Source organism: Larus michahellis, chromosome 8, assembly GCF_964199755.1.
Source record: "Larus michahellis chromosome 8, bLarMic1.1, whole genome shotgun sequence".
NCBI classification, from domain to species: Eukaryota; Metazoa; Chordata; class Aves; order Charadriiformes; family Laridae; genus Larus; species Larus michahellis.
In genome coordinates this window covers 5,342,475-5,476,467 of record NC_133903.1, presented here as the reverse complement: position 1 = coordinate 5,476,467, position 133,993 = coordinate 5,342,475, and the positions used below count along the sequence as shown (strand labels likewise).

At 53.0% G+C, this 133,993-nt stretch overlaps 7 protein-coding genes and 1 long non-coding RNA gene across 17 annotated transcripts; 5 read left to right on the top strand and 3 right to left on the bottom strand.

Moving 5' to 3' along the window:
* The first annotated feature begins 3,152 nt into the window (after positions 1-3,152).
* PEMT (phosphatidylethanolamine N-methyltransferase) lies at positions 3,153-47,620 on the top strand. 4 transcript variants are annotated; one of them, XM_074597782.1, is made up of 9 exons: positions 3,690-3,801; positions 4,113-4,308; positions 6,104-6,211; positions 27,157-27,272; positions 35,755-35,900; positions 40,371-40,482; positions 44,492-44,566; positions 45,334-45,394; positions 46,144-47,620. In XM_074597782.1, the coding sequence occupies exons 2-8, from the start codon at positions 4,213-4,215 to the stop codon at positions 45,386-45,388; spliced, it is 708 nt and encodes a 235-aa protein (XP_074453883.1). In that variant the 5' UTR covers positions 3,690-3,801; positions 4,113-4,212; the 3' UTR covers positions 45,389-45,394; positions 46,144-47,620. The 4 variants fall into 4 exon arrangements, with proteins under 4 accessions (XP_074453884.1, XP_074453882.1, XP_074453883.1 ...); XM_074597783.1 differs by lacking the exons at positions 3,690-3,801; positions 4,113-4,308 and adding an exon at positions 3,153-3,475; XM_074597781.1 differs by lacking the exon at positions 4,113-4,308 and having other exon boundaries at positions 3,675-3,801.
* Positions 47,621-56,042: 8,422 nt separating this feature from the next.
* Positions 56,043-58,059, top strand: RASD1 (ras related dexamethasone induced 1). Of its 2 annotated transcripts, none has more exons than XM_074598116.1 (2): positions 56,043-56,463; positions 56,788-57,166. In XM_074598116.1, the coding sequence occupies exons 1-2, from the start codon at positions 56,178-56,180 to the stop codon at positions 57,027-57,029; spliced, it is 528 nt and encodes a 175-aa protein (XP_074454217.1). In that variant the 5' UTR covers positions 56,043-56,177; the 3' UTR covers positions 57,030-57,166. The 2 variants fall into 2 exon arrangements, with proteins under 2 accessions (XP_074454217.1, XP_074454216.1); XM_074598115.1 differs by having other exon boundaries at positions 56,045-56,463; positions 56,717-58,059.
* Positions 58,060-60,614: 2,555 nt separating this feature from the next.
* On the bottom strand, positions 60,615-65,281 carry MED9 (mediator complex subunit 9). The gene is made up of 2 exons (XM_074598117.1): positions 65,078-65,281; positions 60,615-61,437 (listed from the first exon to the last, which is right to left on the bottom strand). Exons 1-2 carry the CDS (start codon positions 65,221-65,223, stop codon positions 61,221-61,223), a joined length of 363 nt encoding a protein of 120 aa, XP_074454218.1. The 5' UTR covers positions 65,224-65,281; the 3' UTR covers positions 60,615-61,220.
* Positions 65,282-90,397: 25,116 nt separating this feature from the next.
* NT5M (5',3'-nucleotidase, mitochondrial) lies at positions 90,398-98,857 on the bottom strand. The gene is made up of 5 exons (XM_074599398.1): positions 98,228-98,857; positions 94,957-95,057; positions 94,428-94,488; positions 93,896-94,010; positions 90,398-93,698 (listed from the first exon to the last, which is right to left on the bottom strand). The coding sequence occupies exons 1-5, from the start codon at positions 98,489-98,491 to the stop codon at positions 93,541-93,543; spliced, it is 699 nt and encodes a 232-aa protein (XP_074455499.1). The 5' UTR covers positions 98,492-98,857; the 3' UTR covers positions 90,398-93,540.
* A 903-nt stretch (positions 98,858-99,760) lies between these two features.
* On the bottom strand, positions 99,761-100,288 carry LOC141748045 (uncharacterized). The gene is made up of 2 exons (XR_012588885.1): positions 100,149-100,288; positions 99,761-99,968 (listed from the first exon to the last, which is right to left on the bottom strand). It is a non-coding gene; the product is annotated as an uncharacterized LOC141748045 (long non-coding RNA).
* On the top strand, positions 100,281-113,920 carry COPS3 (COP9 signalosome subunit 3). Of its 4 annotated transcripts, XM_074599394.1 has the most exons (13): positions 100,348-100,491; positions 101,610-101,683; positions 103,126-103,255; positions 104,968-105,080; positions 105,186-105,235; positions 106,106-106,198; positions 106,916-107,095; positions 108,353-108,493; positions 109,636-109,809; positions 110,679-110,765; positions 111,109-111,222; positions 111,839-111,919; positions 112,178-113,920. In XM_074599394.1, exons 3-13 carry the CDS (start codon positions 103,131-103,133, stop codon positions 112,229-112,231), a joined length of 1,212 nt encoding a protein of 403 aa, XP_074455495.1. In that variant the 5' UTR covers positions 100,348-100,491; positions 101,610-101,683; positions 103,126-103,130; the 3' UTR covers positions 112,232-113,920. The 4 variants fall into 4 exon arrangements, with proteins under 4 accessions (XP_074455494.1, XP_074455496.1, XP_074455495.1 ...); XM_074599393.1 differs by lacking the exon at positions 101,610-101,683 and having other exon boundaries at positions 100,281-100,491; XM_074599395.1 differs by lacking the exons at positions 101,610-101,683; positions 109,636-109,809 and having other exon boundaries at positions 100,334-100,491.
* A 2,723-nt stretch (positions 113,921-116,643) lies between these two features.
* FLCN (folliculin) lies at positions 116,644-128,661 on the top strand. Of its 3 annotated transcripts, none has more exons than XM_074597723.1 (12): positions 116,644-116,838; positions 117,680-117,958; positions 118,764-118,910; positions 119,582-119,803; positions 120,293-120,453; positions 121,230-121,321; positions 122,113-122,303; positions 123,561-123,674; positions 124,059-124,182; positions 124,548-124,679; positions 126,304-126,409; positions 127,193-128,661. In XM_074597723.1, exons 2-12 carry the CDS (start codon positions 117,710-117,712, stop codon positions 127,392-127,394), a joined length of 1,740 nt encoding a protein of 579 aa, XP_074453824.1. In that variant the 5' UTR covers positions 116,644-116,838; positions 117,680-117,709; the 3' UTR covers positions 127,395-128,661. The 3 variants fall into 3 exon arrangements, with proteins under 3 accessions (XP_074453824.1, XP_074453821.1, XP_074453822.1); XM_074597720.1 differs by having other exon boundaries at positions 116,814-116,948; XM_074597721.1 differs by lacking the exon at positions 116,644-116,838 and adding an exon at positions 117,077-117,151.
* A 1,761-nt stretch (positions 128,662-130,422) lies between these two features.
* Positions 130,423-132,829, top strand: PLD6 (phospholipase D family member 6). Its single transcript, XM_074597724.1, has 2 exons — positions 130,423-130,834; positions 130,930-132,829. Exons 1-2 carry the CDS (start codon positions 130,423-130,425, stop codon positions 131,169-131,171), a joined length of 654 nt encoding a protein of 217 aa, XP_074453825.1. The 3' UTR covers positions 131,172-132,829.
* Positions 132,830-133,993: the final 1,164 nt, after the last annotated feature.

Genomic DNA, 133,993 nt, shown 5'->3' with positions numbered 1-133,993 from the left:
ATAGAGCTAACCTCCAGCACAAACACTAGAGGATTTCCACTAGGATTGCGGGTCTGGATTGCAGCATTGCACCGCTGGTGACAACGTGTTATCTGAAGGAGGACAGAAGAGCACCTGCAATTTTTCCTGCTCCTGCCCAAGGTTTCAGCTCTGTGCTCCAGCGTTATTTGCTTCTCTCTAGGCTTCCAGTGCTGTCCTTTACCGTGGGGTTCGATGCTCCGTCCTTGATCCCCGTGACCCGTCAGTCCAAGCCCTTGCAGGTTTGCAAGGATCAAACCCACCGGGGTCAGCTTTATTTTGGGGGCAGGTTTGAACACGTGGACCGTGACACAGCCCTCAGGGAAGGGGACACAAAGGATTGGGAAAAAGCCCCCAGCCCCACGCCGTGCCCATGGGACCTCTATCAGCAAGGGACGCAGCTGGGGTGGGTCCAGGCGGATTGCAAGCTCGGGTACGAGAACCCAAGGTTGCCAGCAGAAAGCAGCCCTTCCTGGTGACCACCAAAGCTCACTGGGGACAACCATAAAGTCTGGTTCGCTTGGCTGGAGCAATGGCCGAGAGGGGGGTTATAGGAGCTGCAAGCAAGCAGGGGAGTTGATGAGCTTGTCCCGCTTTGCAGAGGACGGCAGCAAGTTACCTGCAGAGAGTGGAAGCTGTGGGTGCTTTATATCCTCTTTTTTTCCTTTTTCTCAGCAAGGAAACCAATCCTTTGGCCTGGAAGCTTTCTCTTGGGTTTGTAAGGAGAGATGTCCCTCTGTGCCGAAGTTGACCTGGCTGCAGTTTCCCAACCAACGTCCCGTTTCTAAGGGAAACCCGCCCGACAACACTCCCTGCTCTGGATTTCCAGGTGCTGAGAGTCCCCTGGGTCTCCTTGTGTTTGAAATGCTCCCCAGCAAACTGCAGCTCAGCGAGCCACGGCGTGCTGCTAACTGGCAGGCAGCGAACATCCTTCACCGGGCCAACGCGCACATGCGATGAACGCGTCAAACGCATGGAAACCCTTCGGTGCCGCTGATGTACCGCCTTAGAGGGACACCGCTGCTGCAGCAGGAGCAATGGTGGCTGCACGATCCCTGTGTGCCGTTAACGGCTGCCAGCCGGCTCGTCGACTCCCGGTCCTGCCTCCGACAGGGCAGCTCATCGCCGCCGTTACGAATGACTTCGTTTAAGTGCTTTCTGCCCACGCAGGCATTTGCAACTCCATATTCATCGGTGACCTTTCGGGGCCGTGTTGGGATTTCAAAGGGTGCTTGGGGAGGGTTCAAGCTGAGAAGGGACTTGGGAAAGCCGAGGGCAGTGCCCTCCTCCTCAGGTCGGTGCTCGGAAACGGAGAGCTGGATAAAAGGCACGCCATGGGGAGAAGGGGAGGGATGGGGACACAAAGGAAAATCCAGCCCTGCAGAAAGCCCTCTTTGTCTCCTTCCCAGCTGCTGGGATATTTCCGAGGCAGGATGGAGGCAGGCATGGAGGGACCCTGCTGCCACAAACCCCCCCTTGTCCCTCTTACATGGAAAATGTTCCCTGGACAGGGGATTTGGCAGCGGGAACGGCGTGGAGGCTCCGGTGTTATTCCCTGCCCCAAACACAGCTGAGCTGGTGGTAGGGCATTGGGTCCTGCAGCACATGCCATCGCTGGGTGCCCCCCAATGCGGGGTGACAGGACGGACGTGTCCATGACAGCCCAGCTCTGCTGGCCTCGAGCGAGGAGCCAGCAAGACAGCTCACCCCTCCGCACCTCCTCACCATCCATCCCTCCCTCCGACCCTCGCCCAGACCCACTCCTCCTCCCAGCCCGCCACGGCACCCTTTTCTTTTCCCAGCTGGCAGCACCAGGACGTTTGGAGGTTTCTTCCTGCTAATTCCCTCCCCGGGGGGACGTTTCCTCCTCTCTGAGCACAGCCATCATTGCTTTCCTCACCGGGTCCCCTTCGCCCTCCCCGCTGCCCCAAGCACCCAGCTGGTGGGACTCGCAAAATAAACATCCTCCCATCTGCTCCCGCGCCCCAGCCTGGGAGACGGCAGAGGTGATAATTACACACTCGGCACGGCAAAATTATCCAGCGCAAGGGAGAAGAGGCCGGAAGCAGCTGGAGATCATCCATGGGGAACGCTGCTCCCACCCACAGCGCCTTCGTGCCTGCCTCACCCCAAACCGGCCCGGCGACGCAATTTGTATTGGGAATGTGCTCGTCGGACCCAGTGCGATGGGCTGCAGCCCTGTGCGAGCACGCCGAGTGCCGGAGCTGACCCTGCAGGCCGGGAGGTGGGGATGCGCTGGTGCAGCGAGGGGTTTGGGGCTGTTTCCCATGGAGCTGAGAGTCACAGCTGGGATCCCCAGCATCTCCTGAAGCGTATCCTCCAAGGATGCCATTTTACCGGGGAGGGCTTCGTGTGAGCTGTCACTCACACACGTTTCTGGTGCCGGCCAAGGCACGAGCGCTCAGGCATCCCGTCCCTTCCCCACTCCCAGGAGACCTCTGGGAGGGACACTTGCAGCTCATTCACGAGGCTTCCCTTCATGTCAAACTCCTTTTTCAAGAAAATTTATTTCCCCTCAAAGGAGGGTCTGCAGAAGCAGAGACCCTCAGAGGTTGCGGGGATGATACCGCCTGATTTCCCATGCGCTGGCAGGTCCGGGACTGCAGCCCATGAGGTGCGTTAACCAGAAACATCCTAGAGAGGAGCGAAGAAGAAAAGTAAGATTAGTATGAGTAATAACAGCAATTTGAAAAAAAAAAAAATCACACCTGCTGAAGGCGATAGGACGCAGCGAATTGTCCTTAAAATAGATCCAGACCTTGAAGGCTTTACATTTTGCCCTGGAATGAGTAATATTTGGCAATCAACGTTTAACTTCCACAGCCTCTCCAGTACCGGAAAGCCACTGGAGTTGTTTCCCTCCCCCTGGCCCTGGTGAAGGCGCTGATCAGGGGCAGCGGACAGGCAGGGGATGGGTTAGGGGGACAGGCAGGGGATGGGTTAGGGGATGGGTAGGGGGACAGGCAGGGGACAGGCAGGGGATGGGTAGGGGGACAGGGGACAGGCAGGGGATGGGTTAGGGGGACAGGCAGGGGATGGGTAGGGGGACAGGGGACAGGCAGGGGATGGGCAGGACGACAGGCAGGAGACAGGCAGGACAGGCAGGGGATGGGCAGGGGTGGCAGGGCCAGGTCTCTGCCCCGTTGGCACCTCGGTTTCTTGCCCACTCTCCCCTCCGGGGGTGTTTTACCCCCCTGCCCCGCCCGGCCCCGCCGCCAGCCCCACGCCGGCTGCCCGGGGGGGGGGGGGGGGAGCCCAGGGGCCGCGTCCCGCCCGCCGCAGTGTGTGTTCGGGGTGGGGGGGTGGCGACCCGCGCCGCGGCCCGGTTGCTTCACCGGGCAGGGTCGAAGTCCAGCGGCCGGCAGCCCGGGCCGCCCTCCCCACCGCCGGACACACGCTCCCAACGCGCGACGGAGGCGGCCGGGCCCGCGGCGAGGTCAGTGCTTTCCCCGGCGCCGCAGGCCCCGGCCCGGCCCGGCCGCCAGGCCCGGCTCCCCCCGCGCCCTACCGGCGGCGGCGGAGGCGGGACTACGGTTCCCGTCAGCGCCACCGCGGGGCTCCGCGCTCGGCCGGCCCCGAGCGGGGGAGGCGGCGGGGAACGGGGCGTGGGGGGGGGGGAGACCCCGGCCCCGCGCCATGGCGGGGCGGCCTGGGCCGGGCGCGGGGCGGAGGGAGGCGGTGGCGGCGGCGGCGGCGGCGGGCGGGGGCCGGCCCTTCCCGCGGGAGTGCTGCGAAGGGCTGGGCGGCCTGGAGTACGGCCAGGTACCGGCGGGGCCCGGGGGGGCGGGCGGGGAGCGCCGGGCTCGCTGCGGGCCCGGGGAAAGGCCCGGGCTGGGGCGCTGCCGCTCGGCTGCGGGGGGCGGCCCCGGGACGGTGTCGTCCTCCCACCCCCCCCTCCCCCTTGTCCCCTTCGGGCCTCTGCCGGTGCCATCGCGGGGCGCAGCAGGGCTGGTTCGCACGGGGGGTGGCAGGAACCCCCCGGTCGGTGTCTGGGGGTGCAGCACACCCTGGGGGACGCTTGGTACGCGCGCCCGAGGTGCAGCCGCCATCGTCCCTGGCCTGCTTCCACCCAGGCACGCTCTGGACACGTGGCGAGGGCAGCACCGGCACCGCACGGGAGTCCTGTGGGTGCTGCCGCCGGCTCGCCCAGATGCCCATGCATCACTCACCCAGATGGCCATGCAGCACTTGCCCAGGCACCCATGCATCACTGCCCCGGGTGCCCGTTCATCACTCTCCCTCCCTGACTTCGGGGCTGCAGGCAAGCAGGTAGCGTTTGCCACCCGTTATTTATCACCCATCAGGGAGGAGGGAGCAAAGTTGGATGTTGTGTGCCTGTTACGTGGCTGTCCTGGCAGCTTGCAGAGACAGCTCATCCTAATGGGTTCCCTTTTTATCCCTAAAAGCACATCCTAAGGCACAGGCCAATCTGCCTCCCGCTGGCAGCGGCGAGTTTGGTTGTTGAGGAGGAGAAAAGAAGGTGAGTGCAATGCTAGCGATGTTGCCAGCCAGGAGTTAGTAGGTCAAGAAGCTTTTGTTCAGCCCGTGCTGGCAGTGTGCTCAGCGCCGTACAAAACGAGAGGAAAGAAGCTGTCCTGGTCCCACGGGTTTGCAATTGAAGCAGGACCAGACAGTTCGGCCCTGGCGCCAGCGTCTGTCTGGGTGCCTGGGTTACGGCGTGAAGGGATGAAGTCTGATGGCAGAGGGCTTCTCGGGCGCAAAGGGAGGGGAGATGAGGCAGCGGAGAGTGGGAATAGGGGGAGATGGGTCAGGATCAGGCCCTGGGGGCTGCTCCCTTCGTTCCTCACCAGCACCCATGTCCTGAGGGCTGGGACGGAGGAGCCTGGGGGAGCTGGGGTGGTTCGAAGGCAGTCGTGGACCCCTGTGAGGATCCCCCCATTTCCCTGGGGAGGTACGGCCCATGCTCGTGCACTTTGCTCCCAAGCGGCTGGACATGCCCCGGGACGGCACAGAAGCCATTCCCAGGGCCTTTGCTCTTGGCTAGGAGAGATGGCAGGTTTAGCAGCCCCTCTTCATGAACCCCACTGCAGCTCTGGTTCCTCCGAAGGACGTGTGAGGAGACAGGGGTATCTCTGTCCTGGACAGGCGAGGTGGAAGCGATGCCCTTTGGAGCCTTTCCTGTCCCCTAGCATCTGAAGGACTTGCAAACACAGCTGTGTTTGGGAAGCAAAAACCTTCCACGTCTCAGTGTTGTCTTGATTTTGATTCAAGGGAGGGAAGGGCTTGGGCTGGGCTATTTTGTCTTTTGTTTTCAAAGTTTTTGGTAAAAAAAAAAAAAAGATGCTGTCTGTTTTTGGTCCAAATACCACTGCAGGGAGAGGGGGCGGGGAGGGAGAAGCAGCATGGCTTGTTGCACGTAAAAATGCTGACAATGTCAGGGAGCCGTCCTGGGAAAAATATCTCTTTCTTAAAAGGAGAAAGGGGGAAAAACAGCAAGCTTTAAGAGGTTGTTGTTGTCATTAATTAAGGCAGGAAGGTCTTTTGCAGCTTCTTACAATGCAAATTCATCCCCCCTCACTCTGGAGGGGGTTTGCATCACTCTTACTTTATGGAAGGCAAGTTTGAGGCTGACGCAGTTCATTGCTTGGAGTTTCCACGCAGACCAGCGTCCCTGGGACAGTCCTCTGTTCCCGGCAACACCGTGGCACTGTGAAATGGTGCTCCCTTCCCTGCGGCTTGGAAACACGCTTGGGTTGGCAGCTGCCCCGTAGGGCTGGTGCTTCTCCCCGCACCAGCAGCGTCCTCGCAGTGCCCGTGTCCTTCTGGGCGCCGCTGCAAACGCGGGGCTCCCTGAGAGCCCGGTGCCCCCCCAGGTGCGGGGGGAGATGGCTCGGAGGAGCCCCCACCCCTCTTCTTGGCTTTGCACCCTCACACAGCACTTTGCAAGCCGTAACAATGTGGTGCTTGGGGCCAATTAAAGATCTGTCCGCTCTTGCAGGGCAGCTGATGGGTTTGGTTTGAGATGAAGTGCCCCATATTCGGGTGCAATCCCCGATGCCCCCGTGGGAACCTGCACCTCCAATAACTGGCTCTCCCTCCCCAGGTGGATGTGACAGCCATGGCGCGGCTCTTTGGCTACGTGGACGTGACCGACTCCGGCTTCATTGCGGCTGTCTTCTCCATCGCCTTCAACCCGCTCTTCTGGAATGTGGTAAGAGCCGCCTGCATGCTGTCTGCCCTGTTATTTTTAGCCTTCCTTTGCCAGCTACAGGGGGATCTCCTTTGGGCCACGCTGGAGGAAAGACTGCTTTTGGGGACGTCTGGTGGGGTGAGCAGGCTATCAGGTGATAGAAGTGTGTGTGCAGGGAGCTGTGCTGTAGAGGGAGCTCCTGGGGCTGGGGGTGGCTGTGACGGCTGTCACAGAGGAGGTGAAGGTGGGAGCCAGCACGGGATGCGAAAGGAATTAGGAGCTGAGCTTGGGAGAGAGGGCAGAGCAATCAAACCCATCCTTCAGCCACCTCCTACCCTGGCAGCCAGGCAGTGGTCACCACTGGGATTGAGCATAAATGGCATTAGCCCCCGGTGGGGGGCTGCGCTGGATATGTTGCCCGCTGCTTCCCCTTGAAACGTGTTGGCAGCTGGTTGTGTGGACGGCAGGATGCAAAAACAGTCAGCCAAAGGTTAACCTGAAGAAATTCCCCCTCCATCGTGCTGCAAAGTCCGTCAAAGGGCTGCAGAGCTTGCAGCAAGCCAGCCCTAAGCAGTGATACCTGTGCAGGGGTGATGCTCACTGTCTCGGTGGGGGCTATAGCCATTTGGGAGCTGGGACTGGAAGTCTCTGCTGCCCTTTCCTGCTGCATTTCGCTACCTACCTGCCAGAGCAGCGGGAATCATTGCCGGCCCTGTTTCAGAGCGTTGCAGAGCCAGCGTGCCAAGCGGGGAGCCCAGTCCGGCTGCTGCACGAGGTGACTCCCGCCCCGCAGCACTCCTCGGCAGCACCGCTGAGGTGCGGGGCGAAACCTTCTCCCCGCGAGCGCTCATGGGAATGGGATGTCATCTCAACCAAGATTCCCAAAACCGCCTGCCAAACCTCCCCGCAGGGTTTCTCACCCTGGGGAATTCTCCTTAAAAAGGCTTTACTTTTCCAGAGGGGGAGGACTCGGCTCTCTCTGAGCGCGGGGGCTCTTGAGATTGTCTCACGCTGGGCTTTGGAAAAGCAAGGCTCTCCTGGCTGTGAGTCACTTTGGAAACCTCCGTCGGAGCTCTTTGTTGCAGCCTCCCTAATTTTTCATGCAACTTGTTATTAAAAAGTCTCACGGTGTCTGAAATGCGAACTAGAATATGCCACATTATTTCGACTGCGGAGTCATCATTTAGCATAAAGAATCAATGAACAAGAAGATTCAGGATGTGGTCTCGGGGAGAAGAGAGACCGGCTCCAGCGAGAAAGTGCATAAAAGAAAAAGAAAAAAAAGTACTTTATTAGCGTCTGCTGCTACGCCTGCGACTCGTGGGACGCCTGCAGCTTGGGAAATAGCGTTGCTTTTTGGATCAAGAGTTTGGCTGCTGTTAAAGGACAGGGAATGCTGATGTAACAGCAGGAAGTTCACTGCTCTGCGTTGCTGTTGTCCCCTTCCAGTGTCTGAAGAGCATTGCCGTTGGCGGCAGGTGGCACTGCAAGCAAGACGTGCAGGGCCTGCGCCAGGGAGCAGAAGGCATCTCTGCATGGGTTTGCAGTGAGCAACCTGAGCTGGTGTGTTGGTGGAAAGCTCTGGGGAGGTGAGCCTGGCACTAGATGTTTCCCCGGCTGCAGCCGGATGGGCGGCTCTCGCAGTCCATGTGCCTCCCTCCATCCGCTTGCTCTGCCCAGGGCCCCCGGCGTCTCCCCTGGCGTTTCCAGGCTCTGCCGGTCCCGGCGTGTGGCTCGCACCAGGCACTGCTAGAAAGCCCTCAGAGGGGGCTGTGGGACCTGCAGCCCTGAGCAAGCCCCCACCATCGGGTGCGTTTTAGCATGAGTGGCCCCAGCCATCCCTGGATTTTCCCTGACCTGCTTCCTTTACCTCCTCGCCATCCTTTGGTGTCCCAGGCAGGTGTCCCCTGACTGCACCTAGCCAGCAGCTCTTTCTTTCTCTGCATCCCTCCACAGGCTCCCTTTGTCTTTTGCTATTTGAGTTCCTTCCCAGCAGCTGAGATCACTTCTGCATCTGAATTACTTTGGATCTCAGGAGCTTTAGTGCAAAGGCTGGATTTCTGTACAGTGCCAAGCACTCTCTGCTCTCCGTGCTTAATAAGCAATGCGGAACCCTGGTCAAAACCCCTCCTGTGCATGAAATTCCTGATTTGGGTAGAAATCGGGTGGGAATGCATTGATTTAGTTCAGTGTCTTAATTCCCCGTTTCAGATGAACTCCGGCCAGGTCTGCCTCTTGCAAAGTTTGGCGCCTGGTTGTCCTCGCTGTGCAGCGTCTCTGAATAAATATGTGGTGGGGAAAGCCCGGCTCCGTGCGGTGCTCGGCCGATGGAGAGGCGCGTCTCGAGGCCTTGAGGGTAGCGAGGCGTTTGCCCTGGTAAGCAGCAGGCATGTTTCTTTGGGACAAAACCTGCAGGGTTTGGGAACGAAGCACAAACTCCGAAGGCAGTGGGGGAGCGTGGCTTCGGAGAAAACCCTGATGTTTGTTGGGTCGATTTATGTACTTTGGTTAAGAGAGCAATTTAGAAGACCAGAGCCTAAGTGGGGCAATTTGCAGGGCTCCAGCCAGGCTGTCCTGATGCTCCCTCCTGTTCTCCGCAGGGGAGAAAAGCTCTCCAAAAAAGACCTCACGTCTCCTAATTCCCACCCTCTTCCCTGCGGGCAAGTGCTGGGGGGGTACCATGAAGGTCCCCCCTGGGTTTGCCAGCTGCATTTCCCCACTGAAACCAGGGCTCGCACCCGGCTCCGTGCCAATTAAAATCCTGCCTGTCCTTGGGTGGCCCCCAGGTTACGTTGTCCATGGCACAGCTTAGATGTGTTCCTGCGATATTCTCTGGGTTTTTTTCCTTTTTTTTTTTTTCGCCTCTCCTCCTCATGCTATCTCTGCTTTCCCACCCACCGCGGCTGTTACGAAAGGAGCTGCTGGGAGCCACGATCCCATGTGAGGCACTGTGCAGGCGAGGCCCCGACAGGCAGCAGCGGAGCTGTTTTGGGGATGAAGTTGCCTAAAACTCCCCCCGGCAAGGATGTTCAACACAGCCAGGAGACCTCAGCGGCCGTGGGGCTGTTGAGGGGCACCCGGCGAGGAGTAGGCGAGTTGCTGGAGCCGTGCCATAAAATGTTGATGAGGTCAGAGCGATAGAAACTTCAATAAATCCCATCTGCGTTTGGAAAGCTGCGGAACGGTGGAAGAAACTTCCCATCCCTTGGTAACTAAGGAAGGTATTAAATAACAACTCTTTGGGGACAAACATTTTCTAAGCCAGGAGAGGCAGATAACCTGCGTGCGGGAGGCTTTAAAGAGCTCGCTGAGCCTTGGCACACGGGGAGTTTCTAGAAAGCTGGAAGGTTTCTGGTACTCTCTCAATAGCAAACAGGCAAGGGCCAAAGCTGTGAGCCAGGTAGTCTGACGTCCGTCACCACGCAAGTGAGTTTCAAGTGGGGAGCGCATCCATCAGCAATCCTGTTCTTGATTTGAGCCTCTTAAAAATTTACGGCTGGCGTCACAGACAGATTTAGAAATGGCACATCTTCAGCTGCCGCCCGAGAGCTTGCTCTTCCCGTCACCTCCGGTCACCCCCTCGAGACACCTGTGCCTCTCGCAGGAATCTGTGGGGCAAAACCCCAGATGTCACGGTTAGGAACGGGCTTAGCGTAATTTAGCATGATTTTAAAGAAAATAGACCACATCAGACAAATGCGATTTTATTCTTCAAGGTGGCAGCTTTTCCTGTTGAGGGTAACAAGATCTCTGTTCTAGACTTCTGTCAAGCGTTTAAACTGCATGAGGTTTTGATTAAAGAAGTGGTTGCACAGGGACCTGGGCTGACAACGCCTGGCTCCTGATGGATGTGTATCTCTTGGTTCATTTATTTTTAATTTCCCATCCTTTTCTCCTCCTTTGGAGACTAGAGGAACCTGCCAAGTGGATAAGGAGGAGGGGAGGAGGGAGGTCGCAGGTGCTGACAGCCCGATTTCACCTACCTCGGACCACTTCTTGCTAAACTGGGAGGAAGGTGCCTGGCCCAAAACCTTCCGACGCTGCTGGGAAGCGGCTGGGAGCTCAGGAGCTATTGGGATTCAGACCCGAGTGAGCCAAACTCCTAGAAACCTTCTGGGGGCAGGAGAAAAACACCTGATGCTGGGGGATTTCAGCAGCTCTTGCTGTCTGTCTTATAGAAGGGAAGGATTTGAGCAGCGGTTTGATGGCAGGGTGTTAGCCCCTCGCTGGGGAAAGGAAATTGCCGGGTATGAAATGGCTGTGCCAGGGCTGGAGCGGCAAGCAGAGCCTCGTGGGGAGTACACCTCGGTTAGCTGAAGTTTACAGGGTTGAGAGAGGGACGAGTTCGGAGTTGATTTAAGGGTCTTTTCTGGCCTTCAAATTTTGCAAAGCTGCAAGGATTTCGTGGGCTCCCCTGCAAACCTGCGCCTGCCTGCAGCTGCGGGTGAGAGCGGAAAAACAGCCCTCAGCCGTCTTCTGGAAAGTGCTTTTAGATCCCGTTGTAGAAGCCACGGCACAGCGACGATGATTATCTGCTTATAGCAGATGCTAGATCAATAGCGGGGCTTCAAGCTACGCTGCAAGGCAATTGACTGCAGAAAGCGTTTCTTTCTTGGGGTGAAGCTGGGCTTGCAACAAGGCTCGGATTCGCTCTTACGTCTCCGGTCTTAAAATGTCACCCCCAGCTCTGATGCCTTTCATCCTTTGTGCAGGGAGAGAACGCACATTATTCGTAATTGGACTCTCTACCAGGCAGCAATAGCCGTTTTCATTTCCTACAATGCCCAAGAAAGAGTGAGGATTTGCTTTTTTTTTTTTTTTTCCTTCTCTCCCCCCAAACAGCATTTAGTGGCAATTTTATTCCAAGTGACTTGGTAACGGCTTCCCACTCAGGCGGCGAGGGCTGAGCAGCGATGCTGTAATGCGTGCGGTGAGCGGACGGCATCGATTCTCCTGCCGTCTCGTAACCGAGCGATTCCTGGCCGGGTGTGTAACACTGTGCCTGTTCGGCTCCTAAATTTAGCTTTTCCAGCATGTCGGCACCGCTGCGAGCCACATAACAGGCACCAAAACTGGGTCACATCCTCTGGCCTGCCGGCTGGAGTGACACAATTAGGAGCGCTGTCACCTTGAGGGAGAGCCACATCCTTCATCCCAGCACTGCTCCCCTGCGGGCTCCCAGCTAGAGGTGGTGGTGTTGTCATCTAAATCCTCTTTAAGAAGCTGTGCAGTATCTTTTTACGATGTCCTTGCAGGCTGAGATGCCTGCGGCAAGGCGGGGATCATGGAGCCCAGCCTGGCTGGGCAGCTGTGAGCTGAGATCCTTCATCTGTGTGTTGAGCCAGGCAGGGTCTCAGCCCTCGGGGCTCCGTTCGAGCAGCTGCCCAGGCACCGTGCATGGGTACCTGCCCAGGCAGAGTGTGCTTGGGCGGCTGAGCCGTTTCCGTGCCCATTCCTAGCGTGAATTTGGGATCCAGCTGGTGTGTGACATGCCTGCTCAGCGTTTCTCTAAACCGAGGTCAGGATCCGTCTCTCACTTCACGGTCCCCTATGGATCATGGCCAAGCTGACCCGAAAAGCAACCTCCTTTTTTTAGCTTCTGTAGAATGCTTCTCTAGAAACCCGGGGTGCTTGTTGTATATACTGGACTTTTCTTGTTTAGTGTTTTAAAAATAAACTGCGGGCTGCTGGCAGCCCCGCTGGAATAAGTCAGCACACGCACAAAAGATAAAAAAATAGATTTAAGCCAAAAGTCTTGTTTCCGTACGCATCAGAGGTTTATCTGTAGACCCTAGAAACCGGGAGAGGCCCTTTTGTCTCTGTTCCGCTCCATCCCTATCCTGCCATGCTGCTGCTACACACTTTCTCCTGCTGATGAGGTGGTGCTCAAAGATGTTAGTCTATGAAATGGCAAGTCTGTGACCACCTGCCTCCCATGGGACAAGGCAAAAAACGCGTCTGGAGGCAAAAAAGAAAGTAGTATGATCTACCTAGACCTGGAGGCGTGGAGGACGGCAGGTCCTCCCATGTGGCCCCGGGCTTTGGCAGCGTTTGCGCGTAGCGTTTGCACGTAGCCCTGGGGCTGGGAGCTGCTGGAGAAACGCATTGCCTCCCTGGGGACATTGGCTGTCCCCGAGCCGGACGAGGGCTTCCCGGGTTGTGTGCCTGCCGCAATTATAGACGTGAGCTGGGTGTTTTCCGGCTGCGCTGTGGTGCAGACCGTTTAACAGAAGCCTGCCCAGTTCCCAGAAGGATGGGATCTCCCAAAATAGGCTGCTTTGACGAAGAAATGCAGACACACGCAGTCTGCTGGGTGCTCTTGGGAGGTTATTTCCGTTAAGACCCGCTGCCCGGCTTCCATCACGGTGTAATTGCATCTTCTGTGTGCCTGGAGACTCCTGCTGGGGAGGGAGGCGTTGGGGTTTCATGGTGGTGGTGCTGGATCTAATTTATGGCAGGCTGGTGGCACACAGGGTTGGCACCCCAAAGAAAATGCTTCCTCGTTTTCTCTATTTTCTCCCCCCTTGATGAACTCCACGGGGACACTTACCTCCGGTTGCTCACACGGCAGTAGCAAATGGGTAGTAAAGCAGATTAGTAAATCAGTAAAGCAAAACCCTCCTTCTCTTTTCCTCCTATATTGTGTCCCCAGTGACACCAGTAGCTGGAAATGGCACTTGGGAGGAGCATCCCACCTCCCCGCTCTCTTGAGTGTGAAACCAGATAGTTCAGCAGCGCTTGGTGGGCGCTGGTTCCTGTTAAATATTAGGAGCCTTATCTCACTTGAAGCAAACAAGTATCTGCACTCCCCCCCGGGCTGCCTGCCTGTGTCGGCTCCCTTACGTTCCCCTTTGTAAGGCATCCTGACAAAACGTTGAAACCCCTCTAGCGCAACCTGGGGAGAAGTAGTCGATTTTTGGAAGCTGGTGCTGATGTTGATGGAGGACGTGAGCTATGGATGTAGAGCGTGCCTGGGCAGTGGCTTTGGTTGATCCGTTGCAGAGGGATGGGAGCAGCCGTTGGAGGGTGGCCCCGACCCAGGGGAAGGGCTGTGGCGTGGGATGAAATAGCCCAACCCAGCGAGCCGCTGCCTGATTCTCCTGTTCGCTGCCAAGCCATCCGAACCTCCGTGCTTGCTCACGTGCAGGGAAAGAGGGGCAACTCACTTAAAAAATTATGAATTTTGTTGCCAGCAAAGCTGGAATCCCCAGCCTTGCACACCTGCGTGGGACTTCGTCAAACTCCCCCGATCTCCCAGCAAATGTTGGGGTCAGGGAGAGGAAGGCTGGAGGGAGCTCTTGATTTTCCCATGTGTCGTTGAAATCCTGAACCTCCGCATTGCATTACCTAGGCATCTGGATTTGGAAATATCTTGCTTGGGGTTTTTTTTCCGTGCAAAACCTCTTTTGTTCCCTCCCTTTACTCCTCCAGACCAGGGATGATGCAGATGGGGGCTTGTTCTGCAGGTCGGGACGTGCGAGCTGCTGCTTTGTCTGGCTGAAGGGTTTTCACTTGCTGTCTGTGTAGGCACAGTCATTTTTGGTGTGATCCTTTTTGCGCTTTCGGGAAGAAAAAGCAGGCTGTGAGCAGCTCACGCCCCTGAAGTGGGTGAAATGGAGATGGGTTTTAGCAATTTTCTCTGCCTTCAGCTGTTGCGGGAAGCTTGACCGTCAGGGCTCATAGAACGCCTTCATCGCCTCCTTTGTGCGGTGGGAGGTTTGCTCATTATCTGGCTTGTGCTTTGCTTATAAAAGAAGCTGTAATTGTAACAGCTCCTTGCCATGAAAGTGCAAAGACATTTTCAGGGAAGGAAAAGGTACATGCAGCTTTTATTCTTTACCGTGCTTCTTCTGCCTACTTTCCTTGCCTTCTGCCCTTTCTCCAGCATCAGCTCTGTGCCTGACAGTGCTCAGCGTGACTGCCTCTGGCTCCAGCCTCTCCTTTGCTATGGAAATGCCCCTTGTAGAAAGGAAAAGTTGAGCATCCTCCTCGTCAGTCTTGTTGGGTGAAGAGAAGAGGGACCCCAAATCCCCCCGTGTAGTTGGGTGTTCCCCTTCCTGCCTCAGAGCTGTGTTTTCTGCGGTGAGTCCAACAGCAGATGCTCAATCTGCAAAATCCCAGGGAGGATTTTGAACGGGGAAAAGAAACCCTGTCCATCCGTCTGTGACTACAGTCTACACCCGTAACAGGGCTGGAGTAATACCAAATCAGATCACCTTGGGGCACGTGTGGCTGTTCCTATTAAAAACTGAATGACCTCAGACGAGATACAATATTTTTAACTACGAAGCATTCCTATTAAGTGCCCCTTCCTGTTTATTTTTACCAGGACGTTGTTTTAATAACTGGAGAGTTACTCATTTGATTCCCAAGGCTGGAGAGCAGCAGTTTCATTTCAAGACTTTGTCGTGCAAGTCTCTGCTTTCCAGAGGCTGATGTACTCGGAAGCCAAAGTGAGTGCGTTGCCGAACTGAGGAACATTATTTTCCTGCCTGTACCCGTCAGGCTTTGGTCCCTGGTGTGGATCCACCTCCATACAGGGCTCCGGTACAAAACCATGGAGCAAAAAACTGTCAGAGGGTTTGAGCAGTGCATGCAGGGCTTGTACGTTCATCTTAACATTGGGTTTGAGGCTGCAGAAGGGGGAAGGAGCTCCCCTGGGGTGCAGACCACTGGGTTTGGGGATGCTTCATTGTTCGCTCCGGTTGTTGGGTTACATTTCTTGCATTGAACAAATACCATGGGGCACGTGGTGACACCCATCAACACCCACAGGAACCCTGGTGATAACACCAGCAAGCCCGAGGGGGTTCGATGGTTGTATTTAACCCTTCGGTTTGTTACTTGTTGTGCCGCGCACAGTGTGAACATCTCATCCCCGAGGAGCAAGGGAACAGAGCGCGTGGCTGCCTGCCTTACATAAAGATCAAACTGTCCCTCTCTATTGTTGGCGGCCGGGACGACAGCAGCATCGCAAACATGCGTGTCCTCAGCGCCATGGGAAGTGTTCCCAGGGGAGGCTTAACGCGGAGCGTGGAACGTGATATGTCGAGTAGCAAGAGGACGGGAGGCCAAAATCCCGGCCGGTGCAACCAGTACCTCTTTTCCGACGAACTCTCACTACTCTGCGAAGGGATATTAGATTTCTCTTGCATTCTGTGCTCTGCGAGGCGTATTTATTTTTTTTCTCCCCACTTTCCCCGTCCCCCCTCCCATCACAGCCCCTGGGGGAGCGATGAGCGAGTACACGCTGTCCAAAGGACGGGTGTGTTGGGAGTCTTTATTAGCAGACTTATTCCAGAGAATTAAACCCTAATTTCACAAAAGGGCAGCCAGAGAGTGGCTGCAGCTCTGGGAGAAGCCGAGCCGGCTTTGTGTGTTGTTTGCAAATGGCACATGAAGTCCCGATCCAAGACCGCTGGTCCTGGTCATTGGGGTGTTACGACCAAAAGAATAACTGTTGTGTTTCTTTACTATTTAAAACAAAAATTACAAAGTAGTTTACAAAAAAAAGTCATGTCTCCTCTACACATGCTGTCGCTTGTGCCTCCACTTGTTTTGTTTTCAGTTTTAGGCAGGGCTTTAAAATGTTCCTAATCATCTTCCACTTCACCTTCTGACAACCCCGCTGCAAAATGTGCCTCTGCGACGCCCGTCATTGTTTCCCCCTGAATTAATTGTTGCGTGTAATTGCGACCTGCTGCAGGACGCTGTCTTGCTCTATTAAAAAGAGAGATGCTAATGAAGAACATTGGGTACCATATTACAGGAGAGCAAGGCTCGACTCGCTGGGACGTGTACTTGGCGTACTGTTATTGCCAGCCCGGGCAGAAATGGTGTTTCTGTCTCTCGTCAGTCTCTGGCTAATGATTGTAATTTTTACTTGCTGAGAAACTCTGGATATAATGGACTTCATTAACAGATACATGAGATGCTACCAGACCTGCATTAGGGGGAAGAGAGGAAGAAAACAACCCCTGCGTGGAGGCAATTTTATTATTTATTTGTAGCAATAGGAGTGATCCAGAATTAGTGTCGGATTCAGCGGTGTGGCTAATGAGCTGGGCTGAGCTGGAATCTGAGCAAACCTATTAAGGAGAGCAAACGGCAAAAGATGATGCCCGGGTCTGCAAACCCTCACATCAAACACAAGATCCCAGGCAGCGCTGGCATGGCTCGCCTGCTTGTTCTTCCTCCGCGTGGGGCTGTGTGGTTGTGTGCCGATGTGTTTCACATCTCGAGAGGCTTCTGCTTGCCGATCGTCCCCAGCTGTTCTCCATCACCATCTCTCCTGCCAGCTCCTTCTTGATTCTTGTACGTTGGGTGAGCTGGAGCTGCTGATTTAATCTTTAAGACAGCAGAGCCCAAGTATTTCCGCTCCCGTGGGCCACGTCTGCTTGAAGAATTGCCTGACTTGAAATACTGCAGCCAGTTTTCAGTTGCAGGCAGCGGCGCATCTGCAGGTCCAGCTGGTTGGGGAGACGGGGACAGAGCTGGGTGCTCACCCTGCCGCTGCTGCCCGAATGCGTATCGGAGCTGCAGCTAAATACAGGTCATCCGGGAGAGCAGAAAAGCACTTGCGTTAGCTGACATCTCCGATATAGCTTTATACGGTCCCTTTGCAATGACCAGAGGCTGCAAGAAACGTCAGAGTTGTTAGGTGACCTCAATCTCCTTTTACCTGGAGCCAGTGAAGACTTGTCTCAGCGCAGTAAGAGGGTATTTCTTACATAGGATGCACTTAGTGAAGACTGTCCATCTTTATTCCAGCTAGAATAACTGGGTCTTAATCAGGTTGACCTTATTTGCAACGGTGATAGCAATTTGAACTACGGGTTTGCAGTCATGGTTAGAGAGCTTTGAGGAGCTGGCTAGATGCTTTGTGAAGAAGATAGAAAGCTTTGTCCCCACATTTAAAGCCGAACCCCAGGCGTTGAAGTTCTGCCGCGACTTCAGAGGGACTTGACCCCAAAACTGTGGATCCGCTGGGATCCAGGGCCTGGTTTGGAAATAACGCCACGGAGCGGAGGCGTGAAAATAGAAGGGAAGTCTTAAAAAAAAAAAAAAAGGGGGCGTTTGTCTTGTAACGTGGCATTTGTACTGAGCGCTGGCAGACAGTGTGGTGCAGCAAAGAGCTCGTCTGCCTAAATCGATGCCAGTTCAAACATCGTCAGTGCTATTGTTGGATCGCTTTGTTTGAAAATGGGTCTTCTGGGTAGACGGCCTGTTTCGATAAAGCGACTGCGTGTGTAACACTTCAGGCACTTTTCCCAGCTTTGCTTTTTTTAGTGGCGCATGAGTATGAGCAACAGGGAAAAAAAATAATAAAGCAAATACAGGATGTGAGACGGGCAGAATAATCTCGCTCACCCGAGAGACCGACACACACCTTTGCTTCGGGTTGGTTTGGGAAGGTGCCTGCTGTGGACTGCCTGAGCTAAGTCAGACCCGTTTCAGGAAAATGTATGAAAATACGAGATTTGAGGTCTTCTGGATGGGAACTGTGTGCAGTGGGAAGCTGAGAGTGGGCCAAGTCATCTGGGCATGGAAGATGAGGAAAAAAAAAATCCGGCAAAACACTGGGCAAAATGCTTCCCTGTCCTGTACAGGAGATGCTCATCTGGCAGCGCTTGCCTTCCTTCTGGGCTCCAGCAGAGCCCCAAATCCTTCTGCAGGGGCAGCCTCTGCCTTTCGCTATTCCTGGGATATTATTTGATTTGGTTGTATTACTGGATTAGAGGAGCTGGGTGGGTCCTGGCTGCTCCCTGTTCCCCCACGCAGCCCATGTCCCTCCCGGTGCCTGGCTGTCCCCACCACGTCCCAGACTGGGGCTGGAAAGGTCCTTCCCCATCCCGTGCTGCGCTCTGGAGAAATCATTATTTTACAAATACTTTTTCCATGGGTTTTGTTGGCCGGGAGAGTCAGTTCGGGCCGTGGAGGCTGATTCCCTGCCCTGGAGCGCATCGCCCTTCCCCTGCTCGGTCTCGGGGAGCTGCTCATAAGGGCTCCCAGTGCCCACTCTCAAAATTAATTAACACAGCTTGTTCTGGATTACTCAAAATCACCTGCCTTCAGCTTCCAGCTCTTCAGACATAAATCATGAGCTCCTTGCCTTGAGGAGAAACTGTTCAGATTTTGTGTTGGAAATTGCTGGCGAATACAGCCCGTATTCCGTGTCATTTTTGTTTTTATTGAAGAGGAGAGGATGTGGCTCATGGAACATCCATGGACCCGGGCTGCCTTGGCGTACGTTAAGCAGGGGCTTGTTTTTATTGCAACCAGCTAATGAGATGGTACTTTGACAAATCACATAAACACTATTAGAGAAATGAGATTTATTATCTAGCTGTTTATCATGAGTGGATTCAAGGTAAAGACTCTTGTGGAGGTAATCTCAAGGGATGGCTTTGAGGTAAAGTGTACCTAGTCCTTATGAAACCCTTATCTGTTTACCTGCCGGCTTGTTTTGTTTCCCCAACTCAAGGCTGTTAGCCGAGGTGACCTGTGCCGTTTCAGTCTAATTACTTTCACTGGGGATGGGTGCGAGGGGGATTACTTTTTAGGCTAAACTCGTACATGGTGGAGGCTTCTGTAACAGTTGTCTTTCCAGTTCTAGAGAAGTGGAGTCCCTTTACTCTTCCCCCGGTGTCGAAGTGCTCAGACTGGACATGTTGAACCCCTGGTTTGTCAGGAAAGAGTCACTAGAAGATGCACTCCAGCTTGGGTTTCGTCCTCTTGACTCGGTGGTTTGTGTGGTGGGCATGGCGGGCAACGAGGGTTTGTCACGCCAGCCCCTCTCGGCTCCTCCTCTGCAACCAGCCTCTTGGTTTTGGAGAGGCACCCGCTCCGCTTTCTGTTTGTAGGTGGTTCTCTTCTTCAGCCCCTTGGATGTTCTCATTTTTTTGTGCTTTCCAAGCTTCCAGTTCCACTGCGGGAGCCTGCAAGCGTGTGGTTTTTCCCTCCGTGAAACTCTCTGTCACTTGGGTGTACAGCCCCGTCGTTCCAGCTGGCTCTTCCAGTGTTGCTGCCTAGCCAGTCTCCATACCCAAACCTTGTCTGTCCGAAACCCCCGCTGCTGTTTCTTTTGGCTGGAATAAACAACCACCCCCCTCACCCAGAGCCCATGAAAGGCAATGGAAAAGTCTTCCTTCAGTCAAATCGACGCCTTCCTTTCCAAACTGAAAGCCCTTGGCAGACACAGATGAGCTAAGCTGTCCCGCTCGACTGCAGCTTGCTGACAGCTGTTATTGCCATCGGACTGGTGGGGAAATGGGAATGGGGAGAAAATAACTGGTGTAGCCTTCTGGGGAGACGTTTTGTGGCGTAGCCAGCCTGTCCCCATAGAATCATAGAATTGTGACATCTCTTGTGACATTTGTCAAGTCTCTGATCGTCAGGTCGGGGTGCCCAGAGCCTCCAGGCTCCAAAGGGGGGTCCCTGGCCTGCTCCGGCTCCATGCACATGGGCTGTCACCCATTGTCCCCGGTGCCCATTGCTCATCATCATCCCTCTCTGGGTGCATCTTTTCTTGGTGCATTACCATTAAAAAGACCTTTACAAGCTGCGTGAGCAAAGTCTCCAGCCTGCGTTGTCTTACAGCTCATACGAAACCGTTAAGACAGTGCCTGTCTCTTCTAATATCGCTTCAGTGTTTTAATTGCATGAACTGGAAGCTCCTGCTCCAGTACTTAGTGGGGAAACTTTGCAGGGCTTTAATAATGTGCTGAAAAGCTTTCGGGCTCCATTACGGTCTCGTGGCTCTCTGTAATTGAGTGCCTGCAAGTTGAGAAGCCTTCAGAGAAATAACTCCGTCTCTAGATCGAGAGACGGTGGATGGGGGATGCACGAGGGACAGGCCTGCTAAAGACTGGAATAGAATCATAGAATCATAGAATTGTCTAGGTTGGAAGGGACCTTTCAGATCATCGAGTCCAACCATCAACCTAACACTGACAAAACCATCATTAAGCACCACATCTACCCGTCCTTTAAAAACCTCCAGGGATGGCGATTCCACCACTTCCCTGGGCAGCCTGTTCCAGAGGTCGATAACCCTTTTGGTGTAGAAATTTTTCCTCATATCCAGTCTCAACCTCCCCTGGTGCAACTTGAGGCCATTTCCTCTTGCCCTATGGCCTGTTCCTTGGCAGAAGAGACCGACCCCCCCTCGCTAGCCCCTCCTTTCAGGGAGCTGTAGAGAGCGAGGTCTCCCCTCAGTCTCCTTTTCTCCAGGCTGAACACCCCCAGCTCCCTCAGCCGCTCCTCACAAGACTTGTTCTCTAGACCCCTCACCAGCTCCGTTGCCCTTCTCTGGACTCACTCCATAATTTCAGTGGAAGAGGGAAGACCGTTGTCTGCCTCATGCTGGGAGTCACAACGGATGCACGTGCGTGGACCGGTGATGGGAAGGTGATGGGCACCAAGGCGGGCACCAGGGAGTCACCCCAGCCTAATGCACTGGTGCCCAGCCACCAAGCCCTGGCCACGGGCTAAACCTCCTGGGTTTGGGCCACCTTTCTGCAGCTATGTGCCCACCTGGGGCTGGCCCGGTGCTCACCGGCGGCACAGGGAAGGCAGTTCTGCCGCCGGGTGCTTTGTATCGCCGCCGCTGCTGCATGGGGAACGTGACTGCGGGGAGGTGACGGCTAATTGCTGCAGCGAGTCAAGGACTGTTTAAGCAGCTAATTAATTCCTCCTAATCAGCCCTTGATCTGTTGAAAACTGCATGGCATTATCTCCTCTGCTGCAACACCTTGATAATTCCTGTCTGAATGGCCTTCACGGAGAACATATTTAAATAAACTCAGTAGAGATTTCAGACAGATAGCAACTATAATTACCAGCTTGTACAAATTAAACCGTGGTTTGTTCTGTTCTTTTTCTCCTGCCTTCGCTGCCCAGAGCTCCTGCTAATCATGTTCTTGCTGCCGGTGGCACGCCGGTCCCCGGGGCGTTTTCTGCACATGCCTTCGGAAAGCGTGTGCCGGTGCCCGGTGCCGGGGCCAGTGTTTTCGGATGAGGCCGCACATGGGCACATACCAGTCTTGGGGGGTGCTGTTCCTGCACCAGGGGCTCGGTGCCGTGCCCGTGTTGCACCGGCGAGCTGCAGGAACTGCCCCCGCACACCCTCGGGGCTGCCGTGCTCCATCCTCCCCAGCACAAGCCCTGCAGTTTCCCCTCCTGTCTTTCCTGAGGTTTGCGGTCTCCTAGAAAAGAGGAGTTTTTCTCACCTAGGAGCGGCACAAGCACTCAGACATTTGCCGTGAGTGGCCACAGGAGCCCAGGCTGGACCTTTCAGCCTGGCCACGGTGTTCAACCGGCACTGTCAGTGTTTCTCTACCGGCACATGGGCAATAAACCATTCGCACCAAGCGCTGCTGACTGCAGAGGGGCTGGAGCGCGGTTCGTCAGGAGGGATACACTCAGGCCACACTCATTTCCTCTGTGGTCCCTCGGGACAGCCAGAAAGGCTGGCTCTGGCGTTCGGCAAAGGTCAGCCAGCCCCGGTGCTCGCAGGCGGGCGGTGGATGTTCATTTACTTTGCAGCCTGCTCTGCGTTGGCTCTGCGCTGGCTCTGCTTCCCTGCTCGCTCCTGGGAGCACCACAGGCAGAGTTTGGGTGCTCAGGTGTGTCTTTTTCCTCCCCGTCTTTTAGATAAACATAATAGCTGCGAGCGGGATTGTTTTCCAGCATCCAAGCGGTGACAGAGAGCAGAGAATGTCGTTACGCCTTAATGAGGGATTACAGGGAATCAGAAAGGAAAAGCAGATTTTTTTATACAGGGGAACAGATCGGTGCCTCTGGTCCCCACAGGTGAAATAAGGGAAATGTCAGGTTTCCTGCCCTTTCATCGGGTTACGATCTAGCCAGGGCACGTCTTCTGCAATAGGAGATGCTCACATGGAGCCACCTAAGTCCAGAGTCAGGGTTTCTCCTGCCCCAGCACCCGCAGGAGGATGCAGCCCCGCGGCTGGCCTAGGAGAGGCCAGACTGAAGAAGTAAGTTTAAAAATTTGCTCAGGTCAGTTTTGTCTTCAGGTTTTTTTTGAGTTAGGGCTGAATCATCCGTGCATCCAGGGCTCACCCTACGCACGTGCATCCTCTTGGGACCAGAGTGCAGACGTGCCCCGAGGAGCTGATCATTCTTTTTCTGGGCTTTTCATGGAATTTCTGAGTTTTAGGTGTCTTGGTGGGTTGCTTCCTAGAGCCCATGTGATGGGGCAAAATCCTTTGTGCTGGCAAATACTGTTAGGTAGGGTGAAGGCAGCGTATCCTAGTCACTGTCATCTTTTCTCCAGCGTAGTCTTGGGCAATGAATATTTTTATGGCCAACAGTTTGGCCAGGGCAAGAGCATCCCCAAAAGTGGGTGATGGGTCTGGGATTTCCCGAGACGTGGGCACAGCCCTGCCACCCTGCTCCCTGGAAAGCTGGGAAGCAGCCGCTCACCTCAACCTTTTGGTGCCTCAGTTTCCCTTGGGTTTTAGAGAGCTGCTAATCCATCCCAGCCTCCCTGGCATGCCGCAAGGCTGAATTCACTAGTGCCCACACAGTCTTCTTCAGATACTGTGGCGATGGGGCGATGTGAGGACATGGAGTGGCTGATTAGCATCGAGATGCAAAACGTCGCTTAGACCCGAGCCTTTGGGCTATCTGGTTTCGTTCCCCATCTCTGAAGCGAGCCCGATATGGAAATAGAGTCATGTGAAACAGAACAAAGTCTCTATTTCAGAGCTGGGCTTGAGCAAATTAAAATGTAGCGTGTTCAAAAGCCAGCTTCCCTGGATGGCAGACAAAAATAATCAATTTCCTTGAAACAAATACTAAATATTAATGAGAGGCGATGGTCTGCCATGCACGCAGAGCTGTAAAGAGCATTTCCCGTTCATCAGCTGCGGGGGCAGGTCGGTGAGACGAAATTGCGTTTCGAATGGGTATTTGTGGCCCTTCTCGACGTGGCTCAGGAAGGTTTGTCTGCCCAAAAAAAGAGGAAGAAAATACTCAAGGGCATTTCCATTTTGCATCAGAGCAGCCACTGGGGATGCATCCTGGTGCTTTCATTTTTGTTTACACACTTGCCCGAGCGGTTGGGGAGATGGCTCGGTTCAGTTACGTAGAAATCAGCCCCGAATTTACGTCGAGGAGGAGGCGATTCCCTGGGAACATCAGCTGGCTGCGCCTGCCCCTGCCGAGTGCCGGAACGGCCTGACAAAGGCAGAACATGGGACCCAAGAGCACTCCCTGGCTTTGCAGCCACATCCGCTCGTTGATTTATTTCAATAACGAGCATTGGGGGAGACATTAAAAAAATTACTTGCAGCCCTCACCAAATATCCTAAAGTGAAAGCAGAGGGCTGGGATCTTTGGAAAAGGAGTCTGGAATGTTTCTATTGCTTTGACCCTTGGGTAAATGAGGGAAGTTTGTATTAACTCTCGTTTCCAAACTCAGAGATTGGAAGAAAAATCAAAATGCTCCCTTTCCTCCTTCACCAGGACACACAGCTGTGGGCGTGAGGCTCTCCCCTCCGATGCCCAGCTCGCCCATGGGGAGAACAGTGCTGGCCTGGGCTGGGAAAGCAAACGGACACCAGGAACAGCCACAGCCCTCCCCAGGAGACTGCCAGTCTCAGCCCTGCCATGTCCCGCACACGGCCATGGAGGATGCTGAAAGCATTTTGCATCCGTCATGCAGCAAATAACACATTGGCTCATGATTTTATAAAGCCATTAAGCCAGCTGCGTAGCCATAGGTCGAACGAGAGCTAATATTAGCTAGAAATGACTAAAATTAGAAAATTAGAACCGAGCCAGAACTAATTAGTTGTTCAAGGAATAGAACCAGAACCGGAACAAATTAATTGTTGCTGAAATATCTCCGCGGGGCCTGGCGGGCGCCGCCGCTTCCAGCCCCACGCAGGCTCCTGCTCCGCTTTCCTCGGGATGAATCCCGGGCGGGCTCGGAAAGGAGCCCGGAGTCCCATCTGAAGGCTGTGACAGCTAAATAAAAGTTGGCGTCTCGGTCCCAGCTGGGGAGTCGGCAGCAGTGTGATACAGCAGGAGCTGGGCTGTGCTGGGAGCGATCCCAACGCAGCCGAGCCAGCGGCTGCCCCGGAGGGCTCGGAAACGCGTCCCTTCGCCCCACCGCGCTCCGTTGCTGCCCCGACGTGCCTTGCTAAAGGCGAGGGTAATTACGAGGCCGCCTTGATGGCTCCCGGCGGCACGCGGGCTCTCCCCTCTGATCCCGGCAGCGCTGCCTTCTCGTTCAGCTTCAGCTCCGCCGCCGGCTGAGATGCTTTGCGAAGCTCGCAAAGTGAGCCAGGAGCTGCCGGCCGTGCAAACGCCGCCAGAATAATTTCCAGGGAATTAGGAAGTTGGTACCGATGACTGGCACGTGGCTGCATTTTTCCATCTGCGACTCACTCACCTGTCTGGTCACTACTTTTTACTTTCCAAAGGTGGTAACTCACCCTATATTTCTTTCTCTCGCGGCACTCAAACCGCAGCTCCCATTTTAGCAGCAGCATGACGCACAGTGTTTTAAATTCAATTTAGAATACAAACTATTTATACCAGCCAGAAAAAGGCAGTGAAGCAGCTCGCTCTGTCATGAGTGGATTTGTAATTTCAGAGCAATCATTGCATAACTAATTGAATCAGCTCTCAGCATGTGAAATCGCTGCCCTGCTTATCAGAGGTTTTCATCATTCTCCCCCTCCTGAAGCCGGCAGTTCCCCCTCCACCGGCAGCACTTTGTGCTTCTGCATGAGCTTGGGAAGAAAGCGGGACCTGCAAAGCTGCCTTTCTCTGCTCGAATAGAGCCCATAAATTACCAAATACATTCAGAGTAGATGAATAGCTGGGCTGCAGGTGCCCCCCAAGAGCTGCCCAGGCTCCGTGCGAGGGAGTGAAGTGCATTTGAAGCTAATGAAGTGCCAGCCGTGTCTGAGAAGCAAATTGGTGCCGAGATGTTCTGCTGACTCCCACCTCCCGCTCTGTTGCCCAGGTGTGCTCTGCTTGGCTGGAGTTTAGGGTCTGATCCAAACCCCAGGCTTGGCACCTGAAAATGGAGCCTAAATAGAGGCGATAAATACAGGGGCAGCTTTCTGAGGGATACGGCAAAGGTGGAAAATGGTAGCTGTGAGGATTTTCATCAGCTGGGGAGAGAGGGTGCTGGATTTGGTGCCTTGGGTGGATCCAGGCCTGCAGATTTTGGGAGCGGCTCCAGCCACCTGGGTGCAGCAGCCGCCCAGGGTGAGAGGGCAGCTCCTTGGCGGCTTGGGCAGGGGCCCGGCAGCTTCTGCACAGAATCACAGAAACTTCAGAGTTGGGAGGGACCTCTAGAGATCATCTAGGCCAACTGCCCTGCTAAAGCAGGATTGCCCAGAGCACATCACTCAGGACTGCATCCAGGCGAGTCTTGAAAGTCTCCAGAGAAGGGACTCCACGACCTCCCTGGGCAGCCTGTTCCCGTGCTCTGTCACCCTCACTGTAAAGAAGTTTTTCCGTGTACTTGAACGGAACTTCCTATGTTCTAAGTTGTGCCCGTTGGCCCTCGTCCTGTCACTGGGAACCAATGAAAAGAGTCTGGCTCCATCCTCCTTCAGCCCACCCTTTAGATACTTGTATGCCATAATAAGGTCTCCCCTCAGCCTTCTCTTCTCCAGGCTGAAGAGTCCCAGCTCTCTCAGCCTTTCCTCATAAGGGAGATGCTCCAGTCCCTCAATCATCTTAGTTACCCTACGCTGGACCCGCTCCAGTAGTTCCCTGTCCCTCTTGAACTGGGGAGCCCAAAACTGGATGCAGTATTCCAGTTGTGGCCTCACCAGTGCAGAGCAGAGGGGGGGAATGACCTCCTTCGACCTACTGGCCACACTCTTCCCTATGCAGCCCAGGATTCCATTGGCCTTTTTGGCAACAAGGGCACATTGTTGGCTCATGGATAATTTACTGTCTACCAGGACCCCTAGATCCTTCTCCTCAGAACTACTTCCCAGCAGGTCCACCCCTAACCTATACTGGTGCTTAGCATTCTTCCTCCCCAGGTGGAGGACCTTGCACTTGCTTTTGTTGAACCTCATTAGGTTCTTCTCTGCCCAGCTCTCCAGCCTGTCCAGGTCTGCACGGCGCAGGGCTTCAAATTGCAGCCAAAGTGTGCCATAAAGGATGCTAATACCTCCCTGGAGATGCTGCCTATGTGCATGTGAGTCCTGGGCTGTCTCAGCATGATCCATACAGCACATCACAGGGGTGGGTGAGGAATGCAGAGGAGCCCTTAATGGCTACAGTTGCTGAGTGCTAACGAAGGCCAGCTGGTTCAGGCAGTACAAGTGGAAGCAGTTCTCTAGGTAAAGCTGGCAGGTCTTGTCTGGGGGGAGTTTGGGGAAGTGTTTGCAAACTTTTCTGGAAGTAAGCAGGGAGGGGTTCCTGCCAGGTATGATCCCTAAGGCTGGGCGCAAGAGACGGTAGAGCCCAGAAAATGAGAATTGGGTGTCCTTTTGGCCTACCTGCTACTCAGGGGTCTCTTTTTGTTCTAGGAGAGCACTACTAGGCTCCGTGGCAGGGGCATAGTGGGTTTTGTGGCCTGGGGATGGCCTTAGCAGTGCTCTCAGGCTCGTTGAACACATGTCATCCAAGCCACGTATTTCCCAAAACTGATGCGTAGGGTGCTTTTTTTTTTTTCCTCTCTCTTTTTTTACTTTTTCCCTCATGGCTCTGTGCCGCTGGCTGGCCGGGTACGCAAGGGCGTATGCAATGCAAGCTCTAGCAGGGGATGGTAGGGGTAGGAGAAGGAGCTTTCATCCCTAGGCATGGTTTAAGCCATGTCCCATCAGTGGCCTCCACTTGCTTCTCGCACAAAGCCACTCAGATGGTGTGTCCCCTGGTGTGGAGCCGAGGTGGTGGGAATCACACACTTGGGAACGTGCCCAGGCGCCTCCAACCACCCGCTTTGTTTTCTGTTGTCTCTTCAGGTAGCCAGATGGGAGCACAAAACGCGAGCGCTCAGCCGAGTCTTCGGCTCTCCACATGCTGCCTGCTACTGCCTGGGTGCCGTTATCCTGATGCTTAACTGTGTGCGGAGCCATTGGTAAGGAGCTAACCCTACTGCTACCTATCAATGCAAAGAAACGTCCCTCTAGGGTGGGGAGGGATGAGGGATATTTGCTCTGCAGTGCTGCATCCAGCCCCAGTTTATCACTTTTACGTGGTTGAGTACCCGCAGCCAGCAGCAGATGTATTCCAGGATTTGTAATAAAGACGAGGGATGCGGCAGCGTGGCCAAAATCATCGGTGTCGACAGCTGTGGGGTGTCGCAGGGTGCCCTGCTCTCTGAGCAGCCCTGGTGACAGGAGGGCTATTTGCACAGGATGGATCGTAGAATCATAGAATCTTCATGGTTGAAAGGACCTTTGAGATTGAATCCAACCATACACACACAAAAACCCCCTACAATCTCTGCCACTAGAGCACGCCCTGAAGTGCCAAATCTACACATTTCTTAAATACCTCTAGGGATGGTGACTCACCCACCTCCCTGGGCAGGCTGTTCCAGTGCCTGACCACTCTTTCAGTAAAGTAATTCTTCCTAATATCTAATCTAAACCTCCCCTGCCGCAGCTTCAGACCATTTCCTCTGGTCCTGTCCTTATTCACCTGGGAGAAGAGGCCACCACCCACCTCTCTGCAACCTCCTTTCAGGTGGTTGTAGAGGGCAATGAGGTCTGCCCTCAGCCTCCTCTTCTCCAAGCGAAACTGTAACAGCAGAATTTTTTAATTTTGCCGATACAAATCATAAACAAAATTAAGCCTGTTTTTAAGAAGCCGCAGTTTCCTGTGTAGGAGAGCAGGATTATCTGTGCACTTAGCAAGCAGTCTCTTTAAACTCTTATCTGCGATCTCTTTAAATACCACCTGTGCTAGCTAATAGTATTGTATGACTGATGCACCGTACGCCATGGGAATACGTCCTTTGACGTTCTGAGTGCAGCAGAGAGGTTTACTGCAGAAGATTTCCTCAATGCCAGCAATTTATCTGCGATCTGGTAGGCTTTATCTTCAACGCTGTTAGGAGAGACAGACTCTCTTACTGAATTCCCAGATTCAATTATGCCAGGGTCAGAGCTAATGGGTTGTTTAGTACTTTGGATAATTTCCCAGGCACAGAGATCTCAGGTTGGAATTTGTACATGTGTTTAAGAGCTTTGCCTTCCTGGAAGTGACACTGAGACCTGCCCTTGCCCTTCTGCGTTTGTCCCAGCGATTACTTATTGCAGAAGCTGTAAGAAAGCTTGCAATGAATGGGGCTGTAATTGAATGCAGGCAGTGAGGAGGGCATGTGTGTGTTCCGCTGATGTCTTAGCGACACAGCGGGCTTGGATTTCGCTGGGGAATGTCTCAGCAGTCTCTTGCACAAAGGACATAGTCGCTTGTTGTCTGGGAAGCAATGCAAAGCCTTGTGCCTGGCTTTAATTGAAAACACAGCTGATGGAGGGACGGTCTCCATTCCCAGTGGTCCTGCTGGCTCCTGGGTCGCTGAGGCTCGCTGGGTCACAGCGAGGTGCTGATGGGGAACTGCTGGGAGAGCCAGAGAGACCCAGCACCACACTCTTTCTCCCTGCAGAGATGCCCCTGCCAGGGCTGGCCTCGCTGGCTGTGCTGCCTCTGCTCTATGTCATGAGTTTGTGAGTGCTGTGGGGCTCACTGGGGGTGGCTCTGCCTTGCGCGGCCCATGAATTGAGCCCTGAAGGAAACGGCAACGTCAACTCAGGGGGCCGGAAAAGCCTCACTTGGACATTGGTTTTGGAGAAGAGGCTGTAGAAGAGGGGGCAGCTCACCCGCAGCAGAACACGGATGAGATAACAGCCCACTGTGTTTGCCAGCCCACCCCGATGGGCCAAGGCCATTTCAGATGATTGCAGCATGAAGTTTATTTTGTCCAGGTGTTTCAACATGGTTGGGTTATTCCCTTGCCTTTCCTTGGCACTGAATTTGGCCCGAGTGGTGGCTAGCAGGTTCTGGAGGCTGTTTGAGCCCTTAACTGTGGGAGCGATGGGATGATTTCAGGGTGGTCATTGGAGCAGCAACAGCTGGAGTTGCCCCGAAACACACCTGGGAGACTCGCTGTCTCCATTCCCAGCTCTGTGAGCCCTCCAGGGCTGCCCACGGCTTATTACCCAAGCCTGGAGAGGCCGTGATGTTTGGGAAGGATTCATCCTGCCTCTTGCCCTGGCATGAAGATATCAGCCAGGTCCAAGCTGGGGTTTAGCTGGCCGGAGAGGCATTCATGTGTCATACAACACAGGCACTGTCATCTCGGTGGCCAGTGACGCCAGGAGGGATGTGTCTCATCCGCTCTCGCCATTTCGCTTTTCCCTATATTTTATTTTCTGAGTCACCTGTACTCGAGCGCGCTGATGAAAGCAGGTTTTCCGCTCCTCGTCCCCATGGAGGCAATCCAGCCGGCAAAGCACAAGCTGTGCCTCACGCTTCGGCAGCATGCGGTGGTCGGGGTGGCTTTCACAGGCCATGCTGACAACTGACGGCGAGTGAAAAGGCAGCCTCAGAAGGTCCATCCGCCCCCAGTGCCGTAATCCAGTCTTTAAAACTCCTCTCTGCATGCTTTGGAGACTTTTTATGTGGGTGGGGGCTGCCAGGCAGCGATTGAGGAGCCCACAGGATGTCTCTTTTGTTTTTAAAAACCTCCTTCCTTTTTTTGCAACTGGATTTTTGAAAGGCTCCAAGCTGGGGGCGGCGGAGGGGAGGGCAGAGCAGACAGAAACGTTGCGAGTGGGTTGGCATTGCGGCTGAAAGCACCCCGGAGATGGGCTGTGCTGCTTCACCCCCCGCCCCACGCAGGGCTCTCTGCCGTGGTCCTCTCCCCAGTTTGGCGCCGTGATGCTCTCGTGCAAGCGTTGCTCCGCAGGGATACCTTGGGTGGAAGAGGAGGAATGTCTTGTGCTCAGTTAAGCAATTAGGTGCTTCCCAGCTCTGAGCTTCATTACCAGCCTTGGCTTGCTTCTGAGAAGCAATCCAGAATGACCTGTGAGCAGGGGGCACCTGCTTAGTCAACTGCACAAGACAAGTATCCTTAATTGCTGTGGTACAGTGATTATTTTCATTACAGCTGTGTTCTTTCTGCAAGAAGCTGGGAACTTCCATCACTGAGGCTCTTATCTGTGAAAACAATTCCTGAACTTTTGAACCGTCTGCGCTGTGCGCACCACCCCAGGGGTTTATGACTCTTATCTGTGTGACATGGGACATGACAATCTTTACTGTCCTCCGGACTTACGTCCAGTGTCGATCTCTCCTGCCTTACCACGTTGTTGGTATCTTTCCTTGCATCAGCTCTACCGTTAGCCACTGGCGCTGCCTCCGAGCCCTCCTGCGCTGCCTTTTGCACGCCCTGGCAAATTCCGGCCAGGAATTTGGGGTGTGCGGGTGGTTTTGTACACAGGGCGCTTATGAACTTCCCACCTTAAGGGTCTGGGGGCGTTTGCCTGACCTTTAAAGGGAACACCGACATGCACACCCTGAATGGGGGGGTTTGCAGATGTGAGGGTCTTGGGGTGCCTGGGGCTGTGATGCCTCCGGTGGGAGTGAGCCCCGCAGAGGCTGAGCGAGGGCAGCGCTTTGGCAATGCTCGGTGGGTACCGCGCTGCCGTGAAGTCCTTCATTGATGCCAGTCACTGGGTATTGCCCTCCTGCATGGATGGGCTTCTCGCTTGGAGCTGATGCTTCCAGGAAAATGAATCAACCGTGGGATGGGATTTTGCACAGGGAAGGGGTTGTTTGTCATTGCCTGGTAGTGCCTCTCGGCTTTACGCTCAATGCTATTTAATTTTTCGAGCTGGTACCATGGTGTAAACCGTATCGATCCGAGAACCACGTGGCCTTTTGTGCAGAAGTGACCGAGTGTGACGATGGGTATCGAGCGTGGCCTGAAGGAGCTGATGTCGCCTCTGAGCCACGCTGCCAGCAATCTCTGGTGGCTGTCTGGGAAAAGCCCCAGGTGGCCAACAGCACCTTGTGTCCACGCCGGCATGGCTGCCGGGCATCTGGATGAGGAAACTGGGCAGCTGAGATGTGAGGTGGGGGGAGAAGCTGCCACAGCCCCCAGCTGACCTAAATAACATGCACACCAGTGCTGGCAGAAAAGCGAAGTCATTATTGGCAAAAGAAGCTGTGAAGATGATGACTGGGCTAACAATTGCCAGTGGTATTGGCAGGACGATTTTAGTGTCGTCGGGGTTGTTTGTTGGGTTTTTTTTGTTTTCCAAATGAACAAGATCTTTTGTTGCAGCGTGTGTCGCTGGGCACCGCTGGATGGTTTGACCCCCGTTGCCTCTTTTTGCCAAGAGGAACAAAACCTCGGGCATGGGGGACGGATCGACGTCCCTCATGGTGAGCAGCACGGAAACTTGCAGCGCCGGCTGCTGCCTCCGAAACCATGGATGCCTACACCACCGCTGCTTCCGTGCTGCTCGCTGGCCCCTGCCCCAATTCTGCTCCAATTGCAGTTGCCAGTCGCGATTTCCAGGCTGATTTTTGGGATCAGGCAGAGGGAGCACTGCTGGGCTGCTCCCAGCAGTGACCCAGTTTGCTGGATGAGATCTTTGCCCTCCTTTGTGGGGAAGGGATTGCAAAATATGCTGACTGTGGGCCATCGAGGGAGGCCCAGAGACCTAAAAAGCTCAGCTTCTCTCTTCATACAGTATTTCCAGGTTTGCTTTGTGCTCCAGGCGTCCTTTGGGGATGTATTTTGGGCTGCGGGTTTGGTAAGTTTTCTGGTGTCGCAATCGCCATTCTCCAGTTGGGTAAATCGGCGCCTGTTTGGGCAAACCTGGCCCCGTGCCCTCACTGTGTCCCAGCGAGGGGACCTGCAGCCGATTTCCCTCACTCCCACTTTCTTCCTGAGAGCCCACCCGTTTGACATCTCCGGCCCCGTGATTCCATACCATTTTGTGTGTTTTTACAGTTCGTGTGGCTTATTGTGCAGTAAACTAAAAGAGGGTAGATTCAGACTAGATACAAGGAAAACATTTTTTATGGTCAGAGTGATGAAGTACTAGCCAAGGTTGCCCAGAGAGGTGGGAGATACCCCATCCCAGGATATATTCCAGGTCAGGTTGGACGGGGCTCTGAGCAACCTGGACTAATTGAAGGTGTCCCTGCTGGTGGCAATGGGTTGGACTAGATGGCCTTTAAAGGTCCCTTCCAACCCAAATCGTTCTGTGATTCTCAAAAATCAGCGGCACGCATGCAGCAGCAGCTGGGTGGCTGAGCCAGCGTGTCTCTGTTTTGGGAAGGGTGGGCAGAAGGACGCCGGCTGCTTCGGCTTCCCCGTGCAGAACCCTGTGGCCGTTGCGCAGCCCGACCGCAGCCGCCGCCGCTGCTCCCACCCTGCCAGGAATTGGCCGAATCTGCCCATTTGGCCAGAGCCGAGCTGGTGGATTTGGTTTTTTTTTCCCCGCTGGGGCGGAGAACGGGTGCCTCTGGTATCACACTTCACACTGACAAGCGTGGGGAGATGTCACGGGAAGGCCCGTTTTCCCAGTTTCCATTTGCTAAAACTGGGGGCACCTCCCAGGGTCCTCCCCCCACCCCCCCCGCCATGGCAGACATCCTCCTGATAGCAGCCGGGTATGTAATTAAAGTAGGTCACAGCCCACCCACCCCTCGGCTGCGCTGGCAAGAGGGATGCTCCTCACCATGGCAATCGCTCCGCTCGGCACATAAAGCATTTCCAGGTACTGGGACAAAGCGTGGTTTTAATTGGTGTCCTCTTGGGTGCCGAGCTGGGCCGCTGCCTTGTCGTGCAGCCAGAAATAAATGCTGTAAGAAACGTGACTCAGAGGCACATGGTGAAAGGGACCGGTTTAATGACAAATTGGCTGCATGACTAGCTCCCCCAGCAAGGGAGATGGCCAACACCTTGTCCTCCCCCTGCCCGGGAGGGTGAAATGCGGCGCGCTGAGGCTCCCCCACCGCCGAGGAGCAGTTGCGGATGCCAGAATAATTGACGACTCCGTGCTGCTTGTCGTGGCCCAGCATCATAAATGCTTAAAAGGTTTATTTACCAATTCTGAAAACTCCTGCGCGCATCATGTTTAATGCAAATAGAGAGTGTGTTTAGGAAGATATAAAACATCACTAGAGGGAAAGGCAGTCCATTATCTCCGTGCAAACACCTCCCTCTCTAGCTGTAAGCCAAACAGCAGGGGACCCAGCAAGACATGCTGATGAGGGTAACTAATGCAGGCCCATCCGACCATGAAAAGGAAGGATGGGATCATCTGGAGCAGGGGAGACAGCTTTGCCAGAACAAACCGTGTCACGTGCTGGTTGCAAAACCTCAGGGGCTGATTCACAGTCAACCAGTTCATGCTCTTGAAGCCACCTTTGTTTTTCTCCTGCTCCGAGGCCAAGTCAGGTCTCTAGCATAGGATAGATGAGCCTCAAGGATGAAAGATAGCGTGAATCCAGTTCATCTGGAGCGAGAAGCAGCGCTGGGCTCTAGCTGTACCTCTCTCTGCTCTCCCGTCTCTTTGCTGGGGGCTGGGATCCAGGCGGGGGCCAGCTCGGTGCTGCTCTCCCAGACCTGCCTCCCTGGGGATCACCAGCAGCGTTTTTTGGTTGCTGTGAGATCGGAGAGGTCCTGGTCCTGGCCAGATGCGGAGTCAAACCCCCACTGCTGTGAAAAGGCATTAGCATCTTCCTCTGCGGGAGCTCCCGAGCATCCCCGGGGATGTCACATTGTGCTGTGAGAGCACGGCCAGGCCGGGATTGCTCCGGTGGATGGGGACGTCCCCGCAGGGGGGTTGCTTTCCTCCCAAACCCAGGCAGCGTTAGCAGCCGGGATGCAGCTTTGGGCTTTCTCATGGCGGAGACTCGTGTCATTTAAAAATAAATAGCGGGGAAGTGATGCAAAGGGTTGTGCAGCTGCTGCTGCTTCAGGTCGCAGCCGGGTTTGTGTGTTCCCACCGGCACTGATTTTAAGCTGAAGGAACGTGAGCCTGGTGAGAGCAGGGAGGTGCCAGGCGCTGGAGGAGGGCCAGCCCGGGGACATGTGTCGTTACATCGCCCGGGGCCACGCTGTCATTCCCCTGCCTGTCCTCAGCTCCCTGGAAAAGGGAATTTCTCTGTAATTTCCAGTGGTGGGCGCAGAGTGTAGATCGCCAAGGTGCCGTGTTCTTGTTCACTCCCAAGTATGTTACATTTAGTCCGTGTTTTGTTTCCTTGCTCCGGTACAAAGTGAAGATTAAATGGCTTGCTCTGGGGTCCTAAAAACTCCCCGACAGTAGAAAACCGATTAGGAACGAGCTCCAAGGAAAATAAAAACCATCATCCAGGTCCCTAAACCATGGGGTTTACATATCATCCTGGACTTTGCTTGCTGCAGGTAGCTTGCCGTCTGGTCTTTGAGTCTTCGAAAGGTGCGTTTCCAACCGCTTGTCCACCAGCAGGGCAGGCAGGATTGCCTCTCAGCTCTCATTTGGGCAACAGAGAAAATCCAGGGATTTGCGGGGCTTAGGGAAGCTGGACATCGGAGAAAAAAAAATCTATCCCAAGCCCTGCAAGTAACGTCATGGAACCACTTTCCACCCGAGGAGCCCAGCAGCACAGGCAGGAGCTGCTCTCCTGACCCGGCAGCGGTGGCCGGAGGCGCGGGAGAGCTGTTATTCCACTTGAATTTCAGCCTCCAGGGTGCTCATTAAAAAAAAGGCTCAAAGTTTCCTACCTCATGTGTCAGCAACATGTGGAGAAACACTGTGTACGGCTCTGCGGGTCTGTTATCTCCTCTCGCTATTATTAATGGGCATTTTTTTTTAATCACAGTGTCGTCTCCTTTGTAGTCATACCTTTGTATCGGAGGGATGGGAGATGCCAAGCCCTGCTCCGGGCAAAGTTCAGGGGGCTGAAAGGAGGGGTCGCAATTACTCTACTCACAAACGAGTGTTTGGAAGGTCAGACCTGAAATGCCTGAGCAAGCCTGGAGCCGAGAAGCTGTGTTCGCACTTGAAAATGCGTGTCTCTAGTATTTTCCTTTCGCTGTTCCAGTCCTCCCCCTGACTGTCAGCCCTCAGCCGTGAATCACTCCTGGGCACGTGGCTAACACATGAACGCTGCAAAATATTTTGATGGAGAGGAACGGGGGTGGGAGCACGAGATAACCCAGCCAATGTTCCCAACCCATCAAGTCCTGTGCCGAGGCATCGCAGCCTCCAGCATTTTGCAGGGGCGTCTTTCCCAGAGCTCCCGGTCACGATGAAACCTGAGGTTTGGCGAGGAAGGCAAAGGTTTTGATATTGCAGTTCAGTGGGGTTGGCATTTCGAGGAGTGAGCAAGGATTGCAAGTAGAAATAGATGTCCCAGGTCAAGCTGCTCACAAGGCTTCAGCTCCTTGCTTCCCCCATTGGGAGGTTGAGTAGGTCCAGGTGGAAGAAGGGACCTAGTGAAGGGTCCTCCTCAGCAGCATCCTCTCCCAAAGCTCCGCATCTCCCAGGAAGAGGTGGGTGATGTTAGTAATGAGTTACTGCTTTTAACAGTCCTTGTTTTCTCTCCCACAGCTTCACGGAAGCCATGAAGAGCCAGCCGAAGCTGGAGGGCTTGGACTGCCACTGGGCCTATTACTCGGGCTTGGCCATCTTGGCTGTAGGGACCCTGTTTGTCATCTCCAGCTTCTTAGCACTGGGATTCACTGGGACATTCCTAGGTAAGCGCTAAAAATTCAACAGCTTTACCAGAAGGTGCATTTAATTGTAGAATCATAGATTGGTTCGGGTTGGAAGGGACCTTAAAGATCATCTCGTTCCAACCCCCCTGCCCTGGGCAGGGACACCTCCCACTAGACCAGGTTGCTCGAATCCTTGCAGGGGTCTCTTGCTAGGGCAGAGTCCTGTAAGAATTTCCTTGGCCTTGCCTTCGGGGCTGTTAGATTCGGGGCTTTGTGGTACCAAAGCGTGATCTCCAACCATGCTGTTACCTCGCACGGAGAAGATGGTGCAGTGGTTTTATACGGTGAGTCCCATCACCTTCAGTGTCAAGCCTGAAATTTTAGAAAGCAGCTGATCGTCTGACGGTCCAAATGCTCTCCAGAAAAGGGACCCCGAGTGCAGACCCCGCGAGCGGGTCGGCACCGGCCCAGCGGGTGCGAGCTGTCCGGCAGCCTTGCTCTGAGCCCCCACGCGCTCGACACACGCGCCGAAGCAAGATCTCGTTTGCTCTCCCCTCTGCAATAAACCTGACGTTCGCTGACAGATTCTTTTATCTGCCGCTTTATGGCAGAAGGCATTTTCCACTGTGCCTGCTTGCACATTTAGAGAGTAATTCTATTAGCCTTGTTGACTTTAAAAACATGCCAGTATGTGTGGAATTCATAAAAATAAAATAGAGACAGGAACAATAAATATCTGAGGAAAGGGGCAGCTCCCGCTGGCTGAAATAATCACAGCCCAAGCTTTGACACTGCATTTAGGCTGTGCTTTTGCAAGTGCTTTACAAACCAAATTCAATTAGCTCCTGCAGCGTCGCCAGGAAGAGGAGAGGGAGGTAATAAGCCTTCCTGGTTTCAAGTGGAGTTGCAAAGAAATGTGTTGAGTTGGCCAAGATCCTGCCACCAGAAATAGAGCTCAGCACTCCTGAATGTGTGCCCTCGCCCTTCATCTGCGCGACCCCGCTCCTGGCCCCACGTTACACCCCTGTCCACCTGCTACCGGGCACCGGCATCCTCCAAAATCACCCGCAGCCCCCAGGAACGATGCTGTGCCTGTGGAGACATGTCCTGAGAGGCCAGGCGCAGGAGTACCCACCAGCAAGAGCTGCTTGAATGCTCCTGAACTTCAGCCAGGTCTGGGGTTGTTTACGTAAAGCCTGATTCATCCGACCAGGAGGATCCACTGGACTTGAACCGCTGGAGAAAAGCAAACAAGTGAGTCAGGCTTAGCGTAAGCAGTGAGCGTGGCCCTGTCCCCCTCTGCTCTGCGTGGCCGGTGGCTTCCGTATCCCCCAGGGCGGGAAGAGGCAGGCGCTAGTGGTCCGTTTTGGGTGCTTCTGCTCCATCCTCCATACCGATGGAGGCTCTCCCTGCCACCAGCGCACCAGGTTGAGTCTGCATGGCTCCAAGCCTTGCATGGCGCAGCAGGGAGTGAGGCCAGCTCCCTCTGCTAACCTGGGCACTGGGGTAGAGCTGAGTCAGGGTGGGGAGATGCCAAGACCATGTGCTGGTGCAGCCAGGCTGGCTCAGGACCTCTGACACCGAGGAATGGCCCAACTGGAGCCCCACAGAGCGTCCATCCTTGAACCTATAGCATCTGAGCCCAATGCAAGCCCCCATGAGTCCAAGTCAGCAAACTCTTAATGGAGAATGCTGTTCAGAGTGGTTTCTTACCCAGCCGTGGGGAAGACAAGGGGTCTGCAGGTCTCTGAGGATCTCACGTGGGATGTTCTCTTGCTCAGGACTCACCTGGCACTGGTACTTCCAACGGCCTCCTGCGTACGTGGTTTCAGGGATGTGCTGGCACTGCGGGAAGAGCAGGGTCCCCCAGCACTGATGGCACTTCTGACTGCAGGTAGCGAAGGGCTGCGCGGCTTTGGCAAGAAGGGGGTTATAGCGTCATCCATCTTCTCACAGTCAATACCTGAACTTGAGGAAAGTTTTGAGAGAGCCTCTGACACCCAAGCACTTCAAAAACTTACAGGAACAGCATTTGACCCTTCCCTTTTGGGTTTTCCTACAGCAGTGAGGGCTGAACCAGGCAGGGCAGAGAGACCGCATCGGGGCTGCCTGTTAGATTAACAGCGTATTTAAACTTTGGAGCGGCTGCAGAGCACTGTCTCTTAAGTGTGGGCTAAACGGTGCAGCGGGAGCGGCGTGAGTCACCCTTCTGCAACGCGCCTTTCTGTGCCGCCCCGTCTCCTGCACAGCAGCACCGACCCCAGCCTCTGTTTGCAGGGGCTGGATGCGGCCCCTCGCCCCGGCAGCCTCCTCCCCTGCAGAGCGATCCCCCCGGCACCCCGTCTCTGCACCAGGCCCTCGCAGGGATTCGGGCATCGGTTCAGCACCATCTGCCTCACAATTTGCCCTGTTCCCCAACAAACGTAGCAAGGAGAGCTTGGCTTCCCGGAGGCCGAGGGCACCAAGAGGCAGCTCTGCCTGTCTGAGCCCATCTGTCTCGCACCCGAGCGCGGTTCCTTCCAGCGCTGACCAAGATTTCAAGTAAATCTGACTTGACCGAAGTCTGTCACTGGGCTATGGCGAAGCCAGCGGCTCCCCGGGGAGAAGCAGAGGTGGTGCTTCAGCCTAGGTCAGGCTCCGGGGACCGAGGGGGACCTTGTGGAGGGCATCAAATGGCTTTTTGCTGCCGTGTCCAAGGCGTCTGTGGTTACACTGGATGGATCCAAAGCGACATGGTTACACTGACCTCCAGCAAAAAATAACTCAAATTAGATGCCAAAGTCCCCCAGCCTAACAAGGAGCCAATTCCTGATTTGAGGGCTTAATGGAGGCACAGGAGACACTCAGGCTGATGCCGTGCAAACCTTAGCACCCGCTTGGCTATAAAAATACTGCAGGTCCTCTCTGGTGGTCGTGTTCATTTAAGTGTGTGGGTTTAGAGGCGGGGTTTACGTTGGAAAAGCTTGTGTCCTGGGGGAGCTGCCTGCTCCCCCCAGCTGCTGTGTGTTGTTGCTTGCAGGGAGCCTGCCCGCAGGGTCCCAGGGCCCCACCGGTGCCGGGCTGAGATAAGCCCCTGCCAGCCCCACGGACACGGGGCTTTGTGCAAACCTCCCCGCTGCCGGCGCCGTTTGGGGAGCGAGGTGTTCAGCCCAAAGGCGAGGGCGGGCAGGCTATAATGAAGCATTTTGACACATAAGAAAGCAGAGAAATGGGCTGTGGCAGGGGGTGATGTGTTCTTTCTACCAGAACAATCTCAGAGATGCATTGCCAAGTAACTGTGAGAACATATAGTATGAATACCAGGCAATTATCTCACTTAGTGGCCTGTAGTTAAAGCCCAAAAGCATTGTCTAATTGGGCAGGCGCTGTTTATCCTTAGAAATAAATGTTTTTGCACCATGTGAGGTCAAAGAAATTACGCTACGATCCAGGTAATAATAATAACCTTGAATAGTTTGTACTCCTGTAATGCCTTTTATCTGGATTCCCAAGCACTTTCTCACCATACATTAATCCTCACCACCCTCTGCGCTCTAAGAAAGACTGATATTATGATCGGTGCACAATAGCACCAGGAGGGACGGAGGGAACTTGCCCAGGGTCAGAGAACGGGCTGGCAGCAGAGCTGGGAACCCGACCCAGGGCAGTGGCAGCTCCCTGGGCTGATGCACCGGCGCTGCTCCTCGCCGATTGAGGCTGCGTCTTCTGCGGTGGACACGGAGCAAACTCCTTGCTGGGCTTTGTGATCTCGCAAATAAAACCAGCAGAAATCACAGCTCGGCACCCCAGCCCCGAAATGGCGCTCACAAGCTGCACAACATCTCCTTGCTTGTCATTTCTTTTCCAGGCTCCTTTCAGGAGGGTGGAAGGATTACTCCAACGTAGATAGGAAGCTGGTTGGATGCTGACAGTTCTGAAAGCTTTCCTCATTACAGATGACAATCACCTATTATCATCATCATGCCGATAATTGAGTGTTTTGTAGGCAGAGGTGCTATTTTCCCAAATTCTGAGAAATTCTCTGAACTATTGAGATAAGGGTGACACTGAATGAGGGCATTTGGTGGTGGTGGTCGTGATTATAACATCTCGAAACACCATTTCAGTGCGCTGGTCTTATTTCCCCATTAAATGGTTTTGATCCTCTGCACTTGCTGCTTCATCAAGTGGCATCAGAGGGGCAGTTTTCAAATGAGAAAGCCAATTGGGACCTCGAGAGCTGCCTCCCGATGAGGGACGCGGCTGCCGTAGCCTCACTGCAATGCACAAACCTTCCTCGTGGGCAAAAGAGCCATTCCCGGAAAAGGCGATAGGCAGGGAGTAAACAGCCAACCTATTTCGTTGCTGTTTTCTCAGCCTGGAAATCAGCAGCGAAAACCCCTCGTTTGCCTTTACTCTGCCTCCCCGGCAGGGATGCCCCGTGGTGCGGGGAGCGTATCGGTGTGCCAGAGCCCCCTGCAACTCACAGCTTCGTGGAGCCTAACAAGAAACCCTCTGTTTGCTCTGCAGGTGATTACTTCGGCATCCTGATGGAGGCAAAAGTGACCCACTTCCCTTTCAGCGTCCTGGATAATCCCATGTACTGGGGCAGCACAGCCGTCTACCTGGGCTGGTCCCTCATGTGAGTACAGGAGCCCGCCAACGGCACCGGTCGCGGGGCAAGTGTGGGGTCTGTGCTCGGCAGGGCGTAAGGTTCCATCAGGGGCCAAAGAAACTCTTGGTGATGGCAGTCAGCAAAAACCAAAATGGCAGGGAAAGTGCAACACAGGCTGGTTTCTCATTTCCTGACTATTTTTGTGCGTGCCAAATCTTCTGCTGTCATAAAAGACTTGCAGCATTAATTGTAGAAAAATAAATAACGGCCAAGTGCTGGGGAAGAGGAAGCATCAGCAAATGCTCTGCAGCTGAACGGGGTCCTTGGCAGGCTCTGCACGTGGAAAAATCAACAGTCGGGGCCGAATTCATGCCGGGTGTCACTCGGCAGGGGCAGGGCACCGATACTGGCGATCAGTGTGACCCTGTAATTACTCCTGAAAAAAGCAAAACAAGCCAACGCACCCTTTCCCCCGCTGCACGGTGATAACGCTTCCGAAACACTCCTCATGTGATACAACACAGCTTAATAGTCTGCTTAGGAGGAAATGAATAGGCTGTAATTTAGCCGCAAATGAGCAATATACTGTATTGTGTGTAACAAGTTTTATGTGGTTTTCATTTAATATCACATTTTATTTATTTGCCTGGGAGAAGTAACCCTGTCTGTGTTACATCGGGAGCCTGTAGAGCATTGCGGGCCGTTATCACTAGATATTTTGCACTGGTGCGCCTGAGTGTGACCACCTCTCTTCTACTTCGGTGGAAAAAAAATTAAGTGCTTTGCCACTTTCTGGTCACCTTTTCAGCCACGTGTGCAGCGCTTTCTGGCCCCTGGTAATAAGTAAAGCTGATGGTGCCTCTCCTGTCTCCAGTGAGCCTTGCTGCTGTTCCTTCTGCACTCACAATCCCTCCCGGTGCCGTCAGGGCTGGCTGCGTGAGGCCGTTTGCCTTCCCGGAACACCCATGACACTGGATTGGGTCCAAACTCCGGGATGTGGGGCATGGGAGCCAGAGCGAGCTTCCTGCTGGGGCCATGGAATTGCCACAGGGTTGGCAGCAGCACGATGGCAGCGTGGATATTGCTGGGGAGCGGGACAGAACTGGGGCAGGATGACCCCCCACCCCGTACCACACCACGGCCAGAGGTGACCGGCACCACCATCCCTACAACCGCGCAGGAGGAATTTGACCAGGAGGCATTATAAAGATATTTTTTATTTGTTTAAGATCAGCATCAAACTATTTCTTAGAACCTTTGCAGAACCAGCTGAACCCTCCTGAGCTGTTTCTGCCGCACAAATCCCTTCTTCGCCCCTGTGGGAGGGCAGCCTTGCACCAGGTGCGTGTTGCTCGGTCTTTCACAGTAACCCTGGGCAAAAGCAGCTCAAAGCGCCTCGAGACAAGAGGGTGATTGCGTCCTTTTTCTCGGTAAAAGGCTGCCACCATAAAGGGCAGCGAGGCATGACAAATAATTGCTGTTAACAAATTGCTGGAGCTGTGCAAAGTGGCACCAGGACACCGCCCGCCTGCCCTGGGGAAGCTCTGCACAACCCTTCATGTGGCGTTTTTGACCATTTCTCTTCCCTGGGATCTCAGCTGGGGTTGTGGAGGGGTTTTGGGGGGTCCTGGGTCTCTTCTGAGGTCTCAGGGCGTTCAGGAGATGTTAGGTGCCAGCCCTCAGAGGCCAGAGCTAACGTCCTGACTCCACAGCAGTGGGAGGAATGCCGGAGGAATGTGTTTGCTGTCTGGTTTTGGACAGACCTAAAACGTAGACCGTATTTGTCCTTCCTCGGTGATGTATCACGCTCCATATCGTGGCATCGGAGCTCAAAGGAATGATTCATTTTCATCTGTAAGGGCACATACCACAGAACGTAAGCGAACCTTGGCAGCGCACCAGCCAGCCCGCCTTCCGACTCCAGTCCACCCTTAACAGCATCGCGTGGGGCGAGAGCCGCTGTTTTCTCCCTTGCGAGATATTGCAGCTATCCCTGGCTCGACTGATGGCAGCTCCGTGGCCAAAATAAACGTGTCCAAGTGTGCTGGAGAAGGCATCTCCACCGGTCAACGCAAAAATGGGAGCTCCAGGAGGAAAGGGCAAAGCGGGTGTTCCACGTCCAACACCCAGGGACACCGAAGCAGACTTCTTACCCCCAAAAAAAGTCCTGCCAGGATAACAAAACCTTCCTGGCCGGCTCATTGTCAGTGCTGCTACAACACAAGCCATTGCCCAATAAGTAGGTCGAGCTCGTAAGAAGAGAGAAACAACTCACCCAAATGCTTCTCGTCACCTGCGTCGAGCAGCCTGGTTTCTCCCGCAAGACAAATGGAGCATTAGCTGTTTGGGGACAGCTTTGTGTATCTCTGGTAGGGAAGTGTTTTAACTCATGGCAACAGGCTGTGTAAATCAGAGCTGGAGCTGCAGCCAAATGATGCAATTAGAGGTCTTGCTGTCAACAAACAATCATGCAAATTTGTTCTCTCTGATACAAATCAAGGAGGAGACATGACTAAGCATGTAATAGCAGGGGGCTGGGAGAGGAAGAAGTTGCCTGATGCTTCCTAATGAGGGAAAAAACTTATTACAAAATGGAAAACAGGGAAAAGGTGAAGATTTGTGTGCGTCTCTCCAGGAACTGATGTGGCCAGGCAGCACCTGGCAGTGGGTCCAGTACAAGGTTTAGGTAGTTCTGTCTCTCCAAAGGCGTGTTTTCCCGACAGGACTAGTCCCCTTGCACAAGGTTTGTGGGATGATTATCCTCACCAAGGATCGGCTAAGTAGTGGGGTTTTTTTGCTGACAGCCAACGCTTGCCCCCCTCAGAGCTAAGCTGTGACCAGCAATTAAAGGCAATCAGCAGCGTCCTGATTAAGGGCAACACTTGCAGCCATTAGCTGGAGGCAGAGGATGCAAGAAAAGGTGTTTTGGGGGAGCTGGTGCCTGTGGTGAGCCAGGGACAGCCACGCTCCTCACTGGGGAGATGGGGCCAGGACCTCGTGGGTGCTGGGGTAGCGAACGGAGAATGGCCGACGCTGTGGCCGCTCTCACCCAGAGGGGTTTGCGCACCACGGGATGGTCTCAGCACCTGGTTTGGGGACTGTAACCCACCGACTGAAATCCTGGCGCCTTACCAAAGCCTTCGCTGGCATCTGCCTCAGCCAGTTTCAGGCCAAGCATCAGAGAGGTGTCCCCACATGGGCAGTGCAGGTTTGCAACCGATGTTGACATTTCTCTTTAGAGCGGGAGGTGATGAGGATCTTTTTGTCCCAATTCTTCTGCCTCGGTGCTAAAAGGAACGGCTGTTCCCGTTGCATCCGTAGCCCTCGAGCCCCTCTGCCCATAACCACAGTGCGGTGAGGCGAGTGCCACTGGTCCCCATGCTGTGCCTGGTCACCTCTTGCTGAAGGACAGTGTTCAGCTGGGCCTCGGGCAGGTGAAAGGACGTGTTCCTAAAACATCTGGAGATGGGTTTAAATGTGAACTGAGCGCCCATGCCCCCAGCCCCGGCGCAGCACCCGCCCCGGAAAGGGCAGGCATGACCCTTCCCATCCCTTTCCATCCCCAGCCCTGCCATGGCTCAGACGCTGTTACGATGTATACGGTACCATACGCTGCTCCGTCTGCCAGGTGTCTCCTGCACCCTGGGTGGCCCGTCTTGCTGTGCACATCAGGCATTTCCCTTATAGCGCTGGCTGGGAGCCACAGCGCTACGTAAGCAGCTGCTCAGCTATTAAACAGCCTTATAATCTCAGGACTTAGCATCAAAGCAGAAGCTCTCTTAGCAGAGACGTGCAGGGATCAGACTTGAAAGAAGTCGCTGCAGTAGGCTGGGGAAGAGACTTTGCCAAGTAACATCTGTCTAAGACAGTTAACATTAAGTACAAAAAAAAAAAAATAAACCAAACCCTTTTGTTCGCTTCTGTTTAATGAGCAAGAGAGTGCTCTCATGGAGCCCGGCGTCTCATTTCGCTTTCTAAACCGGGTCTTGCATAAGCCCATGTACTTACCTGATCTTTTCCTTCTCTTTCAAAACAGGCACGCAAGCCCAGCTGGCCTTCTGCTGACAGCTGTAGTGGCAATTTCCTACACAATCGCGATGCTGTATGAGGGGTGAGTAGCTTCGCAAAATTGGAGCGCTTCTAATTATTTCTCCCAGCCTTAACTCCTGAGGTTTCGGGGAACTGCAGAAGTAGAGATGTTTTTTTCCAATTAATTCAGCGGGGAAGAAGGAAAACAGAGGATTGTTTTTCAATTGTTTTGATAATGGGCAGATTCCTCTCTGAAACTATTTGCTGAGTTCTAGGAACATTTATGCGTTTATTTTTATCAAAATGAGATCTTCTTTTCTTTCGGGTCCCTGATTCTGTCTGTACAAGAACACTAAGGAAGGCAGTGAGAGGACTCATTGTGTCATCTGAAGAGACCCTGCAAGAAGAGCTTGCATTTTGTAGTTCCTTGGATGGGTTTCCCTGATATTTTGTACCACGATAGCCCGGCAGCGCAGGACAGAGCGGCCCAGAATTATTCCCAGAAGCAGCGGTTGTACTTCGGCAGTGAAAGGCCTTTTGTCTTTGCAAGGGAGGAGGAGATACAGGAGAGCCGAGGCCCGTCTGCACGCGGGGGGAATCCAAGCGTGTGCTGAGCCTCGTCCCGCTCGGTGCAGGGATGGTCCCAGGTGGGAGCTGCTTGGAGCTGCTCCGTGGTCCAGAGAGACAGAGCCGAGGATTACCATGGCACACGAATAGCCAGGCTGTGCCAGCCTGTGAAGGGCAGTGTTTCTGGGCCCAAAGGAGAGCACACAGTAGTCTTGATTTTAATTCTTCTTCTTTTGCCCCTCTCTTGTGTCTCTGCCCGAATTCCCATCCTCCCAACCACAGGCCTTTCACAGAGGAAATATATCAGCAGAAACAGAAGGGAGCGAAGAACAAGTAGCAACAGGTATGTTTGCTGATCGGCGATTCAGCGAGAGGGGCTGCTTTGCCGGGCTCCCCCACCTACGAGCGCGTTAGATGGGGACGGGAGCCACCACCCGCCCTCCCGGTGCTCCCCTGCCCTCCCCGGTTCCTCCAGAGCCCTTCCTGCGCTTCTCAAGGGATTTGAGCTTCAAACCTTTGCAAAAACCCAGGCGGAAAGGCTTTACACAGCGGTGGTTGTGTCCGCTTCTTGGCACCCGACCAGCAGCCCCCGAATTGTTTTGATTATATACTTGAGAGTCAGTGCAGGGGAAAATTGCTGGGGAGCTTCAAGGCTCCAGGCTTAGTCGAAATCAGGCAGGTAAAAGCAGCTATTGGCCGTGGCGCTTGCTCCAGCGAGCAGCAGGGATGGTGCAAGAGGGCATGCGTGCTCCACCACCCCGCAGGGAAATCGGGCGTCCCTGCTCCAGGCTGCTCTGTGCCCGAGCCGGGAGTGTTCTACGCACGGACTTGCATCGTCTCACCCCAGAAATTCAGCTTTTTGGGGCCAAAGGTTTCTACAAAAGCATAAGTTCCTGCCCAGGCTCCTTTCCATGGCGTTAAATTCCCCCCTGGAAGCCCCCGGTGCGTCTGGCTGCTGGCAGTCGGAGAGGCTGGACACGCACATGGCACTGCTGAATTTTGGGCAGCCCAGTAGCCTCCGCCCCAGCAAAGATGCCGTAGCACCGGTGGGGGCCCTAACAGACTCTTCTCTCTTTGCCTTTTGCAAAGCAGTGTTGGATACCTCGGCACAGCGTGCCTCTCCGGGTCCCCGCGCTGTCCGATTTGCCTGTTTTCCTACTGAGATGTATCCTACTAATTAGCCCAGCAACCCTTAATGAGCCAACTGAGCACCCTGCAGTATTAGAAGCGATCAGAGGAACAGCCCGAGCATGGTGGCACCTCCTCGCTGCAGCCCGTGGCAGCTGGAGGTCCCTGTCCCCAGGTCTCTGTCCCCATTGCCGGGTCCCTGCAGCTCCTGCCACGAAGGCGATGCTCTCCCAGGAGCCACATGGTGCGGGACCTCCTGACCTCTTGTCCCACATCGATTATTTGAGATCTGCAGGGGAAAAAAGCAACCCAGCTCTAGCCCTGGACTGGAGGGCAAGATGGAGACACCGAGGGCCTTTTGGAAGCGAGCTCTGAGCTCAGGGAAGCACTGGCTTCGGTTGGTCCTGAAGATCATCTGAAGATGCTGCCGAAGAGCCATGGGAAGCAAACTAAAGCTCGGGCGAAGCAACAGAGAGGGCTCAGGAGCCCCCGACGCGTTCAAACATGGCTGGGGAAGGACTCGGCAACAACAAAACCTGCTCTAAACCCAACAACAAAGCCCCTCTTTTCTGGGAGAGGGAAACCCCCCCATCCAGAGCCGCGGTGTCCCACCTGTAGCATCTCCGCGCTATTTGCAAAGGCTCCGAGAAAGGTGACTGAAAAGCACGTAGATGTTGAATGTACAACCGAAACCACTGCCCAAGGGGGATGGATGGATGGATGGATGGAAGCCATCCCATGGGCAAACCCCAGCACGGAGAAGACCAAGGGGAAGAGTCGGTTCCCATCCGCACCCTGCAGATACCCCATCCCTGGCCGTGTCGGTGCCCTGGTCCCCTCCACCCCAGCCCAGCCCTTCCTTTTCCCCGGGGGCCACGCGAGGGTCCTGCCTGCCTTCCCCACCACCCAGTGCCTTCCAGCTATTTTTCACTGCCTTGCAGGGGCGGTGGGTGGGAGGGAGGGAGGGAGGGAGAGAGGGAAGAGGCTGCTTCTGCCTTGTGCCGCCTGCAGCAGCCGGGTACGGATCTGCCCCTCCGCCACTGCCACCAGCCTCGGCGAGTCCCAAAGAGCCCGGTGCTGGATCCTGCCCTGAACGGGAAGATCCCAGGGGTGATGATGCTCCAGACCCAGGCTCAGTGTTTACAGATTCCCAGAACAGTTTGAGAAATAAGCTGTAAATGACCAAAAAAAAAAAAAAAAAAAGCAATGTAAAGCCCCCGGCAGCGGGGCTGGAGAAGGGAGCTGCGCTGCTGCCGGCCCCCGCGCAGGCACCGGGATGCGGCGCCACGTCTCAGCATCGCGTTGTTGTCCCCTCCTCAGAGGGTCCTCCCTTTTCTCAGTGTCACCTCCGCGAAACGGTCCGATTTCCTTTTGCTTTTGCATGTTGTAATTCACCCTTCGGGCATTGCTCAGCAGGAATTAAAATGTTGGTTTCTTTTCAGTCCAGCCTCTGTTTTCCTTCAGCCGGGCTCACGGACGCCTTGTTTGTGTTTCATCGCTTCAGAACCATTACACAAGGATATTTTTTTATCACCATCTCAACGACCTTCCTCTTAAAGATTTGGGCATAGTATTTTATTTTTAGATAAGTTTCCACATCCCCTTCACAGTTAATGTTTATAGACGGAGGCTAAAACAGCCCAGTACCCATAGCAACCAGCAAGGAGAGGATACATTGCATTATTCAGACAATTTATGTCAGAGTTGCCAGTCCTGGCTCAAAGTCTCTGATGTAAATAAATTGAGATTTGTTGGTCGGTGAAATCAGTATTTACTGAAGAGGCACGTGCTTGTTCGGGAAGGGTTACTCTTAACGAGAAGGCAGCGAGGGCTGTATTTGTGCTGTCTCATTCCCGGTCTGGGGACCATGTACGCCTTTCTCTGTCCCCACCGCGAGGCCGGGGTGACCCCAGTTGTACCATTCCCATCCCCAGCCAGGATCGGACCCCGAAAATGGGTCTCTGTCACCATAAACCCCGGTGATGGAGCGATTTCCCCTCCCGTGCCCTCAGCATCCCAACAGCGTGGGGGTTTGGTGCTGTACCAGGACTGGCTTCACGGATTCCTTCCCCCTTCATCCGCCAGCTCAAACCCAAGCCTTCCCAATTCCCAGCTGCTCCGCGTCGGCTGCGCGTTGCACAGGGGTTTTTTTCTGGGGCTGTGACAGATACACCCCCGTTTTCAGTAGCTCTTCCTGCAGCAGCCAGCGTGGATTAACGCGTCGCTGCGTTCGTAGAACTGGTTCTGACCGCCGAAAAGCTGGAGTTTTCACCTTTCAGAGGCTTCCGCTCTGTTCCCTAAAGCAAAACCGAGGAAGGAAGGTGATGTTCAAGCCCATCTCGCGGGGTCCAAGCCAACCTTTCTCCCTGGGATGGGGCGGTTGGTCCTGGCTGGAGCCAGTCCCCGGCGGTGCCACGCTACTCACTGGTGCTGCGGGGAGGAAAACACAGAGAGACCATTATTTGTGTTGTTTTATAGTATTTAACAACGAGTGATTAGGGGACTCTTCCTGGTTATAAGGAGAAAAACCATGGTTCCTCTCCAATTACCTCATATTTCTAAGAAGTTGAGATTACAGAGGGTGGGGATGAAACCATCAGGCTGAGCATGAAGCATTGGTGCCGTCGGAGCTGTTTCTTCCCATCCCCAGCGTATCCTGCATTGAAGCAGGGATGGACCCCACAGTCTCCAGGTTGGGATGTGAGGCTCCTGCTGCTTCCCAAGGAGGGACCTGCGCCGTCAGACCCCCAGGACCAGCCGGTTGCAGCGCCGGCGCTGTGCCGGCACGGGTGGGTGCATCCCTCCGGCTCTCAGGGATGTGTTGAGCATCCAGTGGGGTCCCTGGAAATGTGGTCATGGGTCCGTTTTCAGAACTTCATGGCTTCAAAATCCAGCGTGGGGCTTGCTGGGCCCATCTGAGCTTGGCGGGGGGCGGGGGGGGGTTGTTTGCAGCCTTGGGAAACGCTGCGCATGAGGCTGTGTGCAGATGCCACCGATAACGCCTCCCTTGATGTTGGGGACATTTCTCCGGAGCAAACACCGGGAAAGGAGAAACTAGTTAAAGCACAACTCCTGCCTGGCAGGGATGGCCGGGGTCACCAAGTCCATCGCGCCGCGCTGCCTCGGGTCACCCCGTCCTGCCGCGCAGCCCCTGGGGGTGGCAGTGCCCCCCCGGGTTTTCTCCATGTGGCCGCTCGCGTGGCTCCCCCACACGTGTCTCTCCTCCCTGACATTGCGTGTGATAGATATTTTTGGGGGGGGTGGAATTCACCCGTACAAACCCAAACGGCCCCGGTGATGGGCACGCGATGCGGGGCCAGCTCCACACTCGTGGGATGCTTCATCTGGGGACACCTCGGGAGATGGAGACCACATCCTGAGGTCCTTTCCCTGAAGGTAACCTGATGGTGGGGACATCCAGAACTGGGGACACATCCGCGAAGGCTCTGCCCTCTGTTGTGACCACTCATAACCCCGCGCCCGTGTTTGCTTTCGCCCAGCGAAGCTGCACTGCCTTCACCCGGGGGAGGGACGGCCGCCGACCCTTACATGGCAAACAAACACGATTAGCCACGAACGGAGAATAAACACACGGCGCGATCAAAGCTGCGTGCGTCGGACCAGCGGAGCGATGGAGAAGTCACGATTCCCGTTGGGCTCCTGCCAGGTCCGGCTTGCTGAGTCTGCACCTTCGCTATTTGGGAAGATGGAGGGAAACGGGGAGCTCGGGGCTCCTGCACCCGCCCCAACACGGAGGACGAACCTCCGCACGGCTGTTCGGTGGGCAGGGGATGGCAGGTGATGCCGGCTTGTCTGCCAGCGACTGGGATTTGATGGAAAAGCAAATCTGAGCTTTGAATCCAGGCGGTACGGGGGCTTTCAGGGGCAGTTTGGGCACTGACTGCTTGATTTGGGCTGCTTTAATCCAGAGAAGGCAGATGAGTGACGCGACAGGACTTATCTTTACAGGGGAATAAACCAATTTCTGCCACCCCTGCTACGCAGGGAAAGCAGTCTGGGCTTTAAATGGTCACAGAGAAGCACAACGGGCAGACTGCCCTGGTGGGAAGCTATTTCCAGGTGGGAAACCACCAGTGTTGGAGCCCAAACAAATGCCTGGGGCAGGAGCCGGATCCATCCCGCCTCGGCAGGGCCTGGGTTGAGCCGCGTGGGCACCGCTGGCGGGCTCCTGCCGGGGCGTCTGCGGATGGAGGCAGCCCCCGTCTCCTGGTGCCTGGGGGATGCTTCAAAATGACCCCGGGTATCAGGAGAGCAGCAGCACCCCGTGCCCGCCATTCCCCTGCCCTTCGCATCTCCCCTGCCAGGGACAGCACGGAGACACCATCCATCCCACCCCATCCCACCTCCGCCCTCCACCGTGGGGGCCTTTACGCACGGAGCTCCCGCCATGTACCAGAGGACAAGTTACGAGGCTGTTTTCTTTAATTAGCACACTTAAAAAGCCGCCCCGGGACAGCCCGGTGAGCTGGCCACGCTGCGCCGCATCCTCCTTGGATCTTATTTCCAAAAACAAAATAGTCGTAGGAATGTGCTGCTTTTTCCATGTTGCGTTTTCTTCGGGGTTGGGGGGGGGGAACTGTTTACCGAGGGCAGCTCCTTTCTGAATGAGGGTCGCAGGAGGGAGGCAGAGCTGCCAGAGCCCCCCCGGGAAGGAGAATTTGGGGCCGAGCTCTGCCCCTAGTTGAGCTTTGCTGCCGCACCAGGGCTGAGCATTTGCGGGAGCCTCCAGGGTCCTCCATTTGGGCACCGGCACTGAGCGGGGCTCAGCCCTCGCCCAGCTCAACCCCCCCCAGCCCCAAATCCTCCAACCCTCAGCCTCAAACCCTGCGGCAGCCTCAGCCCCCTCCGGACCCTGCAGCAACGGGGGCAGATGTGGGACCTGGACGTGAAACACCTCCGGGCTCCGAGCCCTCAGCTCTGGCTGCGCATCCCTCTGCCAGCTCCATCCCATCTCTGGCCGGGCGGCTCCCGGCTCCCTGCCTCCTCCTGGGCTTTTATTGTTGTGCTGAAACCCCCGGCAGCTGTTGCTATTTCCATGGGAACCCTCCTGAAATCTGTAGCGATGTGTCCGCCGGGGTCACTGAGCCTCCCTCTCCCCCGTGCCCTATATTCCAAGCCCCGTCGCTGCCCATCTCCGGTTACAGGTGACATTTCTCTCTAATCCCGGGGAAGCTGACGCTCTTTGGAAGGGAGCAGAAGGTGCTGGAGTCTGGGGACACATCCAGGACACGCAACCGCCTTTATCCATGCTGGATGCTGGCGGGATGCAGCTGCCTCCCAGCAAACCACGGGCGAGAGGGTGGCATGAGATGGGATGGAAACCGGGAGCAGAGGATTCCCGGGATGCCCCTGGCTCGGGGAACCCCAGTTCTGCTCTCTACGGAGCTCTTGACCCAGCTGTGCCACATGGTTGTCGACGATGAGTTAATGTCATAGAATCATAGAATCGTAGGGTTTGAAGGGACCTCTGGAGATCATCCAGTCCAACCCCGGTGCATTCGGAAGGGAGGTGTTTCCATGGCGGGAGAGAGGGGCACCTTCACCAGCGTGGCCAGGTGGCAAAGCCAAGCCCCCTGCGGAGTGATGCCACCAAAACCCCAGCTCTCGCCATGTCCTTGGCCATCCCACACATGTTCGCGTTGCCGGGAAGGAAAGCGGTGGCACCGAGCGATCCTCCGGAGGACGCCACTTCCCCAGCTTTGCACCATGATACGGGCATTCAGCCCCTGCTGTGGGTTTTTGGCAAGTGTATTGCAGCAAGCACACTCCAAAGATGGGAGAAGAGTAGATGCAGAAAGTCCGGAGACCATGGCACGAGCCTGCTCCGGGGGCTGCGTTGCGCCCGGCATGGGGATGGCGTCTCCAAGGGAGCACTCGCTGCCCCTCGCCTGGATGACTCAAGGAATTGGGGATTTGAGACATGTCTCAGGCTTTCAAATTCTCTGTTAGTCAAATCCCAAATGCTAAAAGGAATCACGAGACATGAAAAGTGTTGCTAAAGAAGTAGGGGGTGGGGGAAGGAAACAAATAAAGCCACCCCCCCCCCCCACCACGGTCCCCAGCGACAGAGCAGCCCACTTCTGCATCATATCTCATCTGGGAAAAATTATATGTTGTGAATTACGTGCTTCTTTTGAAAAGCCTTAAAGGAGATTTAATAAAATGAGACAAGCTAATAATATAGGGAATGAATAGCAACCCTGGATGCTGCATCTTGATTTAATCAGATGCCTTTCCCCAGGGGGACGAGCAAGAGCTATAGCTAAACCCTCCCTTCCCTTCCCTCACAGCTGCTCCCCTCTTCCTCCGGCCCCTCGCTCCCTCTCCCGTCCCAGGGGAGCAGCCAGGGCAGGATTTGGGGTCCCACAAAATCCCACTGTTCACCAGCAGCTGCTGGGAAGAGCTCAGCCCACGCTGGTTATCCGTGAGCGGGATAACGAGCAGCACGCCAGGATGCTGTAACACGGAACAGGGAGAGGGTCCCTGGCTGAAGGACACGTCCCTGCCCTGGGGGAGAAAAGCAGGAATTGGAGAGCCAGGAAAGCCGGGCTGGGGAGCAGGCTTGGCTCCATGTGCGTACTTCCAAAGCTCTGTCTGGAGCCAGGGAATTCCATGTGCTGATCTGCAGGGGACAAGCCCTTGGTAGGACGTGAAGCATCTTAATGGCAAAGATAAGGAGCTCGTGTCGGATGTGCTCCTCTCCGGCAGCGGGGTCTGTGTGTGCCGGGGCGGGAAAGGCACAAACGGCTGTTCCAGTCTCGGTTTGTCACTGCTGGGACCCGCAGGACCCAGCTGGGAACCGGGGCCGGCTTGGCCCCAGGGTGATGATACTTCCCGGCTCGGCAGCACGCTTAGAAATCAAAGTCATGTTCCGATGTAATTGTTCTTTTCCGAGTATCCCCCCGCTCGCCTGTCCCCGGGCCGGGTGGCGCGATGCGTGCTCTTGCCTCCCGGTACATTTTGCTTCCTACATTTTTTCAGAGGCCGGTGCTGCTGCGAGCTTTATTTCGCTGCTTGCACAGTTCGTCCAAGCCGGACCCTGGGGAGCCGCGTGTTCCGTTGCTGGGATGTTTGTGTGACTTCCGTGGAATTTCCTTTCCTCAGCCACTTGCTCGCGGCCGCACGGGTGGGTTTTGTTGGTTGGCAGGTGGCTGGTAAACCTGGGAGGGTGCAAATAGGGAGAGAAATAGCAAGAAACCAGGGATTGATCCATGCTGAAGATGTTCGATTCCATTAAAGGTGTCTGCAGTGGCTGGGTTTCGCGCGCAGCCGCCTGCCTGAGGCTCTTGCTGTACTGAGCAGCTGCGTGAAAAAGCCTGTATCCTCCAAAACCAGGCGAGGAGCAAAAACACCCCGCAAATGGCAGGGTCAAACGCCGCGCGGGCGGTACGGCGGCCATGGGGGAAAATGGTGGTTTACCTGCCCCTGCTTAAGGCTCGGGCTATTTGCAGTCAAGTCAAAAATAGGTGGTGATTTTTAACAGAGTCATAACCGTGGGAAGGCTTTGCCTCGCAGCGAGGTGAATCCTTTATCATCTGTCACTGGCAGCCGGCTCCCAGCAAATGTGCTTCCATCAGGAGATGAGTTTCTAGGTGATCTTGGGGGGGGGGGGGGACGGGGACGCTCAGCCTAATGCCTCGTAATGCTCCTCTCCCTCGTTTCTGTGTCACTCTGCGAGGAGCTGGGCTCCGGGATAGCTCAGGCAGCACCCACGTCCTCTCCCCAGGAGCTGCCATCGGGTTTCCTCCACTCCCCCGGGGTCCCTCTCCTTGCTCCCGGGCTGTCTCCGGTTGCACCCCTCACCCCTGAGCCGAGCCCACAGGATCCTGGTGACACCTGCCTCGTGGTGTGCTCTGCCGGTGCTGTCGCCGACGAGCCTTTTGGAGGGAGCAAATGGATTTTCCGTTGCTGAAGTCTGTTAACCTAAGAGTAGGCTTTGAGCAGGCTATTTTTGCCTGTTCCCGGCACTATTAATAGTTGTATGGTTAACAATAAACGCCAATCGAGAGATTCGATTTGTCTGTCCCCCAGAGGTTGGTGCTTCCTATTCCCCCTGTTGTTTTCCATCAACCGCTTCAATTAAATGATCTTTTTGTTATTTTGGGGTGATCCATTTGTGCTCTGCAAACGGCTATTAAACCTCTTCGCTGTCGCGCACACAGATCAATAAACATGGGAAACTGTCCCACTTTCTCTCCCCAAAGTGTCCTTGTGCCTCTGCTGCCGGGCAGGATGTTTCCCTGTGGGCAGGGATGGGGCTGCTGCTTAAACTGCTGCCTTCTCCCACCCCACAGACGTCCGCCATTCCTCCGTAAACCTTCAAACAGGCTTTAAATTAACATCCAAGTGTGAGACCACACGTGGGGGAGATGAAAAGCTCAGCAGTGCTGATGGAACGCACACACACCGCACAAATTCGTGTGTTCTGGCTGTCCCTGGGGGTCTCTCTCGGTGTTGAAGGTGAGGCTTTTGCTATCCTGAACCTTATTTGAGCATCACCTTTCATTAAGTTTCTTCCCTAATAGATCCTCACAGTTTCCCTTGGGCCCCGTCTCGCACTCACTGATGCCGCAGAGATCCCTCAGCACCGCAACACTCCCATTTTCCCGGGTTTCTCCTGCCCAGGTGCGCAGGAAGGTGCCAGTTAAGCCGAGCACGCTGCGTCCGGGAGCTGGGGGTGGCTGGCCCTTGCCTCCAGCTCCGGTAAGACCCAGCAACTCAGCACCCAACAAGATCAGGCGCTCGATGTGAAGCAGCATCACGCACCCTGCCCGCCCTGCGAGCTGCCTGCATCCCTGCTGCCTGCATCCCTGCTGCCTGCATCCCTGCCAGCATCCTTCCTCCTCCTCGGGCTGCCCCCCTCCCCGCCCCCTTTCATGGCCCCACAGGGGCTGCAGGGCGTTGTGCTGCGGGTCGTGTCCCCAGGACGAGCTTCCCCAGCCCCGCCTGGGGCAGTACTGCAGGTGTCGGCCCTGCCCGCCCTGCCCGCGCTGCCTGCGCTGCCTGCGCTGCCCGTCCTGCGCGCCCTGCCCGCGCTGAGCGCCCCCTAGCGGGGGAGCCGGCTCTGCAGCGGTACCGCGCTGGGCTCCCGGGGGCGGGGGGGGTCGGTGCGGGGGTCGGTGCGGGGGTTAAGGGCAGTGCCGCCACGCAAAGCCCTCCTTCCCGGGGGCACCGCGCCGCCTGCAGCCCGGGCTGCGGTGCCCGGTGGGACGGGGCCGTCTCTCCGCTCCCGTCGCCCGCACCCACCGCGCAGGGGGCTTCTCCCTGCTTTTGCTGCGGGGAGGGTGCCCGCACACCCGCTTCTGCGCCGAGGGAAAGTCTAAAACGGAGCGACAGCACGCCGGGGAGCGGGCTGGGACCCCCTCCCGGTGGCCCCCGCCCCGAGTCCCCGCGCCCGGACAGTGCGGGCGACAAAGGGGTCCCGCTCGGGGTGACCCCACTGCAGGGCGTGCGGCGCCCGGGACCCCCGGGAGGCTGCAGGGCGCCGGGGACCGGCACCGGGCTGCGAACGGGGCGGATAGAAAGCACCGGGTATCCCCGGGCTGAGCTGCAAAAGGGGCGGCTTGCAAACGGGACCGGGGGCCAGCACCGGGAGTGCGAACGGGGCCGGGCTGTGCAGCAGCGGGAGTGAGAACCGGGCTGCGAACGGGGCCGGGCTGTGCAGCACCGGGAGTGAGAACCGGGCTGCGAACGGGGCCGGGCTGTGCAGCACCGGGAGCCCCAGCCGGGCTGCAGTGGCGGCCGGCGGGGCGCGGAGCCCCGCACTGACTCAGCCGCCGCCGCCCCGGGCCGTGACGCGCCGAGGGGCGGTCGCTGCCGCCTCCATATAACGCGGCGGCGGCGGCGGCTGTGCAGAGCTCACACCGGCCTTTCCTGCGAGGGAGAGGGGCAGAGCAGCCGGGCAGCCATCGCCTTCCTCCTCCCGCTCCTCTTCCTCCTCCTTCCTCTCGGCGCAAGCTGCCCCTTCGCCGGCTTCAATGAAACTGGCAGCGATGATCAAGAAGATGTGTCCCAGCGAGGCCGAGCTGAGCATCCCCGCCAAGAACTGCTACCGCATGGTCATCCTGGGCTCCTCCAAGGTGGGCAAGACGGCCATCGTCTCGCGCTTCCTCACCGGCCGCTTCGAGGAGCAATACACGCCCACCATCGAGGACTTCCACCGCAAGTTCTACAGCATCCGCGGTGAGGTCTACCAGCTCGACATCCTGGACACGTCGGGCAACCACCCCTTCCCAGCCATGCGCCGCCTCTCCATCCTCACAGGTACTTGCTGGGGAGGGTCCCTTGCCAGATTTCAGGTGTTCTTGCCCAGTTTGGGGATGTTTCTCCAGTTCTGGGAGGAGGGAGGTGGGATTTTGCCTGTGCACGGAGTGGGCAATTTTGCTCCGTGGACGGAAGGGTATGGGACCCAGGTGCTGCCTGCTCCTTCCCTCCCCAAGTCTCTAGATGGCTTAGGCAGCAGGTCTCTGTGTGTCCCCGTCCCTGCAACCATCTCACGTTTCCTCTTTGTCCCCAGGAGACGTGTTCATCCTCGTGTTCAGCCTGGACAACCGGGACTCCTTTGAGGAGGTGCAGCGCCTGAAGCAGCAAATCCTGGAGACCAAGTCGTGCCTGAAGAACAAAACCAAGGAGAACATAGAGGTGCCCCTGGTCATCTGCGGCAACAAGGGCGACCGGGACTTTTACCGGGAAGTGCAACCCCGGGAGATCGAGCAGCTGGTGGGAGGGGACCCCAAAAAATGCGCCTACTTCGAGATCTCGGCCAAGAAGAACAGCAGCCTGGACCAGATGTTCCAGGCGCTCTTCGCCATGGCCAAGCTGCCCAGTGAGATGAGCCCCGACCTGCACCGCAAGGTCTCGGTCCAGTACTGCGACATCCTGCATAAGAAGGCGCTGAAAGGCAAAAAGCTGCTGAAAGAGGGGGGCCGGGGCAGCACGGAGGAGGCATACGGCATCGTGGCCCCCTTCGCCCGGCGACCCAGCGTCCACAGCGACCTCATGTACATCCGGGAGAAAGCCATCGGTGGCGGGCACAGCAAGGAGAAGGACCGCTGCGTGATCAGCTAGGAGCCCCCGCTCGCCCCGCGATGGGAAGGAAGGAAAGAAGGAAGGAAGGGAGGGGGGAAAGATGCTCGTTTCCGAATTGACTTTGGGCAGGCAGGAGAGCGGGGTTCGCCTCTTCCCCAGCCTCCCTCCTCCCGAGGGATCGCTTTCATCAGCTCCCTCCCCTGGGGGTACATTTTGGGAGCGAGGGATGCGAAGGGGGAGGCTTTGGAGGGCTGGAGGGGGGGGCGCCGCTGGGACCAGCCTCCTCCGGGCAGAGAGACGGGGAAAGGATGAGCTGCTGGGCAGCCAGGTGGGAGGATGAGTGTGGAGGGCACAGACCTTGGCGTTTCTTTCCCTCCCAAACCACCCAGCCTCGGGCACTGCCTTCAGGAGGGAGGGCAGAGGCCTGCCAGGGCCTTGCTTGGGGCTTTGGGGTCGGGTTTTTTTGTTGTTTTTTGAGTTTTTTTTAACTTGAGAAGCTGTGCACGGACTTTAGCTTGGTGTCGTGTGTTCATCTGTGTCGGCAAAACACGTGCAGAAGACACTCCTAAGCTGTTGCAAAGACATTGCAGAGTTACAAGCCCCGATGGACCAAAAAAACTGACTCTTGTTTACATTTGTCTTGTCTGATTTGCAAGATTTGGGGAGGGCGGGGGGAGTGGGAAGGGTTTTTTTAAATAAGAAAATAATAGGCACTTTATGTAGGTATTGGTTGTCAGTGACACGAACAAAAAAAATCTTCAAGTGTTTCTACCGTGGGTGAAACTTGATGTTTTATTTTTTCTACTAATTAATAAAATCTTTTTAAAATGACACCTCTGGGTTTGCCTTTGCTTCTTCGCCCGGCCCCGTAGCAAAACCAAATCCTGTTAAACCCGAGACCTGAGCCCAGCTCCGAGGTGCTAAAAACGCCCCCTCGACTCAATCCCTTTATTACCCCATTTTCTCCGACTACCAGTGCAAAGGTTTCCGCCTCTGCAAGCAGCCGATTTCTTGCCACACGGGGTAACGAGGGGCCACGCACAGAGTTAGTTACTCAAAACGGGTCACCAAGCCAAGACTCTTTCCTCACTCCACTAACGCCGGGTGACGATCCTGGCAGCCCCACGACGCGCCGGGCATTGGCATGTCATTCACGGCAGAAACCGAGCAAACTGACATCACTTCGTTATAAAGGGCTGATTGTGTTTCATGCTTTTTCCTGATTAACTAAGCACACTTTAATGATGTCAACAGAGAGTGATTCATTTTGCGCCCCGTCCGGGATATTGTTTTTATTTTGCAACATGAGTAAAGGAAGTACTTTGCTCGAAAGGTCACCTTTGAATCTGATGGTTTTTAATCTCTGCCTAATAACAATTTGCAGTAACCGTTGCTGGAAGTGAAAGGGAAAGGGGAAAGCTCTTCCAAGAACAGCTCTCCCAGCTTCTCTTTCAGTTCATTTTCAGCCCCCGTTCGCCCCCCAAGCGGCAGAACAAATCTACATTTAATACATATTAATGGCAAAAAAAAAAAAAAAAAAATCTATCAAAGCCACAAAACTAAGGTGGGCGAGTGAGACTGCAAACCAAACCGCTTCAGTTTCTCTTGAAACTTGGATTCAAGTTGACAGAGTTAACTTGTTCCTGTGCTCAGTGCCAAGTATTTCTTTGGAAACACGTCGTTTCTTCCAGCACCGCATATGCTCTGATTTCACGGGAACAGCAACTGGCAAAAAAAGGGAAACCACTGTCCAGGCAAGAGACACAAGAATTTATTGAGCCGGGACAGGCAATGGCTGGCAGAAAGGTAATTTCAGTAATAAAAAGAGCGTACGTTGTGCTTTGTTTATCTTGGTGTTCTGCTTTGCTCAGAGTTTACACACTGGCACCTTCCCAAAGAAAGTACTAGTAAAGTATCCCAGCGGGAACAGAGTCATCTCTAGGCTACAGGTGAGTCGCAACCATCCCAGCTCCCAACCAGCAGAATTACTTGCCTCTTGGTTTAGGAAAGGAAAATCCTACCCAAACAGACCTTGCTCCTCTTCTTTTGAAGGCACAAGCGCTACCTGCCCTTGGATGCCGGTTCTTAATGGATATTGTATTTCACTAGCTGTTTTTTCATAGAATCATAGAACGGTTTGGGTTGGAAGGGATCTTAAAGACCACCTAGTTCCCCCCCCCTGCCCTGGGCAGGGACACCTCCCACCACACCAGGTTGCTCCAAGCCCCGTCCAACCTGGCCTTGAACCCCTCCAGGGATGGGGCAGCCACAGCTTCTCTGGGCAACCTGGGCCAGGGGCTCACCACCCTCACAGCAAAGAATTTCTTCCTAATATTTAATCTAAATCTCTTTCTTTCAGTTTAAAACTGTTACCCCTCATCCTGTTGCTACACTCCCTGATAAAGAGTCCCTCCCCAACTCTCCTGTAGGCCCCCTTCAGGTACTGGAAGGGGGTCTAAGGTCTCCCTGGAGCCTTCTCTTCTCCAGGCTGAGCAACCCAAACTCTCTCAGCCTGTCCTTACAGCAGAGGGGCTTCAGCCCTCTGATCATCTTCATGGCCTCCATCTTCTGGCCATTCCAACAGGTCCATGTCCTTCCTGCTGAGGACTCCAAAGCTGGACAGGTGGGGTCTCACCAGGGCGGAGCAGAAGGGCAGAATCACCTCCCTTGACCTGCTGGCCATGCTTCTCTTGATGCAGCCCAGGATGCGGTTGGCTTTTTGGGCTGCAAGCAGGCATTGCTGCACATCTTAACCTCTTCCACTACTGACCTGCACCGTCTTTCAGCATAATTCATTGAACCGTGAGATTTAAGGTCCCGTCACATCTTTTTTGGTTAGTCGGCGAGATGCAGCGCTGCTCACCAGGGTGCCATCAGCCACCACAGCAGCTAACGGCAGGACAGAGGGCAGGGAGCCCTGGCACCCGTCTGAATGCCATACAACATTCAAGAGCTTTCCGTCAGCCGCTGGCAAACGTTCAAGCCACTCAAATGCTTGTGTTTGTGGGAAGCCCCTGGAGCACTTCGGCTGTGGAACTGACCCGTCCTGTTGAGCCTGACTTCTGTCACGTGTGGAATAACTAATCTTTTAGTTATGTGTAACTAAACTTATCATTTATGCCCTTTGTTTTGATTCTGCTTTCCTTTCCTGTTTTAAGAGCAAGAAGCCCCATGTACTGCCTACAAGCTCCACCCACCCAAAATTTTAAGCACCCAAAGCCTACCGAAATCCATGCCTCCGCTTTGTTCTCCCAAGTCACCCCGCTTCCAAAAAAAGCAATGTCAAGACCCAGAAGCTGGGCCCAGGCTACGCACGTCCTCTGTGCTGCCGAAGTCCTGCCCCTGCTCAGCCCACATCCACTCAGTGAATACACAACAGGGGCAGCTTGGAATTTCCACATCTTTACTCGACTCATCTCAGACACAACCATCACTTGTATAAAAAGAGAGAGAGAGAGAGAAATACAAAAGTAACTGAAAGCAATCTTTCCTCTTGCGACACACAGAGACTGGAAGTGCCCCAGAGACCCTTTCCAGGAGCGAGGCCAAACAGCTCACACGCCCCTCATGCTGCCTTTTGATGTCTGGCCACTTCAAAGTGAAAAAAAATTGCAGAAAGTGTCCCCTTTTTCTTGCTGAAGTTAACCAGCATGTACTTTGACCCTTAGAGAGGAGAAAACATCGTGTCTCCTGCTTGCTTGAATGTAAAAAAATACCACCTCATCCCACCCCGACAGAAAACAGAAGAGATGCATATATAAACGCACAGCCCTACAGCAGATCAAAGCGAATGTTCCGCTGTAATCATCATGTGTGAAGCACACAGTGTTCTGGTTCAGTGTCACATGCCTGTCATCCACACAGACACAACTTCAGAGCAACGCCACCAAAAAAGCGTAAAAGAAAGAAATGTAAACTTCTGCCATCTTTTTCTCTCCTGTTCAGCCGGGAGAGGAGGTATCTCAGACCCGCAGAGCAGAGCTGCGTCCTTCTTACTCCTTGGGGATTTCAAACATGCAAAGGCTCTTGTACTTCTGCAGCAGTTCGTTTTTGGTCCGGACCTGCTCCCGCAGGTTCTGCAGCTGCTGCTGCTGCTGCTCTGGGCTCACACCGATGCCCGGCATGGAGCTGATCAGCTTCCGCATCTCCTGGAACTTGTTCTTCAGCTCATTCAGCACCTGATGAACATCCTGGCTGTCCTTGTCCATGCTGCAGAGGAGAGAAAATCAAGACATTGTTGAATTCTCCTATTGGAAACGCCCCTTCAGCCCGCAGGGGTGACTGTCATTTCCAGCAGAACCAGGGCTTAAACCGGAATTCACAGGGAAAATTCTGCTCTTGGTATCTAGCTACGCACACCTAATTCACCCATCCCAAGAAAATGGACACAGATAGATACACAGACTGGGTAGCCTCTGGGGCAAACGGGTTTCCTGCTGATTTCCAGCACACGATCCAGCTACCTCAGCACCCATCAATCGGGTTAGGAGCCGGTCTGCAGCTTTAAAACACTACCATGGAGCAGGATAAATTCTCCTTCTGTTTGAACTCCCCTATCTCTCTTTGGGGAAGGTAAGATTACATACGTATGTTGTGTGTAGGCACCTAGAAAAAAAGATCTCGGTTTCACCCGTGACCTGTTGCTGCTGTAATACAAAAAATCAATGCCGTCAAACAGCTTGACAGCGGTAAATAGAAACTGTTCCCCAAAGTATCAGCCAGTATCCAGTGGCAGAGAAAATGGTACTTTGGAGCTTTAAAACGACTCTCTGGGGATATATACCTAATAAAAGAGAAGCGACGGTGGGGGGGGGGGTTGGGTTTTTTTTTGTTTTTTTGTTGTTTTTTTTTAAGAGCAGCACAATTGGTTCTGCAGCCAGCTCTGCGCTCTTCAAGGATCAGTGTTGTCTGAGGCAGCGTCTGCCCTCAAACCCTCATTAGTATCTGCCGCAGCTTTGTTAGCACCAGTGAGAAGTTTTACCCATTCCAGGCAAAAGCGAATCCTTGCTTCCAGGGCGCCGGTTAATAACGAGTGAGGGATTCTAACGGTCTTTGAAAACTGGGAGCCTGTTCAATAGCCAGACCTAAAAATAAATCTGCTTGGCACGACCAGGGCAGAGAGGTGCTCGATTATAACTTTGGGGAATCATGACATGGCTGAGAGCAAAACTTTTAACCAGATGGTCGCGGTTTGTTTCAAAAGCCTGTTGGAACAAAATATTCATTACTCCCTTCTAAATAAAACTGCAGCTGGTACTATAATGTATCCCCATTATGCAGGCATTCATGGTCAGGTCGGCAGTGGAAAAATACAGGCACACTCACAACCCCACGGCACGTCTGGAGAAGGATGGGCTGACACTGCCTTTAACCCACCATCGCTGCAGGCTGGCTTTAAGAGGGATGCCCTCCCTGCTCCAGCTCTCCCCAAGTCTTCTTCCCTTCCCCACACATAGACAACCGACAGCTGCCGGTCTGGCTGGTTGATCGAAAAGAATAATTATTTCAGGTTTGGGAGTTTTTTTGGGTTTTTTTTTTCTGATGGGTGGTTTTCCTGCTGGATCAAGCCACTGAAGCGACTCCCTCTTTGAGGGACAGCACAGGCAGGGGTGAGGAGGAGTGGGAAGAGACTGCAGCTGCCTGCAGTGACACAGGATTCAACCCAACATCCAGCCACGGCCTGTGCTGACGGACTGCGCATAAGGCCTGCCTTTAAGGCTCAGTGTTCTTCATTACACCAACACAACCCGCCATTGGTGGAGCCGTGTGCTGGGACGTTATCAGCAATGGCATTTTGTGGTACAAGGGTGAAAATAAAGGCAAGCCCTGCTGGGGAAAACTTTCTCAGGACTCAAACAACAGGAAAGAGCACGTGTCCTTGAATGTAAGCAAATTTATGCGATACACCCTCGCTCCCAAGCACAGAGTCACCTTGGAGATGTGTCTTCACGGCTGAGTCAGTGTCAAAACAGCCAGGCTTGGGCTCTGCGACTAGTGGCAGCGTTAAAGGATAATACGTTTGCCATCTGTCAGGGACATGAGGCAACACATCCCACCGCTTGCCTCTGTGGTCCTACCTGACTACAGCACTGCTCGGCGTACCTACGTCGGCTCAAGCCACCCGGGAAATGCCGTGTGTGAAGCCGAGGGAGGTGGCTGGGTAGTGGCAGTGGGTGGCTCAGTGGGCCGTGGTACAAGATATCCTAGGGACTGTCATCTGCGGGGCAGCATGACCTGCTCGGTGACATAAAGGAATCTAGGGAGGTCTCAGCCCGTGGCTACTGCCCACTTTGCTTATGTACGTGTATGCACCTGGCAATGGGCTCAGCCTCACTTCTGTGGGCTGGAGAGATCAGGCAGAATCGAGGCCGGGGGCAAACTCCCAACCCCAGCACAACGGGGAAACTGAGGCAAACCAGAGGGTTTGCATTCTTATGCTCATTCTGTATCCAGACCCGTGTGTCAGGAGGTATTCAGTCTTCCCTTGCCATGGCTCAGGCTGCAGAGCCATTAAGGGTTCAGACATGCTTGATGCAAGTGAAATATCAGCAAGACACAAACCAGCCTCAACTCCTAAATAAGTGCACAGGGGAAAGGCAGCCAGGCTCACAACCAGTAACAAGGGAACTCATGCTTCCCATGCCCTCTGCCTCTCCCCATGGTGTGCCCAGGTTAGAGCAGGGAGCTGCTCTGGATGGATTTTCATGGCAGATCCATGCCTCTACCAGGACCTCGACAAGCATCTCTGAAGGGGTTATCCCGGGCCAGAAACATCGCAGTTCTCAGTACCCTTGTACAAGTGCCTTTTACCCCTACAGTACTTATCTTGAACTGGGAAGAGAACAATTTAACCCATACCACTGCAGAAGTCATCCTCCTTTTTACAGTTCCCCAGAAATGGGCTGCATTCCTGCCCCAGCACTGCCTGTACTTTCTCAGGCTGTTATCAGCCGAGCAGTACAGTCATCAGGAGCAATAACCCAGCACAAGTACAATGCTCCTGCTCCTGGGTGTTGATGGCAGGGCAGTGTACCTGGGCCATGGGAGCACCTGCACTGCTCAGGTGACCCAGACACCACTCAGGCACTGCCGTGAGTCAGAGCGGAGATGCACTTGGGGCTACACCAGCTCTCTCTGACACTCTTCCCAGGAACTCCAGTTGGGAGAAAAAGGGCAAAGGAGATGCTGGGATGTCGAAGGGCATCACTAGAGGGGTGACTAGCTAGCCTGCTAGCCATCCGGGCTACCCTGAGGATGTTGGCAGTTGGAGAGCATCATTAGAGGGAGGATCCCATTGTCCTGCTCCCCACCCAGGGCACCCCAGGGATGTTGGGGGTCGGAGAACATCATTAAAGGGTGATCGTATTGCCCCACTCCCTGTCCAGGGCACCCTGGGGATGCTGTGGATGAGAAAGCATCATCAAAGGGGGGAACCCATAGCCCTGCTACCTGTCCCAGTCATCCTTGAGGATGCTGCAGGTGGGAAAGCATCATTGGAAGGGGGACCACATAGCCCCACTCCCCACCCAGGGCACCCTGGGGATGTTGGGGGTCGGAGAACATCATTAGAGGGGGATCCCATTGCCCCACTCCCTGTCCAGGGCATCCCTGAGGATGCTGAGGGTGGGAAACCATCGTTAAAGGGGGGATACCATAGTCCCGCTCCCCACCCAGGGCACCCCGAGGGCGCTGGGTGTCAGACAGCATCATTAGAGGGTGATGGCTGGAGCAGGGATGAGGTGCTCGGTCCCGGCCCCGCTGTAGGGCAGCTCCCGCCATGCAGTGCCCGGAGGCGGAGGCCCGGTCCCGGCGGGGCGGGGGGCCGCCCGGTGCCGGCGGCCGCCGTTACCATTTGATGATGTCGTGGACGAGCGGCAGGAAGGAGAACTCCTCCTGCGCGGGTGGCAGCGGCGGCGGCGGCGGCTTCTGCTCGGCGGGCGGTTCGGGCGGCGGCGGCTCCTCGGCGGCGCGGGCGGCGGCGCCCCCCGACGCCATGGCGGACCCCGGTCCGGCGGCCGCAGCGGCGCCGCGCAGTGACGGAGCGGGGCGGAGCTCGGCCGCGCCGCCCCGCCCCACCCCGCCCCGCCGGCCGCCTGCGCCGGGGCCTGCGATGGGGCTTCTTCCGAGCTTGGGCCTGGGCCTGGGCCTGAGCCTGAGCCTGAGCCTACACTGGGGCCTGGGCCTGGGCCGGGCCTTCCCCTGAGCTTGGGCCTGGGTCGGGGCCTGGGCTGGGACTTCCGCCGAGCTTGGAGCCGGGCTTGGGCCTGCTCCAGGGCCTGGGCCTGCTCCAGGGCCTGGGCCAGGGATGGAGCCAGGGCCTGCGCTGGGGCTTGCCCCGAGCTTGGATCTAGGCTTGGACATAGCCTGGGCCTACGTTGGGGCCTGGGCCTTCCCTTGAATTTGGGTCTGAGCTTGAGTTTGAGCCTGACTTTAGGCTGGGGCCTGGGTTTGGGGATGGGCCTGAGCTTGGGTTGGGGCTGAGGCTGGGCCTGGGCCGTTCCCCTGCGACTCCCCGTCAGTCCCCCCGAGCCCCACATGCCCCGCTGGCGCATTGCTCCACGCAGGACCGAGCTCCACGTAGGAGCTGGCAGGTTGGAGGAAGGACAGAGCGCGGGTCCCACACCCCAAGGGCAGGGCAAGGAGAAGGGGTCCCAGGAGCCATCCCATGCTGGCCTGGGGATGGCTCCCAGCCCCTCAGAGCGCTCAGATCGGTGTGCCAAGCCTGCGTGCATTCCTCCCTTTTGAGCCAAATCTTAGGGGAAAAAATTGCGTTATTCTCTGTTAAATCAACAACCACGGCAGGGTTTCACCACCTCTTTTAGATCCCAGCTTTCTGCCGTGGTTTTTCATTAGTTGGTGTCCTTAGGTTGACTTTAATGCAATATGTCGAGGGGGCTGGTGACGGGGATGTGGTCTTTGTAGTGCCTTAAAGACGGATGCTTACGCGGGACCAGGCTTTCTGCCCAAGGGAGGAAGCACGGCTGACATCAGTTGGAGGGAAAGCAAGCTGGAGTGTTGGCTGAGAGCCCGGGCTGGAAACTGGAGGACTCTGGAGGAAGTGATACAGAAATTGGGTGTCAAGGCTGGGACCGCTGCGCAGTTGGGAGAGGGGAAAGAAATGGGGCTCTGGCCTGACGGCGGATGGAAGAGGCGGCTCGAGGTGGCGTGTGGTTGAGGCTGGGAGATGGAGGATGATGCCCCTCTGTACCAAACAGCCTGAGTTTGCTTCGGCAAACTGCTGCCGCTGTGTTTAAACCCCCTCTATCAACACAAAGGATCGCGGCACTAATAATACCAGCCACAGTCATGAGCTTTTCTTCCTGGGTTGGCTTACAGAAAATGCATAATTTAATTTTTCATTTGAAATAGGCCCCCCTGCTCAACAATTGGGGGCTGAGGATGACTGGGAAGGCAATTTTCTTTTTTAAACCAATTTCTTTCAAAAAGCAAACAGAGGCTATTTATATCTGAAATGAGAATGCTGGTAACCATTTAGATACGTGGAGTATTGACTGTTTGCTCTAAATATAGCAGATGCAATCGCTCACTTTGTTCCTACTGTCAGGAATAGATCCCGGCTCGGGCGCTGATGCTGGAATGTGCGAAGGAGCCCAGGTCCTGCGGAGCAGATCCCTGCGGGGAGGCTGGTGGTATTTATGGTCCTTGACTGCGCCAAGCAGGAGGTACAGGATGCTGCGTCCTTCGTGTAGGGCTGAGCCGAGAGGTTCATTTCTGTCACTTTTTATGGGCTCTTTCTAAAGCGAGACTTGATTCAGGCTCCGTGGGGGACACTTTCTTTGTACCGCGTTGGTTTTAACTCTCCCCTTGACTTCATGGAGGAGGGCGGCTAATTGCTAGGCTGCTGGATGCCTGCCTGCGATGGGTGAGTCAGGCAGTCGTTAGAGCAGGTGACAACATGCAGATACCATTCAGCTGTACCTAAAAGCGCTGTCAATCAGCATTTCTTTGTGCCGTTCAGTTCCCATTTTGGGTTATGTGTTCCCACAGCAGCTGGAACACACAGCTTTATCTAGTTGGCGTTCCTCCCTGTCCCTGCCTCTCGCCTTCGCTTTTGTCCTGGTTTGAGGCCCAAACCACAACACCTTTCTCATGGGAGCTAGCTCCTCTAGCTCCCTCAGGTGACACATCTCTGTCCTTAGGGGCTTGTCATGTCTCGTGGCAAGCCCAGGGGAGAGGGAAGATGTTTTGCAGTAGCGTCGTGGTTCGACAGGCTCCTCCCTCGGTGAAGATGCTGGTGAATTGGTCAGATGAGACTGTGTGGTCACCATTTGAATGTCAGCCTGTGCGAGGGGCACAGTAGAGCTGTTGTTGATACCGTGATGGTGTGTCCATATCCCTGGTGAGGGACTGTGGGGAGAGGTGAGACCCAGCTGACAGGTTTGGGAAGGAAGAGAAGACATTTTGGGCATGCAGGCAAGTTGACCTCAGGCAAGAACCACTGCCAGTGTGCCCTAATCTTCACCTGCCCTTGCGGAGCTCCAGGATGTGAGACCCTTGTCCCATGGGGTGACTGTTTGATGACCTGCGTTATGTCCTTGTAACGTTCCTAATGGGTATCGCCAACAATGTGGTCTTCCTCATCCACATCACTTTGCAGTCCTGTCGGGGTCTCCGTCTTGGGCAGAAGGGCTGTGTCTGACCATCTGCTGTTCTCATGCAGAGCTGGGTTTGGTCCGCGGTTCTTCCGAATTTTCAGTCTGGATTTTTTCACACACTGTCAGTTCCTCAGCAGAAGGGTTTGAATGAGCAACCTGTGAAAACTCCTGGTGAGGCAGCTAAAACATGAACAAAGATGCTTAGTGGTGAATGAAAAGAATAATTTCCCCCTGGGTTTGGTAATAAACGTGAAGTGCAAAAGATTGACCTGTTCCTCGCATTTGATGGTGGCTCTTTGTATAATTCACTTGCTGGACAGCCAGTTTCTGAAACGTGCAAGTATCTCCAAACCATTTGATCTCCTGCATCTTCAAGCCATCCTGTACACTCATTGCCCACCCCAACATTTGGTTAACCCATTATCCTAAAAGCCAGCTGATCAAATAATTCATATCCAGAGCCTCTTTTGATATTGCCTGTTTCCTTTGTGATACCAATGTTATTCTTTTTTTTTTTTTTTTCCCCCTGTCATTTCTATACATGTTGCACCTCTTTTCTGCTTCCAAAGGCAGCTTTTGAGGGATTTACCACTAATTATCTAATTCAGCACCAGGTGACTGTGTGCCTTTCACCATTTCCTTACAAAGACTTGAAGTTTCTGTGTTGATGGTCTGGCATTTCGCTGGGCTCTGCTTCTCGCTGCCGGACCATCTGGAGCTTGTTGTGCTGTTGCCACCAGCTCTGCTATCATTTTTTACTGTGTGGCTATCACCAGGTTGAACTTTATCTCTTCCTCCTGTTCCTGCACTGCATCGTCAGCCTGAATTTTCTGTTTAAGCCTTGCTGAGCTACCGTGGCGGGGTAAGTCTGTATCGCTAAGTTGGGAAGGTGGTGTCAGGGTTGTGGCCACGTGGGATGGGGTGGTAGGAATGAGAAGTTACAGCTCCAGCCCTTGGCTGCGGTCAGCAGCGCAGAAACGTTGGACTTTTTCATTAGGTGGTGGTTGTGATCCTGCAACTGCTCAGGTTCCTAACCAAGATCTCCCTAATTTTGACCAGATGTGAATTTGGTCCTGGGCTCTGCCCTGTCTTGAGTCCTGGTGTCATTCCGGGACCGTTTCAGGGCCCTGGTGTCCCAGGCTTCTCGGGGGGTGTTGATGGGAATGCGGGGTTCTTAAGCTGAGCTTCATCCCTTGAAGCAGTGTTTTAGCCAGAGAGATTTAGGCCCTGGAGGTCTGTCTGCCCCCAGACACGCAGCCCTGCACCGCCACATGCTCCCAGAGCTGCTGGTGCCCCAGGAACCATCAGGGTTTAAGATCCAGCTGGTGCAAACAAGCAGCAGTAAACGCATCCAAAGCACCCCAGTGCCTCCTGGAGCTCACCATGCTTTGGCAGAGACGCTGGCTGCTGGGGAAACCCTGCAGTGCCCCATCCTAGGGCTGCCGTGGGGAGGAGGGCTGTCATCCCATGGAGTTACCATCCTCAAGGAGAGTGGCTGCCTCTCCCAGGGAGCCCACCATACAGGACAGCCTGGGACAAGAGGTGGCACAGGATGTTTGGCCAAGCTGCTTGTAGCTCCAGGTTGGGTAGCAGAGCTGCAGGGCATTGGCCTGGCCATGAAGGCCAGCACTTTGGGGGGGGAAAATAGGAATGGGGAGGATTCAAGGGCACAGGGAGTGTCAAGCGATCTCCTGATGTTCACTGATGCCATCCCACCGCTGAGCAAACATGGAGGCCAGCCTGGGCTTCAGGCCACCCAGGGGGAGGCACCCAAACTAGTGCGTGGGCAAGGGGAGCACAGAAGGGCTTCTTGCGTAAGGTCAGCTACACAGAAATACAGATCCAGGAAAACACACAGCCGAATCAACCGCAGCCCCCAGCCTGGCCCGTCTCCGGGCGCAAGCGGCTGTGAAGCTCACTGTCTCCGTCGGGCAGCTCTGCGTCCATGGGGCATCCCGGGGTGGTGGGTCCTGGGAGCCACCGGTCCCCACAGGGTCCCCCCAGGTCACCCCAGAGCTGGGCTTGAGCGCTCCCAGCCTCAGTTTCCACCCAGTGCAAAGGGGCAGAAGTCACCTCGCAGGTGTGTGAATTTGGGGTGTCCCTGAGGAACCCTACTCCTGCAGAGGGAATTGCCCTTGTTACCGCTGGGCAAAACCAGCCCCGGATCCCTGCTGGCTCTCACCCGCAGCGCGGTGACTCAGCAACGTCCCTGGAATTATTTACAAATAATGAGTTAGCCACAAAACACGTGCCACGAAACACGAGGCAGCGGCGTTTGCGCTCTCGATACGCAATCGTGGCCTTGAAGCAACGCTGTAAGAACCCGCAGCAGCGCCCAGGCAAGGTGCAGGGATTTCTTCCCTGACTTCCTGGATTCACACCCTGCACGTTGGGAAGGTGATGGAGCGGGACAGCACATACACGCGCATCCCCGAGCCCACACATCTGTGAGCGCGTCCCTCTGTGTGTGTGCATCCCTGTGTGCATCCCTGTGCTCGCGCATCCGCGGGTCCCAGAGCCGTGCTGCCCTGCGCCTGGGAATGGTGTAAGTTTCACAGCTCGCTCTTTTCGGAGGAGAGGCTCATAGAGGTGAATTTATCTGGATATATGGAGCAGACACTTGCTAACGGGGCCGCACTAAGGACCATATTGAAATCCCTGCTCCCTTTCTCGGTGAGGTGCTTATTCTGCTGAAGTGGGTCAGGCTTTGTTTGTGTGTTTGTCAGGTTCCCTCCAAGCGTGGCAGGAAAAGCCACTACCTGATGTTTGAGCACTTCAAGATGTTGCTTTTTGGTTACTTCACGCAGGGGGAGAGGAAAGGAGCTTGCTTTGGACTTTGTTTTGGCACCGCTGAAAAGGCATCGGGTTAAGATTTTAGCCTGTCCCTTGCTCGAATTGCAAATACCATTTCGCTATAATTGGCCTAATAATACCCTAAATTTTACATGGGCTTTGCGAGATGAGTCAGGTGTCCTTGAAGAATACAGTTTTATATGCCAGAGCAGTGGGTTTCTGGGGCAGCGCTGGCGTCGTGGGAGACACATCTCTCTCGCAAATCAAGTCGCTGGGGGATGGAGAAGTCTCCATCCAGCTCCAGCAAGAACCTGTTTAATCTTTCTCCTGACCTGGGCAAAGGTGCATTTCAGCAGGGCCATGGTGAGGGCTGCATTTTTGGTGAGCCTTCCTCCTCCCGGCCCTGGGCAGACCCCTGGGATGCTGCCGTCCCCCCGTTCAGAGCAGCCTGTCCCCCTCTTTGGCCATGCTGGCAGTTCTTGCCCGTTTCGGGGGGCTGCCAGCCCACGGGGCGGCTTGTCACAGTCAGGCATTCCCCGCCCCAAGGAGCCCTGTTTGCCACGGGTTTAATATTTAGCCACTAATAAACAAAGCGTATCAGAGAGGCTTTGCTGACCAGGTAGCTAAACTTTCCTAGGAATGTTGTTGGCTCTTGCGGCGCAAACAAGGCCAGGATGTGGTGGCAGGCTTGCCTCAGATAAAGTTTTCAATGGAAAATGACCTGGGTTTTCCGAGAGCAGGCTCCCGGCATCCCTCCAGCTCCCACTCCCTTGCTCCTGGCCACCCCTCGGGCATTGTCTGGTGATCTGGTGCTCATCTGCATCTCCTCCTGCCCAAAAGCTTTCTCACCATCCCGGCCGCACTCTGATTTATCCAAGGAGGAGTTGTTTATCTGGGTTTGGGGGTTTTGGCTCCGAGCAGCTGTCGGGAAGCAGGGCTTGCTTCATTCTAGCAGCGTCAATAAGGTTTTCAGACAATGTCAAGGGGGAAAAGAAAAACCCTCCTTGTTGTTTTGACTTGAGAAATGAGTGAAGTTGTCCTTTGTGCCATTACCCCGTGGGCATTTCTCAGCCAGAAGCCTGACGTTTTGCCCCAAGGGAATGTGCCCTAAAGCCCAGCTCAGCAGCCGCTGCCCGGCTTGGTGACCGTCGGGCGCCCATGGCTCAATCCAGCCTGGAGCCAGCTTTTGCCTGTTTCTACCTTGCGGATAAAGCTGATCCCAGCCTGGCTTCTCCCACGATGGCAGGTGGCAGAGAGGGAGGCCGGAGCATCACGCAAAGCAATTCAGTCCATCTTTTAAACCCGCCGTGGCTCAGCCTATTTCATCATTAATCTGAGTGCAAACAAATGTCATTAGAGAGGGGCGTTTGGCTCTCAGATGAACACTTGCCCGTCCTTGCTCTCACTCACTCCCGCGCAAAACCGGCCTTCCTGGCACCGCAAGAGGCTCTTCGGATGCTCCCGCGGCGTTTTGCTCTTCTTCCACGGCAATGGCAGCTCCTGGCAAAGCTGAGCGCCGCGTCTCTCCCGCCCAGGGATTACATCGGGAGCTGGCTGGTGGCCGGCCCGTTCCGGCATCTCTCAGCAACTGCAAAGATAATTGCCATAAGTCTAATTGTTCCTGCTGGATAACGAGCATTTTGCATCATCATCCCCAGCTGCTGAGAGCATCATCTGAGTTGCTATTTCAGGGGCGGGAAGCGGTTCCTCTGAGCTGGGAAAGGCTGAACCAGGCTGGATCCGGCCCCAGCGCTGAGCCCCCGCTGACAGCAGCGCCGCTTGGCAGGCGTGCTTTGGGACAAGGCGCGGGCCAGGGACTGTTCCCGAGAGGCAGCCTGGACACGAGGGGGTGCAAACGTGGGATTTGCAATGCGCTGATGAAACATGGCCAAATCCCCAGGGATTTGTGTCTTCAAAGGGGCTTCTCCCACGTGGACATGACGTTGTCCCTGCGGGACGCAGAAGGCTGGAAATGCACGTGGACGCGCATGGATGGGCATGCACAGGGATGCACACAAGCATGCGGGCATGCACATCCATGTGAACACGTGTGTGTGTGTGTGCACAGAGATGGTCTCGCGTTAGGAATTTGCGAGCCCATTTCCCTGCCGACCTGGTGGGCTCCTGCTCCAGCCTTCCCCCCGGTGAGGGCTGCGGTTTGAACCTCTCCTTCGCACAGGCACTGCTGGCCATGAGCTCCGGGGGATGGTGGACCTCTGAGGTCCCTCTTTTGCTAAATTTTATGATGTTTTAAACTAGCTAACAGGCTCATAAACCAGGGAATTGCAGGCGGGAGCTGGCAGATGAGCAGACAGAAACCTCCTCCCCTTAAAAACCAAGGAATTGCCTTTACAGTGCATGGTCGCTGCTCGGTGTAACGAGCTGTGTGCGTTCTCAAACACACCACGTTGCTTTCGGTCCGGTGGTGCCCCTCGTTTTGGGTGATGCTGTCGCAGCCAGCAGGGTTTGCCGCAGCCTTCCCACGCTGTCACACCAGGCAGACCCGCTCCGTGCTGGCGAGACACGCGGCCCGGGCTGGGACCACAGCAAACATCACCCTCTCCCCCCGAGTGACGGGGCGGATGAACCAGTCACGCGGCAGAAACCCCTGACTGGGCATTGATTTCTCCTCCACCAACAAGCGCCCTGCAACACCCGGGAACCTCCACCTCCCGGGCAGGGCCGAGCATGGCCGAGGCCGCTCTGATGCACGAGACTGGCTTGGCAGCAGGAGCGAGCGTTTGAGCAAGTCGAGAGCGCGGCGCTTCGCTCCCTGCACCCCGTCCAGCTCCTGGCGTGGCTGCTGGTAATTGCTCTGTGCCGCGGGATGTATTGAGTAGCTGGCTGCGGGATCCCTACTCCGCTCACGCTTACAAACATGAGCTCCATCCTGTCTCTCCCATCCCATCCCATCCCATCCCATCCCATCCCATCCCATCCCATCCCATCCCATCCCATCCCATCCCGCAGCTCCCAGCCCAGCCCTGGGCTCTGCACCTCGCGTCGTTTTTATTTTTTCTCCACAAACCGGGAGGCTGCAGCCGACTGACAAGTGCAAAGCTTGTTCTCAGAGCAGCACGCCTCAAATTAACCCTCTGGCCTCCTTGGGCTTGCAGAAGTTTTCAAACACTGGTTTTCCCTCCCCTGCTCCGGAGGTTGCCTGGCCACAAGCCAGCAGCGAGGAGGCGATGCTGGGCATTGGGGTCCATGCTTTGCTGCCTATGCCCCGTGACTGCAGCCAAGCTGCCTTCGCCATACCTTGCCTTCGCTGCTGGAAGGGGTTTGGGGACATCAATGTGGCATGAAGATGTAAGACAAAAGGGCTTTCCTGCCAGGTTGTCACTCGTGCCCCTAATGCTGTGCAGAAGCCCCTGGAAATGGGTTTGCAAAGGTTGCTGCTGAGCACGGCTTGGGAAAGGATGATTCAGGGCTAGAGATAAGAGTCCTACGAGCTGGCTGGGAAAAGAGAGAGAGGAAAAAATGCATCAGGGCAAGAGAAAGGAGAGATAAGTGGCGCATCGAGCCTGGGAGCATGAAGCCATCAGCCTCCCTGGCGCCACGGGACTGTGGGGTGGCCGTATCTGGGCCGTGACAGCCTTGGATGGAGCCGGCCATGTGGCAACCTTGGATGGAGCCGGGCCACGCGGCAAAGCCTGCTGGCTGGCAGGGCTCGGGGGGAGCTGCGTGGGAGCCCCCTGCCGAAACCCTCTGGCTGCAGAGGGCAGGGAGGAGGCAGCCCTGCCTGCGGACCTGCTCTGGCTCCCAAGGGCTGCAAGAGGAAGGGTCAGCAGGGATGGTTGCCTGCAACTCCATGCAACCTGCAGCCCACTCTTGGCCCCACTTGCTGCCAGGGCCACCATCCCAGGGCACAGGATTTGGTACATGCCAGGGCATGGATCACGCTCGAGCCGGGAAGATGCTAATTTAGTGCCGTGAGCTTGTCCTGGGGGTGACCATGTGTTACATCTTTGGGAATTGCAATGCGCTGCCTTTCGTATCAGCTCAAGCTTTCGGGCTGGGGTACGTTTTGTACTGACACAGCCTCTGCTGCTGCCCAGAACGGGGTTTTGGGGGGCCGGGAGGGAAAACACCCACCCTGTGATCCAGCCATGCCCTTGCAGCTGATGCCTGTTGTCTCCTAATTGCAGTTCTTCACGTTCTCTGAAAACAAAAGGCGTAATTAGCTGTAGGATGGGAAACGCCAGGAGCTGGGAGCGGCCTCTGGAGCTGGCGGCGAGGGGGCAGCCGCTCGGGGGCCGGGTTGCAGCTCCTGCTTTTGCAGGATCCCTTCTCCCCCCCCGCAAACCAGCTGCTGGCATTTCTCCTGCCACCATCACTGTTCTCTACATCCGCATGTGCCGCATCCGCTTGGGCATCCAAGGAGGAAAACCAGGTGCTGGCAGCATCTCCTCGCTCTTATCCCACCACCACCGCACCCCTGCAAGCACACAAACACGCTTCTCTTCTGCCAGCTCCGTATTTGCAGCCACTGTATATACAGTATAATCCACCCACAGGGTATCCAGGCTGTACTCGGCCGGGAAGGACAGAACATCCTTGTGATTCGAAAGGTCAAAATGAATGTCAATACCCTGTCGGCTTGAGTCAGCAAGAATGCCAAAGCTGCCTCGGGGACACAAAGTGCTCGGAGGGAGAGTCGTGGCTGTCGGGAACGCTGCTCCCCGCGCAACAGGCACGGGGTCCTCGAAAGCGCTCTGCTTGCTGCAGGGTCGGGCAGGGCAACTATTCCTAATAATAATAATAATAATAATAAATATCATGATGTGCAAACAGCTTTGCCTGCTCAGCCCAGAGGTCCCGGTACCCCATCTCCACCCCTGGATAGCGAGGGGGTAAGCAGGTCGTGATGCCCCTCCACAACATCCTCCCAGCCTCCCCCAGTTTCTAGGTCCAAAGCCCAGCTCTGCCTCCTTCCCAGGGCTCCAATGCAGGATTTTCCTCCCAGGGCTCAGCCATGGAGGTCCACGGGCAAAACGCATCTGTTTGCTCTAGGATCTGGAGGGCGGAGAGTCCCACAGAGCCCTGGGCTGGGAGCTCAGGGTTCATGGCGGGAACAGGACCAGCATCTGCCCCGGTCGGACCTCCTCGTCCTCCCCCATGGAGAGAAACTGCTGTCGATTTGAGCTGGGCTGGAGGAAACTCAGCTTGGGAGGATGGCTGGGATTGATTTCCAAGTGACAGAGGCGCTCGCGTGTCCCTTGAGCTCCCGGCCCTGTGCCTAACGATTTTCTCTGCTAATAATCTCCGCTGAGCAGGCGGCAGCACATGCAGGCACCGAGCACGGGGACGAGGGGGATAGTTCAGAGCCTGACGTGGCGATGGCAGGGCCGTGCTGCTGTTCCTGACATATTAGACCCTTTGCATTTCTCCCCGGCCTGTCCCAGCAGGAGGGCTGCCCACGAAGCCCATGATGCCGGCAGCACCGGCCCCTCTAACGATGGCCCCCTCTAATGAGAACGAAGCCTTCTGGGGACTTGGGGGATTTGGAAGTGAATTAGGAAATCCCTTCCCAGTGGAAGGGCAGATCCTGGGAGCTGATGGTGTATTACGGCAGGGCTTTGGAGGCTTTGGGGCCATGCTGGGCGCAGGGGGTCTGTGGTTCGGTCCTCCCACACACAGCATTCACACCCATCTTCACTTCCCTCTCCCCACGCAGTGCAGGGAGCAGGAGCGAGAGCATGAACTTGGGTGCAAGATTCTCCAACCACAGGCTTTGGGGAGGCCCCTGGCTCTCACCAGCCCAGCGCTGCCGGGAAGGAGCCGTGCAGCCGGGAAGGAGCCGTGGCACGTCGGTCCCCACATGTGCCGAGGTCGGGACGAGCGGCAGGAGCTGGCAGTGCCGCCCAGCCTGGCAGGGCTCTCGCGGCCCCGACCTTTCTGGCTTTGAAAACAGGACAGGAACAAGACGCACTTTTGTTTTCAGTTCGGGAGCTGGAACAGGACCTTCGGGCTGTTCCTGGGATGTTACGGCATCCTGGCTGCTCCTGGCGGGGGCGGGGGACAGACCGTGTTCTGACACCCTGGGCAGCCTCACTGCACCCTTGCACCCTTCCCATTTTGTCCTTCAGCGGCAGAGCCCAAAGCTCTCCCCGTCCTCTCCTGCAGCCATGCTGGCTGGGGCGGCTCCCCCAGGGCCACCGGCAGGGACAAGCAGCTCTCGCGAAGGGCCAGCCTTCAACTGGAAACCCTGCCGGCTCTCGCCACGGCTCATGTGCCCGGTGAGCCTGGGGGAGGTCAGGGAGTTTGTGCCACAGTTTGATGCAAAACGTGACTGTTGCCCTCGGTGGCACAGGGCACTGAACTAGAAAACCAGCGTACGAGGAATGTGGGTGCCCCCACCTTGCCTCACCCTTAAAAGCTGGCTTGTGGCCACCCATCGGCCCCTGGCCAGTGACCCCGGACCCTGCTGCAGGGACGCAGCCGTGGGCAGGAGGGCAGGGAGCGGCTGTGGCTTGCAGCGAGGCCATGCTTAGGAGCATCACACAGGGAAAAGTAGGGTTGAGCCCCACATCTGGCCATAAGCAGGGTCCACTGGTCCTTACCCGGGGACCTTCAAGTCACGGAAATTAGGGACAATGTGACCCTACACCGCCAAAATTAGGAAGATGCCCCTGGGCAGCCTCTCCCTGCGCAGGGCTGGCACCGGTCTGCGGCTCAATATATCGGCCATGGGGCAGGCAGGCAGCAGACGATGAGGGTATTTTTTTTCCTTTAGGGTGGAAAGGGCTATTTCTAGAAGAAATGGCAAATCACCGCATCCTCTTAATAGCGGGTGGGGACGTGGCACCTTGCTGTCACCCACCGCCTGCCCTGGAGTAGCCCCAAGGACAAAAAGCTTAGTGACTCTCTGCTTCCCGGCCCCGCTCCTTATCAATCTCCCACACCCACAAATGGAGAAATAATCTGCTGGGTTCCCGTATAAGAGATTGCGGAGCCAGCCAGTGATGAGAAATGACACGGGCCCTGCCACGTTGGTGTGCGTGGCAATCGCTGCTGGCATGGAGGGTCCTTCCAGCACTTCCCAGCAAATCCCTGGGATGTTCCGGGTAACTCCCCGGGAGCCACTCGCACTTGCCTGCCAGGGTTGCCTTCCCCTCTTGTGTGCCGAGAGCCGATTTATGCTTCTTGAATGACAAATTCATGCCACCCTTCCCAGGCTTAGGCTTTCTGCGGCAGCCGTCACAGCAGGGAAGTGCATTTTTTTTAAAAAGAAAATCAAGATTCCCAGGTAATCTCAGCAACGGGGACTTGAGGAGCTCACTAGGAGAAATAAAGCCTATTCTCAACGGCCTGTGCCACAGAAAGCCAGTGCGCGGCCGTTTGCGTGTCCTGTGGTGTTTGGTCCAAAATCTCCCCAAATGTCCCCAAATCCTTCTGCTGGCAGAGCTCAGCCATGGCTGGCTGGGGACAGGTCCGCACTGGCCAGGAGCCGCTATAGGGCTGGGAACAGGAGGATTTGTAAAGCGTGGGGCTGGGAAAGGGGCTGGGGAAGGAGAGGGGATGTCCCGGGTCAGCTCCGTCCCTGTCCCCTTTGGCTACAGCCCCTCCGCAGCGCACCCCCGAACCTCCCAACACTGTGTATTCCTGCTCTGTGCCCCCGTTGCCCTGATCAGTCCCTTTTCCTTGTGCCGGCATAAGGATTCACCCAGAAGCCGTGTCAGGGACCAGATCCAGCTTGAAGCATGTGCCCTGCCGAAGGTTTGTGCCCCGAGTCGTCCCTGCACGGGTCCTGCTGGATCGGTGCCGCCCCAAGGTGCCGCCGTGCCAGCACCCCCCTGCTCCGGGCTCTTGTTTGTGCCTGCGGGTAATATCGTCCCTGCAAAAAACATGATATTTGTTTTTGCTGCCTCAGGGCTTGAACCGTTGCCCTCCCCAGGGATGGGTCCCTGAGGGCTGGCGGGGATTTACAGCTTGCCGTGATTTATGACGGAGGTGGAGTGGGACGGAGCCGTCGCAGCCGGCACCGAAGAAACCCAACATCAGGACTGTCCCGGCGTGACCTTACCGGGCCACACAGGGCAAAGCCATGGGGACAGACAAGTGTCCCCTGAGGACAGCGGTGGCATCCACAGGATGAGTGACAGGGTGAATGCGTTCAGAGTCGCCTGTCCCCCTCCTGGAAAAAAAACAGACGTGAGATTTTAAAACCCAAATTTTTGCCTCTAGTTCAGGGGTTTGCTCCTCTGCCCCCATCCAGGCGGGATGTGGTGGGAGCTGGCGCTGCCGGCAGGGACACCGGGTGACCCAAAGGCAATGCAAATCCAGGCAAGCGGCAGCAGACGTGGTGTTGGACTTAGAAAGCGAAGCAGAGGGGCTGTGGAAATAAGGGACTACTGAGTAACTGGGGTGATCCCAGACACCTCTCCTTGCTCCGTTGCCCCCTTCTGCGGGGGAGCGGGGAGGGGAGAGGGCAAAGCCGGAGCCGAGAGCCGACCCCAAAGCCCAGCTGCTTCCCCTCAGCCCTTGGCCGCCGCCATTCCCTTCCCGCCCGGCTCCTCCTTATCGGCGCGGGGCTCTGTGGCCAGACCAAACAGCCGCCCCCGCCGCCGCCGCACGTGGGGCAGCGCGGGGAGGGTTGGGACCCAGACGATTAAATAAAAGCATCTTGTCTTCTGCAGGGTGTCGAAATCCAGCCCTGGGTGCCCCAGGCAGCTCCGCTTTGCCTGCCCTCCTCCTCTCCTGGGTGAGAGGTCTGCGGTTGCTCAGCTCTGTTTACTAACCATGGATTTTCCCCCTCCAGCTGTTTTTTTATTTTCACTGCAAAGCGACGCAGAACCACCTTGCCCGAGAGCAGGTGAAAGCCCAGCGCTGATGCCTGCACCAGTTCAGACCAGCAAAGAGCTGGGCATCCCGCTGTGGGGTGGGATGGAAGAAGAGGGGACACGGGGAGGTCCCTACGGCAGGATCAGGTGCACAGGGTTGTGGTCTGCCAAGATCTGGGGGACACCTGGGGTGCTGGGGTGGTGGGGTCACACCGAAGCCAGTGCTGGCTGGGGGGCTGCTGGGGACCACTGTCCTCTGGGGACCTCACGAGGGTCCTGAGGCCATCAGGGTGGGGCTGTCCCCCATCTGAACCCGGGGCTGAAGTGTTCCCCACCTCCCACGTCACCAGCGTCCCTCCTGGGACAGTTGGGGACAGTGGCTGGCCTTCCAGACAAAGAGCCTTTGGTGAGGAAATGCCTCTTGAGCAGCTCCATACCAGTGCGGCTGGACACACAACCAGCCCGTACCAAGGTCACGCTCTTCCTGCTGCATTTCTACCAGCCAGTGAGTTATTGCAGGAGGAAAGAGATGATTTAGCCTTAATTTATCCTTGCTGCAAAGAGCCGTGCGTCTCTCCCCACAGCCCTGAGCCTGCGTGGATCCAGGGTGGTGGGACCCTCGCCCCCTGCATCCCCTGTGCATCCCTCACTGCCCCAGTGCTGACCCGGTGTGTGCGGGTCCGTGGAGACCCCCTGCGCGATGCAAACTTCTCCAACACACTTCCCGCTCACTGGACCCTTTCGGGGACCTGGGCAGACCCCGGATCAGCCCTGTTTTGGGTCCTCCTGGGGTCCCCCGGCTTGGCCCCGCTGCCCAGGCTGCCCGGGCAGAGGGAAGGCAAAGGGCTCCAGCACACACGGGCTGTGCCAGCCCCATCCCCACTGGCGCTGGGGAGCACCCGGTGAGCCCAGAGGATTGTACTCGCAGGAGTATTACCTGATCGCTGTTGCCGATAACGGCCTTTTACGGCTCTTACCTGGGCTCTCCAGGAGAGGTGAATCGGTTCAGCCTCCCACAGCCCTAAGGAGAGGTAAAGGAGGTGCAAAGAAATAAAATGAGTTCAGGGAGAGCCATGGCCAGGCTGTGCCAAGCCCTTCTGCCTTCCCAGTGGGTATCGAGGCGGGCATCACTCCCTGGGAGAGCCCATTTACCTGCCACTTACCCCCCGCTAATACTTTCCAACCCCCGTGCTCATTTTCACCCAAATTGCACACAGAGGTAGAAGTCAAAAGGCTGTTTCTATGTGCATCAGGAGAACGGCTGGTGGAGAGGAGAGACAGCTCCTGCTGAGAAAAACGCTGCAGCGTGAGCCCAGCCCTTTACTAGACACCAGAGCAGCCACCGAGCAGCAAAACTCCATGGGAAATCCGGCTTCCTTGGGCTGGCCGCTCACGGCGTTGCCAGGTTTGTTTTGTTCTGGGCTTGAGATACCGGTCGGACAAAAAAAAAAAAAACAAACCCGCTTTGTAAGTATTGAATTAAAAGGATGATGCAAAAGCTGCGGGGTGCTTCGGCTAGAAAACGTGAGCGGTTTGCATTTGGCCCCAGCGGGGCGCAGGCTGTTTGGAGAACATGGGGTTCTTGCGATTAGCCTGCTCGTATGACTCAATATATAACCACCAGTTACACACTAGATTTAATCTTGGGTCAAAAGTCATGGATAATTCAAACCACGGAGAAAATGTTGATGGCAGGCTTGCTGGAACTGTTTTTTTTCTGCTATTCTCCATTTGGCCCAAACAACCTGTGCAAAGCAAATGCACCCTGGCCCTGGGCAGTAGTGGTGGGTGTTACCTGTGCCATCTCCTGCCCTGGCCGGAGCAAGCTCTGCTCCCGCTCCGGGAGATGCCTGCTCTGCCTGCATCCTGCATCCAGCTTTCTGAGCCTCATTTCGTCTCATCCGCTTGCTATGGGGGGGGGGGGGGGGAAAAAAAAAAGGATGATTCATGCCCTGAACCTCCCGTTGGAAGCACAGCATCGGTTATTTTGCTGGTTGTGCAGGTGACTGCAGTGAAGGTGCCCTCCGCGCCCCGAATTAGCAGGGGTGTGGATGCTGCCTGCTGCATCCCTGTAGCAGACTGGGTACCCGGCTCAGCGCACTCTCTATTTCCATCGGTCCCTCTCGGGTGCTGTCCCAGTTTCTTGTCTTGGGCAGTTTCTTTCCCGATCGAGTCACAAAAGCCATTCAGGTATCAAAAAGACGTCAGTGGGGATGTTCAGGAACGTCCTGCCTGGTTAGGTTAATTGAGCAAAGGATTTCAAAGCAGCGTCTCGGAGACAGGGATCAGGGTAAAGATCTCGTGCTCTGAAGTTTCCGTGCGGGCTGTGGGGAGCGCTGGCTGCTCCGCGCACCCACGAGCGGATCGCTGCCCTCTCACTGCTTCCCAGGGGCAGCAGCCGCGATTTCTTTTTGCAGAATACTGTCTTGCAAGGATGGTTATTCACAGGGAATGTGTCGTCCCATCTGCCGGTGGCAGCAGACGTCACTACCTGGTTGTTGCATGGGGACAAGGGGCTGTCACAGACCACGGTTGAGCTCATCCATCACTGAACCTCCTCTGTGCCTCTGTCTCCTCTTAGGTCATTAGGAAGGATGAGCGATCCTTCCCTTCCCTTGCAAAACCCTTTGCCATGCAGCGGCGGAGATAAGGATGCAAATAGCCCCTACGAGCACAGGAAAGCTTTTCCCTGCGGGAACACCAAGGAGGCAGGGAAGCAGCATCATGTCCATTTTGCAACCAGGAGAGGCAGCGAGACAACCGCTTCACCCACGGTCGAGCACGAAGATGCTAAACCCCATCTTCGGGCAGAACCTCCTGCTCCCCGGCTGCTCCCACCCTCACCACGGAGCCGGTGGCTCCGGCCCGGCAGTGCTGGCACAACCAGAGGGTTTTGCCGGCAAACTGGGCATCTGAGCCTGGGCTAGAGCCAGCCGGAGCCTGGAAGGGCTGATTCCTCTTCCCAGCCCTGGTACATCTGCACGGGGAAGAGGAAAAACCCTTTGGGACAAGGAAGAGAAAGCACTGGAACAGGCATAAATAGCTTAGTAATAATACTAATGATGGCACTTAGCACGTAGGCAGCAGTTTGCAGAGCAGAGCACTTTACAAACATTAATTAGTGCTGGTAGACAGTTCAGCGATATGGCTCCCATTTTGCCAACTATGAAGAGCAGAGAACCGACCATCTGCTTAAATCCTTTTTAATTTAATCCTGGGCCATTTGCGTAGGAAAATCCTGAGCCCGTTTCAGCATCGGGTGAAACCGCCCGAGCGCACCCAGGCCCTTCAGACCCTCTCGCAGGGTGACAGTGCCAAGCGTCCCAGGAGAGGGATGTTCTGAAGGGCGTTGGTGGCTGCGGGCTGTGCCCAGGGCATGGAGCTGGAAAACACGGGGCAGCTGTTTTCCATGTCAATAAATACACGTGGTGTAGCCAGAGCGCTGGTGGTTTCCCTAAAGGCACATCGTGCTGCTGGAGCCTTTGGGGTTTGCCAGCCGGGGAAGGAGGGTTTGATGGGCTCCTCTTACCCTTTGCTAGTTTCTCCTTCACCTGTGGCAGTTTTAACGACCTCTTGGGACACCCAGTTCACTAGCAAAAGTTAAAGCAGCTGCCAAGAATGATTGGGGCGAGTCGGTTAAAGCTGTACCTGGGGCTCAGCCCCACAGGGTGATTATCCTGGTCCTGGGGGTGGCTGTGGCTGACACTGCAGGTACTGGTATAAGCTAAAATGTCTTAATATAGGGTCATCAGAGCTTCTTTTCTTTAAAGATATTTGCTTTGTATTGCACAGTAAGCAATGTCTCTGCAGTGGGGTTTTGCTAAGGACGGGGGTCAGGGCTGGGGGCTTGGCCAAGGGGCTGGAAACAAGTTTAAAGCCAGCGTGAGCTGGACACGGGATCTGCAGCCCCAAAAAATCCTGGGGGAAATGCAGGTATTGCAAGCGCTGACCCTGGAGGGTGAGTGGCTGGGGATGGCAAGCCAGTCGCTGCTGGCGTATCTTGGCTGGAAGCAAAGCCGCCGTTGCGCGTTGAGTGTGGGATATGCAGCCGTGCATGGTGCTTTTCTGCAGCTTTAACTCTCTCCACGGATAATTTGCAGGCAGGAAAAGAGGTAGATGAAAACGCAGGGGATGGGAAAAGCCAACCCTCCAGCAAGGAGGTCCCCTTCTGCTTCAGCAGCAGAAAAACATGTTTGTCTGCTCTTAAGCTAATATTGAAACCTGCAGCCTTTTCCCAAATGTTGCATTTAAGTTTCCCAGCGCATATGAACTCATCAACCCTACAGATGGAAAAGCCTGCTCAGTTATGGCACTGGCTAGCTTTCTCAGGCTGTTTTATTAGGATTAGTGGCTTTTTTTTTTATTAGGTATGGACTTAAAAGTCTGCAATGATGGAATTTTTCCTCCTCCTTGGGCAGATGGGTCCTAACTCAGAGCATGGAGGAAAGGGTCAAGTAGGACTTACAATGAATTTTATTTCCTCTCCAGACAAAAGAGCTCCAGAATCACTTTGGCCTTGACTGAGCGCAGCAAGTATCTCACTTAAATCCCTTGCTGAGCTACCCTGGACTTGCAGCTACATTGCAATTATGCAGATGCTTAAGTGCTTGGCTACATCAGGGCCTCCGGCCCACTCACCATCTCCAGGGCCTTTCCAAATTATCCCCCAGCCTGGCCACATTTTGGGTCCAGGATGGTGCACGTGGTCCAGATAAAGCAGATTCCAGCAAGACGCTTTAAGCTCGGGCTCAAGCTCGCCCCGCGTATCTCCGGCTCTCGCTCGGTTTTGCTTGTGGATGGCTTCCCTGGGCAGCTCCCGCATCCCGGCTCCACACCAGGATGCCTTGTTAAGTGTCTGACTTTAATTTCTCTCCATCAGGAGCCGGGCCTGAGCAATTACATAATAACGAGCTATTCATCCAGAGGGAGAGCGCGGATTTAGGTTAATTGGTCTGACAATTGAACCCAATCCTTTCCGGTTTTGCCCAGTTTTCCTTATTTTTCTCTCCTTCTGCACAGTATCTGTAACGCTCTCAGCCTCGTTAATTAAGAAGGTAACTTCACCCCGAGGGCTGTTTTGTTCTCCTCTCCTTCCTTCAAAAGAAAGAATAGAAAAAGCAGCGAGAATTAGCTAGTTTGGGATGAAGCAACAACCACCTCCGAGCAGGATGGAGCCGGTTGGGTCTGACGGGGGTCGGACCGCATCGAGCTGCTGCCGTTCTCCTGGGCTTTGGGGAAACAATGCGGCACGGCGAAAGCAGGTGCCGTAGCAGGAATGCTGCTCCTGGCACGTTCGAGGTGTTGGATAGACACACGGCAAAGCTGGGAGGCGCAGAAAACAGCAGAGTCCCCAGGTCTGACCGGGTGCTGGGTCATCACCGGGGCTGCAAAGCTGCAAATTTTGGGGGAGAGATGCAAAGGGTTCTTGGGAATGCGCAGCTCTAAATGTTTGGGCACTTCTGAAACCCTTTTAGTCAACAATTACTGCTGCGAAAGCCCCATGCGTGGGGGTCTGATGAACGGGGGATGCTAGAGTCCAGCATCGTGCCCCGGGGCCACGCCGGGGACAGCAAAAATGAAGCTTTGCCCTTTTTTTGCAGGTTCTTTGTGGTCTCTATGAACACCCGAAAGCAGGGAGCCCATCACAGAGCTGGGCCCTGACCCGTGCCCTCTGGGGTGGGACACTCGCCTCCCTATTTTCCTGTCACCCACAGGTGTGGGCAGTCCCAACCCCGCTATATATGAAGAAACTAATAACATATTTCATGCTTCCATTTTCATCATCTGAAGAGTCAGTTGTGGGTAACCCAGAGGTGGATTTTGGACCAAGGAGGTGCTGGACCGGCGAGATTTAGAGTCAGACATGTTTCATCAGAGGCTGGTAAGTCTTGCAGAGAATAAACTGGCATCTGCAGGGAGGAGCCCCGTTGCAAGGGCAAAGCAGTCCCAACGTGGCAGCGCTTGTGTCCCGAGGGGCTGCGCCCGGCTGGGCTGCAGCTGCCACCGGTACCAGTATCCGTTCCTAGGAGCCCGCCTGGGAGCACCTTCCCCATGATAAAAAAGGATGTGTACAAGATGCCTGAGCAGGAAGCACGGCCGTGAGACCACGCCGACTGGGCTGGAAAGGGAAAATCTGTTATAAAATGGGCATCCAAGGCATGAGTTTGCTTTCCCAGAGGCTGCAGGGAGGCTGGGGGGGGGATCTGGGATGGAGAGCAAAGGTGATGCCTGCGAGAGGAGGGGGTGGTAACGCCCGAAAAGCTTCGGGGACCTGCTCCCTGCGATGCTTCCTCAAGGCTGATGGAGTCATCAGCTGGCGCGGCTGTAACTGTGGGGGGAAGCAAGTGGGGCCCCCCGGCAGGACGGGGCACGGCTCGTCCCCAGCAGCCGGGCTGGGGTGATGAGCCAGGTGGTTCCCAGCTGGTACCCGGCCAAACGCCGTGTGCAGGCAGGCACAGTGCTGTAAAGGGTGACACGGGTGCCAGCAATCCCAGTGCCACAGAGACGGAGAGCTGGCTGAGAGCAGGTACGGGCTGCTCCTGGACGGTGGCTTCATCAGCGATACGGCAGCGGTGACACCGAGCCTGGCTCGGGTGGCACCAGCACTGCATGCAGGTGGCTTTGTGGCACCAAGGGGAGCAAGTCCCTGTGTTTCTCATCCCTTCGCCTGGGAAGGACTTGCCCTGTGCAGCACGAGATGTCCCTGTCCTGGTGCATCGCCCGGCACACACAGTGGGACCCCCCTTGCCTCCCCTTTACCAATCAGAGGCCAATACCTGGCATCCACAGCTTTCCCAGATGCACCTCCCAGCACCTTTGGGAATTTCCTCGAGTCTGACGGCATTTTGGAGCCGTCCCCACGAGCCGTTGGATGACTCACCGCCGTCACCACCATCACGGGCAGACGTGCAAGCGTTGAAGGCAGTGCAGGTGCTGCCCGGCTGGGCTGGCATGATGGAAACATGCCACGGGCACTGAGCAGGTCACAGGGGACCTGCGGGGCTTGGGGACAGCCAGTTATGCTTCCATAGACCCTCAAATGCATTCACCCGATATCTCACTAACAGCGTTTTTCAGTAGCTGCAGTTAATCTCCCTTTTCCGGATCTCAAGAGACCGGACACTGCTCCAGTCCCGGCTACCTGGCGATGCTGAACTCTGGGACACGGGAGATTGACCCAGACACAGCCAAGGCAAGTTTCACCCAAAGTCTGGCAAGTTGGAGTCTAAAATAATATATATTCAGGGTGAATCCGTTCTGGGAGAGGAGCAGCACCATGTCCCCAAGGCACCTTCTCCGTTCCAGGAGCCTTGCTGGCCCCTGCCAGGCGAGGAGGAGCAGGTGGGCGAGGGATCTGGGGATGGGGACGGGCTTGGACCCATCGAGGGTGACCATGGGAGTGGGGTGTGCAAGCTCAGCCCCAGGGGTGTCTGCCCACGGAGCGGCCTGAGACCAGCGTCCTCCCTTGTGACAGGTGTTTATGGAGCTGGATGGGATCCCCACAGCCCTTGTGTCCATGCCCCAGTGGCTACAGGACACCAGGGCTGATCGAGATCGTGGTCAGACCCTTCCCCTGGCTGCATCCCGGCTCCAGGACCGTGAGCCTCCAGGAAGGAGCCGCTGGTCGGACGTTCTTGGCAGGTTTGGTGGTTGGTGGGAATGGTGGGCGAGGCGTCCTCATGCTCGGGGTTGCCGGTCCCGGCGGTGCTGGCGAGTGCAGCATCAGCAGCAGCAGCCAGTTTTTGGCAGCCATGAGCCGTGGCCCCGCATCGCCCATGGGCCTGGCCCGGGGGAGGGTGGCATGCTCACGTCTAAACACAACATGTTCCACAAGCGTGTTTGTCAACGCAGCCACAAATAAACATTTTGCAGGATCTTTGCCAGGAGGACAGGGTTAATGTGTGTGGAGCCCTGAAGGACACAGGAAAGCTGTGATGCAGGCCATCACCGTGGGCTTTGGTCTGGCCTCCCCAGCGCTGCTGGGGCAGGGGAAGCTTTATTCCTCTTTGGGGAGTGCATTACTTAAGTCCCTGTGTACAAATAGAGAAGCAAAGCCCCATTAATCCTACCAGGAGGGAAATAATATCGCGGTGCTGGGGGAGAAAGGGAGAGCGAGAGGAAACTGCCAGAAACCTCCCCAGTTCCACCTGCCCTCGCCACTTGTGGCTCTGCTCCCCCTCCGCCCCCCCCCCCCCCCCAACCGGCTCCGTCTTTGGGGTGAGCGGGAGGAAAAAGCAACGTAACAGCCCTGGGTCCTTGGGGAATTTCAGGCTCACGGAGGCAGGATGAGCAGTCGCAGCCCTGGGAGAGCTGCAGTGGGTCCTGGGGGGTAGCGGGGGCAGAGCCGAGCGGGAAGGCGTGGAGGAGGAGGGGGATGCACTGGGCATCTGCTGGGGGCCTATAGCCAGTGGGTTTTCTATATGGACCATATAGACCCCCAGTTCCTCTTCTAACCTACAAGTTTTTAAGGTTTTTGCCCTTCTCACTCTCTCCCCATCCCTCTGTCAGGGAGTGAGCGAGCGGCGGGGTGGGGGCTTCGCTGTGGGGGCCAGCCCAGCACCTGCAGCTTCAACCACGCTCTCGGTACCCCCCAACACCCCGCTTGGCCCCGGTAAGCTGTGCCCCCCAGGCTGCCATGCCCACCGGGAGGGATGCGGGGGGCATTGGGAGCCCGGGCTGGGATAACCAGGAGTGCTGAGGGATGGAGGGAGGATGGAGGGAGGATGGAGGGCTGGATCCTGCGGCCAGAGGAGCCGGATCCTGCTCTGCGGCCGGGCTGGCTGCTGCGCGCTCCCACACGCGATCGCACAGTCCCCTCTAGTGGATATTTCTCCTGCATCGACACGGCTCCCCGGCCCACGCTGGGTGGGCAGCGCTGGGCTCTGCACCCTGGCCCCGAGCACGACCCCGGGGGCACCATCCTGCTTCTCTCCCAAAATTGGGCAGGGTGACCCCGCAGAAGCAAAGCCCCGTCCGGCTGCCGCCGTGGGCCGAGCCATCGCTGCATCCGCTCCCTCTCCTGTGTCTTTGGGTGACTCATCCTCCTGCCGTCCCCTGCCCTGGCTTTGTCCCACACCACCCGCCGCCCTTGCGTCAGTGCTGGCCCCCGGCCAGCCCCTGCAGCCCTCCTCCTCCCCCTTTGCTGGGCTTTGCATTGGCTCGGAGTTATTTGGGCATCGGCCAATGTGAGAAAGAGCTAACGAACACCCACGTGGCGAGAGCTTCTGAGGGATCCAGGTGCGAGCATCGCTTGCTCCCACCCTGCCGGGTCCAGCAAGCTTGGACCGGGATGAAGCAGGCTGTTCTCGGGGTGAATTCCCTAAGGGCGTGGGGTGCTCGCACCCCATCCCGCTCCCAGCGGCTGAGGGGTTTCATGCAGCGGCTGCAACAGCTGCCGGGAGGGCACCCAAACCTCCTGGAGCTTTTCTGGTGAGTTTGGGCAATGCCAAAATTCAGTCCCCAGCCGAGGGCAGTGCTTACACCTTAGAGATGGCATCTTTGCTTTTGACATCCTTTCCTCCACAGCTGGCAGTGCTGCTCTGGCCAGGGCCACCTTCGCCCAGCAGTCCCTGGCCACAGGAAGGGTGCGAAGGCTCCCACCATGACCGGCCCCGAGTGCTCCCCTGCGCTCAGGGCCAGGGCCAGGTCACCACCACCACCTCCTTCCCCCTCCTCCCGCTTGCCTTGGAAACTGTTCTTGTCGCCTGGAAGATACGCGATATTTGCAACCTGAGGCTTTTCAAGGTAAAAAAAAAGGCACGCAGGAGAGTGTGGAGGAGCAAACGCACACACCGACCCACAGGTCAGCTGCGTGCCGGTGGTTTGTGATGCTCTGCCAGCCCTTGCCGGGCTAGCGGGGATGTGGCCCCTCGCCCTTGCTCCATCCTTTGCTGGGAAACACATGGCCCTGTCCCTGCCGCCACCATGGCAGTCCCAGGTTGGGACAGGGCTGGTGTCAAACCCGCTGCCTCTGTCCCTGTGCCGGGAAAAGGACAGCCTTGCTCCGGGGAGCTGGGACCTCCAGCGTGGGGCGAGGGTGGTGGGGAGAGGCAGCTGGGGCACGACGCACGGCTCAGGCCCAGAAACGCACATCTCGGGCACGAGCTATGGCACAGACCATGTTTTTCCTTGCTGTAGCATCTAGGCAGCAGGGGCTGTGGCAGGATTGGACTCGCCAGTGAACAGGCTAATTTAACCTCCGAGTGCTTGCAACCATCTAATGCAGCACTCCGAGCTGGAAGAGAAAAATCAAGCTGTCTCTAAAGCCGCGCGTGGCAGTGACTCAGTGCTGCACTGAATACCAGGGGGAAAAAACCAAACCAGTCCTGTGCTTTGCCCCAGCATCGGGGCTTGTTTCCTCCGTGCTGTGCTGATCCCGGCTACTGTGCTCAGGGCAAGGAGAACTGCCCTCTCCACTGCCTGGCTGGAGCATCCCTCCCCGCAGCCCAGAAATGGGGATTTTCCCAGCCCTGTCGGGATGGTCCTGCAATTCTCCCTCCCCACCTTCGCTCCCGCGCGTCTGGCAGGACTACGGCATTGCTTACAGCCTGCAAGTGCCGGTCAAACACAGGGGTCACCCATGGCATGGCCCCAGAATGGGCAGGGGAAGCCTGTGGACACCTCGCAGCCAGCGTGCATGGATGCGGATCAGCCCCCAGCGACGGACAAGGTACAAAATCCCGGGGAGAGCCAGCCCATGACAGCTCCAGCCCCTTTTATTGCTTCTGCTCTGTGGCCCAACGGGGGAGACGCACTTCATGGCTTTATTTATTATAAAAGATCTTCAGGAAGCTGACGGCTACCTAAACCCACCACTATTTCTGCCCACAGGGACTCTGTCTTCTGGGGTAGTGGCACTGCTGTTGGACACGGGGACTTGCCCAAGCCCACAGGCGAACCACCCCCCCCCCCTCCATCCCCACGCAGAGCCGCAGGCGGGAAACCGCAAACCCCAAACTCCGTTTCTAGGATGCTGGATGCCAATAAAACCCAGGGTTTATTGCAGCGTTCCTCATCGGCCTCGGTTTTATAGATGTGCATTTAAAAATAAAAGCTCTCTGCATCGCAGCCGGCCACAGAAGGGCTTGAACGTTGAAAGGGCCGATCTGTCGGGCGACGGAGAGCCACCTCGGCAGGAGCAAACAGGCCAGATACCTCCTCGGGATTTCTGTGCGTCGAGTCAGAGCCTCATGCATGAGAAACTCCAGCTCTGCTTTTCAAGTATGTTTGGCGTGAAGCGACGTGGTCTCTACTGCATCGCAAGTCCCACCAAAAGGGAAAGACCCGCTGGCCCCCAGAGAGCCGCCTCCCTTGGGTCCACCCTGAGCTTGAGGGAAGATGGCTGGTTTGGGCAGCTGCCATAGTGACACGCCGGCTCCAGTTCTGGCTCGAGGATGGGCAGCGAGAAGGCTCTGGAGAGCTTGGGCAACTCATGCTTAAATGGTGCCACTGGGAAAAGAAAACAGCTCAGACGCCATGAGGCCATCCCGGCTGCATGAAGTGGGCGGCAGGGCTGCTGTGGGGCCGAGGGGTACGTGATGCTCAGCAGCCATGGTGGCTGCCCACGGTGGTCACCCGCTGTCCCAGCTCCCCACCTGCAAACCCTGTGGCCAAGGCAGCTCTCGGCCAGGGGCTGTATGTCAGGTGTCTGCACATTGCAAACACCCCTCCCAAATACCCGCTCCAAACCAAACCCCCCACCCAGAGAAGCACACAGTGGTTTAAACAGAAAGAAAAAGAAGAAGAAGAAAAAAAAAAAAAAAAAAAAGATCCTTGTGGTATGTAACTCTCCCACCACCATGAGCCAAACCGTGCTGTCCTTACGCAATCACCCCGTCCCAAGAGACGGGGCAGCTTTTAGAAAGACCCGAGACAATGTGGGCTTCGTCCCTGGCCCTGCAGCAGCCGGGGAAGGCACAGACTCGGAAGCACCGACTTCACTAGCCCCTCCAGGTCCCAGGGTTGGCGGGGGGCCGGCTGTCGCTGCTGAAATAGGTTATTTGTCAGCTATGTAGCTTTGCGCTCACATAGTTCTTTGCTGATGGGGGCCCATGGGAGAGAGGTGAGGCAAGCCAAAGGCATGAGCAAGCAGCGTGGGGTGGCTAACCCCAGCCAAGCCCTGGCTACCGCCCCGGCCTGTGGGGCTATGTGTCCCAGTGGGGAATTTTACTCCTGCAGCCAGCAAGTCCCCGGGCCAGGAGAGCAGGAGGGCACGGTGGGATCCCGGATGGCTTGGGGACAGGCAGGAGCGGGGGCAGCGGGGCCTCCCCGGTGTCAGCAGTGACGCAGACGCACGCCGGCCCTGACGCATCCTGCGCGTCCCCAGGGCTCTGCCTGGGGCAGCCCCACCATAGCAGCTGAGACGGCTCTTCTCCAGGGCTGGACGGAGGAGAAGCTGCAGCTGCTGCTTTCTGGTGCTGCTGTCGGTGACAACCAGGTCCCTGCAGTTCAAGCTTCCCAGCGGTGATGGCCACTGGCCACTCGCAGAGCTCAGCAGCCTCAGCACAGTCATTCATTGGTGGCAGCTGGCATGGACAGCTGTGTATGCCACAGCCCCTTCACACTGGCCAGGTGGCCGAACACCTCGCTGCAGGGGTGCTGGCATGAAGTGAGCGGGGACGGCAGCATGGTCTGTCCCCAGATGTCCAGAGCTTGGAGAGAAGCGGAGCCGCCAGCTGCTGTAGAACAAACTAACCCCACGATACAGCCTCGCGGGCACCTCTGATGGGCTCCCCAGCCTTCAACAGCAATGTCTCCCCAGTTTCTTCCCTTGTGGTACGTGAGCACTGCAAACAGCATCCACGGATGCGGCCATGACAATCCTCCGGCAAGGCAACCTTCAACTTGCCCTTCAGACGCCACTGGTGCCTCTGCTTTGCCCATTTCTCAGCGATGTTGTAGCTCCTCCACCAGCCCCGCTTCTCCACCCAGCGGCATCTTCCCGAGTGGCTCCACACCAAAGAATTCAGGATGCTCTGCAGCAACGACCGTCCCACTGCCTGACCCCAGTGGGATGCAGCACCCAGGACCTTCCGCGTGGAAGCAGGGTGCCCGGTGGACGCACACCCAGAGCTTTGCTGGCAGGCTGACGTCAGACACTACCAGGAGGAGAGAGATGGGTGCTTTGATCGTGCAGCCTGCATGTGCAGACCTCCCTGGCTTTCAAATCCGTGGAGCTACCGTCCGATCAACGGCTGGCAGGGTGATCACCATCCGATCACCGGCTCCTGCAGGAGCTGCTCGGCTTGTGGGAAGGGCTGACGGTGGCGCTGCTGCAGTGTGCTCGCTGCCCCAGCAATGCCCCTGGAGAGCAGCCCACAGGCAACGAGTGGGTGCGGGGAGAGCTCCTCTCTTCATCCCAAATCAGCTCTAAAGCCCCAGCTCTAAAGCTGTGGCAGCTCCTCAGGGACAAGGGCGAGCAGGGATCCATCCCGCCAGCTGGAGGACAGCTACATCTCAGGTGTGACGGTGCCTCAGGGCTCCCTCCCCACGGCCACATCCACGGGAGGTGTGGTGCTGTCCCCCTATCCCACTGCAGGGACTCTTCCTGCAGGGAAGCATGGAGCCATCCCACTGTATTGGCCGCAAGGAACAGCACAGCTCCCCCTGCCCTTCCAGCTGCCCCTCTCCCTGGACCCGGGTGCCGGCCGGGAGGGAAACGTCCCCCAAGGCAGCCCCTTGGCATGAAGCCCTGCAAGGATGCAACGAACCACCCACACGATCCCCGACTGCAAGACAGAGAGGAGGATGGAGAGCTGGCATGTGCCAGGCGCTGCACCAGATAAGGGCAGGGACACCCTGAGGGTGGCCACGTCTGTCAGAAATGCCGTCGTGGGGGTGCAGATGCAGCACAGAGACCCCCAGAGCTGGCAGGAAATGGCCCCCAGCTGGGCTGCCAGGCCCACGGGGTCAATCCTGCTGCTGGTGCCTTGTGGCACAGCTGGGCTGGAGTCCGCTCCCTGGGTCCAAGTGGCTGTGGCGCTTCAGATCCTCCTCCTCTTCCTCTCTGCAGTAGGAACAGCGTCCGTCTGTCTGTCCATCTGTGGTTTCAGCCTTCAGCAGGACTCCGCAGGGACACGAGTGGGTGGCCACAGCCCCAGGTGGCCACAGAAGGCCAGGGTTTAGGTGGCCCGGCCGGGCGGGAAGCGTTTGCTGTCCAGAATGGCCTTCCAGTCATCGGTCCAGGACTGCAGCCTGCGGCTGGGGGGCTTCAGCTGCAGGTGCTTGTTGTGGCAGGCCGTGAAGAGCACGTGCTCCCAGCTGGGGTTCAGCTCAGCCCCTGCAAAGCAAGAAGAAAGGTCAGCTCTCCGGACAACTGCTCCACGAAGACGCAGAGGTTGACCTTACTCCAACATGAGGAGCCTGCAGACACAACCCCCTAACGAGAGCCTAATCAACTGGTCGGGGACCAGCACCCATCACCCCCCGATGCCACCCCTGTCTCTGGTCACGCCTGCCGCCCCGCGCCTGCCTTACCTGTTATATCAGGTCTGTCATCTATAAGCAGGTCAGCAGAAACCACCGTCTTATCTCGCGTCAAAACGATCTGCTCAAGAAACTCAGGGCCGAAGTGCTTCTCCACCCAGGCGTACTGGAAGGCGAGGGGTGAGTGGTGAGCGCGGGCAGGGGCAGGCTGACGGCCGGGGCATGGGCTGCTCGGCAGAGCGGCGGCACAGCCCGGCATGAGCCCTGGCCTCCACGCAGGGAGGACATCTCACTTAAAAAGTTCATTAGTGAGAAGGATTCGGATGCTGCCGGAGCGCAAGTTCTTTTAAAGCCAAGCAGCTTTTGACATCACAATGAAATATTAAAACCAAGCGCTTCAGTGCATGCAAATGGCAGAGCTCGGCTGACAGCGGAGCTGCCGCTCTGCGGAGATGCTTAGGAACAAAACTGATGGAGCCGGGAAATATTGCTGCTGTTCTACAGCCGGAGGCACGCAAGGGTCAGCTGGCTTTCGCCAAGCAGCGTGGTACGGGAGGAGGAGCTGGGATTCGGACCTGCTCACCTTCTCGTAAGGGCAGTAGCGGTACTTCTTGATCGGGCTTGTGCAGATGAACACGTCGGTGCTGGCAGGAGGAGAGAAATGGGGGCAGAGTGTCAATCCATGGCCAAACACGTTGATCAGACCCTGCTCCCTCTTGAGATGTACCTGGCTGCCTCTGCGAGACCCTGCGCGGTGCCTGAGCAGGCAGGTGCCCAAAGCAGATCCCCCACCACACACAGATCAAACCGGGATGATTTAAGACATTAATCCCCCATCTCACAGGATCCCACACCCGCAGCACAAGCATGTTCCCCTTTTCGCTACCCTTGCTGGGAGCAGAGAGCTGAAGGGAAGGGGCTGCACGTGGCTGATTTTCTTGGCAACTGCTCCAGGAATCAAAGCCCTCTCTTTCCTCCCATGCCCGGCAGGCCGGTAGGCATTTTAAACAGTGATGTTGCGTTCAGCGCTTCTGCCGAGAGCAGGATGAGCCTGCAAAGCCACTGCCGCTCCCCTGTCCATTCCCCAACACCGCGGGCAGGTTCCTACTCACTCTGCCAAATTTGCCATTTGCTTCACAGCTTCCACAGCCCCAGGGAGCGGCTCCAGCTCGATGAAGAAGTTCTTGGATTCCCAGATGCTAATGGCTTTCTCCTGTGAGGGGAAAGAGAGCGGTTACTGCACAGGGCTTCTTGTGACTCTTACCCTTGTGTGTGCATCTTCCCCACCCTTTGCTAGGACAGAGGACGGGGACAGTGAAAGGTGGGAGCCCTGGCTGCAGTCCCCTCCTGCTAACTTGCCTTGTCTCTCTGGGTGTCTCTGTTCCTCGCCTGCCAACCTGCACCGGTCCATAGAATTTAGATCGGAGATCTCTGGAGCAGGCTTGGTTTTGCCCGTGCAGCCCCAGACACAGAGGGAGCAGCACGTTCCATCAAGGCAAAACACAAGAGACTGTCCATAACAAAACCAAACTCCCTGTCTGCATCCAGAGGGGCATTTCCATGTGGATGTGGCTGCGGTGGCCTGGTAGCCCTGCTGTAACGTGACGCTGTTCAGCCGCAGATGCTGTCTGGCCTATTTGTCTCAATCAGACCACTTAAAATAGCAGCCGGGCTGCTCTCATAGGAGAAAGTGTATTATAGGATGAACTACATGCCAGCATGAATGCAGATGCTCTTCCTCAGGGATGCCTGGGCGAGGTCTACCAGGCAAACAGAGCATCTCCAGGGAAGGGTTTGAAACACTTAACATCCAGGTCAGGAGCCGGGAAGCACTGGTATGGCACTCTGGGAGAGCAGCGCTGAGAGAGACCACAGGGAGCAAAACCTTGGGATGAGGGCAGAGTCCAGGGGCTGCCTGCGATGGATCCCGCACAGCTCTAAGGAACAGCATCCCCTGCACTCCCTCAGGCAGGTAACGTCTTGCCAGCAAAGCGATTATTTTGCACAGACACGGGATCCTCGAGGAGGGGAGCCTGAGAGTGCTGCAACGCGGCTGCGGGCAGAGGAAGCAGCCGTGTCCCGGCATTGCAAGGCGGCTGTGCAGCTGTGGCTGGGAGAAGTTTTGAAGGGAGCCTTGCCCGAACGGATTGATCTTGATTTTGAGCGCCTCTATTTCTGTATTTGAGGAAGGGGAATAGGGACAAAAGGAATTTTAAGCCCATCCTGGCTTCCCTGTATTGCACAGTAGGGAGGAGCCGGCAGAGCATGGGGATAGGGGAGAGCAGCCTCAGTGATGCTCACACGCTGGTTCTTACAGCTCATAGCAACAAACCGGCTGGTTGGACGCGCCAGCTGCGCACCTTGCCAGCTCTCAGGAAGGTGAATGCATGAACCCATTGCATATTTGGGCACTGAGCATTTAACCCGCCATGCCAGAACCAAACCCTGTATTTCTCAAAAAATCCCAGATAACATGAGAAGACCAGACACCCAACTTAAAAGGAAAGCCTGCTCAGATCAACTGTTGCACTCTTCCCTTTTGCCTGAGCAGCAGCAAACATTGGCGCCTCAGAGAAGAGGAAAAAGAAGCCTTCTTCATATATGTTCAAAATGAAACATGCTGATTCGGTGCAAAAGAGCCAGCAGAAATATCTCCTGGTACCATGACAAGAACAGCTACCCTAAAACATTCAGGCAAACACTCAAACTGCAGTTGCTCTGCTTTGGACCGGTGAGCAATGATGTTTTATTTTTAAGACACTGACTCCAGTTGCACAAGAGACATCTGAGAAACGCGGCCCGATGCAGCAAAGCACTTCAAACCGCGCTGAAGTGTTTTCTTACAGCAAGGACTTCCGTAGCCATTCTGCTTCCACTTATGTCAAAAAGCATTTTGCAATCAAGCTCGATGGGGGAAGAACTAAGCTCATCTTGAAGAAAGGACCCGCTTGGCTCCCAGAGCCAGAACAACTCCCTGTGGCACCGCAGCCAGCACGCTGCCCGGCAGATGGAAAAATCCCCCAGGCTGGGAATCCCGCCACCTGCCAGGCAGGACAGACTCTCGATTTACTTCTTAGCTCTCCCCATGAGCAATTTCCCTGACCATCCAGGGCTCCCCAACCTGCCAGGTCTGCGTGCTCAGCGTGCTCAGCGTTTTGCTGAGGTGGTGTTCTCCCTTTCGGAGCTGGGACCTTCAGCTCTTTGGACTCTTTGGCTCCTATTTTCTGGTCTCCTACAGCAGGTCGACGGTGCTCTCTGATGAAGGGGGGTTGGAACAGCCCATGTGTCTGTAGCCACAGAGTGGCTCCTGCTCTCTTTATCCCATCTCTGAAACCACGGGTGAAATCGGGGCTGGCCTGAGGTCGGTCTGTGGAAGTTTTGCTACTTGTCCAGCCCAAGCTCGTGGTGGTTTTACGTGATCACGGCAGACGCAAGATGAACTCACTTCATTTAACACATCCAAAGTAGTTAAGATCAGGAAAAAAAAAAGAGTTATCATGCATTATCCTGCCAAACTTTTAGCATCTGCCTTACTGCATGAATGACGTCCTCAATTTCCATTTCATCAATCCCAGCTAGAGAGGACACGTTATTCCTTCAGCTCATCAAGCGGTTCAGGACTTTGCCAGTGGGAGAGCCCCAGACCTTATGCATGCTCCTTTCCTTGCAGCCATCATACCACTAAAACCAAGTTATTTGCTGTAACACCTTTCAACTAGAGCAACTGCAATCTGCAGATGAGACCGCAGACACCCCATTGAGATGGGAAACTTGTGGAGGCAGAAACCGACTTTCTGCAGTGCTCAGCCCTTTGCTGAATGATAACGTACAGCACAAAGAGCGCTTCTGCTTTTAGGCTTTAATTACTTAACTGAATACAATAATTTTCAGGCATGGGAGGGCTTAGGGTTGTTTTAAGTAAGCCCTCACATGAAGCATCAATTGCATGGTTTGCTCTCAACTTCTCTGCTGCGTCCCACCCCTCACAACTGCTGTTGAGGAACTAAATAATCCATCTAGAGCAACATCAATCCACACAGCTTGGCCAAATCCGAGCTAGAAAAACCCAGCAGTGCGATTTGGGGTATTTTAAAACAGATGTACTGAAAGATCTCCTTTCCTTGCATCTATCTCCATCCGTGCATGCAGGGAAAAGGCGACAGATGTGCATGAAGAATGCTAGATTTCAGGGAAAAAAGGCACCGCTGGAAGCCCTCCTGTACCTGCGTTTTCGGTGGGAGCTCCGGCCAGCACCCGCAGCCCTCCCCAGCGCTGCGCCCACAAGCTGGGGGGCCAGTGGGTCTCCCCCGGGGCCGGAGCTCCAACTGCACGGCGCAGAGCGAACAAGAGTCGCGCGCAGAGCCGGGGGATGCATAGACTCACACTCAGCTCAGGTCCCAGGCGCCCGTATTGCTCCGACACCCAGAAGCCCCTCCGGTCCTCCAGGGCAATGTAGGGCTTGTCGGGGTACCTGGCCCTGAACTTCTTGAGGAAGCCTCCCTCGAAGTCGGCCAGCACCCCGTCCATGTCCACCAGCACCCGCAGAGCCCTGCGGGACCCCGCTGTGGGGCCGGCTCCCCTGCCCAGCCCTGCCAAGGGGCCGCAGCGCCGAGGCCGAAGGTGCAAGAAGCTGCTCAGCAAAATCATGGTGGAAGGGGGGTTTTCGGGGCGGTGGAAGGGGGGTTTTCGGGGCAGGGGATGGGGGGGGGGGGGGGGGCGGATCTCCGGGCAGGGTGAGGGAAGGAGGGAGGGGGCTTTATTTCAAGCACGCACCCTGCAAGCAGGCGGCCCTGGCAAGCTGCAGGAGGAAGGAGCGGGGGGGATGCAAGGGGGATGCAATGGGGAGCAGAGGGGTTTCGGGGGGGGGATGCAAAGGCCCGTCCTCGCCCCCAGCGCCTCCTCCCCCTCCCCGCCCCATCCCTCCCTTGCAGCGAGCGCGGAGCCGGCGGCGGCGGAGCGGGGTGCCGGGACCGCCCGGGGCACGGCGGTGCGTTCGCCCCGACCCGGCAGTGCAAAGCCCAGTTCCTCTTCCCGGTGCCTGACCGAGCCCGGAGCGGCGGCACCGCCTTAAAGCGGCACAAACGCCCTGCGACGGCGCGGCTCCAGCGCGCCGCCCGCCCGCCTTCAGCCTCCCCCGGCCCCGCTGCCTCCCCTGCCCCGGAGCGGGGGCTCGGCGGGGGCGGCGGGAGGGGGGTCTCCGAGCCCCTGCCTCAGTTTCCCGATCTCTCAGCGTCGGGGGGACCCCACGCTCCGTCTCCCCTCGCCTGCTGTGGACCCTCTAACCCCCTGCCTGGGGCGGGTGGTGGGTACATCTTTGGGGGCACACGTGCGTGGTTTGGGGACAGCCGTAACGTGATTTTTGCAGCTAAGTCTTGACATAAAATACACCCATTTCTACCCATTCGTTGGGAGGGGGCATAGTCCGCCCAGGATCTCACTCAGTGTGACATAGCTCAGTCCCCAGTGGGTGACGGGAACCCTCAAAAGATGATAGCTAGACCCCAAAGAAGCACTGACATAGAAACAGCACGCCACGATGTTCTGTATATTCTGAAACGGGACCAAAGATCACTGGTCAAAAAACACAGCGGGGATTAGAGCTGCTAAAGAAGGGGGAGGACGCCGAGTGTGACTAACAGGATTAGGCAAAGGCTGAGCCGGGAAAGAAAGGATTTTGGTCAACGGCAATAATACGGCTCTAGCGGTTCCAAAACATTTCATCTTTCAATTCCAGAATATTTTCCAGCAGAATATCTCGTCCTTGTTTCACAGGAAGGGCAAATGAGCTGTGGAGATCAGGTGATATGGGGAAGGTCACAGCGTGAATGACGAAAGGAGCGGGACTGGCAGCCAGGCCGCGAGGGTAAACATAAAAGTGAGGTGAGGAGGGAAAACGTATGAAGTTTCAAGTCTGTGTTCCGCTTTCGCTCGCACCGGAGGCATCTTGTTTATTGCAAGGAACGGGATTTAGGCATCACTTGGCATTTCTGACTCCGCAGTGAGGGAATACATACAGGAGTGACAGGAAGGCGGGAATTTCCTCCTCCTCCAGGGTGTACTGAGGGACTGACCGGTTCCCTGCCCGCCGCAGCGCAAGGGCCGCGTTACTGCGCCGCCTCAGCTCCTGTACGGGTGGAAAATGCAATTCCATTAATACCAACCGAATTAAACCTCAATAAAGAATTAAATTCCTGAGGGGATCAACCCGCTGAGGGCCCCTCATACCGCGACATGAGGCCGTGTGTATGTGTGTGGGGGGGGTGTGTGACGGCATCATGACGTCACCAAACACACACACACTCACCCAGCCCTGCTGAGTCACGGCTTCTCGCGCCCAAAGGGCCTCCCTTGTGCTTGACACGGGGCGGGCCCTTCCGGGCGGGCGGGCGGAGGGATGGCGGCGGTTGCCATAGCGACGGCAGCTCTCGCGAGAGCTGGCGGGGGTGGCGGAAGTGACGCACGGCCGGCGGGCGTCGCGCGGCACCCCCCTCCCCTTCCTCGCCGCTGATTGGCTGGCGGCGGCGGCGGCCCGTAGCGGTGGCTCCCTTCCCGCTTTCCCCCGCCGCTCCCGGCCGCGCCGCCAGCCGCCAAGATGGCGTCGGCCCTGGAGCAGTTCGTCAACAGCGTCCGGCAGCTCTCGGCTCAAGGTGACCGTGATGAGGGGGAGCCGCGTGTGGCGGGGAGCCAGCGGGGCCCGAGGAAGAGGAGGAGGAGGAGGGGGGCGGCGGCCGGCGGAGCCCGCCAGGCCCCGCGCGGCTGTGGAGGGCGGGCTGGGGCCTGCGCCCCCTCTCACGGCTCTTCCCTCAGGCGCGGGTCCGGGCTGGCGGGGCCCTTGCCGGGCTGTAATTTAGGGCTCCTTCGCCGCACGCAGAGGCGGCCTGTGGAGGGATCTCGGCAGGGTTTCGCCGACGATGGTTTGACAGGGCGTCAAGGGCCGGCCGTGCCCTTCACAGCGCTCCCCGCTTCGGGGCAGCGGCACGGTGGTGGTAGTTGGTAGCTTTGAGGTAGCTGGAGGCCCCAGCTGAGGGGAGTGAAGCCGGCACTGGCGGCCGTGTCAAAATCTGAGCTTTGGGAATCAGCGGAGAGCAGCGGGCATCGCAGGGACCTTAGCTGGGAGCACCTGGCCCAGACTGTCGCCTAACTGATGAGTATGCAAGTTGCAGCATGTGTTTTAAAATACTTTTCGGAAGTATTAGCTCCTGGGGACAAAGTAGAGCATGGACAGAAGAGTCCTGACTTACCACGGAAGCATGTGATAGGAGGCCTGAGACTGTACATCAGAGTTGCCATAATCAAGTGTTCAAAAAGCGTTTTAATAACCATAGTTAGCATTCCTTAGTTTCATGGCCAAACTCCTAATTTTCCTGTGTGCGGGCACAGCGTTTCCTAGTTCTTGAACGTTCTCCGCCTGTGTTGATGCTCCCTAAAATGTGTTCTGAGTGTTTCTCTGCATGGGATGTACGCTCCCTGGAACTGATCAGAAATTGATGCTTTCCTCTATGGCCCCAGGCGTTATCTCTGGCAGTTACTTTTAGGTGGAGCTCCAACTTCTCTTACTTTGCTTTAACTTATTAAATACAGAATATTTTTACTGGGGATATCAGATACAAGAGACAAATTATACCTGCAAGGTGTGGGTACAAACAGATGAAAGATGATTCTTTGCGAGCCTGTAGTTTAGCTGGAGAAGTTTTTATTTCAAAGTTTTGTGGATGCAAAAGGTTCAAGGGGAAATTGGTTGACTTTATGGAAGTTCTCCCATTAGGGACAAGCCAGATGAACTTTCTCACAGAGAATGTCTGTCAAGGCTGCTGGAGGTCATGTGAGCACACAGGAGAGGTACATGTGCTTGCGGTGGTGTTGGTTTCTGTTTATCAGCATTTGGCTGCATGGGAGGTGACATAAATGGACATTTAGTTGGGCCTGGTGTGGGTATTTCTACTTACGCTGTAAGTTGTTCAGTGTGTGTTTGCAGGTAGAGGGTTGTTTTGGTTTTTTTTTGCTTTGTTTTCTAGAGAATGCTAGATGATAGCTGTAGAATGGGTGGATTTCTGTACTAGGGAGAACACCATAACTAAGGTTTTGCAATGCTTGAATACTGTTACCAAACCACAGAGCGCTTTACAAGCCTTATTCCTTTCCATGCTTGTGCCTGGAGTTTTAATTCTGAATGGAGAGAACAGTTTTGGGGGCAGGTTTCTGGAGTTCTTGGGCTCTGGTCCCCCATTCAGAACTTTTGATCCCTGTGTTACTTCAAAGCTAATGTTTCATTGCTAGGGCTTCCCAGGTTTTCTTTTTCAAAGGAAAAGGCCTGAGAGTTGAGGATACTGTAAATCTCTATGAATGGAGGCACTATTCCTCATTTTATGAAGATTTTTGTAAGGGTGAGAGAACCTTTGTTTTTTCTCTCTAATCTGCAAGGATTGGACACTGAAACAATACTCTGCTTCAGAAAAGCGTAGTTTTAATTCAAGTAATTGTGGAGGGGAGGAAGAGTTTGAAAGGAGTTCATGATAATGAAAGCAGTTCATGGTCTGCTTTCTTTGTAAGGTTTTTTTGTGCTTACCATACCTTCCTATTTCAAAATGGTTGCCTTTCATGCTGTGTTCATAGCTCACAACAAATAGAATAGCATTGTATTTTTGATTGTACCAAGTAAATTTAAGAACAGGTTTTTTTAAACCCTTTTGTTGTAGGTACTTAGTTGTCATTTTAATGTCTACTTCAAAAAAAATGCTTATGAGCAGACCTGAAAAGTGAATAGGGCACTTGAGAAGCAGCAAGGAACATGCTCTGGTATTGGGATTTTTTAGAAAGCGGAGGAAACTATTTTTGCTGCTCTTTTGGTTGTGTTTTGTTTTTTTCCCTTATAACACCCAGAAGGCACAAATGTAGGTAAATTTATCCACATGAGGCAAAATGTTACATCACAGTACACTGGCCAAAGTCTTATAGACTTGGCTTAGACGGAGCTTGGCGTTGATACGAGACCCTAAAGCCCTCTCTCTAATGAGGTGAGCTGATGCTGCTTTTCACGTTGTGTTTGTGTTCTGAGGGTCTCCTTTGCAATCCCACAGGCCAGAAGCTTAGCTGTCACCTTATAAAAAACATATGGTGGGTACCTAACTTCTTGAAAACTAGTGCCTATGGTATTAAAGGAAAGTAAGTTCTTTGGGTGAGACTACTTTTTCCTCAGGTTATATAGGGATGCAAGGTAATGAAGTATGGGAACGCGTGAGTGTTCTCTAAATAGAGTTTGACAATGATGTTTTGTATTTCAGGGCAAATGACCCAGCTTTGTGAACTGATCAATAAAAGCGGAGAACTGCTAGCAAAAAATCTTTCCCATCTGGATACAGTGCTTGGTGCCCTGGATGTGCAGGAACACTCATTAGGCGTTCTTGCTGTCTTGTAAGTGTTGCTTTCTTTTAATTAAGTATCTTTAGTATTAAAACTTCAGGAACATGCTAAATTGTCAACCAAATGTTTTTCTTTTGGCCATAAATGTTTTCAGTCAGCATTTCTTAGAATGGTGCTTAGTTTCCTTCTGTTATGCACATTTTATTAATAAAAACACCGAGGCAAATTTGTATTTTCAAAAGAGAAAAACCTCTGGAGCTGGTAAATGCCATTACTGTCAAATGGTAATATTGGGAGTTTGTTTTCCTTAAGGCTATATCTGTTTCTCTTGTTTATGTCTTTATAAGTATTTTTCCATACGTGTTCAGCAAAAAGGTATAAACCTAACTTTTAAAATTTGATTGGCAGGGCATTAGTGCACTGGACTGTAAGCATGCAGCAACACTTTCTTTCCCAGTGAAGCATGGCTTCTTATCATAGTTCTTGGGTACTTGTCTCTAGACAGCACCGACGCTCTTGCTGCTGTCTGTAGTTTAAGATAATACTTGAAGCACCTTGGTGATGGTGAGGTAAAGTGAGGATATTTGGCCCTGAAGCTCAAACTATTGTTTCTAGCTGTACCTAACTGTAAGTGAAGCATCTACAAGTTCCACTATTATCTTATCGTTCTCTTTTAAAGGAAAGATCAGAATTCTAGTACTTGTTCTACTACTCTGAATGAAACAAAATTAATACAGACGTAATGCACTTAAATGTTACTATTCACTAGCGTCTCATAAAAACGCATTATGGAATTTACAAATAGCAGGGCATTGCTACTGCATTAGTAGAATCACTGTATCATGGGGTACATGAAAACAGTCACTAAAACAGGTGGAGGAAGGAAGATAACTGTTTATAGGAAATAACGTGTAAAATGTATTATTTGAAGAGATGGTATCAGTGGAACATATAGGAAAGTTCTCCCGGATGAAACTGTGGCATGGCAAACTCCTGCACAGGTAGAATTAAACTCTCTGGAGAGACAGGGAAGGGATGGCAGCATGTAACCTGAGCAGTCATAAGCCTTGTGAGGAAGGTTCATGATCTAGGTAGGTTTGAACTGCATATTACAGTGTGTACCAACTGAAGTATGGGCAGGGTTGGGTACCTTCCAACAGCATTAAACAGAGGGGGTTTTCTATATGTTTTTGTGACGTTTGTAGGATGCATAGCTAGAGTTTTCACTGCCCTCAGATGAGCATAATCATAGCTCATCTTACAGAAGCAGCAATGTTCAAGGCTACCGCCTGTAGGGTGCTAAGGAACCACCAGCAATGGAGAGAAACTGGAAGAGAAAGTGCTCCAAACAAGAGATACACATCTCATAATTTAATACTTGAGAAATCTTGAGCACGTTCAAGTAGCAGATGGCTGCAAGTGTCCAAAGAAGTTGTGTGGCTGTGTATTACAATTCATCATTGTTATCCGGTGTTTCTATTATATTTTAACTATTGTACCCGATAAAATGATCTTTGTTTGCGATAGTTTGTTCTAAATTTTAGTTTGCACTAGATTGAGAATGGGGATGTGCACAGAAAGCATATTTTCAAATGTTGTGCAGCTCTTGGGGAAATCACGTGCCATCTGTCATAAACACTTTGGATTTGTTTGCAAGCATGTACATGTATCTGCAGAGACTTAGTGATGAAGATGAAGCTTTTTTATTAATATCCAAATGTTACATGTTAAACCTTTTTTTGATGTTGTTGTTTTTACTTTAGGTTTGTGAAGTTTTCTATGCCCAGCATCCCTGACTTCGAAACGTTATTCTCACAGGTGCAGCTTTTTATCAGCACTTGTAATGGGGAACACATTAGATATGCAACAGACACTTGTAAGTTAAGCTTACATTCAGACTTAATGTGTTTTCGGATTGTTTGGTTTTATTGATTTTTTTTCTTTTTTCACTGTTTTTGTTTGTTTTTTTTACTGTATTTAGTTGCTGGCCTGTGCCACCAGTTAACAAATGCCCTTGTGGAGAGAAAACAGGTGAGCAAGTATGATCTAGTACAGATAGATACCTACTATATCCAAGCTCTTACAGGGGACATTACCAGTCTCTTACTTCATAAAGATTTGCCACTAATTTCAGGTTAAATATTTTTGTGCAGCTCCTTACTTGTTAAGTTTACAGAGAGGTAATGAACCTAAATCAAGATTTTAAGACTTCTTTAAGGAAAACATAAGAAAGATAAATTTTTGGGGGGAGAGTCACCTAAAAATGTGCTCTCGCACACAAACTAGGAAATCTGTACTACCAAGAATGTTCTTCAGATAATGTGTGCATGAGTAGGAGAGCTGCAAAAATTACTAGCACTGAGGAGTCAGTGGTACTAGTTTCAGTGTTATTCTCACCAATGTTATATAATGTTCTTAATTAAATGCCTTCAAACGTAAAGGAAACTTGATTAAGAAATATTTGACCGAGGTCTTTGTTGCTAAGATACTTACTTTGTCAGGCCATTTTAGTGAAATCTAGCCTGAAATAGAAGTAGGGAATCAAGGCTGGTCTAAGTGGAGTAAAGCCAGAGCCATGCCTTTGTTTTTTGGTGGGAGTTTAGATGGTGTCATGGAATCAAGAAAGGTTTTCTTATCAATACAAATTACCACATTCCAGATGAGGTTGGCTTTGTGGAACAGAATTGATGACTTTATTTAGTTTATCAGGAGAAGTTGTATAGCCAAGGTTAATTTTATTTTCTAAGAGGCTGCAGTATCCTACAAAAAGGGAACCTCAAGTTAACTATTACTTAATGGAACCTGTCAATTAGTGTTATTTTTCATTTGTAAGTGTCAACATAAGATCCAATGTGCTGCCATCTATGAGAAATTATCTGAAAGAGATGTAATTTCTGACAGCCCCTGCGAGGAATTAGCATTCTCAGACAAGCCATAGACAAGATGCAGATGAACACAAACCAGCTGACCTCAATACACGCAGATCTCTGCCAGGTAAGGGGAGCATAAGGGCTTTTTTTGAGAATAAAAGCTTATAAAATACCTATAACCCTTTGAGGAAATGCATGCTCACATATTGCAATGTAAAAATGGCTTTTACCTGTTTTTTTTTCCAGTAATAAATAATATGATATACTGACACAAAATCCCCTTCTATTGATGTTAAATGTTCCGTGCATGTCCTCAGACTTTGGTTTTGTTGATGACTTCCGAAAGTCCTTTGACATCCCTTCTCTCTGGGCTGAAAGTCACAAACAGCTTCTCTTAGTCAGTATAAGTGTAATATCCAGATACTGTTTGCTCAAGTTTGACAAAAGGCATGTTTGTCTCGGTGTCTTTGGCCTGGATTTGTACTTCTGTCTTGTTCTTGGCTCCTGGGATTTAGGGCTGGACAGGAATGTTTAGAGCAATATTTAGTGCTGCCAGCACGGTAGTCTGGAAGGCATGGAGTTTCAGGCAGCTTTGTCAGAGTCTGATTTCTTTAGGATATGGATAATTATAACAGCTCACAATCAGTGATAAGGGTTTTCCAAGTATCGTGATGCAACGAATAATCTGTGTTACAGCACTGCTGACGTGCACTGTTTTTTCACTCTTGGAGGAGTGAGATCTATTAAATAGCACTAAGATGAATTTAGTTTCAACTGTCTTCCTCGTGGAAATTTGAATGGAAATGGCTAATTTGTGAAAACTTGATTTATTTTCTTGTAGCTCTGTTTGTTAGCAAAATGCTTTAAACCTGCCCTCCCGTATCTAGATGTGGACATGATGGATATTTGTAAAGAGAATGGGGCATATGATGCGAAGCACTTTTTATGTTACTACTACTATGGTGGGATGATATACACTGGGCTAAAGAACTTTGAAAGAGCACTCTACTTTTATGAACAGGTAACTTTAAATAAAACGGTAAGTCTAAAGTCTGATCAGTTGGAAGGCAAAACGATCATGTGTAATAGCACTGAGAGAATGTATCACCTCTGAATTGCCACCAAGGATAGCAACAAAAGCAGTGAAGTACAAGCAGTCTCCAATTATTTTCATTTAACCTTAGGAGTGTAATTCTACTAATAGATCTATACTGCTGTTCATTATTCACAGAGGTTTTGCTTTAGCACGTGTGTTCGTCATAGTAATGCATAAAAACTGATTTGGGTTAGCGTTCATTATTAGCTCTTTTATGAAAGGTACAGCCTGAATGGTACTCTTTAGTGTATAAAGTGAAGTAACAAGCAAGCCGTCTTTAGAGGTGTTTTCCTTTAAGAAGGTCTCTGACAGCCAAGTAACTATTGCACCACAAAACTATGCAACTCAAAGGGTGATGTTAAATTTATCTCCCTATAAATATTTTTCAAATGCCTGCTTATTACCGCTTGCATAGAAGCAGGTCACAGGCCGACATTCAGAATTGTGTATTCTTAAAGAAAAAAATAATTTAGTGGTTTTGCTAAGACCTTTGCTAATTTTGTGATGGGAGTTAACACTTCTTCAAGGCTACTACAATATTTGCTGCTTTTACTTTCTCTCTGAAAGAAGAGAACATCGCAAAATTGGGAAAGTTTTTCATGTGTGTATGGGGGGAAATGCTGTCAAATGTGCGAAATAAACTGGTGCAGCCTTTTTCTTTTCTGTAAATAAAGGTGAGCTCTTGAATAGCTAGCAGTATCATAGTAAACTAAAATTCCTTTCCCCTATTCTGCAGACCACTTTCAACATACTTAAATATAAGATCTGATGATGTCATAGCTTTATAAAACCTCTTTTAAGGATCTGTGTAAATCCAGGTTCTACAGGAACTGTATAATCATTCCTGGTAACAAGTAGCTAGAGGTGCTTTCTAGTACAACTTCAGATATATACCAAGGAAAGAAGTTTTGATTTGACCTTAACAGGGTTATTTTAAGGTAGGCATCACTGTAACATGATATGTCTTGAGTAGCTTGTATAGAATTTACTGGTTTAGGACATTTTTTGATAATTAATTTTGGCAGAAGTTAGTTAAGCTTTAACGCTCAAAGGTGGATTTCATGTGTCATTGTATCCTTTCTGCATGCAGCTTTAAACTGACATTTTTGTTAATGCAGTAGCTACAAGGACCTGCCAGTAAGTATACTAAATTTCTGTTCCATTTCTCTCTTTCTTGCTTAGGCAATAACTACTCCAGCCATGGCAGTCAGTCATATTATGTTGGAATCATATAAAAAGTATATTCTAGTTTCTTTGATACTACTTGGCAAAGTTCAGCAGCTACCAAAATACACTTCCCAGATAGTTGGTAGATTCATTAAGGTAAGTCTTGCGAATACAGTTAAATAATAGATCAACAAATCTGAATTTATAAATGATTTTTTTTCCTACCCTCATTTGATAGTACTGTTTGACATTGCAGATCATGGGAAATAATGCACAATGTGCCAGAGTACAACCTCTTGCTGCCTTTCTAGTGTACAATAGCTAACGATTGTCTGGCAACTTCTATGTCTGTTACAAACAAATTGTATTGTTCATATTGTGCAATACAGGTTTTTAAACTTAAGTTTGCAAAAACTGTAGGGTTGAATAGTACTTACCAATATTCTCTTCACTGATACTGCATACCTCTTGATAGGATTTTATGTTAGAACTCAAACAAGACTCAGGTTTCACTTGGCTTTCAATATGCAGTGTCCTTGTAAAAACATTCAACCCATAACTTCATCTAGTTGAAGTATAAAATGCTAAATAGTTTATTCCAACTCCATCTTTATAAAGAATAAAAGCTTCTGAAAATGCTGCAAGTTTGGAGTCCATAAGCATTTTGATTAGGAATTGTAAGATGGAAGACAAAACTGCTAGTGAGAGAGTTCTGATCCTAGGAAAATAACGCACTTTCGAAAGTTAGCGAGTCCTTATTTAATACTGAGTGCTGATTTGTGACCAAATTTTAAAGAGTTCCAAAAATCTTTTTCTAACTTCAGATTCTAATAAGCAAACTCAAGCAGATGCCATTTTAAAGTCATTTAGGTGAACTCTCTGATTCACCTTCTGATTCTCTATTGTCCGTGCAGTGATTCATCATGGACTAGGATGACATGTCTTAGAAGGCAGAACAAATAGAATGGATGGTAGTGACTAGTCAATATGCTGCTTACTTCGTATGCTGGTCAGCTAATGGACTTTTTCTAGTTCTCCCGTAACTACAACTGTCATACAGATGTCATTGAATTATGTTTACTAAATCTTACATTGAGTAATACATATCGAGTGTATGAGGATCTATCATTGCTGTAAAGCCATGTACAGGCGTTGCATAATTTTTATGAGAGATGCTTGAGCTACTTAAATTTCCTTTATGCCCACGTGGCTTCTAATGTTGAAGTAGTGAGTAGATTTTGTGAGGCTGGTTGAACACCATGTTCTTTAAGAAGGGTTCTCTGCTTTTCTAATTGCAGCCCCTTAGCAATGCTTACCATGAATTAGCGCAAGTTTATTCAACCAATAAACCCTCGGAGCTTCGAAATCTGGTGAACAAACACAGTGAAACATTCACAAGGGATAACAATATGGGGCTGGTTAAGCAATGCTTGTCATCTCTCTACAAAAAGAATATTCAGAGGCTAACCAAGGTAAGATGTAGGGCTTTTGTTTTGTTGAGAAATTGTGATTAGTTTTTCTCAAAGAGCATATCTCTGAAATGTACTCAATTCAGAGCAAAATGATAATGTAGTAATGTCACGGAGAAATGACTAAAACTGAGATTTGTGTCTGAAACAAATGAGACTAAAATGCTCTATATAGAAAACCAATTCAGTTGACTACTTATGAATTATTTAAAAGGCGGTTCAATATGTCTGTCTGTCAGAGGGGTTTGCCCATGAGATTTTCATACATAATCGGAAAAGTTGTGAGCGCTGCTACCAAATGACCTTCATCTCTATTCAGAAAATAGGAAACCTGAACTTTACGGGTCACTTCATTAGAGAAGAGTGAGTGAGTGGGACAGATTTCAGAAGTAAAAGGAAAAACAGCAGCGGTGGAGTGATGTGCTCCTTCAGCTGAGCGATCAGACTAATCCTTAAAGGTGATCAGAGGAAAGGTCTTTTTTTGCAAATTCAAATGGTGTTTGTTGCAGTAGAACCAAACTCAGAAGTAATGCATCCCGAAGGAAATTCAAGGGACGGACTGTCACCTTATTCTTGTAGAAAGGTGAGGGAAGAGGTTGGGCATGGTCAGGACTGTTTCTGGGATAAAATGGAGTTGCAGAAATGGAGTAATGACTCCATTAGTTTGTTCTGCATACGTGAACAGTGCAACAAATTGGTGTCTTTGGGGCAAAAACTGACTCCGCTCTCATGGTGCTTTTATAAGTAATAAGTGTGTGATCCGCTTGTTTCTTCCCATCAGACTTCAAAATAAGATTGCATAGGACGTGAAGGATTGATAGGGGAAGTTCTTAGCATCTAGTTTTAACTGTTTAATACTTTCTAAATTTCAGACATTTTTAACATTGTCATTACAAGACATGGCAAGTCGAGTGCAGTTGTCAGGGCCCCAAGAAGCAGAAAAATACGTCCTCCACATGGTAAGACTTGTGACTTGGCTAAACTGTCCTAATTTAGAAACTGGTCCCGTTTGAGACTCTTTAAGCTTTTGTATGGGCAGCGCAAGTTCTGAATGGCTGAAGAATGGTTCTTTTTCAGGGTGAAGGAAATACCGTCAGTCTGCTGTGGTGTTTAGACCGTTCCCCAAAAAATCTTAAGAGATAATCTCTGCCTAAGATAAGGCATGCATCATTTGTCTTTGGGAAGCTGTTAGGAAGTAAAAAGCAAACAAGTTAAAGATGATTCCACAAGGAATCCGCACGTTGTAGTTACCTGAAATTCTGTTCCTAATGATACCTTACATTAAACCCTCTCTCATTTCAGATAGAAGACGGTGAAATCTTTGCAAGTATTAATCAGAAAGATGGTATGGTCTGTTTCCATGATAATCCTGAAAAATACAACAATCCAGCTATGCTTCATAACATTGATCAGGAGGTAAATCTTTAAGATATTAACTGCTTTTGGAATTCCTACTGAAGAACCTTAGTCTGTAATCAGAGCGCTGCCGGGAGAAGCCAGTGTAGTCAGAGAAGCCAGCAACTTAACTTGCACGTAGAGATTGAGGACTATAAATCATTATTCAATTATTTCACAGTACCAGTATTTAAAGGTTTTAGATTGATAGTCTGTTACTGTCAATCCATTCCCTGTTGTATCTTCTGTACAGCTTGAGATGTTTCGGTAGACCGCCTGCTTAATGTTGGAGATGGGAATTTCCTTTAATTGAATGGATTGGAAAGATTGGGTTTGGAGTTTTAGACTTCAAGGATTCCTTCCACTGGCTCTTGATAACCTGCCTGTAGGTTGAGGTGGTTGACCCACATGGGACTGTATCAGTGGCCTTAAAAAGGATTGTTAGGGAAATATGGATCAAAGTAAGGGGATAAAAAAGGGGTCTGACACTTTTCTTTGGGAGATGAGGGATGAGAACGTTTTGACGTGGAGCTTTTGTGACGGCAGAAGTTACTGGTTCTGCGTAGCACAGCTGTGAAATATCTTGAAGATCATGTACAAGCTGGACAAAGTAATCAACTTAGTATATGTTTTTAAGATGCTGAAATGTATAGAGCTTGATGAACGACTGAAAGCCATGGATCAAGAGATCACTGTGAACCCTCAGTTTGTGCAGAAGGTAATTGATTTAGTGTCTTGTAAGAGTATGTAAGCGATTCAGTGCAGTGAGGATGTGTTGCACTGAATGTAAGTATTTACAGTGTTAATAATTACTTATTATTATTATGCACATAAACATCATGGCTTAAAACAAAAAGGAAGTGCATGTTGTTTCATATACACTTTATTTTCCTGCCTGTTGACTTCAAAGAACTGTGTGTCTCAAAGGTAAACCTTCAGACCTGTTTTTGAAAACAAATACCTCTCTCCCTTCCAGAGTATGGGCTCTCAAGAAGATGACTCAGGGACCAAACCATCCAGTTATTCCTGAAATTCATGTTGCTCACCACTCCGCTTTCAAGTAAAAGCTTATGAAAGAATCACGCCTGGAATAGGGCATTGAGGAGTTCCACGAAGAGAGCAGAGGGAACTGAGCTTTGCTTTTCACCTGGACTTAAGAAAATAAAAGAACACCCTCTCAGTACTGTACAATATCAGAAATACTCTCTGCAAAGAAAAAGGAAATCTCAAAAGAAACTTAAAAGTCTGTTGTGGATTTATTTATCTTCAGATTAACATCGTTAATGCATTAAATAATCTACCTTTTGTTTTAAAGGGTTTGAATGTTGCTGTGTTTCTGTAGCAGTCCTTTTTTTCTCTTCTGAAAAAAAAAGTTATTCAGGGAAGAATACAACTAGTGTTGGTTCACTTACAAGATAATTACTGGTTCATTATTCTGTATTTAAAGTTGGCTCAAAGTGCAGATTTATCATATGTATGGTGGGGGGAGGGGGGGGAGTTTAAGTAAATTATCTACATTATAATTTGCATATGCCCGGTGTAGCTGGCTGCTGTCTATTAAATGAAATAAGAACCGTGTTCTTCCCAAAAGGACGAGCATTTTAATGAGCATTTTAAGGTAGTTTTGCTGAAAAGCAGAAATCCATACGTGACAGCTATTTATGATTTTAAATTTCTGGTACAAAATATCTCCTAATAACATTTGCTCTTAGATCAAACTTATTAGACCTAAACAAAAGGATATTTGAAAGATCTTGGTGTTCTAGAGGATTCTAGATATGAAGTTGTTCACACCAAAAGAAATTTAAATTTTTGTTCCTATACAAAAGCGATTCAACAGGCGAATACTTTTCTGTTGTGGAAATAAGTGAAGGCCATGCTATAGATCTTTGTTTCCAGAGAAGATAATTTGACATGGAACATAGAATTCTATACAGCTCTCAAAATGCAGGATTTTATTTGGAGATAATGTGCTGGAATGCCTCCTGGTTTTTAATTCACTATTTTAAACATAAAAAACTTTGTTGTTGGCTTCTTTAAGTGCTTCACCCCTTAAATCAATAGGGTTTTTAATTTTCTGTAGCTCTCATGTATCTGAAGATTCTCACTGTTAAAACACCTTTGAAACACTTTTGTGTCGGTGCAAATCTCCTACTATCAGGCATAAATAAAACCTGTCACCAAGTCAGAATGCAAGAAGCTCGGCATCTGGTGCTTCCTGCTTAAACGCCTGCCCGGGAGCTGCTTGCTGCTGCTAACCTGCCGGCTTTTGTTCAGGAGCCCAAGCGGGAGCTGAGCGTTTCTGGCTCTTGCCCTGGGAAGCTTCTGTGTATCCAGGTCACCCGTAGTTGAAAATACTCCGTTTGTGCTTCCAGTACTGACACGGAACTCTTGGGGTTTTCATTTAAAGCTGGTGTCTTAATTCTAGCAGAGCCTCTGTGGCAGTGGTGTGCTTTCTAGTCGAAGGGAAATGCCCCCAGGTTGTTCTCTAGGTGTGGTGAATGACGTTTTTAAACGTATAAAATAGCAGTTTAGTATTGAGCAGAGCATAGGTCCATAGTGGTAGTAGCTCACCATTAAGTACTTGTGCTTCCTATCATAGAGACTTCCATATTCGAAGGCAACTTTTACACCTGATCTTAAAGCAAAATCTTGGGGTTTTTTTTTTTCATAACTTGCCTTACCGGTCTTGCAATTAAAGATATTTATGATTTTTAAAGTTTGTTTTTTTTTTTTTTTTTCTCCAAGTTAATCCTGCAGTGATTTCAATGCTGAACATGCTTATGCAATTTTCTCCTCTGGTACTGTGGGAGTGTTAAATTAGTATATTAGTAATGCGGTGGGCTCAAGCACAAGGCTGAGTTGTCGAAGTGTTTACAGCAGTGCGCGGCAGTCATAGAAAGGACTGCAAACGACTAACCCCGGCCTGCCACTGAGCCAAAAATGTGGATGGCTTGCCGCTCGTTGCCAAGGGCTTACTTGCGGGGGGGGAGAATGTATACAGGATGCTTTCATGAAGTTGGAGAAGAACCATAAACCTCCACTTCGCAGTGGCTGAGCTTTTCTACCACCTAGTTCCTCTTAGTGAGCGTGGATTTACCTGCTGAGAGCTGCAGGATGGCTTTCTGCCTGTGGAATTGGCAACAAACTAATACATGCAGCTGGCAAACAGCAGCTATGTTATCTTTTTTGCCTAAAGTAGATAAAATAAATCCATGCTCACATCAAAAGAATGGTAGAAATAGCTATGTAATAGTTTCAAATGATATATTACGCTTGCTCTTAATCTGATTTTTAAGAGGGCAAATGCTTTTAAGGTTGGAGAACTGCTAAGGTTCCTTTCTCACGTGGATAGTTGTGCTGTTCAACTGCGATTGCTGTTGAAAATTCAAAGTCGGGTCCCACCTGTAGAATCAGTAGAGATAAAGCATTCACCAAAAGTGCTTTGGGGAAGGGCTTTTAAGTAATAAGTTTGATAAACACATACGGTCTGGCGTCTGCATGTCTTGAGATACTGTTGAAATTAAGTCAGATTTTTAATGAAGTAGCTCCTTCAAGTCTTGGAACTATAACTGCATGGGCTGTGGTCAGCTGAGACGCTTTGAGCACACTTGAGCTTTCTGGTTTTAATTTGTATTTATTGCAGGGAAGGACTTTTGATCAATTATGAGAACACTGTGTGCTATGCTCCTCTGAACTTAAAGAGTCTCAGAGGTCCTGTGGCTTGTTCTTCCCGTCAAGCATGGCCACAAGATGTGTTCACGAAATACCGACTGCATGCTTTGATCTCTAACTCCTATTTTAATGCATCTGAATTAGCCAAGGTCTAAAATGCAGTTCCAAGGGTAGCACTAGACTTGCAGCTACACTTCTTAGCCACAGGAGGGGTCTCCAGTTATGCTTAGCAGGTAATGAAACGGTTTGAAGAAGACATAGTTAGAAGCTGTTTGTGTTCAACCACCTCTCCTGGTTTTGTGCCACCGAGGAGCCCCCGTTAGCCACCTCTGCGAACACTCCTGTAGCACCGCTCTTGCCTAACTCCAGCCGCCTCCTTCCATACAACTTCCTTTCTCTGTTCTACAGCACCACCGCCACCCGTTGTATGTGTTGTCGTAGGCGATCTGTATAATCTAGGAAATGTTTTCTGCATGGCCAAACTGGCTGAGGAGGTTAGCCCTGAGAAGTTGTTTAAATGTACTATTGGAAAATAAAGATAACAAACGAGTCGTTCTTCTTAGTTTGTCTTAAATGAGATAGTAGGTCTTTTGTATTTGGCTTTTCCTTAGTTGCTTTTTTTTGGGGGGGGGAGTGGGTAGGGGGGTGTCTTTTGTTCTTGTGGCTTCTCAGGACGTGTGATTCTGGCCGACTGGTGGGAAGCTGCTAGTTGTCTGCTGCGGGTGGCAGTGGCCTCTGCTCGGGGGTTCTTCAAGCTCTGCTGGTGGCTTTTCTGAGCTCTCCTGAACTCTCTCCAGTAGAAACAGTAGTTCTTTTTGTGCAAATCACGTGTCTCCCTCGGAAAGTGCTGCTACTGGCCCTTGTCCGAGATGGGCTCCAGGATTAGATGGATTTTGGATCAAACATTTCTGTTCGTATCTGATCTTTGTGTTACAATCATCATCTGTCTCACTGACCATCCCCGAATCGTTTTCCTTAGAGGTGTAATTCTTAGTCCGTGTGTGGCTGCTTGGATCCAGAGATACATATTGTAACAGTATCAGTGATAGCTGCTCTTTCTTGGGATTTTAAGTACAAGTTTTATTTGAATGATTTATTTACCAAATGATCCGTGCTGTTATCTTGTGGAAGGCTTACTGCTTTTGTTCAGACTGGGGTATTTAAAACTCCCTAGGGGTCAACTCCAAGGTAAAGGGGAAGGAGGAATCCAGTACTTTTATTATTTTGAAGTCTGAAAAGATTAATAGTTCACGGGGAATTGGGTATATTTTTGCATCATAAGTTTTCTAGAGATAAATGATCCCCTAATAAAACTTGATACCCCAAAGAGATGCTGGAGTACTCTAATGGACAGAGGATGTGTATTGAAGAGACTGGAACACGCTTGTTTAACTCGAGTACTTCAGAGTTCTAACCTGGGCTTTACCCGTGTAAACATCTTGAGGTAACCACTTTGTAAATGGTGTGGGGAAAGATAATACACTTCATGGAGCCCCTCTTATGCTCTAATTAGTTTAAGGCGTTACAACACCCGATGGGTGTTGCCAGTGCTTCTACTGACCGTCTTCACGGGAGAAGCCGGGCGCCGCCTGCGCTGGGGACACGGAAGGCACAAAGGGAGCCGACGGCGAGGCCTCTCCTGCCCCGGCAGCCGCCAGCCCCGTCCCCGCCGGGCGCCGCTTCCCCTCACGGCGCCCCGCCGGCGCACGGCGCGTGCGCACGGGCCGCCCCGCCCCGTCCCCTCCCGGGGGCCGCCGTACGGCCCGTACCACACCGCGGGGGGAGCGCGGCCCGCTTCGGCTACAGCGCCCGCGGGCTCGCAGGCGGCCGCTCGCCCCATCTTGGCTGCCGAGGGTCAGACACAATTGTGTAATCTCTGCGGAGCGACAGCGGGGTAGGGGATGGCGATGGAAGGAAAGAGGCGTTGTCCGGAGCTTCTCATCTCCCCCCTCCCGTTCTGAGGTAATGGCTCCGTCCAGCCCCTGTGGACGGGGCGGCCGTGGGACGAGTCACTGCTGCACCCGGGGGGGGACCCACGGCAGAGCGGCGGGAAGAACCGTCTCGGTACCGCGGTACGAACGGCCTCCTCCCCCTCTCCCGCTTCCTTCTCCCTCGTTCCGCCGCTCCGTGGCGGTGGCGGGTGGGCAGCAGGAAAGCTGTCTGACCCTCTCCCCCCACCCCGGCTGCCGGTAGGGATGGTACGGGCCGGTGGGTCAGGCTGTGTCAGGCGCCCGCTGACACGGGACGGGCCGGGGCGGGGGAGCCCGGAGCGGCGGTGAGCGGGACGGGGCGCGGGGGACCGGGCCCGGGGAGCCTGGGCCGGGCCGGTGTCGGAGCCGGGAGGCCGCGGCCCGGAGGGGTAGGGCCTGAGGCGTGGCTGGGCCCGAGGCGCTCGGGTCCGGGGGCGCTGAGCCGGGCTAGTCCCGACGCGTTAAGTCCTGAGGCCTCCGGGCGCGGGGAGGCTCCAGCAGGGCCCGAGCTGTCCGGGCACGGAGATCTGGTCTGTCCGTGTAGGACCGGAGGTATCCGGGCACGGGGGGTCCGGTCCGGTCATGTTCCCCTCTGTGGGGTCTGAGGTGTCCCGGCTGAGAGTCGGGGACCCGGACACGGGGGGGTTGGTCTGCGGTAGTCCCATCCTATCAGGGCACGAAGGGTTGGCCCTTGTTCGGGTCACCCTGTGGTGCAGGTGTGCTGGTCCCTTAGGTTGAGCTCCTGGAGGGATACAGAGCAGGACTTGCACTGCTCAGGCCTCAGAGATGCTTTAATGTCCGTTGTGCTGATATTGTGTGCTTTTTCCCTTCAGGAAGCCTAACGCATGTGCTGAGCTCTCACTATGAATGCTATTGTTGCCCTCTGCCATTTTTGTGAGCTCCATGGTCCTCGCACCCTCTTTTGCACTGAGGTTCTACATTCACCGCTTCCCCAAGGCGCAAGCAGCGGGGACATCTCTGGGCAGAATGAGCAGGCGGAGGAGGAAGAAGGTGGCATTCAGATGAGCAGTCGGATCCGCTCACACAGCCCAGCAGAAGGTGCCAGCGCTGACTCCAGCAGCCCAGGGCCAAAGAAGTCAGACATGTGTGAGGCAAGTGTGAATATCCGTGTGTGGATATCGGTGACACTTGGCTTAACTAAAGGGCTCTTGGGTTCTTTAATGCAAATTGTATTGTTTAAGAGAGGTAAAAAAAAGTGAACTGCACTCATTTTGTATGGGACTGACGGTACCATCTCCAAGTCTTCATAAACTGTAATGATCTATAAACAGAGGATGAAGGAGCTGCTGTTGAGCATATAGACCTTGACAGCACAGTGTCTTTAAGCCCTGTGATTTGTGATTCTCTTGTGGCTGAGAAATGCTTTCCTTATCCTTGAAGAGCATTTACTTTATTAGGTTAGGTCTGGTCAGTTATTCATTTTAAGTAATTTTAAGAGCAGTATTGATTAGGAAACAAAAAAAAAAATTGCAAAAGCAATTAAAACAATAGTGAAAATGTATGTTCTCAGTTGTTCTTGTCTGCTATTAGTACTTGTTCTGAGGTATTTGTTTTTTACTGTCCTTTAGGTTATGGGCAGTTTTGTTAGGCCAGTTGGTTTCACAGCTTCTGTTAACTGAATTTTACCACTTATAGAGCCAGCAGCAAGCTCACAGTCAAATTTAATAGTGGAAAATGAGCATAAGAGCATATGAAGTATACTGCACAGAGTCCTATGTGAGGAGCTGTGTTCAAATCCTGACCCTGACTCATATTTCTTGTCTTCTAAGTATTTGTGTTCTTATCTGTATGGGTAAATAATGCATCCTCACATTTTGAAAGGAAAATGCAGAGGCCTTTGTAAAGCTTAGGTAACTGCATGCTCATTTATGGCTGGATTTGCTCTTCTATCTTCAGGGTTGCCGCTCTCTTGCAGGAGGACATCCTGGATATGTCAGCCACGACAAAGAAACTTCAATCAAGTACGTCAGTCACCAACATCCAAACCACCCCCAGCTGTTCAGCATCGTGCGCCAGGCCTGCGTTCGCAGTCTGAGCTGCGAGGTAACTACCTTGGAGTACAGGGAGAAAACCTGGTTATGGCCTTCGGCGTTGTTTCCAATCCAAGATAGTGCTTTGCTGATCCTGACTGCTCTGTGCAGCTAGAAAGAAGGAGGGGATGGAGGTGGAAAGACAGACATAGAAGTTTGTTCATTCAAGGAATGGTGGGAATTTTTAAGGTTGACCTTTGATACCATTGAGCATTCCTTCCTCTCACCTTGCGAGACCAGAAATTTCCCTTTCTTGTTTTTGCTTTTATGTGTTTATTGTTTTGCTTTGTAAGATAAACTGTTTTTGTAAAAACATTGGATTCTGTTGTTTAGTACCAAGAAATATTTGATCTTTGTAAACCATTAACGTTCATCATCTCATAGAAGGGACGGTAGAACCTTACAGATTAATGAGCATTTGTGTGTCAGGATCACCAAAATCCCTTGCGAATTCTCAACAGTACTGTAGCCGAATAGAGCTGAATTCTTAAAACACTGTTAAATCAAAGGTTTGTAGGATACCTCTGGAGGTCTGTTTGCCCACATGTTTTGGATAGTAACCTAGAAAAGGCTTGTTTTATTCACCAGGTGTGTGTGAAAGAGCAGGAAGCTTTGTTCAGTTTATTACTGTTTCAGCTGTGTGATGTGCTTAACTACTTTGGTGTATGTGTCCCTCCCCTTCAGGTCTGCCCAGGACGTGAAGGCCCTATTTTTTTTGGAGATGAACAGCATGGTTTTGTGTTCAGCCACACCTTCTTCATCAAAGACAGCCTGGCCCGAGGTTTCCAGCGCTGGTACAGCATCATCACTATCATGATGGATCGGATTTACCTCATCAACTCCTGGCCTTTCTTGTTGGGAAAAATCAGAGGCATCATTGATGAGCTTCAGGGCAAAGCACTTAAGGTACATCAGTGCCCAGAGTCCATTTGAGTCAACGTTAGTAAAACATTATGATAGTTGATTTACAGCTGAGTCAAAAACCTGATCCAGCTCATTGCTGCCAGGGTGGTCATTAAGGCTGACACAAGGGACAAGAGGATGGTGCGTATCTGGGGGTGTGGGAGAGAAGGAACAGGGTGCCTCTCGCATTTTAAGCCAGTCGTAACACTTTTCATAGACCTAGCTGCTAGACAGTAGCTCTGTTGGAAGTTTAAGTAACTGATGTTGTGAAGGACAATGGTTTTGGAGCACAAGTCTTAATGATAATTTTAGTCAGTCTAAAAATAAGACGTCCTTTCCCTCTCTTTTCCCATAATTTACAATGTGTTTTGGATGATTGCATGTGATGCACCCTTTTCACTTGGTATTTTTCTTGGAGTTTTATTGGCCCAGCTTTATGTAAGCATTTTATCCTTTTTCAGTCTCTTATAATGCCCTTCTTCTGTGGTGCAGGTGTTTGAAGCAGAGCAGTACGGGTGCCCTCAGCGCGCCCAGCGGATGAACACGGCCTTCACTCCCTTCCTGCACCAGCGGAATGGCAATGCAGCCCGCTCCTTAACGTCACTGACCAACGATGAAAACCTGTGGGCATGTTTGCACACTTCCTTTGCTTGGTAATGCCACCTGTGTTTCTAGCTTCTACAGATCCTTTAAGAAGAGATTATTGCCATATTCTGAAAGGGTGGAATTGTGATTTGAGTGTTTGGGTATTTTTTTCTGGAGGTAGTAAGTTAGACTTCGCTAAGTAGCCTTTGAATTGGAAGGAGCTAAACACAGAAAGACAGCAGTCTGCTGATGCCTTTAGGACAAAAAAATTTCTTGTTGCTGTGAAGTAAACCTACTCATGTGGCAGCTAATGGAAACCATGTCCATCTAGGTGGAAAGGTTTTGCAGCATAAAAGTAAGTATGGAAGAAAGCAAGAAAAGACGCTCCTACCCCCAGCTTGTTGTACCTGGGACTCGCACATGAAGTGTGGTGGTTGTTCACCTGGAAGTGCCCGTGTATTGTGACAGGCAGCGTGGGAGGTGCAGCCCTTCGGCACAGTAGTATGTCTGTGGGAGTCCAGCTGCTCCAGTGCCTGGTTGCTTATCCAACTTCCCTGGAAAGATGCCACATAGAGGGTTGCAACACTGACATGTGACTTGGATAAGTGTGTTGCACAAAGTAATTGCAAAATGGTAGGCCTTTCAGTGACTTGGAGTGGCAGTGGTTCTAAGATGCATTGATAGTTACCACACCGAGGAAGGGAGAGATGTGTTGAAAGGAAACACAAATTGGTTAGTGGTTGGATTTTTTTGTTAAGCTCATGGCACCAAGTTTTTTACTGGATTTTTGCCCCTGGCAAACAGGCTTAACGAACGCTTCTTTTGTTTCTTTCAATGTCTCCAGGCTTTTGAAAGCTTGTGGCAGCCGACTCACAGAGAAGCTTCTGGAGGGAGCACCAACAGAAGACACTCTCGTTCAGATGGAGAAACTTGCAGGTGAGATGGAATTTGTAGAGCTGGAAGACCCTCTGAGAAGCTTTGGATGGTAAAAGACCGAGTCCTTTCAGCAGCATCATAAGCGCAGCCATCTCTCATCAGCTTTACCTTAGTGGTAGTCCTGCAGTAGCTGATGTGCTCTCCCATATGGAGATGACTCTTGACAGGAATGTGAAATCAAGGCCCTTGGCCTCGTGGGTTCTCTGCATGCACATGTGGTGTTTGTTACTTGCGTAGGACTGTTGCATCATGATTACTGTTCTCTCTGGCTGGTTTGGCCCTCCCAATGAATCTCTACAGCCAGAAGAATTTCCAGTCATAATATATGGACTTCTTGCTCCCTTTTCTACAGAATTCCTAAAATTAATGGACCGTGATTTTTTCTTGCATTGAATTATTTTTATGAATCCGTTTAGACTAGAATCTACAAAACCTGCCTCAAAGCTTTGGCCGTGACCTTTAAAGCAAGAATAGAGAACACATAGCTGGTCAAAAGATGAGACTTTGTGTCCTGTAGAAGATGATAATTCCTTCTTGACCCTTCAGTGGTTATGGTGTATCTGAACTATGAAACTTCATTAACACCTTAGGGGTCGCTGTGACATTAGTACTTTCAGTTACTGCCTTCTGAACTCTGTCTCCCCACATGGAGCTCACATCAGTTGGCTGCAGTGTGTGTAGGCACTTCTGAAGCAGTTCCCATGCCTAGACTAGAGAGCAGCAATTTTTATGACTGCTCTACCTTTTTTTTTTTTTTTTTTTTTTTTTTTTTTTTTTTTTTTTTTTGCTAGACCTGAAGGAAGAGTCAGAAGGCTGGGATGGTTCCGAGGAAGAAGAGAAGCCCTCTTCCCAGCCAGATGTTGTAGAAGGGCAAGAGCTATCTAAATGCTCAGCTGAAACATCTCTGATGCCAGACTGCAACAGCTGGAACATAGCTCACAGAAGGTTGTCTGTCTTTCGCTCTCTCAGGCACATGAGGCAGGTAAGAGAGGAGCACAGTTACTCTGATGCTGAATTCACAAGCTGATAACCTCTTTTCTCCTGGTAATGTTTATTTAAAAGATGCATTTATTTCCTGCAGTCTGCACTTCTTTCCTGGTTCTGTGTTGAACACGGTGCCTACACAGCTGGTAACGCGTCTCTGAGGACTCTTCTTTCCTCTGAGATCACATGGGCCTCTAGTGACCATCGGTCATGTGGGATGGGATCATATGATTTCTCTCAAATTCTGCGCTTTTACTTCTTCCCAAGAACAGTGGCAGTAATTTAATACAGAGGTCATGCAGCATCTTCAAAGCCAAGTATTATTTGCTTAAAACAAAAGTGTTTCAGAGGGGAAAAAATAATTTACAAACAAAATCAATGGCTCTGTACAGATCTAGCTTTTCCAGTGCTTCCAGTTACCTGACGGAGGGGGAAGGTTCGGCGCATTTGACCTGCGGTCTCTTTCACACCAGCTTGTTTTCCTGAACACTCCTGACAAATACCTGGTTTATGTCTTCAGCCTCCTTTTGTTCTACTGTCTCCCAATTTAGAATGCTTGAAGCTGTTGAACTACACCACTGTATTGCAAGTGTGTGCCTTTGGAGGCTTGTCTTGGAATATTGTTTCACCTTTCCTGCCTGGATCACTTCTGTGAACGTAACCCAGAGCAGAGAAATGCCTGAAAGTTTTTATCATCTAATAGAAGTTGTTCAGTCCCCTTCCGAACAGGCCTGTGTCTGTCTTAACAAAACTGCTGATTTGGCCAGGCGGGCTAATTGATTCTGGCTAGCCAGAGCACTGAAGAATTTGGACCAACTGAGAAACGAAATGTGGAGGAACCTGCTCTAGTTGAAGATGTCCTTGCTCATTGCAGGGGAGGTTGGACTAGATGTCCTTTAAAGATCCCTTCCAACCCAAACTATTCTATGATTCTCTTAATGTGCTTGATATTGAATTGGATTATTGGCTAGGCATGCTGGCAAAGTGGTACTTTGCAGTTGTTTGTTCTTGAAACCATAGATGGGGGCGAATGTTATTTTGCGTGACACCTTCCATGCGTGTCAAAGAAATACTTGATCTTGGTGCTGTGCTTTAGAGCTCTTTCTCTGTGCACAAGACCTGCTAAATTTTCATGTTTGTTTCTGCTCTTCATTTCTAGCAATTTTCTTATGTGGTAGTCATGTTTTTGACAGGGCAAACTGGACATTTCACTAATTCTCATAACCAATGCAGAATATATATTTTCTTTTTTCAGGTTCTTGGGGCATCAGCATTCCGCATGCTGGCTTGGCATGTTCTGATGGGGAACCAGGTCATCTGGAAAGCTCGAGATATGGATCTTGTCCAGTCTGCTTTTGACGTGCTACGGGTAGAAACTTTTTCCTTTGTTTCCTGGCTACGTATTTTCACATCTGCTTCTCTAGTAGTCCAGCCTTCATGATGACCTGTCTCTGACATGCAGTCTTGTGGAGAGTGTGTTCTAAATTATGTGGTTTGGAAAAAAAAAAAAAAAAAAAAAAAAAAAGAACCAAAAAAACCAAACAAACACCCACCAAACAAAAAACCTCACTCTTTGCATGTCTTGGTTGTCCTCAGCAACTGCATAGTCTTCCAAGCTGAGTAAGATGCTTCTGATCCCCCCAGATCAGGAGCATCTGCTCCAAGTCTTGGCTGGCCCTGGAAGTCAGGGGAAAATTGCACTTTACTGGTTTAGCTCCAGTGTTTCTCTTGACATGTTTCCTTCCGTCTTTAGACCATGCTGCCTGTTGGTTGTGTGCGGATCATCCCCTACAGCGACCAGTATGAAGAGGCGTATCGGTGTAACTTCCTAGGGCTTAGCCCACATGTCCAAATCCCATCTCACATACTATCATCTGGTAAGAACCTGTTGCAGAACCCTCTCCTTTCCCTATTATCTTATATTAAAGGGCACAAGATTATTGTTATTTATTTGTATTAAGTATTGGCAGATAGTCTAACAACACTGCATGAACTAAAACCTGTACCACTTCAGGGTTTTTTTCCCCATCCTCCTGCCTGTTCAGTATTTGAATGGTGTGACACCTGCTTTAAGCACTGATCACGCTATAGCTGACAGTCCTGCTTCCTGCTCGGGAAAGATTAATGCCAGGCAAAATATTGTAAATGGTCAGAGCTGTGCTTTCTTGGAGCAGGGTATGTAGCTAGATTTTAGAATCTGGCCTGGTACAGTTAATGTTCTTTTGGGGTCTTGTTGCTCTAGAGTTTGCGGTCCTTGTGGAAGTTCGCACTGCAACCCGCTCCAGCCTCTACCCAACTCTGTTTGAGGATGAGCAGTCCCTCAACAAGTACGAGTTTGTTGTCACCAGCGGTAGCCCTGTTGCAGCAGATCGAGGTGGGTGATTTGAAAGCAGAAAGAACCTGTATCATTGAGATTAAAAGAGCACCTTTAACTTTCGCTTTTTAAGCTGTTCAAGTACTGGCCCTTAAGGAAGTCTTAGTAGAAGCCAGGTCAGTATAGAACAGGGTACTGCTATTTGAGGTGAGGTTTACCACAGTCTGTTTAATCGTAAAGGGTTTGCTTTATCTGATCAGCGTTTTGCTTATTAATTTTCAGAAATGAGAAACAAATTCTGTAACATGGGTACAGTAGCAATTGTAGGGAAATGATTCTTCTGTAACCCACAATGAATGTTTTCTATCATGGAATACTTGTGTGTTTATTTTAAGTAAGTCTAGCTTTTAAGGCCCGTGACATTACTCATCCCCCGTGTTCCACTTGATAGACAAGTATGACTGATACAGAAATGCCCAGGCTTTTTTTTTTTTCTTTTTAAATTTTTTGCTAACTTTATTCAAGGACTCGAACACTTGCACCCAGATGTGATCTGAGTCAGGTCCATCAGTCTCGTGTTTTCTGGGAAGTCTTGATTTAGGTGAATTGGCCTCATTGATTCCCAAAAGACTTGACAGATGGCAAATCCTTCTTGCTCTGTCCTCTGAAGATACAGGTGCAATGAAAAGCAGAGACTTGCTCCCTGTGTGATGTTCTTCCTGTGCTCCAGCAGCTGTTGTAGGTCCCGTATGTATAATTACAATAGTCTACTTTGCATCCAACCAGTGGCATTTCCAGAAGATTCTGGACAAAAATAGTCACTGAAAGGTCTTTTCTTCACCACAGCATCAAACTTACTAGGCCACGGACTGCTGGGAAAATAGTCTCCTAGGGAATTCCAAAAAGTGGTCCAGGAAAGGAATGCCTTGGGTTGGTTGTTGGTTTGTTTTTTAACTAGGTGTCCTGGAACTGCCCTTAACAAGAAGAATATTAAATCAAGAGTAAGCGGAGACTTTAAAATTGAGGGTTTATATTTGTTTATATATGCTATGTATATGGTACAAAGCATGAAGATTTTTTTATAACTTTACATTTTTTTAATGAGCTTTTGATATGGGACTAGCAACAACAAAATCTAAACAGCTTCGGTTTAAAACTGTGTCTGAAAAAAACGAAGGCCTCTGAACCTGTGTGCATATCCTGGGATCCGTCACAAAATTCCATGTTGTTTCTTGGATCAAACATCTTTCTAGTGGCATGATCTTTAACTTCTCTTCCATGGAAACGAAATCAAGGCAGGTGACTGGAGGGTATATTTTTCGACCTTGTAGAACAGTAGGCTTCTTCCTGACTCAAGGAAGATTGTTATCTGTGAACTAATCAAGCCAAATTCTATGTTGAAATTGGCTGTGCTGTTATTAATAGTGTAGCTTTCTGCCTACAGATGAAGCTGCATTAATGCACCAGACCAACGTGAAAAAGGGGCGCAAGCTAGTGCTCTTGAACAGAATAAGAGGTGGAACAAATGTGTATTCTTGTTGGTAATTCCAGCAGGTGTTCAGGCCCAGGCCATAGAATAAATGGACTAGTCCTTGCTAACATTACTAGCAAAGGTGTAAGTGGGTAACCCATAGCTTGTGTATCCTCTTTCTCCCCCTTTTCCCCCCTCTTTCTGATCCTGTAGTTGGCCCTACAATCTTGAACAAGATCGAAGCTGCCCTGACCAACCATAACCTTTCCGTAGATGTTGTGGATCAGTGCCTTGTTTGCCTGAAGGAGGAGTGGATGAAGTAAGTACGACTACGTTGCTGTCAGAGAAACAGCTCTGGCACTAATCCTGCAATGGTTACAGCAGGGCAGACTTACAGTCGGGTAACTTCTGCTTTAGTCTTGAGAGAGTAGCCGGCTTTACTGCTGGGAGCTAAGAATATTGGAGTTCTTCTATGCTAGTCCTAACTCTTCTTGGCTTTCAGCAGTTCTTAACCTTTATGCTTCAGTTCACGTGTTGTAGGTTACCTACATGACAATACTTGTCTGCCTTATATATATTATGAGGATTAAGTATGCAAATACATATATGCCTGTCAATGTGCGCTGTATTCCAGTGCAGGTAACATGCCAAACAGATGTCACGATTGCGCTTCAGGCGCTGCATTTCAAAGGTGCAAATAGCTATAAAGGAAGACCAGACAGTCATGTGAAATAATTCATGGAACATGACGATTTTGTGAATGTACCCGAAGGCCAGATGGGCACTGGATGTGTCTCCCAAGGAGATTCCCAGTTGTCACAATTAACTGTTCTACTTTTCACTAGAATGAAAAAGACTGGAATTATGCATATTACTACTGAAAACTAGTAACCCCCCTGACTAATCCCCCTTTTTCTTGTACTCTACTTCCCCCCCACCTTATTCATTCAAAGCATGAGCATAGTTTCCATGAGATATCGTTTGAAGCTTTTATTAACATTTAGTTGCGGGAGGTACCGAGAGAGGCTACAGTTACTGCTCGTGTCCTGTTTGATGCATGCAAGTCCGTTGTAATAGTGACGGGAGTTTCTTGTTTCCGCAGTAAAGTGAAGGTCCTCTTTAAATTCACTAAAGTGGACAGCAGACCCAAGGAGGATACCCAAAAACTGCTGAGCATTCTGGGAGCTGCGGAGGAGGACAACGTCAAGCTTCTCAAGTTCTGGATGACTGGCCTGAGCAAGACCTACAAGTCCCACCTGATGTCAACAGTTCGCAGCCCGACGTCCTCGGAGTCCCGGAACTAAAGGGTGCCCAAACCTCACTTGCTGCCTTCAGATAATCGCAGGGAACCCCGAGTTGCCTCTGCTGAGCCTGCAGCACGTGCATTAGGCGGATAGTGAAACTTCATCACTATTCTTCTGGTCCTCAAACTAACTTGAAGAGTGACTTGAGTCTTTTCTAATTGCTGTGAGACTGGACTAATAAGTGCTAATAAATAGTGCTGCTCTCTGTCTTGAAACTCAACTCTAAATCTAGACCTCCACACTCAAGACTAAAATACAGCAACACTCAAGGAATCAGTATGAATTAATTAAAATCTCATACTGTCCTCATTAAGCATTATGGTGCGGCAGTAGACCTCAGTTTTAGATTTCATTGGCAAGACTCGGATACCTGTGACAACATCCAGAACTCCTGGGAGTGGATATAGTTAATCTCTCCGAATCCCACATGAATCTCCTAAATGCCTGAGAGAACAAGAACCAAAAATAAGTGACACGTCACAGGGTATGGATCATGTGTAAATTATTTCAAACCACTTTATGCTCGGATTTAAGAAGAGACTATTTTCTGCTGTAGCATAAGTCAGGACATCCTATTGGAGTCCTGTCACTCCACTTTATTTATTGATATCTTAACTTGAGACAGGTTCAGCATTTGCTTTGGAAATCTTGTCTGGGGTGGGGGGAAATTGTAATATAAGGAGTCTCAAAATGCAGCCTGCTTGCCTCTCTAGAGGGTAAAATACTCGCCTTGTTTTGCCTCTGGTTGCAGAACTTCCAGGTAATGAAGATAACCTCGCCAAGATAAGGTTGCTGGTGGTGTTCTGTCTTCAGAAATAGTTTCCTAGCTTTCTAATTAAGTTAAGCAGAAAAGATCCAACCTGTAGGTGCTCCCTTCTTATATAACTCTATAGTAGCCATTTTGAATGCTTAATAGTTCATGGAAACATTGGTGCATTTTTTAATTACCTAAACGGATATTCCTTATCTGTATTGTAAGGAATTACAGTTTCTGTTGTGAAGTCTTTTATTTTTTTGTCTTTTCCTGGATCATTGTTGGGAAAACTTGATGTTACCGTAGACATTTTTAACAAGTTAGAGGCAGGTTTTACCCAGGTGACCTTCTACACTCATTCAAACAAGACTCAAGCTCAGAGGGGATGTTCCAACTTGTCACGAGTTCTGTTCTTATGTATAAAATATGCAGGTTGATTTTTGTCTGGAACATCTGTAAAAATAGAGACAGGCATTAAATCTCATTAAGAGCTATTTTTGTAAAATGGACAAAGCCTAGTTTTGTGTTGATTTTCAGTGTGTGTCTGTGTTGGGGTGGGGGAAGCAGCGGTTGATCCACAAGGTAATTCCTGCATCTTAGCCTTGATCTAATTTCCAGAATTTAACAGGTCTTTTCCTCCTGAACTTTGTTTCTTGTACATATCTGAGCATCTCTTGCTCCATATATTAATTGAAAATGTTCGACTGGACATAAAAGCCAACTGTAGGATATTCAAACAGCCAACAGATGCTTGGAAAAGGGCATTACTCTCTCACTTCAAAAACTAACCACGTCTTTAATTTCAGGGTTTGCAAAAAGGCCTTGCATTTCCCAATTGTCAATAAGGAGACGGGGAAACAAAAGAGGTGCTCAAGCTCTATCCCCAGGAAAGGAAGGTGTGAATAGCGTGTGCATCCTGCTTCCCGTGCCCTGGGTGCCACTCCTGAGGGGAAAACAAAGCCCACCGAGACTGGCATAAAAGTTGCAGAAGTCACTAGGCAAGCGTGGACTAGTGAAGCGGAATTTCTAGTACTAGGTCAGTGCTTGCTCTTGGGGCTACCTTTTAAGTGATCTACTTTTTTTTTTTTTTTTTTTTCCTACTTGAAATCTATTCTGATCCAATTCAGAGCTGTGTAACACAATAGGTAAGACATTATTTGGCATTTAGACCTTCTCGCTTGCTCAACTGTTTTTTATCTTTTAAAGAATAGCTCTCCCGAGCGATCACACGTTAAAACTGAGTCTCTAGCTAACCCGCAGTTGGTGCATAAGCACCCACTAGCAAAGCCCCCGTTTCTGAACAGAGGTGTGTTCTTTTTCGAAGACAGAAAAATGGTGATCACCAGGTCGAGCATGAGGCTTCATTTTTTCCTTGCGCTTGTGTAAGCAGTGAGTTGGATGCAATGTCCATCTGTCTCCGTCCTGATCCAAAACAGGGCTGTCACGGACAACCACACTCTGGGTAACATACCATTTTTGAGCCAGGGCAAGGAAACCACCAATTTAACACGTATAAAGTACCCACAGGAAAGAAAGGGGAGAGTTTCTGTGAACCTAGGCCTCCTGCGTAGCATAAAACCAGCTGTGCTTGCCTGCCAGAACAGATCTACACCTGGGATTACCAAATAATTGTCTGGGCAAGTTCCTGCAGCTTGTGGATCAGGCCCCGGGCGCTCCTTTTGCCGTCAGCGATAGCTGGAATGTGCACAACTTAATTAACGGAAAATCATGTCTGCAGCCATCTTTCACCGCCCTCCTTCCCTCTGAACGGTACGCCTTAGAGACAAACTGATTAAAGCCGGCTCTTTCTTTATCCCGGTGTGATTTCTGCCTGGCCGAGCAGAGGCAGAAGGGCGGGAGGAGGGAGCAGGGAGAGCCCCACCACCGCCCTGCGGTTACAGCCCGGGCCTTTGTGCCCTAATTCTGCCACCCTTGTCTCCTCAGCCGGGGCTTGGCGGCGCCGGGTAGCCGGCGGCTGTCTGTCCCTGTCCCCTCAGCCGGGACCTGGCGATGCCGGGCAGCCGGCGGGTGCTGGGGAGGGGTTACTGGGCGCTCCTCAGCGCGCCCAGTCAGGCGAGGGGGGCCGGTGGCCGCTCTTCACTGCCTCCGGGGCCGCCTTTCCCCCACCTCCCCGAGGCAGCCCGAGCCCCCGGGGGCCGGGAAGGCGGTCGGCCGGGGCGGGGTGGCGCTAGACACCGCGGCGGTTCCCTGAGGAAACTTCCCGCCGCGGCAGCGCTCGGAGCCTCCGCGCATGCGCCGGGCGGCGGCGGGGGCATGTGGGCGGCGGGCGCGGCGCGGCGGGCCGGGCTGGCGCTGGCGGCGGCGGCGGCGCTGTGCCTGGCGCTGGCGGCCTGGCGGCGGCGGGCCCGGCCCCTACGCGAGGTGCTGGTGTTCCCCTCGCCGCCCAGCTGCACCGAGGCGCTGCTGGCCGAGGCGGCGGGGCCCGGGGCGGCGGCGCGGCCCTGCCACTGCCCGCTGCCGCACGGCGACTGCCCCCTCAGCCGCCTCCTGCGGCATCTCCTCACCGCCCGCCGCTCCCTCGACATCTGCCTCTTCGCCTTCTCCAGCCCGCAGCTGGGCCGCGCCGTCCGGCTGCTCCATCGCCGCGGCGTCCGCGTCCGCATCGTCACCGACACCCAGTACATGGGGGTCCAGGGCTCCCAGATCAGCCTCCTCCGGCAGGCCGGTGAGGCGGCCGCGGGGCAGGGCACGGCCGGGCGCTGGGGCGGCTGTTGGGCGATGGCGTCGGTCGCCACTGAAGAGGTGGTTGTGTCTTTGTAGGGATCCAGGTGCGCCACGACCAGGAGAGCGGTTACATGCACCACAAGTTCGCTGTCGTGGACGGGAGGATGCTCATCACGGGCTCCCTCAACTGGACCACCCAAGCGATCCAGAACAACCGGGAGAACGTGCTGGTCACGGAGGATGTCGAGTATGTGAAGCCTTTTCTGGATGAGTTTGAAAGGATTTGGGAGAAGTACAATCCCATCAAGTACAAATTTTTTTCTAAAGACAGTAAATGATTGAGCTGCCTCACAGGGCTGGTGGAGTGCTTAACAGAGGGCATCCATGGACTTTATCATCATCTATGGAAATCATTGTATTGTCCATCTGGGTGTAATTTAGGTCAGCTCCTCCAGAGAAGCAAAGTGCCCTCTACCCTAAAGTGCCACAGATCCCTTGCTGTGGGTCATTTCTGTCCTAGAGGGAATGACCCAGCTGTTTGGTGAGTTGTTTTGTGAGGATAACCGCAAGGACTGCATTCCTAGAGCTTAAAACTGCGTGCAGGCTCCTTGCCGTGCCCTGACACAGACGAGGTGTGTTCATACAGTGCTGGGTGGGTGTTTCAATGGAGATTTTTCCAACTTGGGATACTGCAGAATGGAATTGTAACCCAGTGTCTCCTCTACATCAGTAACTCTGAAGAAGAGTTAAAAGGGCTACAGCAAATTTCAAGTTTGTACAGAGAGATTAAGCACCTTCGTTACACTTCTCGTTGGCATTAATTGTTGAAAGTTTGTAAAAGGAAATTTTTGGGAAATACGAAGGCAGAATTTAGAAGTGTGTTTTGATTGTGTACACATTTCCTTTGGTTTAAGATTAGCAGAGCTCCAGTGTAAAAATGTGAGAACAGACAGTAATGACAGCTCCTCTTCCAGCGAGCAAGTGTAGGGAAGCCTGGAAAGAAATGAGAGAAACTGTTCTTTGAGATCAGTCGGTCTTGAGAGCAGACATGGCTGGAGCGGTGGAAGGAAACCTCAGGTCGTTCAGGTGGGGACATCGTGTGCTGGTCTGGTTGGGTGACTTCGCCTGTGGTGGCAGCAGCAGGCTGGGGACAGCGAGGGAGCAGCAAGAGGGAGGCAACATCCCTGTCCCTGCAGTTCAGGGTGGGACAAAGATGGGCGTAAACTTCAGAATTTCGTATCTCTAAATAGCGTCTGTGTAAGAACTACTTTATACTGAGTCTAAAGTGCCTCAAAATCTCTCAAAAGGAAAAAAGGTCTTTAGTATTTTTGTTACCAGTTTTGCCTGATAGAGTGGTGCTGCGAGTGGCCCTATTAAATGCCACCAGGATTGGAATTTTCACAGAAAAGCTCAACATCGTCTTCTGGTTTTTGCCTGCCAGCCAGTTCTTGGGGGTTGGTTGTTCCAAAGATCCAAATCATTAAAAATTCCTGTAGATCCTTAGGTGTTATTTAGGGTACGTGGAGTAACAGCAACGGATTACAGATTTGTTCTATTTTGTTGCAGATTTGTTCAGTTTTGTTTGAGAAAGTTGGCGTGGGTCTGGGGGAAAAAGCATTATTGCTTTCTCTGGCTTAGCAACTCTGCAAGGCTGAGGAAGGTCATTCTCTAGTAAACCCCGTTCAGCAACATTAGATTTACACTACTTTAAACACGTTATTGCTATTAAAATGCTGTTTCCTTTGTGAAGGGTGACTATAAAAGCCATCAGCTCACTCGGTTTTCAGGCTCTGGCCTCTGCTCCGTTCTTCATGCAGTAGCGTCCTTTTTGAAAGAAAGCCCTCACTACACGGCATGCAAAGGGTGGTGCAAAAATAGTTTATTACGATATAGTTAATGTAAAGTTAGGTAATTATATTTACAAAATAAAAATGATCAGCTACATCCATGGGAACCTAGCATGTCACACGAGTTTGTAAGGAATAAATACTGTGAGAAAATGTGATGTTTCTATTACAGTGAGCAGTTGATCGGAAACGGTGGCTCTTAAAAAAGCACTGAAATAATCGAGTGGAAGGGAGAAGGGAAAGAGAGAGGAACGTGCACGTACTGAGAAACGGGAGCCTCCAACACCCATTCCTCTTTGCAGAGGGAAAATACCACATGTGAGATGTTATTTCCCAGAGTAATCCGTGTGGAAAACGCCCCTTAAAAGAGGCTGTTCTGCCCTACGGATGGGCAGGGATCGAGGACAACTGTGCTGCCTCCTCTCCCCACTGCCCCGCTGTGATCATTCCTGGGTTTGAGCCGCTGGGATTTCCGTGGGGCTGCAGCATCGCGGTGCCACCCGGGTACCACCATCCCTGCTCCGCTGCCACAGGGCAGGGCGGAGGGGGAGGGCTGGCCGCCGCGTCCCATCATCACGAACTGGGAAATGACACTTGCGTCCTCATTACTCACCATTCCTTTGGGCCGTTCCCAGAGTACAAGCGGTGGAGCGTAGTGCGTGCGTGGTTTTAATCCAGAAAAATTCCCCTCCGATTACGCGTCAGTTGTCGGTTAAAGCTGTGCTGGGACAGAACTAAGGGAAGCCGCCTGTTCTCCTCAGCTACCACCCACAGACTTGCAGAGCTTCCTCCTCTCTCCCCAAAACTTCATCCTTTCAAATAAATGATTCTTTAAAACCTCAAGTCATCCCGAACTCCAGGTCCCAGGAGGGTGGACACGGGTCAAAGACTGCGCGTCCCTATCTGCTTCCTACTTACCATCGTCTTTAGTATTTTACAACATACTTTGCCGGCTCTAGTTTAGAACAAAGAGTGAATGTTCGTGACAGTCCTGCACGCAGGCAGCCTGCGTGAAGAAAGCGTGAAGACCATAATTGCAATTGCACTCATTATTTACGAGCTCACGGCCAGCTGCTTTAGTTCCGTTGGTACCAACTCGTCTGGCTCATCAGGTTTCCGCTGGTAAATCCCACACCCTCGGTTTCTTGTTGTAGTCTCGGATTGATGCAGGCAAAAGAGCGTTATAACCCGTGTTATTTCCAGCCTGGTGCCCCCTGCTCCTGCCGCGGGACCTTGGGGCCTCTTCTGAGAGGGGTTTGTACCCCGGGATCGCACCGAAGGTCAGCGCCGTAGTAACGATGTTGTGCTGGAAG

Coding starts and splice junctions, on each gene's coding strand:
- RASD1 (XM_074598115.1), top strand. CDS start 56,178: ATGAAACTGGCAGCGATGATCAAGAAGATGTGTCCCAGCGAGGCCGAG. Junction 56,464..56,716: donor CCGCCTCTCCATCCTCACAG/GTACTTGCTGGG, acceptor CTTTGTCCCCAG/GAGACGTGTTCATCCTCGTG.
- FLCN (XM_074597723.1), top strand. CDS start 117,710: ATGAATGCTATTGTTGCCCTCTGCCATTTTTGTGAGCTCCATGGTCCT. Junction 119,804..120,292: donor TTCAGGGCAAAGCACTTAAG/GTACATCAGTGC, acceptor TCTGTGGTGCAG/GTGTTTGAAGCAGAGCAGTA. Junction 123,675..124,058: donor CTGCTTTTGACGTGCTACGG/GTAGAAACTTTT, acceptor TTCCGTCTTTAG/ACCATGCTGCCTGTTGGTTG.
- COPS3 (XM_074599393.1), top strand. CDS start 100,437: ATGGCGTCGGCCCTGGAGCAGTTCGTCAACAGCGTCCGGCAGCTCTCG. Junction 108,494..109,635: donor TAGTTGGTAGATTCATTAAG/GTAAGTCTTGCG, acceptor TTCTAATTGCAG/CCCCTTAGCAATGCTTACCA. Junction 111,920..112,177: donor ACCCTCAGTTTGTGCAGAAG/GTAATTGATTTA, acceptor TCTCCCTTCCAG/AGTATGGGCTCTCAAGAAGA.
- PLD6 (XM_074597724.1), top strand. CDS start 130,423: ATGTGGGCGGCGGGCGCGGCGCGGCGGGCCGGGCTGGCGCTGGCGGCG. Junction 130,835..130,929: donor CAGCCTCCTCCGGCAGGCCG/GTGAGGCGGCCG, acceptor GTGTCTTTGTAG/GGATCCAGGTGCGCCACGAC.
- PEMT (XM_074597781.1), top strand. CDS start 3,676: ATGGCGGGGCGGCCTGGGCCGGGCGCGGGGCGGAGGGAGGCGGTGGCG. Junction 6,212..27,156: donor ACCCGCTCTTCTGGAATGTG/GTAAGAGCCGCC, acceptor TTGTCTCTTCAG/GTAGCCAGATGGGAGCACAA. Junction 40,483..44,491: donor TACCTGGGCTGGTCCCTCAT/GTGAGTACAGGA, acceptor CTTTCAAAACAG/GCACGCAAGCCCAGCTGGCC.
- MED9 (XM_074598117.1), bottom strand. CDS start 65,223: ATGGCGTCGGGGGGCGCCGCCGCCCGCGCCGCCGAGGAGCCGCCGCCG. Junction 61,438..65,077: donor GTCCACGACATCATCAAATG/GTAACGGCGGCC, acceptor TCTCCTCTGCAG/CATGGACAAGGACAGCCAGG.
- NT5M (XM_074599398.1), bottom strand. CDS start 98,491: ATGATTTTGCTGAGCAGCTTCTTGCACCTTCGGCCTCGGCGCTGCGGC. Junction 95,058..98,227: donor GCCTGGGACCTGAGCTGAGT/GTGAGTCTATGC, acceptor TTCCCCTCACAG/GAGAAAGCCATTAGCATCTG. Junction 93,699..93,895: donor TGACAGACCTGATATAACAG/GTAAGGCAGGCG, acceptor CTTGCTTTGCAG/GGGCTGAGCTGAACCCCAGC.